The sequence below is a fragment of the Pleurodeles waltl genome, chromosome 2_1 (genome assembly GCF_031143425.1).
Source record: "Pleurodeles waltl isolate 20211129_DDA chromosome 2_1, aPleWal1.hap1.20221129, whole genome shotgun sequence".
In the NCBI taxonomy this organism is placed as follows: Eukaryota; Metazoa; Chordata; class Amphibia; order Caudata; family Salamandridae; genus Pleurodeles; species Pleurodeles waltl.
The window spans coordinates 540677622-540821800 of record NC_090438.1 but is presented as its reverse complement, the minus strand read 5'-3'; the positions used below and the strand labels follow the sequence as shown (position 1 = coordinate 540821800).

Sequence of the window (144179 nt, the reverse complement as noted above, 5' to 3'; positions counted from 1 at the left end):
GGCCAAAACACAGGGAAGAAAGGCCACTTGTAAAACAGACAAGGGCTCTAGTAAGTAAAGGGAGACTCAGAAGTCTTGGGTAGATGCAGACGATTCTGATGATGATGAGTTTCTAAATCAGTTGTTACATGATCGACCACCACCGTATGCTATAATGACAATAGACCGAGTACTAGTGCCGGTCCTGTAAGTTTGACACAGAATCAGGGGATCACGAATAGAGTACAGGCAAATAATGGTACCACATCAGCTCCGATACAGAAGGGTGCTAGAGTATCCACTGCACTCGAGACGCAGATACAGTTGCAGCCACCCCAGTTCAGAGGCTCTACCCTGATGTCCCAGTATTAGAGACAACTCCGAATTTGATGGTGCAGCCTGATCCAGTATACGCGAGATCAAAATTAGTGCAGCTTGAGCCAACTCCACATTTGCTGCCCCAGCCGCAGCAACAAGTGGTTCTGAATTATACTTCGGTCATAGGACCGCAGTCAGCAATGAATCAGGCTATGGGAGTCAATGCCCCACCGGGATTGGGAACTGGACAGACGCCAGCTGCTACATCTTTGCCAATTACTGTTGGCCCGCCGGTACCGCTGTATGCGCAGGCAAAGCCTAGTGTATGCGACCAAGGAGTAATGACTCAAGAGATGATAAGAGGAGGGTTCACAGGCAGTTCTCATGGGATGACACCGGGAGAACAGACAGCCGAAAGAGCTAGATCCTTGTTGGACTTCAATCCGATTGGGGTTCCGTTAGAAACCATGAGACAAGTGGGTTTGGGTCTACTGACCCTACAGATAATGAGTGCAAACACGTCACAAACTCCGATGGTACAAGCTGGAAATATCTTGTTGCATGGTTTGACAGCGCAACAATTGAATGAATGGTTAGACAAGATTAACACTCCACAGACTACTCCTGCGGCAGCAGAGCGATCAGAAAGAGAGGAATACCTGAATTTTGTGAAGTTGTGGGTGGACGCAGCTGAGCTAGTAGAAGGGAGTATGGGAGTGAACAGGTTAGAATCATACACTGAAGCAGAATTAAGATATCTGTGCGTGAAAATAACCAAAGAAGTGAGTAAGGTGCACCAGAGGTTAGCGAACTTGGCAGACAAATACGGCATAGACTTAGACAATACTAAGCATCTGAAGAGGAGTTATAGGTTAGACTTCGAACCTAAAGATTTTGATCACATGAGATCCACTGGGATGAAGGCACACCTTAAAGAGATACTACAGAGTGCTCAAGTTTGGGGAGCTTTAGAGAAGTGGGAAGGCAGATGGGCGAAGAAGAGAGATAAGAGGAAAAGTGACTGCCGGGAACAACAGCAGGCAAAAGCTGTGCCAGATACAGGAACAATAAAGATGTTACCGATGAGGGAAACATTTGGATGGGTTCTAGTTCATGTACCGTGGTCTAGAGGTGACATTTTGTCATTCACAAATGATTATCCCAGGTTGAGGGAAAAGCCGATTGAGTGGTATCAGCAAACGGATAGGTTTGTGAAGCTTGCAAAATGTATTTGGGAAGACTTGAATACATTGTTTGAGATTATAGTCCCAGCTGATTTGTGGCTTGAGTGCAAGAGGAGTGTGGATTGGCCGACAGCGGAACCGCCAAGAGACAGGGCTACAGGAGCACTGTCTCCTTAGGTGATGAAGCATTACTATAGGGTGATTGAGTTCTTGAAGCAGAAAGTGTCACCGAAAGTTACAGACTGGCAGAAAATTGATCGAATGGCGCAAGAAGGCAAAGAGTTGACACATGCTTACTATGAGAGGTTGTTAAAGGCGTTCAAACACTACAGTGGCACAGAGGTCATAGAGCCGAAGGACATGAATCACCTTGTGTTCAGGTTTGTTGAAGGATTAAGACCAGAGATTAGTCAGATGATTAAGAATCATTTGATCTGTTGGCAAGCAAAGCTGATTGATGAGGTGTTACAGTATGCAAAATACTGCAGTGATGAGATTGAGTTAAAGCAAAGAAAGTAGAAAGAGAAGGGGATGGTGATGCAAATTAAGGCAGCTCAAGCAGGGGTGCAGGGAAATGGAGTACAGAAGATGGTACAGCAACCACAAGGAAACAGAATGTTTCAGCCGCAAACGAGAGGCAGAGGTCAGGGAGGTTTTGTGAACCGTGGTCCAGATTTGAATACTGTTGTGGTTAAAAATGACGTGCAAGGGATGAAAAAGATGTCACCATGCCATGCGTGCGGGGACGTGGGACGCTGGAAGCGGGAATGTCCAATAATGGTGCAGGATGGTGTTGTTCAACAAAGCAATGGTCAGTGCATTTCAAAATGTGAGGGGTCCAAGAATGATTGGTCCAAATCCGAACTTCCAGAATCACATGGTTCAGATGCAGGGTCTCCAGCCTATGCAACAAATGCAAATTCCACGTGTTCAACCAGCGCAGGTGAAGCAAGTACAACAGCAGATTCCCATGGGACCTAGACAGCAAATGCAGTTGCCTTTAGCTCCGATGGGACAGCAACAGGTGATGCTTCCTCAACAAGTCACAGGTCAAACAATGAGTCAAAATAATGCAGTACAACAGTTCCCATTGCATGGTGAGAATGGAATAAACGATGAATGGTTGGATGAATGTTCGGATAGTGAGGAGTGCAGGCTTGCAGCGTCCCTAGAAGTAGATCAGAGAGGACCTTATATGCAGGGAAAGGTGATGGGTCACAAGGTTTTGTTCCTGGTTGACACAGGAGCTACACGCTCTACAGTCAGAAGTGCAGAGGTACTGGAGCTGACCCTTTCAGGACGTACAATAAAGGTAGTGGGAGTAGCAAATCAGCTCCTGACTAAGCCGATTACAGATCCAGTTCAGGTTGAGATTGGTACCTTTCAGGGATTGCACAGGTTTGTAGTCTGTGATTCAAGTCCTGTGTCCTTACTGGGAAGAGGCTTGCTGTGTAAGACGAGGTGTTCGATCACCTGTTCCAATGATGGAATTGAGGTGCAGACAAACAGTGATGATGAAGGGGACAATGGTCAGATTTCAGAACCAGAGACGTAGACCACAGATGAGGAGTACCCTTTGATGAGCTTTTTTCCGATGTTCACAGTGACCGATTTGCCAACCGAATTACAGGGAACAGTCACAGAGAAGGAGTGGGACTTGACAGGAAAGGAAGTAGGATTGATAAAAGGAGTAGAACCAGTCAAGGTAGATATGAAGCCAAATGCCATGCTCCCCAGGTACCACAGTACCACATGGCACAAGATGTCATTATACAGGTGACGCAGATAACTGCCGACTTTGTGAAGCAAGGGGTCCTAAAAGAAGTGATGAGCAGCCCATGTAATTTGCCAATAATTGGATTGAGAAAGCCTTGTGGGAAAATTCGAATTGTCCAAGACCTGTGGAAAATTAATGAGATAGCGGTAAAATGTTGCCCAATAGCCCCAAATCCAGCTGTGATCATGTTTCAGGTTCCATGTGATCCAGATTGGTTCACAGTCGTGGACCTGTCTCAAGCGTTCTTTTCTGTGCCTCTTCATGAGGATAGCCAATTTCTTTTCAGTTTCAAATTCTTGGACAAGGTTTACAGTTGGTGTCGGATTCCTCAAGGGTTTTCAGAATCGCCCTCCATCTTCAATCAGATATTGAAGAAGGATTTAGAGTCATTGGAATTGCCTTTTAATTTGACTCTAATGCAGTACATTGACGATTTGTTGATTGCGTCCAAAACAAAAGATGACTGCAGGTATGATACTATTGCCTTACTGAATCATTTGGGAAAGAATGGACATAAAGGTGGTCATTACAACGCTGGCGGACGGTGTTAAAGCGGCGGTAAGACCGCCAACAGGCCGGCGGTAAAAAAATTGGAATTATGACCGTGGCGTAAACCGCCAAAAAAGACAGCCACTTTAACACTCCGACCGCCACGGCGGTACAAACAAACAGCTTGGCGGTCACCGCCAACAGACAGGCGGAGGACAAAGTACCGCCCACAGTATCAACACTTACCAATCTGCCACCTTTTCTGGGGCGGATTCACCGTGGACAAAAAACACAGCGGAAACAGGACCTCGAAGGGAAAACGCTCACCTCTACACACCCCACCAGGAACCAGGACGCCATGGAACCAGAGCTGCAGGTCCTGCCAGCCCTTATCTTCTTGCTCCTCTACCAGGAGCACGAACGCCAGAGGCGAAGACCACAGTGAGTACTGCACCTACGACACAGGGGAGGGGGGAGGGGGAGGGAAAAAACAGGGACACACACACGCAACACGCAACACCCCCACCCTCACCCATGACAACACACACACTAATACATCATGATGCACTATAGTTACACCCCGCAACCTCCCCGGAAGAATGCGAAGACCAAAGAAAATGAGTGTAACCATTGTAATATATTAAAATGCAGTACGCAAAAATATACATATATACACTATAAACAAAATATACACCAAGAATAGTAGACCAGGTAGTGCTCCATTGAAGTCCGTGAGACACTGGGCCCACACGGTATGGGCGAGGCCCACACAAGATCCCCGACGATGACGGAGATAACACTGCAAGGGCATCAGATAGAAATAAAACAGGCACCTCAGGGGGAGGGAAAGGGGGGCACCTCAGCCGGTTGAGTGCACGATGCCAAATCCACGAGGGGGCCACATGCCCACTGTTCAATCCTGGGGAGTGCAAAGCCACTGTCTCTCAAGTCTCTACAGTGGGTGGTTTGCCCACTGTTCAATCCTGGGGAGTGCAAAGCCACAGTCTCACAAGTCTCTACTGTGGGTGGTTTGCCCACTGTTCAATCCTGAGGAGTGCAAAGCCACAGTCTCTCAAGTCTCTACAGTGGGTGGGTTGCCCACTGTTCATTCCGGGGAGTGCAAAGCCACAGTCTCTCAAGTCTCTACAGTGGGTGGGTTGCCCACTGTTCAATCCTGGGGAGTGCAAAGCCACAGTCTCTCAAGTGGATAACAGTGGGTGGGTTGCCCACTGTTCAATCCTGGGGAGTGCAAAGCCACAGTCTCTCAAGTGGATTACAGTCTCCACTGGTTCTGGAGGGGACTTGGTGCCCAGAGTGCTTCTTCCTGCCAAGGACTGAGGTAGTGGATGGATCTCTCCACTGGTTCTGGAAGGGGCTTGGGGCCCAGAGTGCTTCATCCTGCCAATGACTGAGGTAGTGGATGGATCTTTCCACTGGTTCTGGAGGGGGCTTGGTGCCCAGATTGCTTCATCCTTCCAAGGACTGAGGTAGTGGATGTATCTCTCCAGTGGTTCTGGAGGGGGCTTGGTGCCCAGAGTGCCTCATCTTGCTTGTGACGGACTCAGTAGCGTCAGTGCCCTTGGTGCTCATGGGCCAGCGGTGCATGTGGCGGCGGTGCCCTGTTCAGCGGTGCTTGAGGGCGGCAGTGCCTTATTCAGCGGTGCTTGTGGCGGCGGTGCTCTGTTCAGCAGTGCTTGTGGCGGCGGTGCCTTGTTCAGCGGTGCTTGTGGCGGCAGGGACCTTTGCAGTGACTCAGCTGCTGGCGGTCCTTCATGGCCCAGGGGGGCTGGAGCTAGCGGTCGTGTCTGGCCCAGAGGGGCTGGTGCTAGCAGTCGTGTCTGGCCCAGCGAGGCTGGTGCTGCGGTCCTGTCTGGTCCAGCGGGGCTGGTGCTGGCCGTCCTCTCTGCCCCAGCGGGGCTGGTGCTGGCGGTCGTGTCTGGCCCAGCGGGGCTGGTGCTGGCGGTCCTGTCTGGCCCAGCGGGGCTGGTGCTGGCGGTCCAGTCTGGCCCAGCAGGGCTGGTGCTGGCGGTCCTTCCTGGCCCAGCGGGGCTGGTGCTGGCAGTCGGGTGCTGGCGGTCCTCTCTGGCCCAGCGGGGCTGGTGCTGGCGGTCCTGTCTGGCCCAGCGGGTTGGTGCTGGCGGGCCTCTCTGGCCCAGCACAACAGGGGGGGGGACGACAGAAGAAAGACATGTTGAGTGCATGATGCATTACCGCTACCGTTGGTGGACACGACAGACACAGAAGCCCCTGCACTCCGCCACGCACTTGGCCTCCACTGTTCAATCCCTGGGACATGGCATACAAGGCTATGGATGACATCTGCACACATGGATGACACAGGGGCCTGACTAGGTGTACTTGGCACTGTACACAGGTTGGGTGGGGTGCCACAGGGTCTGCCAGAACAAGGGGACCTTGCCTCCTAAACTCGACCTGGCCTAGTGAAATCCACAGCCCACCTCCCCCACCCAGACACCTCCACTGCGCACAAAATCAGCAGAATGAGAGTGTACTCACCCCCTTGTGGCCGCTGTGATGCCCCCAAGCGCCCATCCAACTCCGGGTACGCCACCGCCAGGATCCTGAACATCAGGGGGGTCATGGTGTGAGGGGCACTCCTCCCACATTGGGAGGCCATTCCTCCACCGTCTTCTTGCTCCAGCGGCTAATGTCCTCCCATCTCTTATGACAGTGGGTGCTCCGTCTCTGGTAGATCCCCAGGGTCCAGACGTCTTTGCCGATGGCACGCCAAATATCTTTTTTCTGGTGGACGCTGACCTACATGAAATGTACAGGGGGAAGAGAAAAGTTATTACCAAATGCACCGTCACAGTCATTGGCCCCCATCCCTACCCTTGCCATGATGCACATGCACTCACCGTCGTTTCATGCACGCCTCAATCTCCCCCCCATCTTTCATCCACCCCACTCCACACAGGCATAGCCCATACAGCCTGCTCCCAATGTATTTACCTGTTTGTCTGGAGGACCGTAGAGTAGCGTGTACTGGGGGAGGACCCCATCCACTAGTTTCTCCAACTCCTCCGATGTGAAGGCAGGGACCCTTTCCCCAGTCGCACGAGCCATTGTCTCTTCCAGACCGAGGTCACAGCAGCACTTGCAGTGTAGGTCCTCTCCAGTCGAAGATCAGGTATTGAGTGATTGAACAGATAGAAAATGGCGGTCACGTCCGCAGCGGTGTGTACCGTCACTGCCGGCGTGCATCGTCATTGGCTCCTGGGACCCATAGGGTCCAATGTTAACCAATGCACCATTGCGCCGTGGTCTTCGACTGCCTAACGCGACGGTATACTACGCCAGCGCAGTTACCTCATATCCCATTGTCCCACTTTACAGGTCAGGCAGCCGCCATTTCAGGGACCCACATGGCTTAATTTTTAACTGCGTCACACATACCTAGGCCTAGCCTCAACACACATACAGGCCAATTTTCAGATTATGATTCGTGTTCTGTGTAAGCTGTGGGTACGTATCTCTGAGTTGTTTGACTCTGTGCCCGCTGTTGTCCTTCATAGGCACTGTCCGCTGGGACATGTGAGGAGATGGCGGCATCGTCCGGTGTACAGACCACTGGTGGACCTGTCGACAATGGAGGAAAGACATGTGATCATTACCTACAGGGTTGACCGTGCCACAATCCAGGAACTGTGTGCCCAGCTGGAGCCAGACCTGATGTCAGCTATCCGCCATTCCACAGGAATCCCCCCTCAAGTGCAGGTGCTGTCAGTACTCCATTTCCTTGCAAGTGGGTCATTTCAAACTACAGTGGCCATAGCATCAGGGATGTCCCAGCCTATGTTTTCCAACGTGTTGTCCAGAGTGTTGTCTGCCCTGCTGAAACACATGTGGAGCTACATTGTTTTCCCTCAGGTGGAGGATTTGCCTACAGTAAAAGGAGACATCCATGCCCTGGGACATATCCCCAACATCATAGGTGCCACTGATGGGACACATGTGGCTTTGGTATCCCCCCGCAGGAATGAACAGGTGTACAGAAACCAGAAGAGTTATCGTTCTATGAATGTGAGGATTGTGTGTTTGGCAGACCAGTACATCTCCCATGTTAATGCCAAGTTCCCTGGCTCAGTGCATGACGCCTACATCCTGTGGAATAGCAGCATCCCTTATGTGATGGGTCAACTCCAGAGGCATCGTGTGTGGCTAATAGGTGAGCACCTGAAAGCAAGTCAGTGGGAATGGTTGTCTGGGTCTGGGGATATCCCTACAGGTTAGTGTGTGTCTTACAGTTGTCCCTCGCCATTTGCAGGTGACTCTGGTTACCCCAACCTGTCATGGCTACTGACCCCAGTGAGGAATCCCAGGACCAGGGCAGAGGAATGGTACAATGAGGCACTTGGGCGAACTCGGTGGATAATAGAGCGGACCTCCGGCCTCCTGAAGGCCAGGTTCAGGTGCCTCCATATGACAGGTGGATCCCTATTCTACTCACCAAAGAAGGTGTGCCAGATCATCGTGGCCTGCTGTATGCTTCACAACTTAGTTTTGTGACGACAGGTGCCTTTTCTGCAGGAGGATAGTCCAGTGGTGTTGTTGCAGCTGTGGAGCCTGTGGACAGTGAAGACGAGGAAGCAGAATAAGAGGACATGGACAACAGGAACTCGGTGATCCTGCAATATTTCCAGTGAGACACAGGTAAGAATACAAACCTGCCTACTACATGTACTTTAACACTACTACCTCTCTACTCTCTGTCGTTTTCACCCAGTGAATGGTCACTGAGTTGTCACTTTCCCTTATGATTTCACAGATGTGTGTCCCACAGTGTGACATCTGCTTTGTTTCCTCATGGATTAGAGCTGTGTGACATAGGTATGTTGACATTACATTTGAAAGAGTATTTTGCAACTGTAATTGCTAATACACTATTTCGAAATCACAGACTGACTCCAGATTGTTTTATGCTTCAAGGGTTTTTAATTAAGTGCTCAAAATTAGAGGGGGTTGTAAAATGGTGAGGGGTGATGGTGGAGGAATGTCCATGGCAGAGTCCAGTCTATTAGTCTCACAGGTGCAATGCCCAAATGGGCATAGGAAGTGGAGCTGGGGCAGTTTGAGGATGGACAGGGTGACAAAGTGGGACAGAAGGATGACATTCAGGGTGGTCTCATTTTTTGGCGGGGGTCTTGGCATCGTTCTCTGTCTTTGTCCTGGATCTCTGGGACTGTTTGCGGGGTGGTTCTCCCTCTACAGGAGGCGGGGTGCTGGTGTGGTGGTCCTGTGGTGGTGCCTCCTGTCCACTAGCGCAGGCGGAGGTGGTGGGCAGTTCATCGTCCATGCTAATGTCAGGGGCCCCTTGTTGTGCCACAGTATCCCTCCTGGTGTTGAGTACTTCCTTCAGCACCCCTACGATGGTGCCCAGGGTGGAATTGATGGCGCTGAGTTCCTCCCTCAAGCCCAAATACAGTTCCTCCTGCAGGCGCTGGGTCTCCTGAAACTTGGCCAGTACCATTGCCATCGTCTCCTGGCACTGGTGGTAGGCTCCCATGATGGAGGAGAGGGCCTCGTGGAGAGTGGATTCCCTTGGCCTGTCCTCCCCCTGTCGCACAGAGGCCCTCCCAGTTCCCCTGTGTTCCTGGGCCTCCATCCCCTGAACCGTGTGCCCACTACCACTGCCCCCAGGTCCCTGTTGTTGTTGGGGTGGTGGGTTAGCCTGGGTTCCCTGTAGTGGTGGACACACTTCTGATTGACGTGTCCTGAGGACAGAGGTATGGGCCCGCTGGTTGGGTGCTGTGCTGGTGTTTCCACAGAGGGAAGCTCTGTAGTGGCCTGTGACTGTGTGAGGGGAGCCGACTGTCCTGTGGGCCTCTTCTGTTGGTGGTGTGGACATGGGTGGACCCTCCGGTCCGGTGACATTGGGTAGGGGTCCTGCAGGGGTATAAAAGGATGTTTATTACATCTGTGTGTGCCATGGTTTGCAATAGGTGGGTGTCCGTGTACCCCAGTGCTTGCATTCCTGTGTGGAACCTTGTGTGATGGTGGTTTAAGGGGGTGTATGGGTATGTGCAGTGGGCGTCCATGCTTTGTTGTTGCATGCAGGGCTTGGTGTTGGGATGGTTGGGTTGTGATAGTGGGACATTTATGAGGAGTAGGAATGATGGGGGTGAGGGTGAGGATGGGGGTATGTGATGGCATGCAGGTAGGGTTGGGGATGTAATAGTAAAGCTTTGACTTACCAGAGTCCATTCCTCCAGCTACTCCTGCGAGGCCCTCAGGATGCAAAATCACCAGGACCTGCTTCTCCCATGTTGTTAGTTGTGGGGGAGGAGGTGGGGGTCCGCCGCCAGTCCGCTGAACCGCAAGGTGGTGTCTTGAGACCACGGAACGCACCTTCCCCCGTAGGTCGTTCCACCTCTACCTCTTCCTGATGTCATCCCTATTTCTTCGGTGCTGTCCCACTGCATTCACCAGTTGAAATTGAGTTAAAGGGAAACCTGAGAAAAGAGACTGATAAATTACCGGATGTGACACTGTTAACCTGAATTGACTTTTTAAAAAATAGATTGTGACAAATTGCTAACTGGATTGACAAAAGACCCTGGGAGTGAATGAAAGAGCTGTAAATTATTGCTGAAGAAAGACTTTGCCTAAACTTTGCAGAAAAAGAAAGAAAAAAAAAGGGGAAAAGAGAGAAAGTTATTAACCATCCTCATATTAGTTGATTACATCTATAGTACTTTGCTTTCTGATTCTTTACAGATCATGTCTGGGTCAGGAGATGACGTTGAGGGGAATAAGCGCTGTAAATATTTGGGTATTGCTTTGGGTGTTATGTGTGTGATATTCATCATAGCCTTGTTTGTGGAAATGCGTTTAGTGGATGAGACTGAAGCTAACAATGCTACAGTTTCTGAGACTGCTACACTAACACTGTGGGATAAGTTTGAGCAAGATACAAAGTACTTGCATGACGAAACTAATACAAAAGGGGAGCTGTCTACTAATGTTTTCTATCGCTTGTTGAGTGAGTATGTTGACACTATGGATGCGAAGGCTTGTTATGTGTGTACACAAATTCCTCTTTCAGTCCAAGAGGGAGTTACATATCACAGATTGCCATTAACATACAGGATTAGTTGTAGTCTGCTACTAACGCGCTTTGATAATCAAGAGGAAGTGCAATATTTGTATTCAAATTACAATTTAGGGGGTCATTACAACATTGGCGGTAAAAGCCGCTGACCGCCGTGCAGAAGACCGCCAACACACCGCCGCGGCCACGGAAATCCACTATGGCCATTATGACCCAAAGCTCGGAATCCGACAAAATTGAGACACCCACACAAGTCCGCCACACCAAAGGTCAGTGATAAACTGGTGAAAACAAAACCTCCACCGTCACTCCAAAAGGAAAACGCACACACTATCACGACCCACGAATCCACACGGCGGTCTTTCAACCGGGGTATTCCATTGGCGTACACACCGCTGCTCTCAAAATACACACCCTCTTACAAAACACTACCACATTTGACAAATCGAAATACACACACCTGATACACATACACACACCACTCCCACACACCCAATACAATATAAAACACACACCCACATCACCCACAAACCCCTACGACCAAAATCCCAAAAGAAGGCCAGAGAGAGAGACTACAATCTACAAACAAGCATCCACAGGCACACAACACCATCACCCACATAACATCCATGCACCCCACACATCGCACCACTAAATATCAAACCACACATCACAACACACACCGCCCCACACATCACCCACACCACCCCATGGCACGGCAGAGACACCTCAGGTTCTCTGAGGAGGAGCTCAGGGTCATGGTGGAGGAAATCATCCGGGTAGAGCCACAGCTATTCGGATCACAGTTGCAGCACACCTCCATAGCTAGGAAGATGGAGCTATGGTGCAGAATAGTGGACAGGGTCAACGCAGTGGGACACCACCCAAGAAATAGGGATGACATCAGGAAGAGGTGGAACGACCTACGGGGGAAGGTGCATTCCGTGGTATCCAGACACCACCTTGCGGTACAGAGGACTGGCGGCGGACCCCCACCTCCTCCCCCACAACTAACAATATGGGAGGAGCAAGTCTTGGCGATTCTGCATCCTGAGGGCCTCGAAGGAGTAGCTGGAGGAATGGATTCTGGTAAGTCAAACCTTAACTACTATATCCCCCACCCTACCTGCATGCCATCACATACCCCCACCCTCGCCCTCACCCCCATCACTCCTACTCCTCACAAATGTCCCAATATCACAAACCACACATCCCAACACCAAGCCCTGCATGCAACACCAAAGCATTGACACCCATCACCAATGCATGGCCACTGCACATACCCATACACCCCCCTAAACCATCATCACACAAGGTCCCACAAAGGAATGCAAGCACTGGGGTACACGGTCACCCATCTATTGCACACCATGGCACATACAGATGCAATAATCATGCTTTTACACCCCTGCAGGATCCCTACCCAATGTCACCGCACAGGAGAGTCCACACCACCAACAGAAGAGTCCCACAGTGATGACAGCAGCTCTGTCCAACTGGATCTAGACGACCAGCCCGGCCCATCTGGGACCTTGGGACAGTCGGTTCCCCTCACACTGGCACAGGCCACCACAGAGCTTGACCCCTCTGGAAACACCAGCACAGCATCCAGCGGGCCCATACCTCTGTCCCCAGGACACGTCAATCAGCAGTGTGTCCACCACTTCAGGGAACCCAGGCTAACCCACCACCCCAACAACAACAGGGACCTGGGGGCAGTGGCAGTGGGCACACCGTTCAGGGGACAGAGGCCCAGAAAAGCAGGGGAACTGGGAGGGCTTCTGTGCGACAAGGGGAGGACAGGCCAAGGGAACCCACTCTCCACGAGGCCCTCTCCAACATCATGGGAGCCTACCATCATTTCCAGGAGACGATGGCAACAGTAATGGCAAAGTTTCAGGAGACCCAGAGGCTGCAGGAGGAACAGTATTTGGGCTTCAGGGAGGAACTCAGATCCATCAATTCCACCCTGGGCACCATCATAGGGGTGCTGAAGGAAGTCCTCAACACCAGGAGAGACACTGTGGCACAACAAGGGGACCCTGACACTAACCTGGAGGATGAACTGCCCACCACCTCCGCCGGCGCTAGTGGACAGTAGGCACCGCCACAGGACCACCACACCAGCACCCCACCCCCTGCAGATGGAGAACCACCCCAAAAACGGTCCTGAGATCCCGGACAAAGACAGAGAACGATGCCAAGAAATGAGACCACCCTGAATGTCATCCTTTTGTCCCACCTTGTCACCCTGTCCATCCTCAAACTGCCCCAGCTACACTTCCTATGACTCAGTGGGCAATCACCTGTGAGACTAATAGACTGGACTCTGCCATGGACATTCCTCCACCATCACCCCTCACCATGTTACAGCACCCTCCAATATCGGGCACTTAAATAAACACCCTTGAAGCACAAAACAATCTGGAGTCTCTCTGTGATTTCGAAATAGTATATTAGCAATTACAGTGACAAAATGCTCTTTCAAATGTAATGTCAACATACCTATGTCACACAGCTCTAGTCCATGAGGAATCAAAGCAGATGTCACACAGTGGGACCCACATCTGTAAAATCGTGAGGGACAGTGAAAACTCAGTGACCATACACTGGGTGAAAAGGACAGACAGTAGAGAGGTAGTAGTGTTAAAGTACATGTAGTAGGCAGGTTTGTCTTCTTACCTGTGTCTCACTGGAAATATTGCAGGATCACCGAGTTCCTGTTGTCCATGTCCTCTTATTCTGCTTCCTCGTCTTCACTGTCCACAGGCTCCACAGCTGCCACAACACCTCCATCTGGACCATCCTCCTGCAGAAAAGGCACCTGTCATCGCAAAGCTAAGTTGTGAAGCATACAGCAGGCCACAATGATCTGGCACACCTTCTTTGGTGAGTAGAATAGGGATCCACCTGTCATATGGAGGCACCTGAACCTGGCCTTCAGGAGGTCAAAGGGCCGCTCTATAATCCTCCTAGTTCGCCCATGTGCCTCATTGTAGCGTTCCTCTGCCCTTGTCCTGGGATTCCTCACTGGGGTCAGTAGCCATGACAGGTTGGGATAACCAGAGTCACCTGAAAATGGCGAGGGACAACTGTTAGACACACACTAACCTGTAGGGATATCCCCAGCCCCAGACAACTATTCCCACTGACTTGCTTCCAGGTGCTCACCTAATAGCCACACACGGTGCCTTTGGAGTTGACCCATCACATAAGGGATGCTGCTATTCGCCTGATGTAACCGTCATGCACTGAGTCAGTGAATTTGGCATTAACATGGGAGATGTACTGGTCGGCCAAACACACCAACTGCACATTCATCGAATGATAACTCTTCTGGTTTCTGTACACCTGTTCACTCCTGCGTGGGGGGACCAAGGCCACATGGGTCCCATCAATGGCACCTATGATGGTGGGGATATGTCCCAGGGCATAGAAGTCACCTTTCACTGTAGGCAAATCCTCCACCAGAGGGAAAACGATGTAGCCCTGCATGTGTGTCAGCAGGGCAGACAACACTCTGGACAACACGTTGGAAAACATAGGCTGTGACATCCCTGATGCTATGGCCACTGTAGTTTGAAATGACCCACTTGCAAGGAAATGGAGTACTGACAGCACCTGCACTTGAGGGGGATTCCTGTGGGATGGCGGATAGCTGACACCAGGTCTGGCTCCAACTGTGCACACAGTTCCAGGATTGTGGCACGGTCAAGCCTGTAGGTGATGATCACATGTCTTTCCTCCATTGTCGACAGGTCCACCAGTGGTTTGTACACCGGAGGATGCCGCCATCTCCTCACATGTCCCAGCGGACGGTCCCTATGAAGGACAACAGCAAACACAGAGTCAACCAACTCAGAGGTACGTAAACACAGCTTACTCAGAAAACCATTTATAATCTGAAAATTGCCTGTATGAGTGTTGAGGCAAGGCCTCAGTATCTGTGACGCAGTTAAAATAAAGCCATGTGGGCCCCTGAAATGGTGGCTGCCTGACCTGTAAAGTGGGACAATGGGATGTGAGGTAACTGCGCTGGTGTACACCTTCGCAGTAGGCGGTCAATGACCGCGGTGCAATTCTACTTCGGTTAACATTGGACCCTATGGGTCCCTGGAGCTAATGACAATGTATGCCGGGGTGACGGTACGCACCGCTGCGGACGTGACCGCCATTTTCTATCACTTCAATCTTTTGATACCTGATCTTCGACAGGAGAAGACCTACACTGCAAGTGCTGCTGTGACCTCAGTCTGGAAGAGGCAATGGCTCCTGCGTCTGGGGAAAGGGCCCCTGCCTTCAGCATGGAGGAGTTGGAGAAACTCGTGGATGGGGCCCTCCCCAGTACACGCTACTCTACGGTCTTCCAGACAAACAGGTAAGTACACTAGGAGCATGCTGTATGGGCAATGCCTGTGTGGAGTGGTGCGGATGAAAGATAGGGGAGGGGAGAATGATACGTGCATGAAACGATGGAGAGTGCATGTGCCACATGGCAAGGATAGGGATGCGGGCCAGTGACTGTGACAGTGCAGTTGGTAATAACTTCTCTTTTTCCACTGTACAATTCATGTAGGTCAGCCCCCACCAGAAAAAATATATTTGGCGTGCCATCGCCAAGGACGTCCGGACCCTGGGGGTGTATCACAGACGGAGCACCCACTGACGGAGGAGATGGAAGGACATTCGCCGCTGGAGCAGGAAGACGGCAGAGGCTCAGCTGGGGATGGCCTCCCAACGTGGGAGGGGTGCCCGTCGCACCATGACCCCCCTGATGTTCAGGATCCAGGCTGTGGCGTACCCGGAGTTGGACGGAGCACCCACTGACGGAGGAGATGGAAGGACATTCGCCGCTGGAGCAGGAAGACGGCAGAGGCCCAGCTGGGGATGGCCTCCCAACGTGGGAGGGGTGCCCGTCACACCATGACCCCCCTGATGTTCAGGATCCAGGCTGTGGCGTACCCGGAGTTGGATGGGTGCTTGAGGGCATCACAGCAGCAACAAGGAGGTGAGTACACACTCATTCTGCTGATTCAGCGTGCAGTGGACATTTCTGGGTGAGAGAGGTGGGCTGTGTGTTTCTCTAGGCCAGGGCGAGTGTGCTAGTTAAGTCCCCTTTTTCAGGCAGACCCTGTGGCACCCCACCCCACCTGGGTACAGTGCCAACTACATCTAGTCAGGCGCCTGTGACATCCATGTGTGCAGATATCGGCCATAGCCTCGTAGGCCATGTCCCAGGGATTGTATAGTGGACCCCAAGTGTGCCGCGTAGTGCAGGGGGCTTCTGTGTCTGTCGTATCCGCCAACGGTAATGCATGCACTGAACATTTCTTTCTTCTGTCTTCCCCCCTTTTTGTAGTCTTCATGTACATGTGTGCCTTAGCATCATCAGGCGGAGGAGCAGTGGCACTGGAGCAGGAGGGAGCTGCATCCCACATGGCCCTGGAGGGTGAGACAATGGAGTCTGAAGCCACCAGTGGGACGGAGGGCGAGGGGAGCTCCACGGCGGGGACAGGAGCTGACACCAGTGATACGGACTTGTCCTCTGATGGGAGCCCCCTTGTGGTGGTGGCCCCATCTGTCCCCCCCGCATCTACAGGTACAGCCACCACCTCCCCTCTAGCACCGCCCTCCCAGCAGCCTCTTAGCCTTTGCCCCGTGCCCGCTCACCCAGGAGGGTGGGCATCTCGTTCGCCCCAGGCACCTCAGCCCCTGCCCCAGTCACCCCTGCTGCCCTCAGTGAGGAGGCCAATGACCTCCTCAGGTCCCTCACTGTTGGGCAGGCTACCATTTTGAATGCCATCCAGGGTGTAGAGAGGCAGTTGCAACAAACCAATGCATTCCTGGAGGGCATTCATTCTGGTCAGGCAGCCCTTCAGCGAGCTTTTTAGACTCTGGCCTCAGCACTGATGGCAACAATTGTCCCTGTCTCTAACCTCCCCCTCCAACTTCCTCCACCCAGACCCAAACCCCTGTACCTCAGCCTACCCCAAGCACACCATCAGACCAGCATGCACACACCTCAACACACAAAGGAAGCTCAGGCAAACATAAGCACCACACATCCCACAGGCACTCATGCAAGCATCACACACATGCAGACATAGCAACATCCACTGCCTCCACTGTGTCCCCCTCCTCCTCGTCTCCCTCATCCCGCCCAGTCTCGTCTCCACTCAACCCTGCATGCACTACATCTACAGCCACTACTTCCATCACCAGCACACCCACCACCACACCCCGCTCACGTGCACTCACCAACCCCACTACCATTCACACATCCCCTGTGTCCTCTCCCAGTGTGTCTGTGATGCCACCTCCCAAGGTACACAAATGCAGCCACACACCCACCCAACAGCCATCCACCTCACGACAGCCTCCAGCGCATGCATTTTCACCCAAAGTCACCAAACGGACACCTCCTACAACCACAATCTCTTCCTCCACTCCCAAACCCCCTCCAGCTACCCGTCCCAGTGTTCCTAAGAAGCTTTTCCTGGCCACCCTTGACCTCTTTTCCTCACCTCCCCCACCCCGTCAGTCTCCTAGGGCCCAACTCGCCAGGTCCCAACCTAGCACCTTAGCCACAACAGCGGCGGGACCAGTGGTGCCAGTAGTCACCGGATTCTGGAGTGCACCAGGCAGCAGGGCAGCCAGTGTGGCAAGGAACCACAGCACTGACAGTCCCCCACCTGCCAAGCATCAAAAGATGGCCAGTGCCCGGCAGGAGAGGGGGAAGACACCAGCCACCAAAGCCGCTCCCAGGGGTACAGGTGGGAGTGTGGAGTCAGCTGCGACACCTTCCAAGTTGGGGAAGGGGCACAAGAAACCCGACACGTCTGGGAAGAGCAGCACGGCGGAGAAGACTGCCATCAGCCCCGCTGCCCAGGATCCGGCCAGCACTAGTGCCGCTGGTCCAGACAGGACCGCCAGCAGCAGCCCAGCAGGCCCAGACAGGACCGCCATCACCAGCTCCGCTGGCCCAGACAGGACCACCAGCACCAGCCCCACTGGCCCAGACAGGACCGCCAGCACCAGCCCCGCTGGCCCAGACAGGACCGCCAGCACCATCCCAGCAGGCCCAGACAGGACCGCCAGCACCAGCCCCGCTGGCCCAGACAGGACCGCCAGCAGCTGAGTCGCTGCCAAGGACACCGCCGCCACAAGCACCGCTGCCAAGGACACCACCGCAACAAGCACTGCTGAACAGGACACCGCCGCCACAAGCACCACTGTCAAGGACACCTGACGCCACCAGCACCGCTGAACAGGACACCGCCGCCACAAGCACCGCTGCCAAGGACACCTGCCACCACCAGCACCGCTGAACAGGACACCGCCGCCACCAGCACCGCTGAACAGGACACCGCCACCACAAGCACCACTGGCCCATGAGCGCCAAGAGCACTGTCACCACTGAGTCTGCCACAAGCAGGATGAAGCACTCTGGGCACCAAGCCCCCTCCAGAACCAGTGGAGATTTACATCCACTACCTCTGTCCTTGGCAGGATGAAGCACTCTGGGCACAAAGCCCCCTCCAGAACCAGTGGAGAAAGGCATCCACTACCTCTGTCCTTGGCAGGATGAAGCACTCTGGGCACCAAGCCCCCTCCAGAACCAGTGGAGACTGTTATCCACTTGAGAGACTGTGGCTTTGCACTCCCCAGGATTGTACAGTGGGCAAACCACCCACTGTAGAGACTTGTGAGACTGTGGCTTTGCACTCCCCAGGATTGTACAGTGGGCAAACCAACCACTGTAGAGACTTGTGAGACTGTGGCTTTGCACTACCCTGGATTGTACAGTGGGCAAACCAACCACTGTAGAGACTTGTGAGACTGTGGCTTTGCACTTCCCAGGATTGTACAGTGGGCAACCCACCCACTGTAGAGACTTGTGAGACTGTGGCTTTGCACTCCCCAGGATTGAACATTGGGCATGTAGCCCCCTCGTGGATTTGGCATTGTGCACTCAACCGGCTGAGGTGCCCCCCTTTCCCTTCCCCCTGAGGTGCCTGTTTTATTTCTATCTGATGCCCCTGCAGTGTTCACTCCGTCATGTTTGGGTATCTTGTGTGGGCCTCACCCATGCAGTGTGGGCCCAGTGTTCCACGGACTTAAATGGTGCAATTCCTGGACTTCTATTCTTGGTGTATATATTTGTTTATAGTGTAAAAATATTTTTGTGTACTCGATTTTAATAGATTACAATGGTTACACTCATTTTCTTTTGTCTTTGCATTCTTCCGAGGGGGTTGGGGATGTAACTGTAACCTATCATGCTGTATTAGTGTGTGTGTTGTCGTGGGTGAGGGTGGGGGTCAGGGTGTTGCGTGTTGCGTGTGTGTGTCCCTGTTTTTCCCTCCCCCTCCCCTGTGTCGTAGGTGCAGTACTCACCGTGGTCTTCGCCGCCGAGGTTCGTGCTCCTGGTAGAGGAGCAAGAAGATGAAGGCTGGAAAAATGTGAAGCTCTGGTTCCATGGCGTCCTGGTTCCTCGTGGGGTGTGTAGAGGTGACCGTTTTCCCTTCAAAGTCCAGTTTCCGCCGTGTTTTTGTTTGCGGTGAATCCCCACCGGAAAAGGTGGCAGATTGGTAGGTTGTGATGCTGTGGGCGGTACATTGTCCTCCGCCTATCTGTTGGCGGTGACCGCCAAGCTGTTTGTTTGTACCGCCATGGCGGTCGGAGTGTTAAAGTGGTTGTCTATGTTGGCGGTTTCCGCCACGGTCGTAATTCCATTTTTTTTACTGCCTGCCTGTTGCCGGTTTTACCGCTGCTTTAACACCGACCACCAGGGTTGTAATGACCACCTTAGTGTTCTCTTATGTGCCTATCATAGAAGATTTAAATAGTGTAGCTGAATAATATGCCATAAAGTTGATTAAGGGATTCTTTGAGCCTAGAATGACAATTAGTACATCATATGCGCACCGCAATAATTTGACATGCTTGCTTTCATCTATAGAAAAGAGCTTTCAAGATCACACTGAAGATAGAAGGAGGGTTTTAAGGGGGAAATTAGAAAAGGGCTGGCAGCAACGATAATTTCTTAGTAATAGCAATAATGGGGTTAGGGAACCTGGGAAGCTAGCTTTAGATGCGAAACATGTAGGTAGGCTTTGTATTACGCGACCAAAGTCATATTATGACAATGTGTTTGTGGGAATGAGTGAATGTAAGCATGTGTTTTTGTTTCAGAATAAATGGACTTTCATGCTTAATGGAATGGATCAAGCAATCCCAGAGGTCTATTATATTTGTGGACTTAGTGCTCATTATCGTCTTCCAAAGGGATGGTATGGGACATGTTATTTGGGAATAGTTTTTCCAAAGGTGTATCAACTAGATGATTTAAAGAAGTTTCCGAAAGTGACAGAATTACTTTGTGCTAGACAAAAGAGGGAAATTGCTGCTGGTGTAGTAGGAGACATATTTGGAGCAATAATTCCTTCAGTGGGAGCTGTCTTGAACTCCGTAAAGATTCGAAAGTTGTCTACTATTGTGGAGAACATGCTGACAAACTTCACAGGGGCTACACTCCTGGTGGATATCGAACTTGCTGCAGAGAGGGATTTGACTCTTCAAAATAGGCTTACTTTAGACATTCTTTTGGCAAAAAGTGGCAGAATCTGTAAGATGCTTAATGAGCGCCACTGTTGTGCCTACATATCGGATAATAGTAATGAGATTAGAAGTATGCTTACTAACCTAACAAGATACAGTGCAGATTTGAAGGAACTGAAAGAACCAGGAGTTTGGGAAAAGGTTGGAGAGGGATTTGCGCGTGTGGGAAGTTGGTTTAGTGGTCTTTGGTATGGGTTTTTGGGAAAATTAATACAGGGAATAGTAATTGTTTTGGCTTGTTTATTTAGACTATGGTTGTTGAGCAACATTTAAGAAAGAGTTAAGGTAAAATTGGCAAAAGATAAAGTGAGGAGGGAAGGGAGAAAATGTTCAGAGCAAGTTATGAAAAGGCGAAACAGAAAGAAGAAATCAAAATGAAGGAATTGAAAAGGTAAAGGATTGTTAATGAATGGAGTTGTGTAATGACAAGTGTCATCAGAGGAGGGATTGTTGGAGTGTAGTTATTATAATCAAAATTAATCTGAAATGTTTGCAAATTAATACCTAATGATGCCGCATAGAAAATGTATTGCTGTACTTTTCCTAAACGCATGTTTGAAATGTGCCCACGGGGAGTGGCCACCAATGTATACGATGATTAAATGAAATTGAATAATAATGAATTATTGATGTACTAATGTATGATTTTGTATTAGTGTTAAGAGTTATATGTTGAGAGGTTGCTAAAATTAATTACTAGGCCTTAGTTAGCATGAGTTGAGGCCTAGCTGCCGGTCTCATATTAAATTTGTTTCTCTAACGTGCAATGTGCTGACTTGCTGAAGGACATGTAGTTGTACTTTTCCAGAAGCCAGAAGATGTGTAAATTCTTTCTCATGAGACTCGACTTGCTCAAGGAGACATTCTTTCCGAATGCAACAGTGTAAACTTGCAACAGGTACAGGTTCGCCTGAACTGGTAAAGACAATGGAACTACTGACTGGGACTGCAGGAATAAAAGTTTGTACCTGACATTCTACCCGTTGGAGACGTCAATTACAGGAGCCAATAAACTATGTGAGAACTGTTCTAAAGTGACAATCTTAATGAGGTGACTACCTGATTATTGGTTGGAGATAATGATGCACCAAAGTTTGCCCAATTGGAAATTAGGAGACTGTACAACATAATTGATATAATCCCATGTCACAAAGAGAAAGCAGCCATTCCTAGCCACTTTTGCCCTTGCCATTACAAGCCATTCTTTGCTATTACCTAGCCACTTTGTCACTGTATTTTAAAGACTTGCTGTTTGATTCTTCAAACTGTCCTTACCCTTGCCACACCCGTTATATACTTTTCCTCCTTATGAGGGAAGTGTTCCGTATTGCCTGTCCTGCTGAACTTTGCTTCGCTTTCTGGCTGATGGCGAATCAACTGATGTCCTGAGGCCGAAGACTGACTCTGTATGCTGACCCATTATGGAGGGTAACTATATGATGATGAGATTGTAATTGTTTGTTTGCCTTTCCTTTCTAGGTACCAACTGCTTCCTTTTGATAGAGACCATCATTAGATGTTTTCTAAATTTGTGTTGCTAAATTGTTTTGCATGAAGCCCAACATGCCAATGCTAATTCGAGGTTAGTTAAGGGGTTCACTAAAACGAACGTAAATAGACAAACGACTGAATCTATGCTTTGTTGAATAATGCGCAAATGATACTCTGCTAAACTTAATCCATGTTGACGTCGTGTTTTGATCTAATATTTATGATCTTTGCCAGGATGAAATCTTATTCGAGTTGCCATATTGTTGATGTGTTTTCTGGTTTTGAGACTAATAAACTTGCTAGTAGAGTGTAACCAATAGGGAATAAATATCATAAATCTTACTAAATTTTGTGTGTTTATTCATGACTGAAAGGTCATGGGGTTTTTTGGGTTTCTTAATGTCATTAACTAATTTTATTGATTTGTTATTGTGAATATTGATGAGGTTATTGATCTATTGATTGACATGCTAATTAGTTATCTCGTCTTAAGGTGTCTCCAATCAGGGTCAAAAGATTCATTGGCCTAAAACGAGTCACAGATTAAGTAAATTACCTAAACAGGACGCGTTATCAGAGTCAGAGATTATGGAGCCTTTTGGTTCCTCATAGACTCTGTAGATTTGTGATGTAAGTGCTCAGGTGTGGTAAATGGTTTTTATGTTAGGAAGACTTTGTAGTTACATGCAGAGCAATAAAGACATGTAAAACCAAGTTCCATGTGTGGCAAAGCCATTTATAAGTACCCTGGCTAGACTGGCGACAAGATAGCGGATATGTAACCTGAAGATCAACAGTGCTCTCCCAGAAAGATTGCCATGGTCCAGCAAATCACACATGCCTCAATTGAAGTGCAGATAGACATTTGGCGCATGTGGAGTCAAAACACCACTCCAGCTAGTGTGAAGCTGTGAAAGAGAATGAAAGCTTCATTGAGAAGTTCATGCATTGTTGGTCAAAAACTTGCAAGTAAGGCCATGAAAGAGGTACTGCGGCTCGAGCTATAAATCATATAGTACGACAATGGTAAAGGCAGTGACAACCAGGTACAGAGAAAAGCTAAAGGCAGTAACAACCAGGTACGGAAAAGTCAATGAGCAGCAACAGCCAGATGAAAGAGAATGCTGGGAGTGGAAACAAATACAATGCAGAGAGACAAGAAGTGTGAAGAACCTGTACATGAATCAAACCTGCTACCCCTAAAGAAGAAGACAGTGCCTCACAGATAGAGGGTGAGCACAATGACCGAGGTGGAAGAACAAGGCTACTGCTTGACAAAGGTACCAGCACAAGTGGGCAGCTGGTGCTGCTTGGACAAGCTCCTCTCTCAACAGCAGAAGTTCTATAGGTTACGATGCTGCCACATTCTTGAAACCACAGCCTTCTTTTGATACCGCCATAAAGCATTATATATTGGTGACTAATGGACTGCCTGGATAGAAATGTTTGATAGTGTCATCAATGCACTGGAAGAAACAGACAACAAAATGATTGTCAAATACCTCAAAAATCTTGCTGATGAAGGAGTAAAAGAGGAAACTGCAGCAAACTGAAGAAGTCACATACTGTCAAATCAAGGAAGCCTTAAATCTCAACTTCAATCCAACAGCGATTGTCGACAACAAAAGAGATATTTTCAGCCAGGAATGACACAATGTTGGGGAAACAATCAACACATTTGTTGAAAGACTTGATGCACTTATCAAACATTGTAAATTCAATTAATTCAATGATGAGGGAGCCATAGGCCTCTGAATTATTAACGGATGTCTGTCAGATTCAGTCATACAACAAATACTGAGAGAAACCCTTAGTCTGGAGTGAGTTCTTATGGTTGTCAGAGCTGAGGAACGTGCTGATCGACCAGCTGCTGACATGGAGGCTAGAGGTACTTAGAATGAGTCAGTCATGAACATGAAAAGTAAGCAGAAACACAAAGCTGAAGGACACAGACACTAAAATGAGATTTCCAAAGAAAAAGAACCTGTGCTTTAGATGTGGATTTTCATTTCCACATAAAGCTAAATGTCCCACCATTGAACAAATATACAAAGGCTGTGGGACGGAGAAGCATATTGTAATGGTTTGCAAGGAGAAGGAAAAGAGCGTCACAAAGAGAAAACAAAATGAATGCCTGAACGTTCCAGAAGCAATGTTCTACCCACACCCACAAGGTCAAGTGGCAAAATCAACTGAGGCAAATCAACACTAAACGAAGTTGATCGTCATCTAAATCTTCTTTCAAAAACTCTTCAGTTTCATTGTCAAGTGACAGCAAGGAAGATGCACGTGCCATGTCGATGTTTACCTCAGAAAATCATGCCCATGTTGGACTGGCCAATAATATCACAAAAGTCAATCAAACATTGTCCAAAGATTACACTGAAAGTAAATGTTTGCTCCATACTTTTTATTATTGACAACGGTGTGTTGATAAACATTTTGCCTGAGGAGAAATACAATGAACTGTCTCCCTTGCCCCTCCTCACACCGTCAAAGACTATAGTGTATACCTGGGCTGCATCAGCGCCATTAAAGAGCCAATGTGCATTTGTAGCAACCCTGAGTCACAAATAGACAAAAGTACAAGAACCCATTCACATACTTCAGGGTACTGCATCAAGTGCCTATTTACTCAGTTTCAATACTGCTGCTGATATGGGACTGATATATGTGAGCTCAAATATGAATGCTCATCACAAAATAGTACGTGAGTTCCTGTCATTGTTTCATAGATTGGGAAAACTTAAGACCATGAAAGTGAAACTGCATGTCAATGAGGAATTCGTACTGTTACTCAAAAACATGTTACTCAAACACCAATTGCACTTCATCTACAAGAAGATGAAGAGAAAGAACTTGAAACATTACTAAAACATAAAATCATTGACATACCTAATGGTCCAACTCTGTGGGTTTTGCCTTTGGTAGTAGCGCCCAAAAAGGACTGTGAAGGAGCTGTAAGCATCTGTGTTGATATGCATCAACCTAACAAGGCAATTGAAAGAGAACAACATCCCAGTCCTCACATTGCCTAAATGATCACATAGCTAAATGGTGCCAAAGTGTTCTGCCGCTTTGATATGAGCAAAGAATATCATTATTTGGAACTCAAAGAAAGTTGCAGGTACATTACTACCTTTTCCACCCATATTGGTTTGTTCAGATATAAATGCTTACGTTTATGTATGTGGTCAGCTGCAGAACTTTTTCAAGACGTAATTTAATGTATTATGCAACCTGTCTTGAATGCCTTCAATTACAGTGATGACATATTGGCTTTCAGAGCTACCCAAAAGGAACATGATAAGGCTCTTACACAAGTGTGTTTGTTGAACCTGGTCCTTTTTGCAATGTTATCCCCAATCCTTTTTGCTTCTTCCTTGTATTTTCCCAACCTGTTTTTGTTAGCTTTAGGACTCTGGGCTCTTTATCACTGCTAACCAGTGTTAGAGTATATATGCTCCTTGTCTAAATTGTATTGGTGATTGGTTTATCCATGATTGGCATATTTGATTTAATAGTAAGTCCCTAGTACAGTGCCCCAGGTGTGCCTAGGGCCTGGAAACCAAATGCTACTTGTGGGCCTGCGGCACTGATTGTGCCACCCACGTGAGTAGACCTGCAAACATGTCTCAGACCTGCCACTGCAGTGCCTGTGTGTAGTTTTAAACTGCAATGTTGACCTTGCATGTGCACCCACTTCACAATAAAGCTAGTACACCAAGCAAGTGTACTAGTCCCAGAACACATTACTGCAACACCAGATGACTCACAATGTTTTTTTTTTTCCTGTTAATCAATGTTCATAATTCATCGTAAATTCCAACTCTTCTTTTTATTGTTGAGCAAGCAGATGCATTACTCCAAACAATGTCCAGTCCAAATGTTACTTCACACTTGAGCTTGTATAGAATTCTCACAAGATGACAGGCAGATGAGAAATAATTGCAAACTGAAACCCAATCCATTTCAGGGGTAAACCCTTTATCAGGGCAAGTCTAAAAAATCTCAAAGACGGAAGTCAGGTTCAGACCCAATCCATAATTGTGTCAAAACATATCATGACCACCAAGCTGCCCAAACAAACCATAACAGAGTGTTTCAAAACTTTGAGTATTTACCACTTAACATGCATAGGCTCTCAAGGTGATTATATTCCAGCAATCTCAAGGTGATTATATTCCAGCAATGCCCCAAAGCTGCATGACTTCACAATAATACTTAACCCTGTTGAGATTAATATGATGAGTGGTGCTGAGAAACTCTGGTAAAAAAACATGTAAAGCATGTCATGCACAAAAGTGAATGAGATGATAAGCTGTATCCAGGACAATGTGCTGATAAAAGGATAAAAAAAACAAAAAATGCTTCCTAAAACTATTCGACCCGTGGGAAAAAGTGCAAATGTCTGTAGTGCACTGTGCAACACAAGTCCTACCGGACCGCTGTAATCTCAGGCAATGACTCAAAGCCTTATCTTCATTCATAGACCAGTGAACAACTAACAGCAGGAGAAGAGCTCTGAAATGAGGAGTAGATAACATAGACATCACTCCGTGGATCAGGAACATGTCCACGATCCCTTGTGTCATGACCATGAAATAGAGTTGTCGTGAATTCCTAAAAACCACCACAGTTAAACACATAGGGGGTTATTCTAACTTTGGAGGAGGTGTTAATCCGTCCCAAAAGTGACGGAAAAGTGACGGATTTACCACCAGCCGTATTACGAGTCCATTATATCCTATGGAACTCGTAATACGGCTGGTGGTATATCCGTCACTTTACCGTCACTTTTGGGACGGACTAACACTCCTCCAAAGTTAGAATAACCCCCATAATGTTGCAAGTACCAGTGGTTCTATACCCACTGGCTCTAAATGAGTGTTCAACGAGTACAGATATAACAAAGGTGGCATTGTACCTTGGTGAAAATATTACAACGCTGTGACTTTGTGCGGAGATCTCCCCCATGTGTGCATGAGCGCGGGATAAACCCAGCTCTGAAATGCATTAAGGTGAAACCTGACACAACATGAATGTGACTAAAGAAAGACTACAAATCAACAAAGACAGACCATGTCTTCAGGCGTCCTGCGGGTGTGCATTAGTGCCAGACCGAAACCAAAAGCCCAAGAAGAAATTAAAAGTGATATGCAAGTGCTGGAATTTGTGAAAAATGCACATAACAGTTGTAAAGATATTAATTTGACTGAAATAACAACATTGATGTAAGCAGTAAAATCGCTTTACATGAAAAATCTTCAACAATCACTGATGTGACTAATCCATGAATACGTTCCGTCATGTGTTTAATATACAACATGAACGTTCCAAAAGAAAAAGACCTAAAAAAACAGAATGGAGGAGCGAGCGGGGGAAGCAAGATAATACTAGAAACATGATATAGAAAGTGACCCACAATGCAAACACAGATCAGAATATGTATGTTGTAATGCCCCAATTAGCCTGATGTGTCCTTCAAAATAGCTCATATTATGAGAGGTCTAACAAACATCCCATGTAATGATGTCATTGAACAAGAGTTTCTTGTATGTAAACATGGTGCCCACCAAAGCTAGAGTTACCTGTGTGTAAACATACTGCCAATCAACCCATACAAACATAACTTCAAAACAAACATCCCTATAACATAAATGCACTGCTGATGAATAAGTGTAGAATGTGACCTGTACATACAATAAATATTAAACACAACAACAATAAACAAAATAATATGATTGAGCATGGTGAGCCTTGTATGCATTGCTGTGCCACTGATTGGTAATATACCTGTGTGGAAAACCTTTAAAGAAAATCTCTATTTTGTCATTGAGCCCACTTGGTAGAAGAATGTCAAGATATTTAATATCAACTGTCTCCCTTTGGGATAATAGTCTATGATTATTGTTTTCTGGGTTCAATGCCACTATTTCCAGAATGGTAAACCTCAGTTAAGCAATGTTGTGATTGTGGTCAAGCTAATGGGTCACTAAACAAGAATTTATATTATTATTTCTGATCATACTTTTATGTTCTGGCAGGCGAATCTTGATTTTGAATTCTGTTTTGTATACATAAAGATGGCCACACTGGCATTTCATGGTGTAAACCACGTTCAAAATGTTGCAGTCAGATTTGTGGTGTAGTTGCACCTTACGACCATTCTTGGTTGGAGCTATTGTAGTGCCCCAATTACATTATTGTAGTAAATACAATTGTGAGATGTCTTCATGTCTTCATGTTAAAGGCAGACTTTAGTTAGGGAGAACATAAAAACTCTTTTAGATTCCTCGACCATTTGAAAGCAAAGATGGGTTTATTGGAAAAAAGACCCTTGAATCAGGCTTGGATTGAAGTATTTCCCAATGTTTGCAAATGATGTGTTTAATGGTATCATATTTGGTGGAAAACATGGAAATGAACACGTCTCTTGCTGATTGCTTGGTTGTTTTATACTATAACCATGTGAGACGATCCATAGTATGCACTGTTTCTCCTGGTTTCCCCACCACATGGGGATCAGGGAGGACCCGAAGACATCCACACCACCCTGGTCACCATTGCAGGGGTGCTGGCAGACATGGCCAACTCCATGAGGGAGGCAGTGGCACACCACCGGGCCCCTGACACTAGCCACACTGATGAACATCCCTCCACATCCGCTGCCACTAGTGGACACAAGGCCCACCACAGGAATAACAGGCCACCAGCACCCCTCCCCGTGCATAAGGAGAACCACCCCGCAAACAGTCGCTGCAATACAGGCAGAAGCTAGAGACTATTGCCAAGACCCCACCAGAAAATAAGACTCTCCTGATTGTCACCCTTGTGTCCCACTCTGTCAGCCTGTCCACCTTGAACTGCCATTGCTCCCCTTTCTATGCCCCCTTGGACAATGCACCTGTGATACAAATAGACTGGACTCTATCCTGGACTTTCCTGCACCAGCAACCCAGCCCATTCCACTACCCCCTCCACTGCTTAGCCCTTAAATAAACACTATTGAAAAAATACAATTATGGAGTCTGCAGATTATTTAATTATGTATTTGTTTAACAAGCTGTACACACTGCAATACAACTGCACAGTAATAAATAAATAGGAATGACCTGTAGTAGGCTGCAGACAACACACTAGGTGCCAGAGTGGGGCACAGATAGCAGCTGGTCAGTATTCCACATTTCCAAACACTACACTGCATTGCATGTTGTGACTGTAACAGTATTTTGTTGGAGAGGCCCAAATGGTGCCTATGTGTACTGTGACACAGTTAGGTACCATGGCCTGCCCCCCACCCTCCTGAAATGGTGTCCGCCTGTCCTGTGTGGATGGACATGTGGATAAGAGGTAATGCTGCTGAAGTTGTGTGCCGTTGTGGGAGGTGGTCGAGTACCCCCTTGCAACTCCTCATTGGTTGTCATTGGGCTCTATTGGTTACAGTGGCCAATGGTGATGTACGCCGGTGGTGACGGTACGCACCGCCGAGGACGTGACCACCACTCTCTGTCTGTTCACTCACTTGCTACCTGACCTTCAACAGGAGAGGACCTACACTGCAAGTGCTGCTATGACCTGTGTCTGGAACCGACCATGGCTCATGTCACTGGGGAAAGGACCCCTGCCTTCACCGCCATGGAGTTGGAGAGACTGGTGGATGGGGTCCTACCCCAGTACCGAATGCTGTATGGCCCTCCAGACTAACAGGTGAGTACACTGTGAGCACGATGCAAGGGGCATGAATGCATGGAGTGCTGTGTGTGAGGGCCTTGTGTGGGGGGGTTTGGTGGAAGGGTTCTGGGTAGCGTAATGCATGTATGGTGGCCAAGGTCTGTGCGTAAGTCGATGTGAGGGCTATGGTGGCCCATGAGTGTAACAGGCTGGACGGTCTGACTGATATGTTTTTCTATGTTTATTTTTCTGCAATTATGGATTGGTCTGTATCTGACTTCCGTGATTGATATTTTTCAGAGCTACCTCTGATGGAGGGTTTATACCTGAAATGCATTGGGTTTCAGCTTAAAATTATATCACATTTGAATGTCATCTTTGAGAATTCTATACAAGCTCAAGTGTGAAGCCACATTTGGAACAGAAGTAAGTGCGTTTTTCACATTGTGAGCCTTCGGGCATTACAGAAGTGTGTTCTGGGACTAATGCACCTACACAGTGTACAAGCTTTATTGTGAAATTGTAGATGGATACGGGCAATATTCGTTCCAGCACTGTACACTGAACAGTTTCAATTTGTTAAAGTTTTTTGCAAGGATCATTGTTTAAGTTTGAGTGCACAATACCATGTTACTTTTGAAGTGCACCCACTTGTCAGGCCCAAACTTTCCCTTTTATTACCTGTCTCCCATAAAATAGGCCCAAGGCAGCCCTATGGACAGAGACAGGGTGCAGTTTATTTAAAAGGTAGGAAATGTGCTGGTGAGGTTTGCTTGTCCTGATAGTGAAATACTGCTAATTTCGTTTTTCACTATTGAAAGACCTATATCACCCATAGGGTAACATGGGGATTACCTTGAAATATGATTTAAGAGTAATTTCCCGTTGGGAGCAGATTGAGATATGGAGCTTGGGGTCTCTGAACCTACAATTTAAAAACACATATTTTGGGGAAGTTGGCTTTTAAGTTGTGAGTTTGAAAATGCTACTTTAAGAAAGTGGGCATGTTCTTGCTTAGCCATTCTGTGCCTCTGCCTCCCTGCTGAAAACACTTCTGGGTCAGGATGACAGTTGGGCTGTTTGTGCATTCTCTCTAGATAGTCACACAAAGTGAGCTGAGGTGTGCCCTGCATATCTTGATGGGTCTTCCCGGATTAGGTCTGTGCCTGTCCTTACACAATGCAGTCTCCCACCCCCTCTAGTATATCTGGGGCCACGGCAGGGAAAGGCATCTCTTTGAAGTTAGCCTACTCCAAAGTCAGACTTGGATATAAGCACTGGACTTCTGACACCACAAGTTAGAATCCTTCTGGACTAAGGCAACTCTGCCAAGAAGAAGAGCTGGCTACTGAATGAGGGACTGCACCTCTGCCTGTTGCTTTGCTGTGTTGGCCTGCTGCTTGCTGCTTCTGTCTTGGGAGTGAAAGGAGTGAACTTGGCTTTCTAGATCCTGTTTCCAAAGGTTCTCCAAGGGCTTGAACTGAGCAACATGGGTGTTACCTTTGATAATAAATTAACCTTTGCATCTCACATTACCAAAACCTCTGTTATATGCTTCTACATCCTTCATTCACTATGAAACATTATTTCTTTGTTACCTATTTCTCCCTGTAAGACATTGGTACAGGCTCTAGTCTTCTCTCATCTTGGTTTCACCAACTCTCAGCATCTTCGCCTTCCTGATTACTCGGGCAAAAGATTGCTGTCCAAGAGTCCATAAAACTCCATCTGCAATCTCCTCACTGGCTCCCTATACAAAATGGTCGGTCCTCCGAGCTCTCCGCATCATTCCTAGTGCAGTTAACTTCAAAGAACTTTGCTACATGAGAAACGAATATTCTTGATATAGACCTTCTCGCTCCTTACATTAACTTCGACATATCTAGCTTCCATGCCTACAATCTGCCTAGACATACAAGGTAAATCAAGGAAACAGTGGTTCCTTCGGAGTAAGTGAAATCATTTTACTGAGTCTGGGATTGGGGCAAGAAGTAAACTCCACAATCAGAATGAATCAAGCAACAACTTCACATATACGCGCATGTTTAAAAAGGCAAAGTATAACAACCACAAAGCAATTTATTCCCAACAATGGGGACCCCAGTATGGGCACAGTTCAAGTGATAAGGCGATATAGCAAAAGGAGGGCACATATTGAAAATACAATGGTCACAAATATAATGTTATACCACCAGACATATACTGATGCACATGGATAATAAGCCCATGTTTTAAATGTGGCCAAGCATGAGAAACTGTTGAGGTTTCGCCCTTGGGACAATTTCTCGTGAGTTCTCATCAGGACAAGGAAACACGTCCTGCGAACGATATTCTCTCCCCTGCTTTTTATATTTACAAAATGAATGATTCAGTCGATACTGTCTGCCTAGATATCAGTGAAGTTTGAACTTGATTTTCGGAGGTGAGTAATTTCCCGGGAAGCATACGTAGGTAAATAACCTTTATTTACTACAGCCCTGTGTGTATGTTCTTTATTGTTGTTCTTATGGTTTGCTACCAGTGTTTCTTTGTCGTGATGCTTATTCTGAAAGGAGATGTCAAAGCACTTGTTCATGTAGTAAAGGGCATCCCTACTTTACAGGTGGAACCACCTAGTTTGGAAATACAGAAGGTATATAAGTTATACAAGAAAGTGATAATTAATTAGCCACAATTCTACAAATGGCTGTCATCAGACATCATAATGCTGAAGCCCAGGGGAAGCATCATAACATATGGATTTGATTTTGATTTTGATTTTAGTGAACAGTGGCAGTTGGGAAGATGATCAGCTTATACCAAACATTTAACATATTGTTCACCATGTTGAAAAACATGACTCAGTGCACTTGCTCAGTTGTCTGCCATCAAGTAAAGGTGTACGCTTACTCAAACTATTTTGACATCAGTTGTAATTCTACCTTGGACTATCGTTTTGCAAGAATACCACTTGGAATAGCCAATACATACAGTGCGTTAGAAAACCTGAGGGACTAATTATTTAAATGTATTCCAGGCATTGCATACTTCCAAGATGACTAATGTGCGTGCGCCCTAAGACGGACATACATTTTGTACGTGCTGAAAATATTTAAGGAAGGAAGTTTGGGTATCAAAGTGAAAAAGTGCTAAATAATGACCATTAGTGTCACATATTGTGGCACACCTTAACCAAATACGTCATTCACCTCAAAGCAGATTGATGACAGTCATATGAGAATAAGACTCACAGAAGTATAAAGACCAGCTAAGACGTTTTGTTTTTATACATTTTTTTAACCATTTCTTTAAATGTAAAAGTGGTTCCCTCGTAAGGTTATGGGCCAGTGGTGTAGAAAATGTTACACAGTACTTAAAACCCCGAGGGAGTCAATTGCTGAAGCCCTAAGTTAATTATGTTTTACATAAAGTACATTTGGTGGAGAAGTGTGGCTCAATGGTTAGAGGGCAGACCCTGATGTGGAAATCCAGCCGGGATCAGGGTTCAATTTCCACCTTGGCGGGTCTAGGGCTCAATTTCCTCAGACCTGGTTCAGACCTGGTAATTCTCGCATTGCTGCCTAAGGTGCCTACTCTAATTCATGGGTCCCACTCTGTAACTCTGGGCAATAGCTTGCTTAATCTCCACAACAGCCCCAACAGCGCTGGGATACCTGGCTTCACCTTGGATATTGTCCATGAGTGGGCACCTCACAGGGAAAAGCCAGGAGGGGTTCCACAGCAGTATGCATACAGCGCCTTGAGACCCTAACGGGTGAGTAGTGCGCTATATTAGTACGAAGTTTACATTTGTAATGTTTTATGTAAATAAAATGTTGGGGAGCAATAATAATACACATTCGGGACAAAGAAGACATCATGGCTTCACTAGTGCTACAAAACATTGTAACCTACCCTACAGTCCTTGACAGAGATACTATTGCCTACATAAAGGCATATGCAATTTCAGAATGTTTTGTGGGAGATGCCCTTTAGTTAGAGCTGATTGTGTGGCATCAGCTGAAACACCATTTGTCATTTGGGACAGCGAGTGTTATGACGTATGAAATAGTTTTACTGGCTGGTTGAGGTGTGAGGAGGAATGGCTGCCATGGTACAGAAAGGATCTTTGGGATGGAGCATAATTAAAAGTAACAGTAGCAGGAATAATTGGTGGCAAGGAATATATGTGATGGTGGGGGCTGTAGGGCAAAAAACTATGTGACAAATCGTAGCAACTTCTAAAGGCAGTAGTTAAGGTATGCAAATCTTAAGGCATATAACGTAAAAGGAAGGTCATGGTTAAAAAAAAAATATGTACAAATTTGGTCCTGTTGAGAGTTCGGATAATGTGTGACGGACCTTTTAAAAAATTGTTCTTTGCACACTGCACTTTGTTTTAAAAACGATCTTTGCACTTGTTTTTAAAAAAAATCCAATGTACTTGCATCACGGAATTTGCACACTTTCACGCATTGTGTTAGTAGGCGGCATAGTTGGGATACGATTGGTCAGTGAAGGGAACCAATCAGAGGCTATTACAGGGCTAGGCGTACGGAGAGTGTTAGGCTCCATGCCTACTTAATGCATGGCATGGCGTAGACGCGCTGGCAACTTCTGCTCAAGCGACATAACCTTTTTAAAAATTGTGTTTGCACTCTGCACTTTGTTTTAAAAATTATTGTTAGACCTGACAGCCTTAGGGTGGTCACCTCTAACTTTTTGCCTGCCTGCCTCCACTTTTTGGATACGGTTTTTGCTGGTTTCTAGACTCTGCGCACTTTACCACTGCTAACCAGTGCTAAAGTGCATATGCTCTCTCCCTTTAAACATGGTAACATTGGATCATACCCAATTGGACTATTTAATTTACTTACAAGTCTATAGTAGAAGGCACTGTCTGTGCCCAGGGCTTGTAGATTAAATGCTACTAGTGGGCCTGCAGCACTGATTGTGCCACCCACATAAGTAGCCCCTTAACCTTGTCTCAGGCCTGCCATTGTAATGCCTGTGTGTGCAGTTTCACTGCCAATTCGACTTGGCATTTAAAAGTACTTGCCAGGCCTAAAGCTCCCCTTTTTCTACATATAAGTCACCCCTAAGGGGTGCCCTAGGTAACCCCTAGGGCAGGGTGCTGTGTGGGTAAAAGTCAGGACATGTACCTGTGTAGTCTACATGTCCTGGAAGTGTAAAACTCCTAAATTCGTTTTTTACACTACTGTGAGGCCTGCTCCCTTCATAGGCTAACAATGGGGCTGCCCTCATACATTGTTGGAGTGGTAACTGCTGATCTGAAAGGAGTAGGAAGGTCATATTTAGTATGGCCAGAATGGTAATAGAAAATCCTGCTGACTGGTGAAGTTGGATTTAATATTACTATTTTAGAAATGCCACTTTTAGAAAGTGCCTTACAATCCACGTCTGGCTGGGTTTAGTTGACAGCTCCTTGCGCATTCACTCAGACACACCCCAAACACAGGATACTCAGCCTCACGTGCATGCATCTGCATTTTGAATGGGTCTTCCTTGGCTGGGAGGGTGGAGGGCCTGCTCTCACACAAAGGACTGCCACACCCCCTACTGGGACCCTGGCTGACAGGATTGAACTGAAAGGGGACCTGGTGCACTTCTAAGCCACTCTTTGAAGTTTCCCCCACTTCAAAGGCACATTTGGGTATAAAAACAGAGCCTCTGCCCTACCACCTCAGACACTTCCTGGAGAAGAAACTGTAACCAGAACCTGCATCCTGTCAAGAAGAACTGCCTGGCTGCCCAAAGGACTCACCTGACTGCTTTCTGTGAAGGCCTGATGCCTTGCTGTTGCCCTGCTGCCTTGCTGCTCCCTGGCTGTGGTGAAGAAATGCTCTCCAAGGGCTTGGATAGAGCTTGCCTCCTGTTCCCTGAAGTCTCAGGACCAAAAAGACTTCTCTCTTGCAACTGGACTCCTTATGTGGCGAAAATTAGATGCACAGCTTGATAAAAACGATGCACAGCCTGTCCCGTGGTGAAAAATGCACTGCACGCCTAACCGGGACGCAGCGGCTTGACTTCGGAAGGAAAAGATCAAAGCGGCACCTGCGGTGCGACCGAAACTTAGACGCATGGCCCACCAGATCGACGCACAACCGACCTGGGATGACGCTACCCGACTTCCAGAAGGAAAATTGACGCAGCGCCTGCCATGAGGGAGAAATTTCCCCGCACAGTCCACCGGAACGACGCAGAGCTGGTCACAAGCCCAGGATTCCACGCACAGACCCCGGAGTGTCTGAAAACCCCGCAAACCGAAGAGGATCCACGACCGAGTGCCAGAAATTGACTCCCAGCTGTCCCGGCATAGAAACTAAATGACGAATCGACCGTGTGCAGCCCGATAAATCGACGCACACCCCTTTGTTTCCACGCTTCTCCTCCTCTGCGGCCCTTTGCGGAGATTTCACACACGAACCAGGTACTTTGTGCTTGAAAGAGACACTTTATATCACTTTTCAGTGATATCTTTACATTTTCTTATTGCATCGTTTTGACCTGCAAATATCCAGATAAATAATATATATTTTTCTAAACACTGTGTGGTGTATTTTTGTGGTGCTATATTGTGTTATAGTATGATTATTTGCACAAATACTTTACACATTGCCTTCTAAGTTAAGCCTGACTGCTCAGTGCCAAGCTACCAGAGGGTGGGCACAGGATAATTTGGATTGTGTGTGACATACCCTAACTAGAGTGAGGGTCCTTGCTTGGACAGGGGGTAACCTGACTGCCAACCAAAGACCCCATTTCTAACAATGATCTTTGCACTTGTTTTTTTGAAAAACAGTGTACTTGCATTACTGAATTCTCAGGCTTTCACCACCTTCTGTTACTAGGTGGCATTGCTGGGTTATGATTGGTCAGTGGGGGGAACCACTGATGGGCTATTTCAGGGGTAGGCATATGAGTGTGTTAGTCTCCAAGCTACTTAATTAATGTGAAGTTCGGCACGGAGACGCTGGTAACATCTGCTCAAGCAGCCTCACCTTTTAAAAAAAGATCTTTGCATTGTGTTACTAGGCGGCATAGCTGGTATATGATTAGTCATTGGGGGAACCAATCAGATGATACTTCAGGGCTAGGCATACGGAGTGTGTTAGGTTCCATGCCTTCTTAAAAGGAAGTGCATATCTGTTGTAACTTACGGAATGGGAGTTTGGGCTTACAGAGATGTTGGGGCCATCCAGGTGGAAGAAAATAGATTCTGCTGACATCTGTTGGGGGTGCTCCCATCATCTCCCCATTATAGTTTACATATGGAATTGGGATTCTACTATGTCCTAGATCATATTAATGTTACTCCTTTAACTCTTTGGTGTTCACTAGGGAAGTCAAGTTTAACTGGGACGTCATTCATGACTGCTTGTCTTGTGACCAGGGGTTACAAATCCTGTGACTAAAGTATACTGGAGGTACCTCACTAGCAATAGGTTGCGGTCATATATTTGAAATCTCAGAGGCAATAACAAAAAAAAGATAAAGGCCCTCATTACAACCCTGGCGGTCGGTGTTAAAGTGGCGGTAATACGGCAAACAGTCCGGTGAAGAACAAAATGGGATTACGACCGTGGCGGAAACTGCCAACATAGACAGCCACTTTAACACTCCGACTGCCACGGCGGTACAAACAAACAGTGCGGCTGACACCGCCAACAGACAGGCGGAAGACAATGTACTGCCCACCGTATCACAACAGGCCTATCCGCCACCTTTTCCGGGGCGGAACCAACGCGAACAAAAACACGGCGGAAACAGTACACAGAAGGGGAAACACTCACCTTTCCACACCCCACGAGGAACCAGGACACCATGGAGCCCGAATTGCAGATACTGACGATGATGGTCTTCCTCCTCTATCAGGAGCTCCAACGACGGCAGCGATGACCACGGTGAGTACTGCACCTACAACACAGGGGAGGGGGCAGGGAAAAGAGAATGACACACACACGCAACACGCAATACGCAACACCCCCACCCACAACACCATACACACAAATACATGCTGCAACATTACATATACACCCCCCACCCCCTGGAAGAACGCAAGGACAAAAGGAATTGATTTGAGCAAATGTAACCATGTGTAATATAATTATCAAAATTCTAAATCCAGTATATACAATTATGTACACCAAATACACAAGTCCGGATAGTGCGCCAATCATTGTCCGTGGACCACTGGGCCCAAAATGCATAGGCGGGGCCCACACATAATACCTGACTCCAAACGGAGAGAACACTGGAGGGGCATCAGATAAAAAATATACAGGCACCTCGGGGGGGCACCTCAGCCTGATGAACACACGACGCCACTGCTCCATGAGGGGGCTCCATGCCCACAGTTTGGTCCTGGGTAGTGCAAAGCTACAGTCTCTCAAGTCTTTCCAGTAGGTGGTTTGCCCACTACTTTATCCTGGGGAGTGCAAAGCCACAGTCTCTCAAGTGGGTGGTTTGCTCCCTGCTGTATCCTGGGGAGTGCAAAGCCACAGTCTCTTAGGTCTTTCCAGTGGGTGATTTGCCCACTGCTTTATCCTGGGGAGTGCAAAGCCACAGTCTCTCAAGTCTTTCCAGTGGGTGGTTTGCCCACTGCTTTATCCTGGGTAGTGCAAAGCCACAGCCTCTCAAGTCTTTCCAGTGGGTGGTTTGCCCAATGCTTTATCCTGGGGAGTGGAAAGCCACAGTCTCTCAAGTGGATAACAGTCTCCACTGGTTCTGGAGGGGGCTTTGTGCCCAGAGTGCTTCATCCTTCCAAGGACTGAGGTGGTGGATGTCATTCTCCACTGGTTCTGGAGGGGGCTTTGTGCCCAGAGTGTTTCATCCTGCCAAGGACTGAGGTAGTGATTGTCATTCTCCACTGGTCCTGGAGGGGGCTTTGTGCCCAGAGTGCTTCATCCTGCCAAGGATTGAGGTAGTGGATGTATCTCTCCACTGGTTCTGGAGGGGGCATGGTGTGCTCCACGTGCAGTGTGGCCGGAACAATACACTCTCCTGGGTGTGTGTGCCACGAGATTGCCGAGGTACAGGTTGCATGATACGCCATGGAGGCAGAGACATACCCCGCACTGCTGCGGCTTCACCTTCCATATGCAGGTGACAATTGTGATGACAGTGATGCTTCATGGAAGCTGCCCAGGGTCCTTGAACTCACCACCAGCCTCGGACCACTGACCACTGGGGATGGTCGCCATGTCTGCGGTGGTGCCACTGTCTGAGAACGTCGCGGGCCGCTAGCAGTGATTGCGGCGGTGTCAGTCGTGGCGGTGCTTGCGGCAGTGTCAGTCGTATCAGTGCTTGCGGCGGGGTCTGTGGCGGCAGTTCTGGCTGCGGGGTCAGTGGCAGCAGTGCTGGCTGCGGGGTCTGTGGCAGCGGTGTTGGCGGCGGGGTCTGTGGCGGCGGTGCTGGCGGCAGGGTCTGTGGCAGCAGATCATGTGTCAGCACCAGCTGAGTGAGAGAGCAGGATGTCTTCTGCAACCTCAGATGGCTGCCCACCGTCAGAGGATGGGGACTGTCGGAGTGGGTGTAGACGTGCCGAAGGCGGTGCAGGTAGCGGTGCTGGTGGCGGTGCAGGACATGGTGCAGGTGGCGGTGTTCTCCGCCGTACAGGTTGGCGTGGACGTGGACAGAAGGTGTGACACTGGTCCCTCAGTCTGTGCCACCATGCCCTCTCCTGACCTGCCCTTCTGTTTTTGTCCCTTCCCCACCTTTGATGGTGGCGCAGTTGTCTTGCCACTATCCCCTTTAGTTTTCGCTGACCCCTTGGTGGCAGGTGTTTTCGGCTTCTCCCTCCGGGATGTGTGCAGCTTTTTAACCTCGGCAGGTGGCGGAATGTCCTTGCCCTCGCTCCGTGGCACACTGGCAGCCATGATGGTTGGTGCACTCCATGACCCTGCAGTTGCTGGCACCACTGTGCCTGGGGATGTGGTGGCTGAGGTGCTGGGCTGGGACCTGGAAAGCCTGGCCCTAGGGGAAGGACGGGGGGAGGTATAGGGAAGAGGTCAATATTAGCCAGGAAAGGTTTTATAGACACACTGGGATGGGTAGATGGAGAGGGTTTGGGAGTGTAGGAAGAGGTAGTGGTTGTAGGAGGTGTACATCTGCTGAATTTGGGTGAAGGTGCATGGGCTTGAATCTGTTGTGAGGTGGATGGCTGTTAGGTGGGTGTGTGCCTGCGTTTGTGTACTTTGGGAGGAGGGCTCACTGACACACTGGGAGAGGACACTGGGGATGTGTGAGTGGTAGTGGGGATGGTGAGTGCACGTGAGCATTGTGTGGTGATGGGCGTGCTGGTGATGGAGGTAGTGGCTGAGGATGTAGTGCATGCAAGTGTGAGTGGAGACGAGACTGGGAGGGAGGAGGGAGACGTGGAGGAGGGGGACACAGTGGGGGGAGTGGATGTTGGCATGTTTGCATGGATATGATGCTTGCATGAGGGCCTGTGGGATGTGTGGTGCTTATGTTTGCCTGAGCCACTCTTGTGTGTTGATGTGTGTGCATGCTGGTCTGATGGTGTGTTTGGGAAAAACTGAGGTACAGGGGATTGGGACTGGGTGGAGGAGGTTGGAGGGGGAGGCTGGGCACAGGGACAATGGCTGCCATGAGTGCTGAGGCCAGAGCCTGAAATGCTCTCTGTTAGGCTGCCTGGTCAGAATTAATGCTCTCCAGGTATGCATTTGTTTGTTGCAAATGCCTCTCAATACCCTGGATGGCATTCAGAATGGTAGACTGCCCAACAGTGAGGGATCTCAGGAGGTCAAAAGCCTCCTCACTGAGGGCAGCAGGGCTGACTGGGGCAGGGCCTGAGGTGCCTGGGGCGAAGGAGATCCCCACCCTCCTGGGTGAGCGGGGACGGGACACATGCTGAGGGGCTGCTGGGAGGGCGGTGCTGGTAAGGGGGGGGTGGCTGTACCTGTTGATGCGGTGGGCACAGAGGGGCCCGCCACCGCAAGGGAGCTCCCATCAGAGGAGGAGTCGCTGTCGCTGGTCTCTGCTCCTGTCACCTCCATGGAGCTCCCCTCGCCCTCCGTCCCACTGGTGGCATCAGACTCCATTGTTTCACCCCCCAAGGCCAAGTGGGATGCAGCTCCCTCCTGCTCCGGTGCCAATGCTCCTCCGCCTGATGATGCTATTGCACATAAGAACAGGGAGACCACAAAAAGGGGGGGAAGATAGGAGAAAGACATGTTCAGTGCATGCAACACCACTACTGTTGGCAGACACAACAGACACAGCAGCCCTCTGCACTACGCCATACACTTATAGTTCCTAGATTAATCACATGCCCATGGGGTACAAGGCCTAAGCCCAATTGCTGCACACCTGGAAGTCACAGAAGACTGACTAGGTATAGATGGCTCTTACCACTAGTGGGGTTGGAGTGCCATATAGCCTGCCTCACAAGGGACCTTGCCTACCAAGATTGCACTGGCCTAGGGTAACCCATTGCCCAGCTACCCCACCCAGACACCTCGTAATGTGCGCAGAGTCAGCTGAAAGAGAGTGTACTCACCCCCTTGTGGCTGCTGTGATGCCTTCAAGCGCCCATCCAACTCACGGGCACCCTTCCCACGTTGGGAGGCCATCCCCAGCTGGGCCTCCTCCGTCTTCTTGCTCCAGCGGCGCAGGTCCTACCATCTTTTACGGCAGTGGGTGTTCCGTCTGTGGTGGGCCCCCAGGGTCCGGACGTCCTTGGCGATGGCACGCCAAATAGCCTTCTTCTGGTGGGTCCTGACCTAGAGGAATGGTACAGGGGGAAAGGAAATTCTTTACCCGTCCGGACCATCATACTCATTGGCCCCCGTTCCCACCCTTGCCCTGACAAACATGCACTCACCGTCCGCACATGTAGGCCTCAGCCCCACCCCATGTATCTTCCATCCACACCACTCCAAACAGGCATTGCCCATGCAGCATGCTCACAGTGTACTCACCTGTTTGTCTGGAGGACCGTACAGTTGTGTGTACTGGGGGAGGACCCCATCCACTAATTTCTCCAACTCCTCTGAAGCGAAGGCAGGGGCCCTTTCCCCAGACACATGAGCCATCGTCGCTTCCAGACACAGGTCACAGCAGCACTTGCAGTGTAGGTCCTCTCCTGTTGAAGGTCAGGTATCAAGTGAGTGAACAGACAAAAAATGGCGGTCACGTCTGCGGGGGTACGTACCATCACCGCCAGCGTACATCGTCATTGGCTCCTCTGACCCATAGGGTCCAATGTTAACCAATGCAGAATTGCGCCATGGTCTTTGATCGCCCACCGCGATGGTGTACAACGCCAGCGCAGTCCTCATATCGCCTTGTCCCACCTTACAGGTCAGGCAGCCGCCATTTCAGGGGGCCACATGGCATTTATAATAACTGCGTCACACCAATGTAGGCCTTGAATACACACAGTTACAGTTATATTGCGGATTAATAAATGTGTGCAAATTACATTTTGTGATTTCTCAGTGTTGGCTGACTCTCTGCTCGCTGTTCTCCTCCATAGGACACGTCTGCTGGGGCAGGTGATGAGATGGTGGCATCCTCCGGTGTACAGACCGCTGGTGGACCTGTCGACAATGGAAGAGAGATACATCATAGTCACCTACAGACTTGATTGTGCAACAATCCAGGAACTGTGTGCCCAGTTGGAGCCAGACCTGATGTCAGCTATCCGCCATCCCACAGGAATACCCCCTCTAGTGCAGGTCCTGTCTCTACTCCATTTCCTGGCAAGTGGTTCCTTTCAAACAACAATGTCCATTGCATCAGAGATATCCCAGCCAATGTTCTCTAATGTGTTGTCCAGAGTGTTGTCTGCCCTGCTGAAACACATGCACAGCTACATAGTGTTCTCTCTGGTGGAGGATTTGCCCACAGTGAAAGGTGACTTCTATGCCCTGGGACATATCCCCAACATCATTGGTGCCATTCATGTGACACATGTGGCATTGATACCCCCACGCAGGAGTGAACAGGTGTACAGAAACCGGAAGAGCTACCATTCTATGAATGTGCAGATGGTGTGTTTGGCAGACCAGTACATCTCCCATGTGAATGCCAAGTTTCCTGGCTCAGTGCATGACGCTTACATTTTGAGAAATAGCAGCATCCCTTATGTGATGGGGCAACTCCAGAGGCATTGTGTGTGGCTTATAGGTGAGGACAAGGACCCTATACCGTGTGAATAGGTGTCTGGGTATGGGGTTGTCCCTAAGGGTTAGTGTGTGTCTAACAGTTGTCCCTCAATATTTGCAGGTGACTCTGGTTACCCCAACCTGTCATGGCTACTGACCCCAGTGATGAATCCCAGGACAAGGGCAGAGGAACGCTACAATGAGGCACATGGGCGAACTAGGAGGGTGATTGAACGAACATTCGGCCTCCTGAAGGCCAGATTCCAGTGCCTCCATATGACAAATGGCACTCTCTACTACTCGCCAAAGAAGGTGTGCCAGATCATTGTGGCTTGCTGTATGCTGCACAACCTGGCTTTGCGATGCCAGGTGTCTTTTCTGCAGGAGGATGGGCCAGATTGTGGTCTTGTGGCAGCTGTGGAGTCTGTGGACAGTGAAGAAGAGGAGGCAGAAGAAGAGGATATCAACAATTGAAACAATATAATCATGCAATACTTGCAGTGAGACACAGGTAAGAAGATGTCACTGCCTCCCATGTCTCATACTATTATTGGAGCTAATACAAGTCTGTCTTTTACACTCAGTCTATGGACCCTGACGTGTCACTTTGGCTTTCCATTTCACAGATGTGGGTCCCACTTTGTGCCCTCTGCTATATTTCTTTCAGGCCTACAGCTGTGTTACATTGGCATGTGCACAAGTAAATTGACATTGCTATGTTCCATGGTTATTGCAATTACACGTTTGTGAAAGCACAGACTGACTCCAGATTGTTTTGTGATTGAAGTATGTTTATTTCTGTGCACATAAGTGGAGGGGGTTGTAAAATGGGCTGGGGGAATGGTGGAGGAATGTCCATGGCAGAGTCCAGTCGATTTGTTTCACAAGTGCATTGTCCAAAGGGGCATAGGAAGTGGAGCAATGGCAGTTGAATGATGGACAGGGTGACAAAGTGGGACAGAAGGGTGACATTCAGGGGGGTCACATTTCCTGGTGGGAGTCTTGGCAATGTTCTCTGTCTTGTTCCTGGATCTCAGGTACAGTTTTCAGGGTGGTTCTCCATCTGCAGGGGGTGGGGTACTGGTGTTGTGTCCCCGTGGCAGTGCCTCCTGTCCACTAGTGCCGGCGGAGGTGGAGGGCTGTTCATTGTCCAGGCTAGTGTCAGGGGCCCCTTGTTGTGCCACAGTGTCCCTTCTGGTGTTGACAAGGTCTTGCAGCACCCCTGCAATGGTGACCAGGGTGTTGTTAATGGACTTCAGGTCCTCCCTGATCCCAAGGTAGTGTTCCTCCTGCAGCCGCTGGGTCTCCTGTAACTTGGCCAGTACTGTTGCCATCGTCTCCTGGGAATGATGGTAAGCTCCCATGATGTTGGAGATTGCCTCGTGGAGAGTGGGTTCCCTGAGCCTGTCCTCCCCCTGTCGCACAGCAGTCCTCCCAGCTTCCCTGTTATCCTGTGCCTCTGTCCCCGGAACCCTGTGCCCACTGCCCCCAGGTCCCTGATTTTCTTAGGTTGGTGGGTTTGCCTGGGTTCCCTGTAGTGGTGGACACACTCCTGATTGACGTGTCCTGGGGACAGAGGTATGGGCCCGCTGGGTGGGTGCTCTGGTGGTGTTTCCTGAAGGGGAGGCTCTGCGGTGGCGTGTGACTGTGTCAGGGGAACTGACTGTCCCGAGGTCCCTGATGGGCCAGGCTGGTCATCTTGATCCAGTTGTGCAGAGCTGCTGTCATCACTGTGGGTCTTTTCTGTGGGGGGACTGGATATGTCTGGTACCTCTTGTCCGGTGATGTTGGTTAGGGGTCCTGCAGGGCTGTAAAGGCATGATTATTGCATCTGTATGCGCCATTGTGTGCGATGGGTGAATGGCCCTGTACTCCAGCCCTTGCATTCTTGGCTTGGTCCTTGTGTGATATTTGGTTTGGGGTCTGTGTGGGTATCTGTAGTGGACATGCTTTGGTGATGGGTGTCCATGCTTTGGTGTTGCATGCAGGGCTTGGTACTGGGATGGGTGGGTTGTAATAGTGGGGCATATGTGAGGTGTTGGAGTGATTGGGGTGAGGGTGAGGGTGGGAGTATGTAGGGTGGGGGGATAAGGTAGTAAAGAGTTGACTTACCAGAGTCCAGTCCTCCTGCTACTCCTGCGAGTCCCTCAGGATGCAGTATTGCCAAGACCTGCTCCTCCCATGTTGTTAGTTGTGGGGGAGAAGGTGGGGGTCCACCGCCAGTCCTCTGTACAGCAATCTGGTGTCTTGCTACCACGGAACACACCTTCCCCCGTGGGTCGTTCTACCTCTTCCTGATGTCATCCCTAGTTCTTGGATGCTGCGTTGACCCTATCGACAATTCTTCGCCATAGCTCCATCTTCCTTGCAATGGAGGTGTGCTGCACCTGTGATCTGAATAGCTGTGGCTCTACCCGGCTGATTTCATCCACCATGACCCTGAGCTCCTCCTCAGAGAACCTGGGGTATCGTTGAGGTGCCATGAAGTGTTGTGGGTGATGTGTAAGGTGGTGTGTGTTGTGATGTGTGAGGGGATGTGTTGTTGTTTGTTGTTTGAGGTGCATGGATGTTGTGTATGTGATGGTGTTGTGTGTCTGTGGATGCTGGTGTTGTTTATGGTGGTGTCTCTCTCTGGGGTGGTTTTAGAATTCTGGTAGTAAGGGTTTGTGGGTGATGTGGGTGTGTGTTTTATGTTGGATTGGGTGTGTGGGTGTGGTGTGTGTATGTGTATCAGGTGTGTGTATTTCGATTTGTCCAATGTGGTTGTGTTTTGTAAATGTGTGTGTATTTTGAGCACAGCGGTGTGTACCGCCAATGGAATACTGCGGTTGAAAGACCGCCGTGTTGATTCGAGGGTCGTGATAGTGTGGGTGTATTCCTGTTGGAGGGACGGTGTCGATTTTTGTTATCGCCAGCTTATCACTGACCTTTGGTGTGGTGGACTTGTGTGGGTGTCTGTATTATGGCGGATTCCGAGCTGTGGGTCCTAATAGCTGTAGCGGAATTCCGCGTCCGCAGCATTATGTTGGCGGTCTTCTGCACGGCGGTAAGCGGGATTTAACGCCAGGGTTGTAATGAGGGCCAAAGTCTGGACTCGGAATTGCTTTCTAAGACAAAGACTGGCCTCAAGGGAGGTGGTGTTGCTGCACAAACTGACAGTGACAGATTATTGTATAATCCAGATGACCGATGGAACTGTTCCATACTTGTCCCTTGTACAGAATGTTTCTGAACGAACACTGTTAACTAGATTTAGTCTGGGTGCGATACATTGGTTACTTTGTTTTCCACTTGGGCAATATTCCTTTTCTGATATTTGTATTTCCCCATGCATCGAGAATTTGTTACAGACCTTATTGCACGTAGTCTTATTCTGTAGATTGTATTGCCCAGGTACAAAGGAATTTCTCCTGCCCTTACTGCGAACTGTTTTATCTTCAACAACTGAATGATCATGAGACATGTTTTGGGTTGGAATTTAAAATATATATATTATAGCACACAGGAAAAGAATGTTGTTTTGATGGGCTGTCGGTACAGTTCTGGGGTAAATAACGATCATTGCAATCACATGTATCCCACCTGCCCTCCCCCCGAATGTGTTCAGTTTTAGAGTGGTGGTAATTGTTATTTTCCAACTGCTGAAATGCTGCTATGATATATCCTTGCACTTGTCATAACTTCATTCTTCCTGGCCTGTTTAGATGCTGCTAGTTTTTCCTATTTGTATTGTCTGTAATCTGTTTTGCACATGTTTATGGTTTTAAATGTATGTACGTGTGTTTTTTCTCTTATCCATTTTTATTGAGATCAAATAAATACTTTGAAATTTGAAATGCGTATGTTTAATATGTCACTTGTCATTACATTTTGGCAGGTCAAAGCTGTCAAAATTTAATAGCAGAAAAGTGTACAGTATTTACCATATCCTGCAGATTATTGCTAAAGGAAGCACCAAACTCTGCATTTTGTACCCCAGAAACTCTGAATAGGTGCTGTTTATTATACCCAATAAATAACATACCTCAGGTATCGTTATTTATCAGGTGCAATAAAAAGCACCTGGTTTCCGCCAAACTCGGAATCAGGGCCTTCGGCTTCAATAGCTCATAATCAACTAATTATTGGCTTTTATATTATTCTCAATTTTGAGTCCTTTTAGGTCTTCGAATACTAATTACTGGTTCTTGCGGACCATCCAATATTCGGTTTTGAATGAAACTGTTGTTCACAAAACAGTACTTGCAATTCTTTTTTTTAAATGTCTTTAAAGGGTTTGTTCTTATTTCAGATGGATAGAGTTCCTGAGAAGGTGTGTTTTAGCGTACTTGCTTCTTTGGAGAGTGGGATTTCCAGACAGAGACAATCTGGGCTCTGAATCCTCTGGAGGGGTGAGTGACTTGATTCCTATTAGGAGTCAGAGCTGATAAAAAAGCTCTTTCGGTAAAGCATTAACGCTGAGTGTCATCAGCATAAAGATGAAAGGAGATTTTCGATTGTCTCAGAAGTGAACTGAAGAGTTCCATGTAAAGACTGAAGAGAGTTGGGGAGAGAATGGAACGTATATCTTTCACGATTTTAGCTGGTATAATGTCTGCAAAGTGTGAGGGAAGCTTATAGCAGAGATTAAAATTATAAGGTTTACCTGTGTAATCTCTTTGAAGGGAGTCCATTCCTCTGTGCATTTACAGGTAAGTGATTCTTGGGCAGAGCCAATTTTAGTGATGAACAGTGTCAGCTCGATTTTGTCTATTTAAAGCAATGAGATGATTCTCAAAATTCTCTTTAGGTTCTGCGATAGCTAGATTATCACATGTATTAGCATATCAATGTATAATTTATTTATATGCCTTAAAATCATTCGTAAAGGTGAAATATGTTGTAATATGCTTGCAATGTTGCGGGTGTTGATCTTTTATCTGAGACTTACACTCTGTGGTCCTTTGTAATATTGTGCTTGGCTATCTGGGATAGTGGCCTCAATAGGTTATTTTTTATCAAAGTACAGGTTGGATATGCAATAAATGCATATAATCCAGTATTAAAATATCGTGAAACTATTGGCTAACAACCTCAGAATATAATTTTGGGAAGGTTTTAATAAACTTTAATAAAATGTTATGGAAGCATGCGAAAAATCAAACTACAACACATTGCACTAGTTAAACTAGGAGAATAATGTGTAATTTAATGTAATTGCTTGCTTCAGCGCACAATGAAACACATGAAGAAAGTAAACAAATGCAATTCATGGTTCATGCAATCATGACAAAATGTTCCATGCTAACACCTTAACACCTTACAGCAAATACAGAAATAAGGTAAGTTGAATCAAAGTAACCTTTTATCTCTTGTCAAAAATCTAAAAAAAATCCATTGCATCAGGTGTTTTCTGAAACAGATACTATATATTTCCCAGGCCTCACTGCAAGAAGAAGTCACTTTGTTGGACTCTGACTATTGGGAAATAAATGCTGCCACACGCCGTCAAACAGAGAATAACTGTTGTTTTGCTAGAATATTTTTGAGCGTGGGTTTACAAATCTGTCTAAGGAAATTAGCAAACTATGAGCGTTTAATGTCAATCAGAGACCATTGATAAATGCACCTTGCTGGCTGCAGCTTCAAAAATGTTTTCTTCTGCAGATAAAAGTTTTTTTTTAAAGTAAAGCTTGTTTTTTTCAAACTCATTACAATTAACGTGTTATATATGCTTATGTTTCGATCTCGAGGTTCTAGTGACACTTACAAACCACTTGACATACCTCTTGTGGTTATGATGTCTCCAGAATCCATCGATTGCAATGCAGAATGATATTATACACTTCCCTGTCCTCCCTGTAGAAAACTCTAAAATTCACCGAAAAAAATCAAAGTAACATTACAGTTCTAATGCAGAACCACTTAATCACCCCAAATTGCCAAATAATAAGCAACACAAAGCACTACTTGCCACCACTAGGCACTGCTCATGACCTCACACATGACATCATTCTGTAAAAATTCTCTGAGGTCACACTCCTTCTCCTCTCTCACAAATGTCTACACGCAATAAATGTGTGCTTAGTACGTTACAGAAGTCAAAGGTTTTCCAAGTGCACACTAACATCTCAAAACCTTCCCCCACCAGCAATTATTGAGTCATTATTGAGAATTGAGTTACTTTTCTTTTCAGGACGTATACATTGAAGTCTTAAATTATTTTTTTACTGCGCACAAACTCTGCACAACACAGTGATTATACTGATAATAGTATTGGTAATGTACATAGACTCATCATTGATGTCACCAATGATATCATTTGGGATGTCATCACCAAGATCACGTGAACAGTGCATGGTGGGGCCCCGAGTTATGGTTTACATAGTGTATCACAACTGGTGAATTTGACACATTTTTAGGTTTTGCATTGGAACCATAACTTTAGTTCAACTGTGTTTTTCACTGATTTCTGAGATTTTACATACAAAAGTGAATAGGTAACGAGCTGCTTTAACCATACCTAATCTTTAACAAAGTTTGTCAATGAATTTGTGAGTTTCTGATGATTTACTGCACCCAAACTCCATATTTTTGCATACCAAAATGGCCACCACTGCATTCAGTAAACCCCTCGGCATGCACAGCCAGGGTTGACCACAAAACCATGCCTACAGCCAGTCACTATGTTCAATCCATCATTGGCCAATATGGGTGGGGTCTGCTGGGTATTCCATGTGGCGAGGCTTCACACCTAAACTCCCATGTAGCTAAGGCCCTCTATGCACAACCTTTGGATGTGCACACCAGTGTACAGAGCCTGGCATGCAGCCAAGCACTGCAGCCAACCCACCATGTCGTCAACTTCTGCTGCTTAGAGTCAAAGTCTCATGGCACTAACCCCTGGTTTGTACATCACAACCATCCATACAGTGAACCTCTGCTGCAGAATGCATTTATCTGTGCCGGCTGTTGACAGATCTACAAGAAAATTGACATATCAAGAATAAGTGATACAAGCTGTCTGCTAATCTTCACACTGATTCCTCAAACTGCATCAAATGTATAAATGCCTTTTCAATAGGAACTTCGAAATAACCACATCATTTGTAGATTCAAAATGGTGGGCTTATTTGAACTTGCAAATTCAGCATGACAGAAGATTTTCTTTTCTGAAAACAAAAGGCATTTTCCAAACATCTTAGGCTTTCCTTTCTCCTTCTGTACTCCAACAATGTTCATCATGGCTCTATATTCCACTATAATTTTGTCCAGCATTCAAATGTTCACGTTCAAAATGGCTAAACAAATACAGGCCTTTCAACCAGTCCCTACTGTAGGAAAGTCACTCTTTTTCGCACAGTTACCCCCACTTTTGCCTGTTTATCAGTGTGTTTATAATGTCTTCACTGGAATCCTGCTAACCAGGAGCCCAATTTGGTTGCTATGGTACCCTTTATTTCCCACACTTGGCATACTGGTGTACCCCTGTAAGTCCCTAGTATGTCGTACTTAGGTACCTAGGCTTTGGTACGCCAGGTGTTCCCCATGGGCTGCAGCATATATTATGCCACCCCTGGGAGCCCATGCGTACTGTGTCTGCAGGCCTGCCATTGCAGACTGCTTGAAACGGAGCATGCACACTTTCACTGCTGGTCACTGCAGCAGGTCACTGTAAGTCACCCCTATGGTAAGCCTTCCTAGCCCAGAGGGCATGGTGCAGGTCCCTGTTTGTGAGAAAATGCCTGCAGAGAGAGAGGTGTCACTATGAACCCCAGTTTCAATATAATGGACTTTGTAAGTGCGGGGAAGCCATTTTATCCATGTACTGGCCACAGGTTACCAACTGTGGCCCAGCTACATAATGGTAACTCAGAACGTTGTCTTCTTTGGTATCAAACATGTCAGAATCATACCCCCAATACTGATTCCAATGTTGGGGGCATGATTCCATGCACTCTGGTGGTTCCTTCGAAGAACCCCAGTATTGCTCCTACAAGTCTTTCAGGGGGTAAGGGCAGCCCACGCTGCTGCAGTCCCTCAGACAGGTTTCTGCCCTTCTGCAGGTTGGCCATCTCAGGCAGGGGAGGGCAGAACAGAGGATTTCCTGTGGGAGAGGTAGGCAACACCCTGTCCCTTGGAAATAGGTGGTCTCCCCAAGCCACTGGTTTTCTTTGAAGGGCACATTTGGTGCCCTCCTTGCATGAACCAGTTTGCACCAGTCCAGGGACCCGCTGCCCATGCTCTGGAGTGAAAGCACAAAAAGGAAAGGGGATTGACCACTCCCCTGTCCATCACCACCCCAGGGGTGGTGCCCAGAGCTCCTCCAGATGGCCACTTGATTCTGCCATCTTGAAACCAAAAATGGCAGAGGCCTTTGGGAGCATCCCAGTGACCAGGTCAGGCAGGTGATGTCAGTGACCCACTGTGATAGGTGGTCACCATGCAACGTGACCAAGCCCCCTGTTAGGGCTATTTAGTGACTCTCTTGCAGCTGGGTCCCCTGATTCGGCATGCAAGGCTCCACCAGGACTCCTCTACAATGACTTCTTCTGCTCCTGGCCACCAGAACCGCAACTGGACACTTCAGGAACTGACAAAACTGCAACTCCTGAGGTGACCTTGCCTTGCAACATTGCTTTTCCGGCTCGGTCCAGCAACTGCAACATTTCCATGGCTGTGCATCCTCTGGGGTTGGAAAGACTTCAGCTGCCCCAAAAAGCAAGAAGGAATCCCCCTGGAGTGCATAGCCACTCCCCTGTATCTGCAGGCACCTAAGACAACAACATCTGGCTGCGTAAATCTGCTCTCCTCTGAAACTGTGTGGATCCTGCAACACAGGTGGTCCAGAGAGGTCCTCTTGGTCCTTTCTGACCTCTGGAGATGACGAGCCCTTGCCTCTCCTTGCAGGACCGTACCCCTGTCCACCGCAACTCTTTCAGCAACCAAGGCTTGTTGGCTCCTGCTCCAAGGGATCTTCAAGCTCTGAGTAGTCTCAGCCCCCAGCACTTCATCCTTGGCAGTACACTGTCTCCGCTGCTGCTCCAGCGACGTGGGACTCCTCTCTAGTGTGCTGATTGGGCCTCACTGTGACTTACTGTGCCTGCTGCGAGTGGGTTGCCTGTGGGGGCTGCAACTGCTGGCTCTGCTGACTCCTGAGGGTCAGCCCGCACTCCCCTCCAAGGGTCAAGTCCCATGGACCTTGCTGGTCCTCTTCAGCCTTGAAATTCTTCTTTTTGCTTCTTCTTGCATTTGCCAAGGTTTGTTGGTGATCCTCCCCATCATTGACTGTTTGCGACCCGATAACCAATGCAAGGACCACCCTGCAGCTCCTGAGACCGTTTGCTGATCTTCATCTTTTCTTCATCCGCAGAAGGGTAGGTAGTGGCTCCTGCCCCACCTGGACACTCCTGAGTGGACTGGACTTTGTCCCCTTCTTTTTCAGGCCCTCGCTCCTGGAATCCATGGTTGGGTTCTACTGGGCTGGTCCTGGTCTTGAAATCTTCCTCTTTCTAAGTCCTATTGTTAGTCTTTGGGAAGACCATGTACTTACCTCTGCTCTCTTTGTTGCTGTGGGCCACCTAGGTACTCACCTCTTGGGGTTCCAAGTTACCCCAGCTCCCCCTAACTACTCCCTATCTTTGAGTGGGGGACTTCACTTTGCATTCTACTACTTTAGAATATGGTGTGGCTCCATGCAGGGTCCTAACTATTTTTCTGTAATTTTTGCCAGTTGTTGTTCTATGTGTTAATTTCTAATAATTACTGTATATATAGTGTGTACTTACCTCCAGTTGGGGGACTGCCTACAAGTAATCTAGTCCAGTGTTACTATGATAAAGTACCTTTATTTTTGCAACACTATGTGGTTCCTTTCAGGTGTGATAAGTTGCTGTGTGATTGCTGTGTTATTGCAAGTGTTTTACACTCCTCCTAGATAAGTCTTGGCTGCTCGTCCACAGCTACCTCTAGAGAGCCCTGACCTCATAGACACTGTCTTTATTCACTAATAGGGGTTGCTTGGACCTAGTATAAAGTGCCAACACAATAGGTGTCTACCACACACCAGTCCAGCTTCCTACATTGATGTTGGTGGTGGGATGAGGTACTTGCAATTGCCTTACCACTCTGTCACTAGTAGCTTTCCACTGGAAAGTCCACCACTAGTCTATAGGGTACATCACAATCAGTAAATAGGTACACTATACTTTAAGTTTAGATAAGTTGCGTGTACTCACACTACTCTAGGGAAATGTCTTTAGTGGAAGAAACAGCCCAGGCCTCAGTGTAGGAAAGTAGCCTCCATCAAGCTTGATTACCCCCACTTTTGGCATGTTTGTCAGTGTGTTTGACTGAGTCTACTGGGATTCTGCTAATAAGGACCGCAGTAGTTAAACTGTTGATGCATACTGTTAACCCAATAGTTCACCCACAATTGGCATACTGATGCCCCCTTATAGGTCTCTAGTATATGGTACTTAGGTACCCAGGGCATTGGGGTTTCAAGGGATCTCTATGGGCTGCAGCATATCTTTTGCCACCCATAGGGAGCCCATGCTAAGGCTTCTGCAGGACTGCCATTGCAGCCTGCATGAAAAGGTGCATGCACCCTTTCACTGCCATTCACACTGCACCAGGTCACGTATAAGTCACCCCCATAGCAGGGCCTCCAGCCCTGAGTGCAGGGTTCAGAGTACCTGTGTGAGAGGGCACCCCTGCACTAGCAGAGGTGCTCCACGACCTCTAGGATGATTGTCCCAGACTTCGTGAGTGCGGGGACGCCATTTTACGTGTGTACTGGACATAGGTCACTACCTATGTCCAGCTACATAATGGTAACTTCGAACATAGGCGTGTTTGGTATCAAACCTATAGGAATCATACCCCCATGCTTTTGCAAGCATCGGTTGTATGATTACATGCACTCTGGGGGCTCCTTAGAGGACACCCAGTACTGCCATTTCTGCCTTCTGGGGTTTTACAGGCAGCCCCAGCTGCTGCCACCTCTCAGACAAGTTTCTGCCCTCCTGTTGCTTGAAAAGCTTGAGCACAGGAAGGCAGAACAAAGGATTTCCTTTGAGAGAGGGGTGTTACATCCTCTCCCTTTGCAAATAGGTGTTACAGGCTTGGAAGGGGTAGCCTCCCCAAGCCACTGGGAATGCTTTGAAAGGCACATTTAGTGCCCTCCTTGCATAATCCAGTCTACACCGGTTCAGGGACCCCCAGTCCCTGCTCTGGTGCGAAACAAATTGGACAATGGAAAGGGGAGTAACCAATCCCCTGTCCATTACCACCCACCCCAGTGGTAGTGCCCAGAGCTCGTCCAGGTGGCCACTTGATTCTGCCATATTGAATCCAAGGTGGGCTGAGGCCTCTGGGAGCATCTGAGTGGCCATGTCAAGCAGGTGATGTCACAGCCCCCTCATGATAGGTGGTCACCTTGCTAGGTGACCAATCCCCCTTCCAGGGCTATTTAGAGTCTCCCTCTTAGGTGGATCCTCAGATTCAATGTGCAAGACTCCCGCAGGACTCCTCTGCAACATTTGCTTCGACTTCTGGCCACTGGAACCACAACTAGACTCCACAGGAACCTACAATTTACAGTTACAGCGACAACTCTGCTCTGCAACATTGTTTCCCTGGCTCCTTCCAGCAACTGCAACATTTCCTTGGCTGTGCATCCTCTGAGGGTGACAAGTCTTCAGTCTGCACCGAGAAGCAAGAAGCAAGAAGCAAGAAGGAATCTCCCTTGAAGTGAAGAAGTCACTCTCCTGCATCTGCAGACACCAACTGCAACGAAGACCCGCTGCACAGATCTCCTCTCTTCTTGATCTGCATGGATCCTGCATCACGGGTGGTAGTCAAGATTGGCCCTCTCTGCCAGCTGTTAAACTTTGGAGATGGTAAGTCCTTGCTTCTTCACACCGGATAGTACCCCCTTGCACTGCATCTCTTGCAGCTACAAGAGGCTTGTTGGCACCTCCTCCAACAGATCTTCAGGCTCCTTGTAGCCCCAGGCCCCAGCACTCTTCCCCGCAATCCACAGCCCTCCGTGTGCTTCTCCTACGACGTGGGACTCCTTTCTAGATGTGCTGATTGGGCTTCACCACAATTCCCGTGCTTGCTGCCTGTGGGTAATCTGTGGGGGCTGCCTCCTCTTCTTCTGACTGTCCTGGTTGCTGAGGGTCACCCGGGATTCTCTTCCATGGTTTGAGTACTCCTGGAACTTGCTTTTTTTTCATTCTTTACATTTGCCTTTGCCAAGGCTTGTTGGTGGGTTTTCCACACCACACACTGACTACAATTCTTCATCCAGCGTGGGACGTTGACTGCATCACTCAGGAACTCTTCAACTGCTTCAGGGCTGCATTTCTGACTGTCTTCGTCTCACTGTCGACCAGATCCTGCATTCACAGACGGGTGGGTAGTGGCTCCTGCCACAACCGGACACTCCAATGTGAACTGGACCTGGTCCCCTTCTTTTCCAGGTCTTCCTCTTCCAGGATTCACCTTTGGTTTCTTGCAGTCTTGCTGGGTCTTGCAATATCCTTCTCAGATGTCCTTTTTGTGGGTTTGGGGAAAACCAGTTACTTACCTCTTTTCTCCTGGTCGCTGGGGGGCACTCTGGTACTTATCTTGTGGTTTTCATAGTTCCTCCAGCTCCCCTCTACCGATTCCACTTCCTTGCTTGGGAGCCCGACGTTCGCATTCCACTGTCTTAGTATATGGTTTGCCCCCTCCCCACCCCGTCCTTCAGTTTTGTCTACTGCTTTCACTGTTTTCTATTGCATTCTATTCTAATTCCTGACTGCTACTGTACATATATTGCGTGTTTTACTTACCTCCAGTTGGGGTATTGCCTATATAGTATTTCAGTATTTGTGTCACTAAAATAATGTACCTTTTGTGGTTCTTTTGTGTGTGTAAATGCTGTGTGACTACAGTGGTATTGCATAAGCTTTGCATGTCTCCTAGATAAGTCTTGGCTGCTCATCCACAACTACCTCTAGAGAGCCTGGCTTCTTAGATACTGACTAGACCTCACTAATAGGGGATACGTGGACTTGGTAAAAGGTGATAATACCATAGGTACTCACCACACACCTGGCCAGCTTCCTACATACTTTTAAAAATAAATCATTTATTAAGTGTTATTCTTGGGTGCTTGTGAATGGTGACTACTAGCCCACACCACCTCCCTTGAGTAAGCTTTGGACTGCTCTGCAGTACTACCCTATGAGAGTCAAGCGCTACAATGGGGCATTTGATTCTCAGTAATGGTCAAGTGTGGACCCATTACCTATGCAGGCCACACAGTCAGGAAAGCTCTGTGATACAACTTGTACTTTTTTTGCACTGTATTTGCTACCAGGTTACAGCGAATGCGGTCACTCTACTGGCTAAGTTGGGAGGGAACATTTTCAAAAACCTGCCTGTTTCATCCTTAGATGACATTTGCCACAGAGGAAAATGTAAGCCTATCAAAGTAATTCTATTAAAATAATGAAGCTGATATTCATAATTTATGGCTGTCAGTGTTTCATTGTTGTAGACTCCTTCCAAATACCTTAAATTTTTGAACATCAGAAGTCTATGCTAAAAACGTAGTAAATTTAGGGGACCTGATGTGCAAAGTGACAAGTTGCAAATAGTGGCCTCAAGTTGCACACTATTTGCAATTCATTTCTATTTTTTTTATCTGACCTATGTTCTAATAGGCCATGTCACAAAATATCCAGTTGCAGGGAGTCACAGACCTACCCGTCTAAAAACAGAAGGTTGTCTTATTGCTACTTGTGGCCTGCTGTGATTGATCACAAATAGAGAGATGGTGGCTTGCAAGGAGCAGGAGACAATTATCCATGTGTTTCCATTCCCACAATATAAGCTTTTTTTAATTAAAAATGTGACCTATTTGGGGAATCATCAGGGAGAGCAGGCCCCCTGAGATTAGTGACATTATTTACAAAGGCAAAGGTGCCTGATGGGGGCACATTGGCCTTTGTGAATCACTTAAAACATCGACTCTGGGTTGGTAACTCATCAATGGTTTGTGACCACAATTGTGGTCACAAACCACTGAAAAAGTCCCTTTCTGAATCTGGAATCGGATGGTGACGCCAATTTTACACAATTTCCAACTTGCGATTCGAGAAAGATTTTAAGAGTCGGAAAAAATAATGTTGACACTTAAAAGGGCTGTAAAATCAGAAAACCTCTTTTATTATTTGAAAACTTAGCACAGCTTTGTACATCAGGCTTAAAGTGATTAATCATTAAACAAAGACTTGTCATCCAGTAACTTGCATAAACCATTCCACAAACACTATTTTGGTACATGTATGTCTGGTTTCCATCCATGAATTTGGGTTTTCTTCTGCCATATCCATGTTTAGTTGTGAAACTGTTTCATATTTTTACCAAATTACAAGTCGTGAGGGTGTGCAAATAATTTTCTTAAGTTTCAGATATATTTCTTTTAAATAACTGTGACAGGAGTTGTAGAGTACAAGGATGTTGTTCTTTCAGATGACAATGTGTCACGGGAAAAAACAGAGAAAGCAACACATTTCCTACAAATGCGCACATCGACCAAGTATTTGCGACCCATGTTGGTAAGATATTTCTTGAACTTTTCACCTATGAAAGCATAGATCACAGGGTTAAGGCAGCAGTGGATGAGTGATATGGCCACTGTTACCTGCAAGGCCTGGTCCAGCCCTTTCATTATGTTGCAGCTGTCTAAGACTTCTAAGTCTTGTAGGGTGAGTAAAAATATAACTACATTATACGGAGTCCAGAAGAGAAAAAACACAAGCACAACAAGGAGGATCAGCTTGCATGCTTTCACCTTTTGTTTGTTTTTACTGCCTTTGAGCTTTCTGAGTATGTGCGAGTTGCAGTAAATTAAAACAGTGAGAGGAATCAGCCACCCCAAAATGTTAATTTCAAAATGAATGGCGAGCTTCCATTCTTTTTCTGATTCCTCTGGATAAATAGTAGTACAGACCATAGAACCGTCCTCCCTCTCTACCTGGTAAAATGCAAGCACTGGCAGGGAAGCTGAGATGCTGCCTGCCCAGACAATGGCGCTTACGATAATGCCCCACGTAGCTGTTCTCACCCTCAGTGCAAACACTGCATGCACCACAGCCAAGTACCGGTCCAGACTGACCAGGGTCAGGAAGAAGATGCTGCTGAAGAAGCCAATGTAATAAACGCCAAAGACGAGCTTGCACATCACATTTGCAAATATCCACTGGTCTACAGCATAATAAGCGTGAAAGGGAAGAAAAATGACAAAGAGCAGGTCGGAGATGGCGAGGTTCAGGAGGCACACGTCTGCCATGCTTTTCGTCTTCTTGCAGCTGAGCAGGACCCAGACAACCACAGAGTTGCCTAACAGGCCAAAGACAAATATAAGGCTGTAGAGTGTAGGAAGGAACACTGCTCCGAATATCCTGACACTTTCTTTGTTGCATGCTGGTTCAAAAATGTAGGCGTAATCTGTTGAGGAATGGCACTCTGTTGGTTCGGCTGCATAATCGATCTCTGCGAGTATCTGTAGAAACACATGCGAATGTTCGTTTACTAAAATGTCCATATATGAAATAAAGAGCAGAAGAAATGTGTTTTAAACAGCTGATCTGTGAAAAATACTCACAGACTTCATGAAGAGGTTGAATAGCAATTCTTTTATGCCAAATACATAGTCATGAGGATGGTGTTGGAACAGTGCTTATGAAGAAACTTTTTTTTTTGTCCATCCCTCATTCATTCCTAATGTCAAATTTTCATACGTTCGTTCATGCTCTCAAATCTCTTCTTTGTACCCTTTCCTTGAATGTGCTCTTTGAAAAAACTTGTAATTATTTCTGTCAACGTCCTGCCTAGCCATTTTCTCAGTACCCGAATTCCACATTCCAGCAGTTCAGTCCCAATCATGTCAAGGATGTGCATGGATGGAGGTATGTTTGGACCCCATTGAGATTTGATTGCAGCAGATACAAGGTTAAGGGTGGACTTTTAGCACACCTTCCTGTTGCTTTTCAGACAAATGGACACTTAGGACATGAGATATAATAGTGGGAGTGCAGTGTTTAGTTACTGCAAGCAACTGCACCTCTTTCCTGTACTTTTCCTGTGATGCCAAGAAAGGTCTAGGCTAATATATGTATTTTAGTGTTTGATCTGGGACTAATACTTCTTATAGGTGAGATGCTTGGTAGGAAATCAATATGCTTAATTTTAGTTATGCGGACTTTGGTTAAAACAAAATGCGCTGCTGTATGAAGAAGCAGCTACAGTCGTGAAGAAGCGTCATGTCCAGCAGGATGCATTGGCTCATTTGCATGCACAGTTCACAATAGGAATGAAGAATATTTTACTTTGTTGAACTGTGTCTGTGGAATTGTGTGTTTATTTGAAAGGCAGCACTTGGACCTCAAAAGCATTTAGGTAGGGTTTGTTTTTTAAAGTAATGCAGGGATTGTGTCCCTACCAGGCATTTGTGACAGCTGCACAAGGCAGTTTACCGTTGTCTTCTGTGCAGTGTGCACTGTTACAGTGCAATTTCCAACTTTCGGGAAAGAACAAGCACAGCTCAATATGCTTCTGTTAAATACAGTACAATGTTTTGTGCAGATTAAAATGGCAAGTGCTGACACCATAAGTTCCAAACTTCATTTTGACATGGAGGCAATAGAACTGAAAGTTGAACTTGGTGATCCTGGGACTATATCTGCATCAGTGTGCAGGATCAGAACAGGTCCATGTATCTGTCTGTGAAGAAACTGCACTATCGGCAGCCACACTAGGAAACTGTTAGACACGTAAACCTGAGGGTGGTCTTTCCCAAACTTTTGCCTCACTCCTCCTGTTTTGCTGAATTAGTTTTTGTTGGTCTTAGGACTTTGTGCACATTACCATTGCTAACGAGTGCTGAAGTGCTTGTACTCGCTCTTTTAAACAGTAAACGTGGCCTACACCTAATTGTCACATTTAAATTACCCGTTAATCCCAAGTAAAGTAGTACTGCATGTACCCATGGCCTGTAAAATAAATGCTACTAGTGGGCCTGCAGCACTTAGTGCCTGATTTATACTTTTTAGCACCGCATTTGTGGCATTTTTTTATGCAAAAGCGGTGTAAAATTTCACAAAATGTAATTGAATTTTGTAACATAGCTCAGCTTTTGCATCAAATAATTACTCAAATGCAGCACAAAAAACCCATAAATCAGGCCCTTAGTGTGCTATTCACTTAAGTAGCCTTTTTAAACATGTTTCAGGCCTGTCATTGCAGCAAGTGTGTGAAGTTTTAAACTGCCATTTACACCCAGCAAAATAAACCTTTTGCCAGGTCCAAACCTTCCCTAAGCTGCTGGAGGCCCTGAACAGCCTATAGGCACAGTGCATTGTATTTAAAATGTTGCACAGGTACTTTCAGGTCTTACATGTCCTCATAGTGAAAAATTCTAAATTTGTTTTACACTACTCCAAGGCCTATCTCTCCCTTAGGATATCATTGGGTTACCTTACTACATTTAATGAGTGATAACCTTTGATTAACAGCAGGCAGGAAAGTCATTGTTTTGTGTCTGAGGAACTGTAATTTAAACCCCTCTTTAATCATAAAGTTGTTTTTTAAATCATAACTCTGAAAATGTAATATTTAGAATGTTTGCATTTTCTTGTCCAAGTCATTTGGTTCCTACAGCCTGTTCCACGGTCACATGACTAGTTGTAGTTGGCAATTGGCCATTGTGTGTTCCTCCTAGACAGTCACACAATGGAGAGTGTGTGTTTTGGCAGGATAGGCCATCTCTGACATGATGAGGTGGGCAGAGCTGTCACTTGTCACACTTGCAATTCATCGGGGCTTCTTCAGCACACGCACAAAGGGTGTCACACTAGCCTATTGTGCCCCCAAACAGACTGTGACCAGGACAGGGAGGCAGGAAATTCCAGACACCTTTGTAGGGGGAAACTCCAGAAACATCTCCAGCTTCAAAGTGGGCACCAAGAATAAATACCTGGAACCTCAGGCCCACTCTTCAGTACACTCCTTGACCTGTGAATACTACACATGAAGGACGCCCTGCTGCACTGCGGCTTGAGGCCTGCCCTGCTTGCTGAGTAGGGAGATGAGATCTCAACCTTTCATCCCAGTCCAAAAACAACCCAAAGGTCAGCTGACTGACCTCCTGTTTTAAATACTAATGGCATACCAAGCTCCAAAGGCCTTCCTGCATCTGCTCAGTTGACCTGCTGCTTGGAACTGCAACTGGAACTTTCACTGGAACTGCATGAGCCCTGCAGGCCTTTGCTGGATTAAGTTCCTGATCCTGAAGAGGTGCCCCTCAGGCACTGAACTTTAGTGTGGCATCAGCGGAGATCCTCCCTTAAGAAAGAAAGTAAACCTAAAGTTTTGGCTCTTCACAATCACGCACATGCCCATTCGTGTCAAGATCTTGCTATCCACACTGACTGCCAACGTGAAGCTCTGGTAAACCTGACTCTTAGTGCTATAGTGACTGTCAGCAATGACCGGCATTGTGAGATCTGCACTTCGCCTTACAGAATCACCAGTTGCGGTGACCTCCAATGTGAAGCTCTAGCATTAACCATCCATGACATCGAGAAGATTTTCCACACTAAAGTGATAACTGTCTGCAATGCCCTGCCTGCTCTTTGTGATACAGTGATAACCATCTGCAGCACTCTACCTGCTCCTCGCTCCTTCCTCCACAGCAAATGGAACTCTTTGTGCTAGACATTAGAAGGTAACTTTTTCAGAAGGGCTAACCTGATCCATGTATCAAGCCTGCACTCCACTGTGGCCTGTCTGAACTTGGGACTTTCACCCAGTCTTGCACAACCAGATAACCACTACTGACGCTTTGTGGTTTTAGGTGCCATGCTTACCTGAAATCTTTAAAATTGCACATCTCCTATTCTACTGATTGGATTTTTGTCATTTCGGTGTCAAATAATTTATTAAAAGGTAGTCTATTTTTCTAAATTGGTGTGGTATTTTTCTTGTGTTTTGTTTTCACTTTATTACTGTTTGTGTGCTGCATAAATACTTAACAAACTGCCTGTAAGTTAAGCCTTTGTTAGCTTTTGTGCCAAGCTAACAAAGAGCTAAGAACAGGTAATTTGGTGACTTTTGTGTTCAACTTGACAAGGATTGTGGCTATTGCAAGAGAAGGGCTCACCCCCCCCCCGCTCCCAACGAACACCCAATTTTTCACAGAGCAGTGGTTGCATTTTCATGTTTCTGAACTGTACTGTCTACAGCTTATACACTACACAAACTTTTAACATATGCACTAAAGCAGCACATTTTAACCAAAACAAGCTCATTGACCACTTTGCACGGTGCATGGGCTCTGAATGTGTTCATGATATGACTCCTGATCCTTCTGTATGAGTAGCAGCTTCTATTGGTATAATTTTAGACGATCACAAAGTAAATCCAAGAACAGGAGTGTTAGGTGCAGTGTTTTTTCAGGAGACATTGATCATGAGTCCATTGACATGCACAGTGATCTTTGTTGCCACAATCCTGACACCTGAGTTTTTCAGAGAGCAAGCCTTAGTCCCATTCTCAGGGATCTCCAGGCACACCATCGACTGGACTATGGCACTGCTCTCTACACAGGGATCACAGCTCACCTCCTCCCATGACTAGAGACCAAACAGTATGCTTCTGCCAGACTTGTCCTGCATCTTCCTAAATGAACCCAACTCACCCCCTAACTCAAGGAACTCTACTGGCTGCCTTTACAGAAAAGATGCCAGTTCAAGCTCCTGACACTTGCATACAAGGCCCTGCCCAACGGTTCACCCACCTACTTGAACCACCGCCTGGACTTCCATCAGCCCACAAGACAGTTTCACCAAGTGTCTCTTTCTCCAACCCTCAACCCCTGCATCTGATGTAGTAGATGCAGAGGTCGCTCCTTCTCCTACCTAGCAGTAAAGACATGGAACGATCTACCCATACCTCCCCATCTCTTCTAGAGTTCCGAAAGTCCCTGAAGACCTGGCTATTTGGCTAATCAACTGGACCCTGACAGCACCTGGATACCCTCATGGATGACATGTAGCACTGTACAAATCTATTGACTGAATCATAGAAATGCCACTTGCCTGGACTGAGACACTTGTCAGAGTTCAGCTGCAAACCAGCTGTCCACCACACAACAACATGCAGTTAACAGTGAGCTGGAACCATATGATGATAGCTATGCACTCAAACCAGGAGTAGTAGTAGTTCCTAGAGATCCAGGGACATGGTAGATAGCCACACGAGTAGATTAGGTGGCTTATCATGACACAAATGGGAGATAGCAGGAACATCCATCACATAAAAGTGCTTAGAGGTAGGGGCAGCATTTTTAATGTTTGATACCAGAGGGTGCCATTGTAGTAAAAATGCAGAAAAAGCTGGTGTTTTCTAGTTTCACTGAAACACAAATATTTTCTAAGGTGGTGTTTTATGAGTTAAAATTGGTCATAATGGAAATCCAGAAACTCTAATAACAATGCTGCACTAAATATTGCTGCATCAACTATCCCACAAGATGGAATTGTAAATGACGAAAGAAAATGTCTATTTTGTGGGGACGTCATTCTCAGTGATAGAGTAATGATGTCTCCCCTCACTCCTATGAGGCCGCTCTCAATGCAGCAGCCAGACTTCTCTTAGGATTATGACACTTTGATCACATTACTCCCACACTCACAATTCACAAGTGAATTCCAATGGTAGTGCAATATAGCCTCATGAACTGCTTGTATTACCCACAAAGTGCTTCACTTTGGGACTTCAAAATATCTGGCTAGAAATTGACCAGATTGGGAGGATAGCACTTCCTACACAGCACAGACTCACTACTACTGGAGTCACTCAGATTCAAGAAGGAAAGATCACACTCATTTACCAAAAATCCCCCAAGAACCTGGCACATTCAGAGCTGCACGAAAACCTTTTAGCAGCTGCCTTAAAGATAAACGTCAAGTCACTACTTCTTGAAAAACACTTATTGCTACAGTCATGTCCATGGCCATCTGGGAGATGAATCTGCAGTCCTGGCCTTTCCTACCTGAAGTATATATAATATACCAATCCAACTAAGAATACTATATAAAAGAGGCTTAATCATAACAGCAAATCAGGAAAAATAATCTGCTGGTTTACCTAAGGATCCTTCCCTTATCCTGAGCCCAGATAATCTGCAGGCCTAGCTAAGACATCATTTGTAAGGACTGACACAGTTGTACATTATGGAAATAGTATGCAACTCGATATGATCTGTGTAATCACCATTGCAAAGATGGTCTATCTATGTGCACTGTACAGCACACTGATACTCAAAGGTCATGTATGCACTTAAACTCTATCTCAAATAAAGAAATCAATAAATAGAATCAGTTTTCCTTTTTGCTCATTGGTTGCCTGATGGTGACTTCATACCTGGTTGGGGAAATGTGATCCCTCTACCAAACTGTCTGCTGCCTAAGAGTAACATTGCCTCTAGGATGCACTTTACAACTCAGTCTGCCCTCCGGTGGAACAGCAATAAATGACAAATTATTTCTTTGCTTTTCATTTAGGTAAGCTAAAAAGATGAGGAATCTTATGGGATAAAGTTGTGAGCCAGGCTACAGGGAACAATTGAACTAGCTTCTTTCAAAATAAATCTCAGAATGCATGCTTTTTGCGGCTATGTCACTCAAAGTGATTTTTAAATATGTAGGGCCACAAACCTCTATTCATAAGACGCAAGAGGACATATGTTGTTTTTCCACACCATTGTTCAGAAGGGCTAGGACTCCTGGGGGATAATTCCTCCTCATAAAAGAAGGGTATCTACCACCTTACTGGAGTGAGTTTGACTAAGCAGGCTGAACCTCAAGGACATCTAACAATGCTCATCCTGCTACCTCAGCAGCCTATCCTGTGTTCCATTGGGGTGAACAACAATGGCACTTTCAAGCCTTCATTTGACCTTTCAAGAGAGGTTGCTGTTTATTAATGCCTTGAAATGTCTTGCCGGTTTTATGCCATCAAGGACAAGGAAACAAGTCAGGGTGGGGTTTTATATCTCCCTCCGCATGGAAAATGACATTGCTGTCCTCCAGAGGTCTGTCTTTCAAGGTACTCATTATTATTGTGAGTAATCTTTGATGCTACTGTCTGGGCAGTCAATCTCTCTCCAAGCTGAACATATTACCAGTCTCAGAAATTGATTTGCCAATTGGTTATCTTGCTTTCTTTGAGATAGTAGTGATTGGATCCTGGACGGGAAAGATTAGTGTGACCGAACTATTAAGTGAGGAACTTTTGTCTTTGACCTGATGACCCTGCCGTAAAATTTCTTCATTTGGTGCCTTAGTCTGGAGGCTGGCACTCTAGATGACTCCCTACTATATGAACTTGTCCACCACCCCACATTACTCCCCTTTCACCATAAACCCTTTTGTCTTTGGGCAAGAATGCACCGTATCTACAAGATATGGCACATTCCTATGTTTTTCCCCTGTGCTGGTGATTAATGGGTTGCCAATACAGGCACCCTTATACCATGGTACAAAGATGTTTGCATTGCGGGGACGTTTTTGTGCAGGAGGTACACCTTCCTGCACAAAAACAATCACAAGAGGCATTTTCCTCTTTCTATGTGTGTTGCAGAATGTAGCACACATAGAAAAAGTAAATAACGGGGAGAAATAAATGTATTGCTTCATGTTGTGCCTCCCTTATGCTTACCCTGGGGAGGCGTAGACTTTTGACGCATTTCCGGATTTACAATTTCTTGTAAATCGGGGAATGCATCAAAATCCATAGGTGTTGCACAGGAACACAAGCTGCAACACCTATGGAACGTCTCTTTGACGCGGAGTCAGTCAACACAGCACTTGCGCTGCCTTGATACTCCATATCCACAAGGCCATGTAAAGCCATGCAAAGAGGCTTTGTGTGGCCTTGTAGATATGGGCCTGCAGCGTGTTCTATCAGTGCATCATAAAAAGTGAGGCACCGGAGGTGCAAGACGCTTGTGAACATGGCCCTGGGTTTTCTGATGCATGGCAAGGACTTTGGTGTTGGTGACCTATTGTTTGACCAGCCTCTGCTTTGAAATAAAGGCCTATCATCCTGACAACTTTTATGTGACAGACATCTCTATTTGTCAACTTTTTGACTGGTGGCACACCAGTTTGTAAGAGTAGACTTAACCTGCATCTTTTTCAAATTGACAAATTGCTCTTGAGGGTGTTATTTTCACTGTTATCTAGCTGGCCTACAAATGAGACTTAAAATCGCAAGAGAATGTGTTGGAAACTGATGTCTGTCATGACATCAGAACTATGATGTATGGAGGTCTAGACCAATCCTACCACCCTAAACCAAATGTGTACTTGTGTGGAACATCCCATCTGTGTCTGCAAGAGTAATTTTGCATTCTCCCTAATCCAGTTTTCTACCTCCTACATGTGCTCTGTCTCCATTGTGTTTTATGCCATAATTTATCAGTTGACCTGACAGTATCCCTCCTACCCCTAATGGATGGAAATTTCATATGAAATTCAGAGACCAATCATGAAGCATAAACAAGAGGCTGGTTTCCAAGAGTTATCAGAAGTTTCAAACACTTTCCAGCAGACAAAATACTGCAGCTGTACCCTATGTTTCTGGGAGTCCAAAAAGGACTCTACCTCATAATCTGGGCTTCTATCTACTAAGCAGCAGTGCCCCATCCATATGGTCTGGGGGCCACACTCCCAGCCTGATAGACACTCTTCTTGTTCAGGTCAGGGAGCTGAAATACGCCAGGTTGGGGATTTCACAGTCCTGTGTGTGTGACCTCCTCGCCCAGGCAAAAGTGTCTAGAGGCCCTCAACCTTGTGGCAAGGGAGAGCGTGTCAGATTGCCTTATAACTAAACACTTCAGATTTAAGCCCTGACGTACCCATGGCCATTTGTCGACAAGTGGCACTTCGTTACAGAGTAAGGTGGGGTCAGCAAGTCTCACTGACCCCATTTCAATCTGTGATGAGTGAGGGACTACTGCCTTACCTCATTTGCTAACTTAAGGCCTCCAAAAAAAGACCAATATGCATGTATGGGGTTCACATACATCATTAACTTGTGACACCATGAGCTTTTATGGTTGGTCCATATAGTCATTCAATGTTATGCCCCCTCCAAATAATACCTCTAATGTGCCAAGGCTTATTTCATGGTCAGAAACTCTCTGTTGTAGATGATCTAATGCACTTGTGCTGCAATTACAGTTCTTGAAAAGTAAGCAACCACACAGAGGTACTCTGTGTTGGGATCTTTCTGGGATAGCTTGGTCCAATTGTGAATGCAGAAGCGCCTGTTTCTCTTAGTAACTGATGTAAACAACCCTTATGTCTTAGAATAGGATCTGTGGTTAAATCATTTGTTAATTATTAGAAATTCATTTCTTTTTCCACATCCCAACAGAAGAGTGTGCCTTTTTGTGCCAGTTGAGAAATGAGATGCACATTTACACGAAAGGTTTTACATTAAATGTTTTTAGAAATTTGAGAATTTCAAGAATTCTTGAATCTTTTTCACTGTTCGGGGAGCATAGTATTCCTCAACTGCCTTCACATTCTCTGGATCCATTAATATTTCTTTATTTGAGACCTGAAAGCCAAAAAGACTTCTGAGACTTTAAAAATGCATTTTTCTGGCTTGTTGGAGAAGAAGTGTACTCACAACCTGCTTAAGACTTCTTTGATGTGGCGGCAATATTCTTCAAGGATCTTTGAAACTGCCAAAACGTTGTTGAGATAAATGATGATTCACGTATCCAATACATCTGTGAAAGCGTAATTTACAGAGCGCTAAAAAGGAGCTGGTACAACAGAATATTTAGTGTTCAAAGCAGTCTTCCACTCCTTGCCCTGCCAAATTCGAGCAAGAATATACGCTCCTCACAAGTTGAACTTTAAAAAGATCTTTGCTGATTTTATTTGGTCCAACAATACAAAGATTAACGGCAGTGGACACCTGTTCCTGATTGTAATGGCATGGCGGTCTCTGTAGTCTATGCAGGGCCTAAAAGCTCCTACTGGGTTTAGTGTTAAGAAAATAGGTACTCTTGCAGGGAAAGTGGAATGGCAGACAAAACCCTTCTGGAATGTCCCTGAAGTACTACATTTTCTTTATTTTACTATTAAGGTACACATGCTTCCATGTGGGATGTTTGCCTCAGGAACCAAGTCAATAGGACAGTTTTAGGTATGATGAGGTTGAAGCTGATTTGCTCCCTTTGTTTTTAAGCACATCTTGTAATTCATTATAGGCCTGCAGCAACTTTAAAGAATCCTCCTGATGAGTGCAGCTACAAATTAAATGAATAGTTCCATCCAACGCTTCACTAGGGATACATTTAACAGTGCACCTCTAAGTGGAAAACATGAAAATGTGCTTCTCCCAATTTATGCAAGGATTTTGATTTCTTAGACATGGGGTTCACAAGATGGCAGCAAAGGTGAGGCCTCAATAAGGTCAAATCTAATGGTTTCAAAAAGTGCATTGTTCAGTGACATGCCTATGAAAGGTGTCTCCCAACACACTTGACCAAATAACAGGCATTTCCCATCTTTTCCTATGATATCCTCAGGTGTATCCTAGAAGTGACTTGGAAGGTGGTACTCATGATGAAACTTTAGGGTCTATTTTGCAAAGCGAAGGTAAATTTATACATCCAACGCTTCCCTAGGGATACATTTTACAGTGCACCTCGAAGTGGAAAACATGAAAATTTGCTTATCCCAGTTTAAGAAAGGATTCTGTTTTCTTAGGCATGGGGTTTCCAAGATGACAGCAAAGGTGGGGCCTCAATAAGGTCAAATCTAGTGGTTTCAAATAGTGCATTGATCAGTGACATGCCTATGATAGGTGCCATCCAACACACTTGACCAAATAGCAGGTGTTTCCCATCTTTTCCTATGATATACTTAGGTGTCTCCTAGGAGTGACTTGGAAGGGGGTGTTCATGATGAAACTTTAGGGTATATTCACAAAGGTAAATTTATACATGGGTAGGTTTACTCTTACACTTTATAGTATTACTTACGGCTATTTACCATTTCTAGGTGTAAATTTACTACAGTGTGTAGACTTAATTTTCTATAGCCCCTGAAAAGGGGTGGAGACAAACTACGAGTGTAAATTTACTACTATTAACTTTTCACACACAGGTGGCAGTCTCCAACACTGTGGTGGAATTCTCCTTATAGTGAAGTATAGGGAAAATATAAAAAGTTTATTAATCTTTAAATAAATAGTGTAGTTATTTCCATGCTAAATAACAATGTAAAAAATAAATATGTAGAACAGTATTATATATTGTTTTAAAATGCAGAAGAAAATACAAATTCTACAGCACTTCTAGCTTAATTTTAAATTGAAAGTTTGCATAATTGGAATATATTAAAATAAATTAAAGTATCCCACCTAAATTATAGTGCTTATATGTATTTATTTTATACTACAAGTGAATACAAATCAGTATATAATTGTTTAAATTGTTTTATTTTTTTTAAATGTTAGATTTATTTCTAAATTAAAATATGTTACAACAAATTTTTTATTTTCTATTGAAATATACTTTTGTATAATCAAATTCAATTTATATATATTTTTAAAATGTCAAAAAAAAGAGTTTATTTTAACATTATATTCTGAGGGGGTTCTATTTTAAGACTTTGCCCTACTATTTTCTGTGAGAGAGTGTTGTAGTACCAGTTGCTGGTCATGTGTTGTGCTGGGCTTACTCCATAACTGAGTTTGAGTACATTTACAAATGTTTGGGACATTTGAGGCTGTAGTAGTGGTAAAAGTGCAGTTTGTGAATAGGAACGGGCTTCCTCCTTTGTGGTGGGCACTTGTTACTATGTAAACATCTCGTTCACCTCTTTACAGCCCTTTTTACTCCTCCCTAAAACCCACCTATGTATGTATAAATATTCCCCATTTTTGATTCACTTCCCCCTGTCCCTCCTACAAACAAATATAAGTGTGTGCAGAGATTTCTCCAATTGGGGTGGAAATCTCTGCACAGAAACAATAGGAGAGGTGGAGTCTGAGATTGCTGCATTTAGGTTTTTAAATTGCATTTTGTAGTATGTGCCCACTACTAAATTCAATCTAAAATGTAGCATGTGATCCGGCTCCTTGATATTCATAAAACATCCAGAACCGCCACTATCAATGACAGACAAGATTCTTAAGAAACTGTTACACATGACAGCCTTAGGGTGGTCACCCCTAACTTTTTGCCTGCCTCCCTCCACTTTATGGACACTTTTTGCTGGTTTTTAGACTCTGCACACTTTACCACTGCTAACCAGTGCTAAAGTGCATATGCTCTCTCCCCTTAAACATGGTAACATTGGATCATACCCAATTGGACTATTTAATTTACTCATAAGTCCCTAGTAGCGGGCACTATATGTGCCCAGGGCCTGTAGATTAAATGCTACGAGTGGGCCTGCAGCACTGATTGTGCCACCCACTTACTAGCCCCTTTACCTTGTCTCAGGCCTGCCATTGCAAGGCCTGGGTGTGCAATTCCACTGCCAATTCGACATGGCATTTAAAAGTACTTGCCAAGCCTAAAACTCTCCTTTCTCTACATATAAGGCACCCATAAGGTACGCCCAAGGTAACCCATAGGGCAGGGTGCTGTGTAGGCAAAAGACAGGACATGTACCTATTTAGTTTACATGTCCTGGTAGTGTAAAACTCCTAAATTCGTTTTACACTGCTGTGAGGCCTGCTCCCTTCACAGGGTAACAATGGGGCTACCCTCATGCATTGTTTAAGTGGTAGCTAATGATCTAAAAGGAGTAGAAAGGTCATCTTTAGTATGGCCAGAATGGTGATGTAAAATCCTTCTGACTGATGAAGTTGGATTTAATATTACTATTTTACAAATGCCACTTTTAGAAAGTGAGCATTTCTCTACACTTAAATCTTTCTGTGCCTTACAATCCACGTCTGGCTGGGTTTAGTTGACAGCTCCTTGTGCATTCACTCACACACACCCCAAACACAGGATACTCAGCCTCACTTGCATAAATCTGCATTTTGAATAGGTCTTCCTGGGCTGGGAGGGTGAAGGGCCTGTTCTCACACAAAGGACTGCCACACTCCCTACTGGGACTCTGGCAGACAGGATTGAACTGAAAGGAGACTTGGTGCACTTCTAAGCCACTCTTTGAAGTCTCCCCCACTTCAAAGGCACATTTGGGTATATAAACAGGGCCTCTGCCCCTTCCAACTCATACTCTTCCTGGAGAAGAAACTTGTAACCAGAACCTGCATCCTGCCAAGAAGAACTGCTTGGCTGGCTAAAGGACTCACCTGACTGCTCTCTGTGAATGACTGCTGCCTTGCTGTTGCCCTGCTGCCTTGCTGCTCTCTGGCTTGGTAAAGAAGTGCTGTCCAAGAGTTTGGATAGAGCTTGTCTCCTGTTCCCTGAAGTCTCAGGACCAAAAAGACTTCATCTCTTCAAGAAGGACTCCTTGTGTGGCGAAATCTGATGCCTGCCAGAAACAACGCAGAGCCTGCACCGCGGTGAAAATTTCACTGCACGCCATACCGGAATGACGCAGTCTGACTTCGCAGTGAGAAGATCAAAGTAGCACCAGCTTAGCAACTGGAAATTCGAATCACGGCCCACTGCAACAATGCAGTGCCTGCAGTGCGGTACAAAATTTGACACAATGCCTACTGGATCAACGCAGCTCCTGTGACTTTGTCCTGCCAGTGCAGGAAATCCACACACCGCGCCCAGGGCATCAGAAAACCCAGTACCCCGAAGAGGATTCCCAACCGAATGCCGGAAAACCACGCACAGTATGTGTCACTGGAAGTACTGTTGTATTATAGTTGTACTGTTGTCCACATCCTCTGTCTCCTCTTCGTCACTGTCCACAGGCTCCACCGCTGCCACACGACCATCTCCTGCCTCATCCTCCTGCAGAAAAGGCACCTGGTGTCTCAGGGCTAGGTTGTGCGACATGCAACATGCAACGATGATCTGGCAGACCTTCTTGGGTGAGCACCACCTGTCAGATGGAGGCTCCTGAACCTGGCCTCCAGGAGGCCAATGGTGCGCTCAATGATCCTCCTTGTTCACCCATGTGTCTCATTGTAACATTCCTTAGCCCTTGTCCCGGAATTCCTCACTGGGGTCAGTAGCCATGAGAGGTTGGGATAACCAGAGTCACCCAGCAAATATCAAGGGATACCTGTTAGCCAGCCACTCACCCTTATGGCCAACCCCACCATATATCAACATACACTGGGTGGGGACCGTGGGCTCACCTATTAGCCACACCCGGTGCCTCTGGAGTTGAGCCATCACATATGGGATGCTGCTATTCCTCAGGATATAGGCATCATGAACAGACCCAGGATACTTTGCATTCACATGGGAGATGCACTGGTCCGCCAGGCACACTATCTGCACATTCATAGAGTGAAAGGTCTTTCGATGTCTGTACACCTGTTCATTTCTCCTGGGGAGGCCAAAGGGAATATGTGTACCATCAATAGCACCAATGATGTTGGGGACATATCCCATTGCATAGAAGTCAGCCTTCACTGTGGTCAAGTCCTCCACCTAGGGGAAAACGGTGCAGCTGCACATGTGTTTCATCAGGGCAGACAACACTCTGGTCAGCGCGTAAGGAGCCACTTGACAAGAAATGGAGCACTGATAGGACTTGCACAAGAGGGGGGATCCAAGTGAGGTGACGGATAGCTGAGATCAGGTCCGGCTCCAATTGGTCACACAGCTCTTGGATTGTGGCCCTATCAAGTCTGAAGGTGAGGATAATGTGCATGTCCTCCATTGTTGCCAGGTCCACCAGGGGTCTGTACACGGGGTTATGTGTCCATCTCCTATTCATCTTCAGCGGTTGAACTCGAGGGTGAAATATGGTGAGTAGATGGTCATATTCAAACATATCCTCAAAGTAAAATGCCTTGGATGTTGTGACAGAAACAGTATGTTAACGTGCAGTCCCGTAAATGTGTCTATGTCTGCTGTGACGCAGTTAGGTGCCACGGCCTTTTCCCCCCTGAAATGGTGGCTCCCTGACCTGTGTGGAGGGACAAGTGGACATGAGGAAATTTTGCTGACATTGTGTGCCGTTGCGGGAGGCAGTCGAGGACCTCCGAGCAACACCTCATTGGTTATCGTTGGGCCCTATGGCTTCCAGTAGCCAATGGTGATGTACGGCGGCGGTGACGGTACACACCGCAGCGGACATGACCGCCATTTTACCTGTTCACTCACTTGCTACCTGACCTTCAACAGGAGAGGACCTACACTGCAAGTGCTGCTGTGACCTGTGTCTGGAAGCGACCATGGCTCGATTGTCTGGGGAAAGAGTCCCTGCCTTCACTTCGGAGGAGTTGGAGAGACTAGTGCATGGGTCCTACCCTAGTACTGTTTACTTTATGGCCCTCCACACCAACAGGTGAGTACACTGTGAGCACGATGCATGGGGCATGAATGCATGGAGTGCATTTTGTGTAAGCCTCGTGTAAGGGGGGTGGTTGAGGGGTCCTGGGCAGAGTGCTGCATGTATGGTGGTCAATGTCTGTGCATAAGGGGATGGGAGGGATATGGTGGGCCATGAGTGTAACAGGCCGGACGGTATGGCTGATCCCATTTCCTATGTATCATTGTCTGCAGGTCAGCGCCCATCAGAAAAAGGGTATTTGGTGTGCCATCGCCAAGGACGTGCAGACCCTGGGGGTGTTTGATAGGCGGAGCACCCACTGTCGCAAACGGTGGGAGGACCTGCGTCGCTGGGCAAGGAAGACGGTGGAGGCCCAGCCTGGGGATGACCTCCCAGCGAGGAAGGAGTGCCCGTCGAACCTTGACCCCCCTGATGTTCTGCATCCTGGCGGTGGCCTATCCGGAGTTGGATGGGCGCTTGAAGGCATCACAGCAGCCACAACGGAGTGAGTACAGTTTCAGGATCTGAAAATTGCGTGTGGTGAGGTGTTATCTGGGTGGGGGATGTGGGCCTGTGAGTTCCCCTAGCCCAGGACGAACATGGCAGGGTAGGTCCCATGTTGGGCAGACTCTGATGTACTCCAACCCCAAATAGGCTAGTGGGCATCTACTACTGGGCAGGGTCCTGTGGGTTTCAGGTGTGCTGCTATTGGCATTAGGCATTGCACTCCATGACCTGGTGACTAGAATTGTGCATGGCCTAGTGCATAGGGCTGTTCCCGTGTGTTGTGTATGCCAACGGTGGTGTTGTTGCTGGCATTGACCAAGTGTATCCTCTGTCTCTCCCCCCCTTTTTGTTTTGTCACCCTGTCCTTCTGTGCATTAGCATTATCTGGCGGAGGAGCAGAGGCACCGGCGACGGAGGGAGCTGCATCCCACATGGCCCATGAGGCCAAAACCACCGACGGTGAGGGCACCAGTGGGACGGAGGGCGAGGGGAGCACCACGGCGGATACTGGAGGGGACAGTTCGGACAGCAAAACCTCCTCCGATGGAAGCTCCCTGGTGGTGGCGGACACCTCTGTGGCCACCCCAACTACAGGTACAGCCGCCACCACCATACCAGCACCGCCCTTCCAGCAGCCCCTCAGCATGTTTCCCGTGCCTGCTCACCCAGGAGGGGGGGCATCTCCATCGCCACAGGCACCTCAGGCCCTGCCCCAGTCAGCCCTGCTGCACTCAGTGAGGAGTCTATTGACCTCCTGCGATCCATCTCTGTTGGGTAGTCAACCATAGTGAATGCCATCCAGGGTCTGGCAGGGCATCTGCAGCAAACAAGTGCATTCCTGGAGGGCATTCACTCTGGCGTGGCAGCCCAACAGAGATCATTCCAGGCTCTGGCTAACTCCCTGATAGGTGCCATTGTTCCTGTCTCTAGCCTCCCCCCTCGAACTACCTCTACCAAGTCCCATTCCCCTTAACCCCAGCCTATCCCAAGCATACCATCAGACCAGCATGCACCCAAATCAACACACAGAAGTGACTCAGGCAAACACAAGCACCACACTTCATCCCACATGCACTCACACAAGCACCATCCAGATGCAGACACACCAACATCCACTGCCTCCACTGTGTCCCCCTCCTCCTCATCGTCCACCTCCCTCCCAGTAGTGTCTCCACTCACACCTGCATGCACTATATCCTCATCCACTACTCCCATCACCATCATGCCTATCAGTACACGCTCCTCACTGGCACTCACCCCCCCTATATCCATGCACACATCACCTGTGCCCTCTCCCACTGTGTCTGTGCCCCCTCCTCCCAAACTACACAAACACAAGCACTCAGACACCCAACAGCCATCCACCTCACAACAGCATCCAAGCCATGCACCTGCACCCAAACACAACAGATACCTCCTACCACCACTCCCTCTTCCTCCACTCCCAACCCTTCACCCTCTTCCAGCCCCAGTGTCCCTAAAAAGCTTTTCCTCTCCACACTTGACCTAATCCCTGTCGCTCCCCCCGTCCTTCGCTTCGGGCCAGGGTGGTCAGGACCCAGGCTAGCAGCTCAGCCACCCAGTCCACGGCCACTGTAGTTTCTGTAGCCACTGCAGTTGTGAGAGGCTCCGAGAAGACACCCGTCCACACAGCCAGTGTGCCTGCACCAGCTGCCAAGAGCAAAAAGGGAGCACCAGCTGGCAAAGCCAAAAAGGGAGCACCAGCTGGCAAAGGCAAGGAGGCAGCACCAGCTGGCAAAGCACCACCAGCTGGCAAAGGCAAGGAGGCACCACCAGCTGGCAAAGGCAAGGAGGCACCACCAGCTGGCAAAGGCAAGAAGGGCCCACCAGCTGGCAAGGGCAGGAAGGGACCACCAGCTGCCAAGGTCAATGACAAAGGCACAGACCCCGCAGGCAGGATGGATATGGAGCCTGGTGCTGGAGCAGCATCTGAGCAAACAACACCAGCCATGGCACTTCAGCCGTCTGAGGCTGCAGAGGATGGGCTGGAGCCTCCCCCCACCACCGGCAGCACAGCCGGCAGAACCACTGCCAGCACCCCATCTGCACTACCACCAGCACCACTGCCAGCAGCCCCAGTGGGAAGCCGTCCGAGGCTGCAGGGGATGGGCTGGAGCCTCCCCCACCACAGGCAGCACCGCCGCCAGCACCACCACCTGCACCACCACCAGCACCACTGCCAGCAGCAGCAGCTCAAGTGGGCAGCTGTCTGAGGCTGCAGGGGAAGGGCTGGATCCTCCCCCTACTACAGGCAGCACCGCCGCCAGCACCGCCAGCAGCACCACTGCCAGCAGCAGCAGCTCAAGTGGGCAGCTGTCTGAAGCAGTAGGAGAAGGGCTGGAGCCTCCCCCCACCACTGGCAGCACCGCCGCCAGCCCTGCCATTGCCACCACTGAGCAGCCGTCAACACCGGCGGGCAGGGTATAGTCCTGCCTCCATGGGCTGTAGTGCGTCCTGGCCCCTGCAAAAACTGTAGGTGTGACACCCAGGTGAGAAACTGTGGCCTTGCACTCCCAAAGATCTGCATCACAGGGCACAAAGCCCCCTCCAGAATCAGTGAAAGAAGGCATCCACTCACCCCCTCCTAGCCAGGATGAAGCACACTGGGCACAAAGCCTCCTCCAGGACCAGTGGAAGAAGGCATTCACTCACCCCCTCCTTGCCAGGATGAAGCACACTGGGCACAAAGCCCCCTCCAGAACGAGTGGAGAAGCCATCCACTGTAGCCTTAAGTTCCCCAGGACCAGGCAATGGGCAGACCACCCACTAGAAAGACTGTGGCTTTGAACGCCCCAGGAGTAAGCAGTGCGCATACCAGCCACTAGAGAGACTATGGCTTTGCAGTCCCCAGGCCAGGCAGTGGGCAGACCACCCACTAGAGAGACCGTGGCTTTGCACTCCCCAGGACCAAGCAGTGGACTGACCACCCACTAGAGAGACTGTGGCTTTCCACTCCCGAGGACCAAACAGTGAGCAGACCACCCACTAGAGGGACTGTGGCTTTGCACTCCCCAGGACCAAGCAGTGAGCAGACCACCCACTAGAAAGACTGTGGCTTTGCACTCCCCAGGACAGAGTGATGGGCATGTAGCCCCCTCCAGGAGCAGTGGCGTTGTACCATCCTCCGGCTGAGGTGCCCCCCTCTTCCCCCTGAGGTGCCTGTGTATTTTCGACTTGATGCCCCAGCAGTGTTCTCTCCGTATTTAGGCAGGAGTCAAGTGGGGCCTTGCCCTATGTGATATGGCCCTGTGGCCAACAGACATTATGGACTGGGCAGTGTCCCTCCATTTGTATATATTGTAGATTCTGTTTTGTGCTGTGAGGACGTATTTCTAGAACTTTATATTATTACGCTGACTTTACTAACTTCCTTTTGTCCTTGCGTTATTCCTAAGGGGTACAGGGTGGATATGTAATGTTGTTGCATCTGTTTGTGTGTATCATGTTGGGGGTGAGGATGGGGGTGTTGCATGTGTGTGTCACTGTCTTTTTCCTCCCGCCCTTGTATGCTAAGTGCGGTACTCACTGTGGTAGTCTTCGCCGCCATTGGAATTCTGGCCTAGGAGGAGGTAACCCAGCATGGATAACACTTGTAGTTTGGGCTCCATGGCGACGTGGTTCTTCCTTGAGTGTCCAGAGGTGAGTCGTTTCCCTTCTGTGTACTGTTTCTGCCGTGCTTTTGATGGCATTGGGACTGCCCCGGAAAAGCTGGTGGATTGGCTTGTTGTAATAGGGTGGGCGGTACAGTGTCTTCCGCCTGGCTTTTGTTGCTACCGCCGTGGCAGTCGGTGTGTTAAAGTGGCTGTCTGTGTTGGCAGTTTCCGCCGTGGTCATAATTCCATTTGTTTTACAGCCGGCCTGTTGGCGGTATTACCGGTGGTTTATAACTGACCGCCAGTGTTGTAATGAGGGCCTTTATGTCACTTTTCAGTGATATCTCTACATTTACTTATTGCATCTTTGATCGTTTTGACCTGCATTTAACCAGATAAATATTGTATATTTTTCTAAACACTGTGTGGTGTATTTTTGAGGTGTTATATGGTGTTATTGTCTGATTTATTGCACAAATACTTTACTCATTGCCTTCTAAGTTAAGCCTGACTGCTCTGTGCCAAGCTACCAGAGGGTGGGCACAGGATAATTTGGATTGTGTGTGACTTACCCTTACTAGAGTGAGGGTCCTTGCTTGAACAAGGGGTAACCTGACTGCCAACCAGAGACCCCATTTCTAACAGAAGCAGTGAGTAACTAGAGCGGCAACTGAAAATGTTCATGTTAGGAGTGAATCTCAGGGTGAAGGGTGACTGAGAAGTCAAGCCTTGTAGCTTCCCAATAAACTGTGGTAATCTCTGAAAACAATTACAAGTCTTGCTGTAATACAGCACAACCCCTTCATTCTTCATTTAATTTTTTCTTCCAGGCTGAAGGTTCGATGGATGTTTCACAACTGCATTGATTTTTCTGAAAAGCCTTGCTTCTTTTTTGGATTATTATATGTGAGCAGCTGCTTCTCCTCCATTCTTGTCCTCAATGGGTTTGGTGGGCCTCTGTTTGTAAGGAAAGTTCAGTTATTGCTGTGGAGTGGGAGGCCAATTAATGGCCAAAGAAAGCACTTCATTCAAGTCTTCCCAAAGGCCTTGTTCAAATGCAGCTGACTTGTCCAGCTATAATATTTCTGAAGCAAATTGCTAAAACAACTGATGTACGAGACCTACTCCTCCTTTCATTATTGACGGTTAGGTATTGCATTATGGGCTTTGGATTGCGTCTGCTTCTCCCCAAAGACTGTTGTGTATCTTTGTACAAAGATCACATAATTAGAAATTCAAGGACTCTGATTTAACATTAAGGGAGTAGCCCAGGACGAGAGACCCTTGTTTAATACGATAACATAATGTGACCTTTGATTGGTCAGAAGCAAACTGTTGTGGCCTCTCCAGAAAATGTGGATTACACTGCTCTGTTAAGGCTTAAAAACTATGTGAATCGCTGGAAATCTTTTCCAGAGGAGTCAGAATCAGCATGGCTGAAAGTGACATGGGAGGAAGACCCAACATGGAATTATTTTCTCGAGCATCCAAGGACATAGTGGGTACTGTTTAGGAAATAGTAATAATAGTTCCTAACATCTGATAGATAATTAGGGGAATCATTCACCTCATGCAATCTTTCATACAGAAAGGAATGCCCTTGTTGAGTAGCGTCAAGGTCTTCCACAAACTTGGTTATAGCTTGTATCACTGCCTACCAGTGATTGGCCTCAGACTCCATTACTTTGGATTTAGCAATCTGGCATGACCTCAGAGGTCTAACGCAGAGGCATCAAGGGCAGTTTCTCCTTCTACACCTTAGGGCTCCACTTATCCTTCTGGTAGGGCAATAGATGTGCTTAAGGAGGAACCAGGCTTAGTGGAAAATGAGGATAGGAGAGAAAAGGAGAGACTGGCTCCTGCATGTTCGTTGTCAGAATATATGGGCTGCTGACACGACAAAAGGCCTTGGAGCACAAGTGAGAGAAGACAAGGTATCCACCTACAGTTGAGAAAACACACATCAGTGAATGGATCATGCCAAAGGGAAACAGATAACATACACTCAGAGTGTACACATGTGGAATTACCCGGTGCAAGCAAGAGATAAGCTAAAACTAGTCCCTGGCATACAAAGACTACTGCTCGGGTACCAAGCAAGGATAGAATGTCACAGCAGCACCTGGAATGAGGGAGCCGGGTAGAGGGAATTTAACTGATATCTAAAAGTCACAATGCCAAACACTAGTAAGTAACAAATCAGAGAAACACATAGGGACCAAGGAAATCAAACAGAGAGAAAACAATAGACTTGGGGAACGGAATAGCTGGGTACAAACAATAGCAATTGTCAAGAGATTAAAAACAACTGATGTTGACAGACAACTTGCCCATTTCTTGTAAGGGTCTACATGCTGTCTGCCAGTAGCAACTTGGAAGTGTGCCTGTGGGAAGCATCCCACCTCGGGGTGGGGATCTGTGAATGACTCAGGGAGGTGTAGTTCGGGTGATGTAATTCCCTACTATCCATTGTTGCATTTTCCACCTTCTCCATGTACCCTATCTTGTTGGCCTCTTATTCCCTAATCTTTCTCGTGACCTGGTAAATACCTTTCTTTTGTCTCGTCTCCTATTGCATGATTTTGGCTATACCCAATTTAGAGGCTATGGCTAGATCCTTTACTTCAGAAAGCATTTGTATTTTTTCTCACCAGGCATACTTAGGCTCTTTCATCTCTCATATTTCATTTAATACCCAAGCTTTTACGGATAACCCAACCATCTGTGCTGTCCAGTGCTTACAGGTGGTTACAGGTCGCAGACTATTAAAAACTCTCTTAATAGCCACTGTCCCTCCCTGTACTTCTTTGCAGCTGGTGCAATTTAACTTAGCCTGGGCAGAATCTGTTACTTGAACTTCTGTTTGTATATTATTTTGATTATATAAGATATTCATTATGTCACCTTTAAAATCTCTAATGAATTGCCTAGAATGTATTTCTGGCTGCTATGAGGAAGTTGCAGCTACTGATGATTTGAACAATTTATTTAATCATATTGATTAGAAGAATCACTCAGAGTAGCCCTTCTTTGCCTACAGGAAGGACAAAAGACTGCCAAATGGTTTTCACTTTGTAAAAAGATAACCACCCAATGGTCCCCATAAACTTCTATAAAAATTGTAAAGCAATGGTACACGCAAAATATGACAGTCAGGCCTCAGGGATGGGCTTCTCTCCATTACATCAGAAATCTTGTGAAATATTCAACGTTTGACGGCACAGAAACTCACAGCCATCGCTTCTCACCGGAACAGCCAATCATTTGCCACTGGTAAAGCTTGCAAATGGATGGAGTGTAAAACAAAAATGTCAAGGGCCAGATTTATTATAGTGTTGCGTAACACAAGGGAAACACAAAACCTAGGTCAGATTTATCAAGCAACTCAAGGCCACCTGTGGTGGCAATGCAGGACTTGGTGAATCTGTAGCTACTTCCGCTGTCTTGCGTTACTCTGCGCCATGGAGGCATTCCATGGGTGGAGCGTGGGTGTTTCCACGCATCCACCCCATATTTTGGTGCCCCTGGGAATGTGTCAAAATGCTAAGCCTTCCCAGGGGAGGCGTAATAAGGAAAAATATGTTTGTTTCTCCTTGTTTTTCTTCCTTCTAAAGAGGAAAAAGTATCAGAGGATCCATCCTATAAGGCAGGCTCCCTTGCACCACAGTGCCAGGGTGTCTGCATTGGTGCAAGGAGAGCGCAGAAATGTGTCATATAATGTTAAATATATGATGCATTCCTGCCCTCTCCCTTTCAAACCGTGCAGCAAGGTGTCTTGCTACGCTGTGTGGCGTGAACATTTAATAAATCATGGCCCAATTTTCCATTAGCAAGCGAGCACGAGTGTCCTGAGAATAATTTTTTTTTTAAAGTGGGGTAAAATGGTGCATTGGAACATAATTTGTTTAATCAAATGTCAAAAAACAGGAGAACTAATAGAAAACTCATAAAATATTTCAGAAAGTCCTTCATTTTCCAAGCAAGCATTACTTCCCCAGGTGTGAGGACACAAGACGAGAGGGCTTGGGGTGGGAAATTCGCTCCCTGGTGAAATGTCTATCTCACTGTTGCTGATTCTTTTTCTTCACTGCTTCCTCCCTCTTTCCATGTTTTCCTCTATTTCTTATTCCCTTTCTCCCTAAAGTGCCAATATACACCACTGGCCACCACCTGCACCAAGAATGAACGCATTTTTTCAAATTTCTTCATAATCTGAGCCTGGCAAAAAGTTATTGCACAAGCCAAACTTTTCCAATTAAAGTTTAGTAGCAGGCTAATAGCTCCTTAAATGCGGGCTTCTAAACCAAACACAGCGCTCTTTTCAGATAAAAATGTCAGCAGTGCCCAGGAAAGTAAGGACGTGTGTTAAAACAATATTATAGTGGGCAAAGCCTAAACAAGCATGTGCAGGCTGCTGCCTTTGTTATCAGAGATGCTAGGCCTAGTAGGAACAAATGTTATGACTGGATAGGACTGGTCGGGTAAAAGCGGAATAGTTTGACACGCTTTGATATAATAAACAGAGAGAGAAGACACAGGGGACTGTGTGCTTTTTGTGACATATTTCATTGGTCTGTCAACACATCCCTCTCGAAAGAAGAACAGGATAAAAACATGTATTGTAAGCAGCCTCCTTTTCAAAATCATACTAAAAGGGATTGTGAACTTATTGTGTTAAGTATTTTATCCTGTGCCTTAAATGCTCTAAACTTCAAAATAAAGGCTGACCACCGACTTGCATATTGCTCGTGGGCCAAGCACACATCCATATGGTCTGCTAGCTCACTTCTCTTGTAAAATAAATAACTGCACCTTTAATATTTTGTGTTCTGGGCTCTCGCTCGCTTAACTTCCATTGCAGTAACACAGGACAGAAAGCTTAGATGCCTTGCTGAGCTCTTTAGCATGCTCTTCCCTAAAGTGTTTGCCATGCTAGAGCAATTTAGTGCTTTCCATGCAATGCAGGAAGCTGAGCACAGGATGCTGCACAGAGTATTATCAGAACTGGTAACTGCACAGACTCAGGTCCTCATTATGACACTGGAGGTCTTTTCAGAAGACCGCTGTGGTGATGGCCGCCAACAGACTGCCGCGGAGGTGGCAATCCGTCCGCCAGATAATGACACACAAACACAAACCTGCCAGAAAGCATCCAAAACAGCAATTCCGCCAGACCAAACTACGGCGTAAAACAGTCAGCTCCACCACCCTCCATGCCATGCCTGAAACACACGCCTTCCAAATAATGAACCACAAATCACCACAGTGGTCACTCAACGGTGGTTACCCATTACCATTACTATCCCCCCACCACCAACACCTGCATACCATGTTACCCCGTCACCCTAACTCCCTACACCCCACTCCATCTCAGACACAGAACCACTCCCATAACCACCCTCAACTGTGTACCCCTGCATGCCTAACTCACTGCAAGCACACCCGTCCAAGCTCAGCATGCACATACATCAATAATGCAAGGGCAGCATGTAGTACTTCCAATCCCGCAATCCATTACAATAGACAAACCAAAGGTGGAAGAACAACACCCATCCCATAGGGAAAGCCAGAAAGGCTGAGTGTGTAACTGAATATGATTGTAATAAATCTCATATATGTCCACAGGTACCCCAGCCAAAGTCAGCGGCCATGCCAATCCAGTCCTCCACCAGAAGAAGGTTCAAGTGATGACAGCAACTCTGGATGTCTGGATCTGGATGATCTTCTTGGCCCATCTGGGACCACTGGTCAGTCGCACACCACAGCCAACACGAAGTCCACCAGAGGGCACCCCACATCAGACTCCAATGCCACAGCAGCCACCCAACGTCCCCAAACCTCTGTCCCTAGGACACGTCAATCAACAGCGTGCCCACTTGTACAGACACCCGAGTCAACACCACACAGGCAAGACGATGAAGGTCCTGGTGTCAGTGGGAGTGGGCACACAGTTCAGGGGACTAAGGCACAGGGGCTCAGGGCCACTGGAAGGACAGCTGTGCACCAAGGTGTGGCCCAACCCAGGGAACAGAATACCCAGGAGGCACTCACATATCCGGGGAGCATACCATAAATCCCAGGACAGGATGGGCCAGGTACTTACCATCTTGCAAGAGAACCAGAGGCTGTAAGGGGACACCACCAGGAGGTCATGCAGCAGTTGCAGGCCTTAAATTTCAACATGACCACCATTGCAGGGGTGCCGAATGACATGGCTACCATCATACGTGAGTACACAACACACCAGCAGGCACCTTCCACTAGCAGTGTACTGACCAGCCCTCCACATCTGCTGCAGCTGGTAGACTGGAGGACCTGCCACAGGACTCACAGGCCACCAGCACCCCTCCCCCTGCAGCAGAAGAACCATCCCGCAAACATTCCCTGCAACCCAGACAGACATCAGAGACTGTAGCCAAGACCAAAATCACTGCCAGGAACTGAGCCCCTCCTAAATGTCTCCCTCGTGTGCCCCTGCAACACCTTGTTTACTTTGGACTGCCATTGCTCCTTTCCCCATGGCCTCAGGAATACTGGACCTGTGCTACAAACCAACTGGGCCACTACACTGAAGATTCTGTCCACCATCACCCCACTATATCGCACTATCTCTTCCTTTTTGTCAATTCAATAAACACTCATTAACACAACTGAAGGTTTTGTGCTTTAATTACAACAATATGCAATGTCTTGACTTGTATCAGACACTGCATATGTAACATAAAGTGTGAATGGACAGTCAGGTTGGGGTACACATAACCAGTGTGAGAGGATACCACCAGTCACCATTCACCAAACTGTGTGAAAGCAGTCTGTAGGCATCACATGCGTTCATAGTAGTGACCGCACCAACATCTGCAAAAAGGGTAAACATTAGTGACAGTCAAATGAACAGTAAAGGATGTAGAGCAACATGAGCCGCTGAAACATAACAGCCTACATTCAGCTGGTCACTTCAACTTAGAAATTTGCACAGCATGTGACTCCAAACACCATAAGTGAGGAGAAACAATTCATCTCAGGCCCTCACACAAAAAAACACAGTATTAGCTATGCCATGTAGTCAGTATGCCAATCCCTGCTCTGGACCACCTGGGCCGCACTGTCAGGGTAAATGAAGTCACAGAGCAGTTGTGCAGGCACATTGTAACTCACATCACATTCCCAGCAACAAATTAATTCATACACAATGGGGTTGTGAATCCACCATTGGTAATGAAAGTTAATTTCAACATTTATTAATGCATTTGAAGAAAGGACGAAATGATGTTGATATCCAGGATGTGGATAATATATGTAAGTATGTTTTAGCTGTTTGTATTGAGGATACTTGTTTTTAATGATTTTTCATCCTTTCTTCAAATGCATTAATAAACCCCATTGTATATGAATCAATTTGGTAATTCTTTCCTACTAGTTGACCAAGTTCATATCTGCCGCTTTTCCGCTCCCCGGGTCTAGTAGGGTTAGATGGGTAGAATTCTCTTTAGTATTACACAGATGGAACAGTATCAGGTAAAAAAATGCACACATTTGGGCTTGGCACAACATAGCAGCCACACAGCACAATGTTGTAATGGAGGTATGAACAGATGAACAGTCTTACCTGAATGTCATTGGAAGTTCTGCTGTATCAGATGTGTCCTGTTGTCCCCATCCTCCTCCTAGCCATCCTCATCACTGTCTTCAGTGTCCTCTGCTGCCACAGGTGCTCTGTCTCCCCCCCTCCTCCTGCAGGAATGGCACATGGCGTCTGAGGGCCAAATTGTGCAGCATGCAGCAGGCCACCACTATCTGGCAGAGCTTCGCAGTGGCATAGAGTAAGGCCCATCAGAAATATGGAGGCACACAAACCTGGCTTTCAGAAGGCCAAAAGTCCTTTCAATTACTCTTCTGGTCCAACCATGTGCTTCAATGTAACGAAGCCAGGATAGGTTTGGGTAGCCGCTGTTGTTGTGGTGCTCTGATGTCCACTGCTTAGGTCATTTGACCTGGCAATTGCACATTGTCCAGTCACTTGGTCAGAATTGTGTAGCTGTAGGTTTGCAGATAGTAGTGTTTGAGTACATTTCAGTTGTTGTTCCCAGGTAATGGTTTGGTATTGTGGTTGTTACTATACAGTGTTAGTTCCAGTAAGTCATTGTGATGTGTATGCTCTATGTGCTATTATTGCTGTGGTTGACCCTGTGCTCCCCTACTTTCTCCCCCACCCTCTCTCCTTTTCTTCTCCTGTTCTTGTGTGCATTAGCATCATCTGGCGGAGGAGCAGGGGCACCAGTGAGTGGGGGAGCTGCAGACCACAGGTCCCAGGAGACAGTGTCAACTGATGCCGAGGGGACAAGGGGGTTGGAGGGCAAAGGGAGCACCATGGGGGAGACAGGAGCTACAACTACTGACTCTGATACCTACTCTGAAGGAAGCTCCCTGATAGTGGAGGACCCCTCTGGGACCACCCCAGCTACATCACCTTCTGCCATCCCTCGTACCAGCACTGCCCTCTCAGTAGCCCCCACCCAGTTGCCCGTGCCCGCTCACCCAGGAGGGTGGGCGTATCCTTTGCCACAGGCACCTCAGCTCCTGCCACAATCAACCCTGCTGCCCTCACTGAGGAGGCTATTGCCCTCCTGAGATCCATCTCTGTAGGGCAGTCAACCATAGTGAATGCCATCCAGGGGCTGGCATCCCAGATGCAGCAATACAATGCCTACCTGGAAGGCATTCACTGTGGCTTGGCTGCCCTACAGAGATCATTTGAAGCTCTGGCCTCTTCATTGTCCCTGGTTCTTCCATTCCCCCGCCAACTAACTGTTCCCAGTCCCAGAGCCCTCTCCCCCACCCATCCCAAGCACACATTCAGACCAGCATGCACTCAGGACAACAGACAGGACTAGCAGAGACAAGCACAAACACCGCAGATACACACGACCAACACACAGAAGCACACACAACAACAGCCACTGCCTAAACAGTCTCCCCCTAAACCTCCTCCTTCACAATCACATCAGCACTCATCCTGTCATCTGTACAGCCTTACCCACAGTAACCACAACAGCAGACACCCAGACTAGCACCCCATTCACCACATGCACAGTCACCACCACCATCATCACAACCACATGCAGCACACCCACCTCACTTTCAGAAACCACCACACATACATGCACACAACCTGTTTGTCCTCTCCCACCCAGTCTGCCCCCCTCCAAAGACTCATAGACGCTCCCACTCAGACACTCAACAGCCATCCATCTCACACATGCACACTGTACATGCACCTGACACCCAGTTCAGCACACCTACTCCTACTACAACTACTCCCTCTACTTCCACTTCCAAACCTCCTCCCACGCTCTGGCCCACTGTACCAAAGAAACTTTTCCTTGCCCGCCTTGTCTCTTCCGACCTCCTGACCCACCCTGTCTTGTCCGGAAAAGATCAGTCCCGCTCCCTCAGCCCTGTACCTCCAGCTCAGAATCCCCTCATGGCCCCCCTGGTGTAACTTATGTCCCTCCCCCAGCTAAGACACCTCCCACTATGGGTCACAGGACAGCTACTAGGAACCCCCGCTCCAAGCACACTCCTCCGGCCCCTAAACAGAGGAGAAAAGGGTCGCCCCCCAAACCCAAATCCAAGGACCCCTCTTCCAAGAAAAGCTCCCACCAACTGCCCCCACCCACCCCCTGCCCCCTGAGGTGCCTGCCTTCCATGTCAATGGCCTATGCAGTCACTTGGGCTGTCAGGAGTCAAGTTGAGCCTCTTGCATTGCCATGTGTAGTGGCATGGACAATTTTGGACTGGCCAATGGCCCTTTGTGTATATAGTTCGATTGAATTATTCTGGTCACTGTTCCCACCAAACTACAATGGTTGGACCAAAGGTATTTGTCCTGGCATCTTGTTTACTTCTGGCTTCTGTTGTTGTTCTTTTCAGCGTATTGTTCTCCGTGTGTGTGGTGTTGTTGTGCGTGTGGGTGTGTCACTCTCCCCTCCCTTCCTTGTGTGCTAGGCAGCTGTACTTACCATCATCGTCGGCGTTGCTACTCCTGTACTCCTATTGCGTGGTACAGCATCGGCAGGGCTTCCAGTTCGGGTACTCTGGTGGCCGCTGACTCCTCTGTGTCCCTGGAGGTGAGTGTCTCCTTTTATAGAGGTCATTTCCACCAGTCTTTTCATGGCGTTGGTCCTGCCCCGGAAATCCTGGCAGTCTGCTACAACCGCCGTGGTCGGTGGCCGGACCGCAATGGCGGTTGAGGCGGTGCATTGGCTGTATATGGGAGGGATCACAGCCATGGTCATTATGTGGCAGTCTTCACTGCCAGCCTGGCTGCGGTACTACCGCCATCACCGGCGTGGCAATCAGCTGACCGCCAATGTCATAATGAGGGCCTCTGTGCCCAGTCTGCCGCCTGCAGCTTCTAACACCACCCACACTACCCTTTCACAATTTGTCACAGGCTGAGGTGGGGTCAGAGAGGCTTGCTGACCCACCCTCACCCTGTGATGAGTTGTAAGAAGGTGAAGTGGCGTACCTCCAGTCCCAAGTAACCAGGGCTTAACTTGGCACCAACGCTACCAGGATGTGGCACATAAGCAGGGGGCAAAGACCTCCATGTCTCTGAACTCATCAGTTCAGCAAATGGTAGTTATTGCAAGTTTCACCGAAGTGTGACTCAGGGTGAGTACTTTGAAGTGCTGTCCTCAATGTATATTTTCTAAACAACTTAAAAAAAAAAAAAAACAATTACAAAGAAAAATAAGAACGTTTTTTAGGGGAAAGGACAAAGGCGGTGGATCCCCAGTTCCCATATGGGCAAACTGCCACTGCAGCCAATGATGATGTAAGGAAAACAAGCAACTCCGGTAGACAGTCGGTGTCCTTCTGCTGGAATCACAGCCAGAACCGAAGAGAAAAGAAACACCATAAATGCCATATAAATATCAGCGGGATCTTAACCAATATCTTTGACCTATGTTTCACATATGCATGGCACCCAAATAAAGTCTGTAGAAATAATTTCTAATGTCTCTGCACACAATTCCATCCCTCATTTTTATAGTTTCTACCTGCTTACAACCATAAATCGGAAATCATTGCGTCCATTTTTCAATAAATATATGTTGGTTCTTTCAACCAAATAATTATGCCACAAATGTATTTGAACTGAACCCTTTTTATTTATGAAGTTTGAAAAAGGCATGTAAATTATAGTTGCAAGCAAACTCCTTAATTAGACAAACATTTCAATCCATAGTTGCCTGTATTATTTTATCAAAATCTTGACTTGTTTCGGGACTGTAACATTCCTTGTTCAGGAGGAAAATAATATTCTACAACAAGATAGAATGGAATCTTAGAAGCTTTCATTGCAATCATTAAAGAACAAGTATTACACGTGACATAAGGAAACTCTTACATGTGAGAGGTCACATAGAATCGAACAATCGAACAGTTAAAGTGACTTTGCTGTAATCTCACCATTATTTAATATTTTTCCGGTTGTGGAAAATTCTGCATGACAGGGATGAAAAGTTTATATAAGATTAAATAGTAGTATTTCGACTCTGTTTATCATCTTTGTGTCATGCCTTTACAATTAATACTTCCTGCAATGTTAGTCATATTTAACGTACAGGCTATGTTACTACAAAATACCTGTACTTTTACAAAAGAATTTTAAAACGCATGGGAACATATTTTTTCATTTATTCCAAATGGTCACTCAATTTCGAGAGTGTCTATCCACCAGCAATCTTTGTATAAATAATTTGCAAATCAAGTTGCCTCCTTGTAGATCTGACCTCAACAGCTCTCATGCCTGGACACAGATTTATAATATTAAGATAAGCTTGAACTAACAGCCTTCATACACCAGATTTCTTTCCCAAGTTGAGTCCTTTATTTATTTATTTATTTATTTATTTATTTATATCATTTACAAAGCACAACTGCAACCAAACAGCTAGCCTGGTGCTGTAGCATTACTGGGTTGGGGCACTAAAATATCATATGGTTAGAGAGTGCAAACAGTGCTATTCAAAGCTTGGCAGATTTAGGAAAAAGCCATGTTTTAAGGCCTTACTGAAATATAGATAATTCGAAGATCTGAGAATGTCTGGGAGTTGATTCCAGAGTCGTGTTGCCTCCATCATGAACGCCCATACACCTTGTCTGTTTTTTTTCTGAGTTTAGCTACATAGGCAAGATTAGATGAGGAGGGGTAAAGGCTCCTACATGGGGAACACCTTGTTATCCTCTTTTGGAATGGAGCCGGGCCAAGACCATGAAGAGATATGTAAATAATAGAGAGAGATTTAAAATATATTCTTTGTCTTAATGGCAAGCGGTGCTAGTCCTTCAGTGCTAATGAGACAGGAGTCTTTCTAGGTCTATTCAGGATCAATTTAACAGCCACCACTTGGATCCTGCATAATCAATTAAGCAAGAATTCAGGAGCTCTGTGCAGAAGAGCATTGCAGTAATCCAACCTGCTTAAGAAAATACTATGAACTACCAATGCTTTGCGGGGGGGCAGTAGTGGAAAAATCTTCTGTAATGCTCTGATTAAGGAGAAGCAGGATCCCAAAATCTAATTGACATGACGTTCCAAACTCAGGCCCATATTTGTACTTTTTAACGCAAAACTGTGTTTACACAGTTTTGTGTTAAAAAGTATAGTGCCTTCTTGCGCCATTCCAGGATGCCTGCCGGTTGCCAACTTTATGGAATGGTGCAATCCGGCACAAAGGGTGGGCTAGCGTAAAAAACGATGACATTAGCTGTGTGGGTGTGGCGGTATGGGAGAAGTGGGTTTGCACCAAAAATATGACGTTAGGCTGGTTAGAAGCAAAAAAAAATGCCTAGCATAATTTTCTGATGCAAAACCATCTATACCACATGACTCCTGTCTTAGAAAAGCCCAGAATCATGCCCACCACCCCAACGGCCAGCACAGGGGACCAGTGTCCCCAGGGCATGGCCATTGCACCCTGTGCCATGCAGGGGGTCCCAAGTTGGGCCCCTGATGGCACTTCAATTTAAAAAATAAAATACTTATCTATACTTTCCCTACTCACTGGTGTTTCTCTGGTGTGGGTGGGGATGTTCCTGGGGCTTTGGGAGGGAACCTGTAGACCCACTCCAAGGTGTTCAACCATGGAAATGGGTCCACAGGTCCCCTAACACCTGGTCTGACCCAGGCGTTAAATAATTTTGCACCATTATTTAGCCCCTCCTCCCATCCGTGTGTCATTTTAGCATGGGGGGATAAATATGGGGCTATGGGGTTAGCACCATTTTTTAGATGGGAACGCCTACCTTGCATCTCATTGACACAAGGTAGGTTCACACATCTAAAAAATGGTGCAAACTCCAATATTTTGACGTTAGACGTGTCTAGCGTCAAAATATTAATATAGAGTGATTTTTGCACCAAATTTGCATAAAAACTGACGCAAATTCGATGCAAATGGAGTATAAATATGGCCCTCAGTTTCTTGTCAAAAGTAACCCCCACATTTGTGACAGCGTCTGATAGTATTCAATGATGACATTCCCCAATGAAATCACCATCAGGCCAAATTTCAATAAGACTCCTAAGATTTACTTGGAAATAAAAGTAAACAAGAAGTATAACATGAAGTCTATGATGTAAGCTATGGACCTACTCCAAAGGCATCTGGCACAGTTTTGAAAATTGGCATGTACTATGACTTTCAATAAGCCCCATTAATCATAAGTAAAAGTGAATGCAAATTTTTTTTGCGGCTTTTTGCTAAGATAGGAATTGAAGGACCATATTATATATGTAGAATATGATATCAGAAACGAGTTCAATATCGAAACCTTGTCATTGTGCTAGCGCATCAGAAATACCAATCAGAATTTCTTGAAGAAACTAGTCGAAGTTTGTCCCAGTGCAATAGCTAGAAGGGGAAAACGCAGATAAGGGAAAGTTGAAGTTTGGTTTACACAGTTATCTATTATAAATTGGGAAACAATTATTTTGAAAATTATTTAGGAACTATGAGCTTTTTGGTTGCTTAGCTGAAAGGAAACATACTTTCTGCTCTCCAATTTCAGGATATGAGACGACAGAGGAGCTTTTTAAGAAATTATTTTTAAAAAACTACCCTTTAATGTGATTGGAAAATGAGCAACATTTATTAGAAGCATTCAGAAACACAAATTGATGTCAATTATGAAACTTGGAAGAGAGTTAATAAATGCATTGTCAGTGTTCTTAGAGTTGCAAATTTCAGTAGAATGCAGCTTTACCTTCTTGGTCTCAGCCATCTTGCATACATTTAGTAATAATATACCTAACCGGTATCTAAGCAGTCAAAGAAAGAGTGTTTAAGATTCGATTCACATGATTTGAATAAGTCCCCAGCTTGAAGACTCCTGGTGCTTAATTTTTATGCATATAGCAAACTGTCCTTGCCCACAGATATTTTTCTGGAACCTCTGTTTGCACTATTAGGAAGTTTTAGAAATGTAGAAAATATTTCTATATTTGAACACAAGTACTGGTTCGTTTCGGTGGTCATTGCTAGATTTGTGATACCCGGTTTATAAAAATCTAGTTCGTTACAAGATGTTGACAAGTGGTTTATAAAAATAAAGACCTTTTATAGTGCGAAAAGTATATGTGATAAGAAATACAGCACAGCGAAAATTTGAGACAATTTGATTAATGAGGTATTTATTTTTGTATGATAACAATTATAAGTAAGAGATGTGTACATTTGCAATATTTTTGTAAGTATTCAACGAATAAAACAGAGCAGACCATATTCAAAGACTGCAAAAGGTTTGGCAGCATCCTGTAATTAATCCCATCAACACAGTATGAAGGCACTTTGACATCCAACTCCCTCCTGTGCAGTGTCTCAACTCAATGGCATATAGGCCCTCATTACAACATTGGCGGTAATAGCCGCTTACCGCCATCCGGAAGACCGCCAACACGCTGCTGCGGCCGCGGAAATCCGCCACAGCTATTATGACCCACAGCTCGGAATCCACCAAAATTCAGACACCCACACCAGTCCGCCACACCAAAGATCAGTGATAAACTGGCAAAAACAAAACCTCCACCGTCATGCCAACAGAAATATGCCTACACTATCACGACACACGAATCCACGCGGCAGTCTTTCAACTGCGGTATTCCATTGGCGGTACACACCTCCGCTCTCAAAATACACACACTTTTACAAAACACAGCCACAGTGGACAATTCGAAATACACACACCTGATACACATACACACACCACTCCCACACGCCCAATACAATATAAAACACACACCCACATCACCCACAAACCCCTAAGACCAGAATCACTGAGAGAAGGCCATAGAGAGACACCACAAACAACTACCAAGCATCCACAGGCACACAATACCATCACCCACAGAACTTCCACGCACCTCACACAACACACCACTAAATATCACCCCACTTATCACTACACACACCACCCCACACATCACCCACACCACCCCATGGCACGGCAAAGACACCCCAAGTTCTCTGAGGAGGAGCTCAGGGTCATGGTGGAGGAAATCGTCCGGGTAGAGCCACAGCTATTCGGAGCACAGGTGCAGCACACCTCCATAGCTAGGAAGATGGAGCTATGGCGAAGAATACTGGACAGGGTCAACGCAGTGGAACAGCACCCAAGAAATAGGGATGACATCAGGAAGAGGTGGAACGACCTACGGGGGAAGGTGTGTTCCGTGGTCTCAAGACCCCACCTTGAGGTTCAGCGGACTGGCAGCAGACCCCCACCTCCTCCCCCACAACTAAAAACATGGGAGGAGCAAGTCTTGGCGATTCTGCACCCTGAGGGCCTCGCAGGAGTAGATGGAGGAATGGACTCTGGTAAGTCAAATCTTAACTATTACATCCCCCACCCTACCTGCATGCTATCATATACCCCCACCCTCGCCCTCACACCCATCACTCCAACTCCTCACAAATGTCCCAATATCACAAACCACACATCCCAACACCAAGCCCTGCATGCAACAACAAAGCATGGACACCCATCACCAATGCATGGCCACTGCACATACCCATACACCCCCCTAAACCACCATCACACAAGGTCCCACACAGGAATGCAAGCACTGGGGTACCCGGTCACCCACCTATTGCACACCATAGCACACACAGATGTAATAAACATCCTTTTATACCCCTGCAGGACCCTTAACCAACGTCACCGGACAGGAGGGTCCACACATGTCCACAAAACCATCAGAAGAGGCCCACAGTGATGACAGCAGCTCTGTCCAACTGGATCTAGATTACCAGCCCGGCCCATCGGGGACCTCGGGACAGTCGGTTCCCCTCACACAGTCACAGGCCACTACAGAGCTTCTCCCCTCTGGAAACACCAGCACAGCACCCACCCAGAGGGTCCATACCTCTGTCCCCAGGACACGTCAATCAGCAGTGTGTCCACCACTACAGGGAACCCAGGCTAACCCACTACCCCAACAACAACAGGGACCTGGGGGCAAAGGTAGTGGGCACACCGTTCAGGGGACGGAGGCCCAGGGAAACAAGGGGAACTGGGAGGGCTGCTGTGTGACAGGGGGAGGACAGACCAAGGGAACCCACTCTCCACGAGGCCCACTCCAACATCATGGGAGCCTACCACCACTCCCAGGAGACGATGGCAACAGTACTGGCCAAGTTTCAGGAGACCCAGCACCTGCAGGAGGAACAGTATTCGGGCTTCAGGGAGGAACTCAGATCCATCAATTCCACCCTGGGCACCATCGTAGGGATGCTGAAGGAAGTACTCAACACCAGGAGGGACACTGTGGCACAACAAGGGGCCCCTGACACTAGCCTGGACGATGAACTAGTGGACAGGACGCTCCGCCACAGGACCACCACAACAGCACCCCACCCCCTGCAGAGGGAGAACCACCCCACAAACGGTCCCTGAGATCAAGGACAAAGACAGAGAACGATGCCAAGACACCCGCCAAGAAATGAGACCACCCTGATTGTCATCCTTTTGTCCCACCTTGTCACCCTGTCCATCCTCAAACTGCCCCAGCTCCACTTCCTATGCTCATTTGTGCAATGCACCTGTGAGACTAATAGACTGTACTCTGCCATAGAGATTCCTCCACCATCACCCCTCACCATTTTACAACCCCCTCCAATATTGAGCACTTAAATAAACACCCTTGAAGCACAACACAATCCGGAGTCAGTCTGTGATTTTGAAATAGTATATTAGCAATTACAGTGTCAAAATGCTCTTTCAAATGTAATGTCAACATACCTATGTCACGCAGCTCTAGTCCATGAGGAAACACAGCAGATGTCACACAATTGGACCCACATCTGTGAAATCGTAAGGGAAAGTGACAACTCAGTGACCATACACTGGGTGAAAACGACAGAGAGAGGTAGTAGTGTAAAAGTACATGTAGTAGGCAGGTTTGTATTCTTACCTGTGTCTCACTGGAAGTTTTGCAAGATCACAGAGGTCCTGTTGTCGATGTCCTCTTCTTCTGCTTCCTCGTCTTCACTGTCCACAGACTCCACAGCTGCAACAACACCGCCATCTGGACCATCCTCCTGCAGAAAAGGCACCTGTCGTCGCAAAGCTAAGTTGTGAAGCATATAGCAGGCCACGATGATCTGGCACACCTTCTTTGGTGAGTAGAATAGGGATCCACCTGTCATATGGAGGCACCTGAACCTGGCCTTCAGGAGGTCGAAGGTCCGCTCCATTATCCGCTGAGTTCGCCCATGGGCCTCATTGTAGCATTCCTCTGCCCTTGTCCTGGGATTCCTTACTGGGGTCAGTAGCCATGACAGGTTCGGGTAACCAGAGTCACCTGCAATTGGCGAGGGACAACTGTTAGACACACACTAACCTGTCGGGATTTCCCCAAACCCAGACAACCATTCCCACTGACTTGCTTCCAGGTGCTCACCTAATAGCCACACACGGTGCCTCTGGAGTTGACCCATCACATAAGGGATGCTGCTATTCCGCAGGATGGAAGCGTCATGCACTGAGCCAGGGAATTTGGCATTCACATGGGAGATATACTCGTCTGCCAAACACACCATCTGCACATTCATGGAATGATAACTCTTCTGGTTTCTGTACACCTGTTCACTCCTGCGGAGGGGTAACAAAGCCACATGTGTCCCATCAATGGCACCTATGATGTTGGGGATATGTCCCAGGGCATAGAAGTCACCTTTCACTGTAGGCAAATCCTCCACCTGAGGGAAAACGATGTAGCTCCGCATGTGTTTCAGCAGGGCAGACAACACTCTGGACAACACGTTGGAAAACATAGGCTGGGACATCCATGATGCTATGGCCACTGTTGTTTGAAATGACCCACTTGCAAGGAAATGGAGTACTGACAGCACCTGCACTTGAGGGGGGATTTCTGTGGGATGGTGGATAGCTGACATCAGGGCTGCCTCCAACTGGGCACACAGTTCCAGGATTGTGGCACGATCAAGCCAGTAGGTGATGATCACATGTCTTTCCTCCATTGCCGACAGGTCCACCAGCGGTCTGTACACCGGAGGATGCTGCCATCTCCTCACATGTCCCAGTGGACGGTGCCTATGAAGGACAACAGCGAGCACAGAGTCAACCAACTTAGAGGTACCTCCCCACAGCTTACACAGAACACAAATCATAATCCAAAATTTGGCCTGTATGAGTGTTGAGGCAAGGCCTAGGTATGTGTGACGCAGTTAAAAATTAAGCCATGTGGGCCCCTGAAATGGTGGCTGCCTGACCTGTAAAGTGGGACAATGGGATGTGATGTAACTGCGCTGGCGTTGTACACCGTCGCAGTAGGCGGTCGAAGACCGCGGCGCAATTCTGCATTGGTTAACATTGGACCCTATGGGTCCCAGGATCCAATGACGATGTACGCCGGCGGTGACGGTACGCACTGCCGCGGACGTGACCGCCATTTACTGTCTGATCAATCACTCGATACCTGATCTTCAACAGGAGAGGACCTACACTGCAAGTGCTGCTGTGACCTCGGTCTGGAAGAGACAATGGCTCGTGCGTCTGGGGAAAGGGCCCCTGCCTTCACATCGGAGGAGTTGGAGAAACTCGTGGATGGGGTCCTCCCCCAGTACACGCTACTCTACGGTCCTACAGACAAACAGGAAAGTACACTGGGAGCATGCTGTATGGGCTATGCCTGTGTGGAGTAGGATGGATGAAAGATGGGGGGGGGGGAGATTGAGGCGTGCATGAGACGATGGTGAGTGCATGTGCCACATGGCAAGGGTAGGGATGGGGGTCAATGACTGTGACGGTACAGTTGGTAATAACTTTTCTTTTCCCCATGTACAATTCATGTAGGTCAGCACCCACCAGAAAAAGGATATTTGGCGTGCCATCACCAAGGAAGTCCGGACCCTGGGGGTCCACCACAGACGGAGCACCCGCTGCCATAAGAGATGGGAGGACATTAGCCGCTGGAGCAAGAAGACGGCGGAGGCCCAGCTGGGGATGGCCTCCCAACGTGGGAGGGGTGCCCGTTGCACCATGACCCCTCTGATGTTCAGGATCCTGGCGGTGGTGTACCCGGAGTTGGATGGGCGCTTGAGGGCATCACAGCAGCCACAAGGGGGTGAGTACACTCTCATTCTGCTGATTTTGCGTGTAGTGGAGGTGTCTGGGTGGGGGAGGTGGGCTGTGAGTTTCCCTAGGCCAGGGCGAGTGTGCTAGTTAGGTCCCCTTGTTCTGGCAGACCCTGTGGCACCCCACCCCACCTGTGTACAATGCCAAGTTCACCTAGTCAGGCTCCTGTGTCATCCATGTGTGCAGATGTCGGCCCTAGCCTTGTAGGCCATGTCACCGGGATTGAACAGTGGAGCCCAAGTGCGCAGCATAGTGCAGGGGGCTTCTGTGTCTGTCGTGTCCGCCAATGGTAGTGGTAATCCATGCACTCAACATGCCTTTCTTCTGTCGTCCCGACCCTTTTTTTGGTCTCCCTGTTCTTGTGTGCATTAGCATCATCAGGCGGAGGAGCAGTGGCACCGGAGCAGGTGGGAGCTGCATCCCACATGGCCCTGGAGGGCGAGACTACGGACTCGGAGTTCACCAGTGGGATGGAGGGGGAGGGGAGCTCCACGGCGGGGACAGGAGCTGACACCAGTGACACAGACTCATCCTTTGATGTGAGCTCCCTTGTGGTGGCGGCAACATCTGTGCCCCCGCATCTACAGGTACAGCCACCACCCCCCCTACCAGCACCGCCCTCCCAGCAGCCCCTCAGCCTTTGTCCCATGCCTGCTCACCCAGGAGCGTGGGCATCACCTTCACCCCAGGCACCTCAGGCCCTACCCCAGTCACCCCTGCTGCCCTCAGTGAGGAGGCCATTGACCTCCTCAGGTCCCTCACAGTTGGGCAGTCTACCATTTTGAATGCCATCCAGGGTGTAGAAAGGCAGTTGCAACAAACAAATGTATTCCTGGAGGGCATTCATTCTGGTCAGGCGGCCCTCCAGCGAGCTTTTCAGACTCTGGCCTCAGCACTGATGGCAGCCATTGTCCCTGTGTCTAGCCTACCCCCTCCAAATTCCTCCACCCAGACCCAATCCCCTCTACCTCAGCCTATCCCAAGCACACCTTCAGACCAGCATGCACACACGTCAACACACAAGGGAAGCTCAGGCAAACATAAGCACCACACATCCCACAGGCACTCACGCAAGTATCACACACATGCAGACACACCAACATCCACTGCCTCCACTGTGTCCCCCTCCTCCTCGTCTCCCTCCTCCCTCCCAGTCTCGTCTCCACTCACACCTGCATGCACTACATCTACAGCCACTACTTCCATCACCAGCACACCCACCACCACACCCCGCTCATGTGCAGTCACCACCCCCACTACCATTCACATGTCCCCTGTGTCCTCTCCCAGTGTGTCTGTGACGCACCCTCCCAAGATAAACAAACGCAGGCACACAGTCACCCAACAGCCATCCACCTCACGACAGCCTCCAGCGCATGCACCTTCACCCAAAGTCACCAAACGAACACCTCCTACAACCACAACCTATTCCTCCACTCCCAAACCCCCTCCAGCTACCCGTCCCAGTGTTCCCAAGAAACTTTTCCTGTCCAACCTTGACCTCTTTCCCTCACCTCCCCCACCCCGTCCGTCTCCTAGGGCCCGACTCTCCAGGTCCCAACCTAGCACCTCAGCCACAACATCTCCGGGACCAGTGGTGCCTGTAATCACTGGAATCTGGAGTGCACCGGCCACCAGGGCAGCCAGTGTGGCACGGAGCCACAGCACGGACAGTCCCCCACCTGTCAAGCATCAAAACTTGGCCCGTGCCCGGCGGGAGAGGGGGAAGACTCCAGCCACCAAAGCCGCTCCCAGGGGTACAGGTGGGAGTGTGGAGTCAGCTGTTACACCTTCCATGGTGGGGAAAGCCCACAAGAAATTCAGCAAGTCTGGGAAGAGCAGCACGGCGGAGATTACCGCCATCATCCCCTCTGCCTAGGAAGCCAGCGCCAGCCCTGCTGCCCAGGAGGCCACTGCCAGCATCAGCCCTGCTGCCCAGGACAGGACCGCCAGCACCGGCCCTGCTGCCCAGGACAGGATCGCCAGCACCAGCCCTGCTGCCCAGGAGGCCACCGCCAGCACCAGCCCTGCTGCTCAGGAGGCCACCGCCAGCACCAGCCCTGCTGCCCAGGACAGGACCGCCAGCACCAGCCCTGCTGCCCAGGAGGCCACCGCCAGCACCAGCCCCGCTGGGCCATGAAGGACTGCCAGCACCAGCCCCGCTAGGCCATGAAGGACCGCCAGCACCAGCCCCGCTAGGCCATGAAGGAACGCCAGCACCAGCCCTGCTGGGCCATGAAGGACTGCCAGCACCAGCCCCGCTGGGCCAGACATGGCAGCCAGCAGCTGAGTCACTGCAAAGGACCCCTCCGCCACAAGCACCGCTGAACAGGGCACCGCCGCCACAAGCACCGCTGAACAGGGCACCGCCGCCACAAGCACCGCTGAACAGGGCACCGCCACCACAAGCACTGCTGCCAATGACACCGCTGCAACAAGCACCGCTGGCCCATGAGCGCCAAGGGCACTGACACTACTGAGTCCGTCACAAGCAGGATGAAGCACTCTGGGCACAATGCCCCCTCCAGAACCAGTGGAGACAAACATCCACTACCTCTGTCCTTGGCAGGATGAAGCACTGTGGGCACAAAGCCCCCTCCAGAACCAGTGGAGTAGCACATCCACTACCTCTGTCCTTGGCAGGATGAAGCACTCTGGGCACAATGCCCCCTCCAGAACCAGTGGAGTATCACATCCACTACCTCCGTCCTTGGCAGGATAAAGCACTCTGGGCACAAAGCCCCCTCCAGAACCAGTGGAGTATCACATCTACTACCTCTGTCCTTGGCAGGATGAAGCACTCTGGGCACAAAGCCCCCTCCAGAACCAGTGGAGGTAAACATCCACTACCTCTGTCCTTGACAGGATGAAGCACTCTGGGCACAATGTCCCCTCCAGAACCAGTGGAGTATCACATCCACTACCTCTGTCCTTGGCAGGATGAAGCACTCTGGGCACAATGCCCCCTCCAGAACCAGTGGAGACAAACATCCACTACCTCCGTCCTTGGCAGGATAAAGCACTCTGGGCACAAAGCCCCCTCCAGAACCAGTGGAGTATCACATCTACTAATTCTGTCCTTGGCAGGAAGAAGCACTCTGGGCACAAAGCCCCCTCCAGAACCAGTGGAGGCAAACATCCACTACCTCCGTCCTTGACAGGATGAAGCACTCTGGGCACAATGCCCCCTCCAGAACCAGTGGAGTATCACATCCACTACCTCTGTCCTTGGCAGGATGAAGCACTCTGGGCACAATGCCCCCTCCAGAACCAGTGGAGACAAACATCCACTACCTCTGTCCTTGGCAGGAAGAAGCACTCTGGGCACAAAGCCCCCTCCAGAACCAGTGGAGACTGTTATCCACTTGAGAGACTGTGGCTTTGCACTCCCCAGGATGAAACAGTGGGCAAACCACCCACTGTAGAGACTTGAGAGACTGTGGATTTGCACTCCCCAGGATTGAACAGTGGGAAAACCACCCACTGTAGAAACTTGAGAGACTGTGGCTTTGCACTCCCCAGGATTGCACAGTGGGCAAACCAACCACTGTAGAGACTTGAAAGACTGTGGCTTTGCACTCCCAGGATATAGCAGTGGGCAACCCACCCACTGTAGTGACTTGAGAGACTGTGGTTTTGCACTCCCCAGGATGGAACAGTGGACAACCCACCCACTGTAGAGACTTGAGAGACTGTGGCTTTGCACTCCCCAGGATGGAACAGTGGGCAACCCATCCACTGTAGAGACTTGAGAGACTGTGGCTTTGCACTCCCCAGGATGGAACAGTGGGCAACCCACCCACTGTGGAGACTTGAGAGACTGTGGCTTTGCACTCCCCAGGATGGAACAGTGGGCATGTGGCCCCCTTGTGGATTTGGCATTGTGCACTCAACCGGCTGAGGTGCCCCCCCTTTCCCTTCCCCCTGAGGTGCCTGTTTTATTGCTATCTGATGCCCCTGCAGTGTTCTCTCCGTCATGTTCGGGATTGAGTGTGGGCCTCGCCCATACCGTGTGACTTCAATGGAGCACTACCTGGACTACTATTCTTGGTGTATATTTTGTTTATAGTGTATATATATATATGTTTGCATACTGGATTTTAATATATTATAATGGTTACACTCATTTCCTTTTGTTCTTGCATTCTTTCTGGGGGTGTAACTGTTATGTATCATGCTGTATTAGTGTGTGCGTTGTCGTGGGCGATTGTGGGGGTGGGGGTGTTGCGTGTTGCATGTGTGTGTCCCTGTTTTTTCCCTCCCCCCTCCCTTGTGTCGTAGGTGCAGTACTCACCGTTGGCTTCGACGCCGGCGTTCGCGCTCCTAGTAGAGGAGCAAGAAGATAAGGGCTGGCAGGATGTGGAGTTCGGGTTCCATGGTGTCCGGATTCCTCGTGGGGTGTGTAGAGATGAGCGTTTTCCCTTCGAAGTCCTGTTTCCGGCGTGTTTTTGTTCACGGTGAATCCGCCCCGGAAAAGGTGGCGGATTGGTAGGTTATGATACTGTGGGCGGTACATTGTCTTCCACCTGTCTGTTGGCGGTGACCGCCAAGCTGTTTGTTTGTACCGCCGTGACGGTCGGAGTGTTAAAGTGGCTGTCTTTGTTGGCGGTTTCCGCCACGTTCGTGATTCAATTTTTTTTTCCACCGGCCTGTTGGCGGTCTTACCGTCGCTTTAACACCGATCGCCAGGGTTGTAATGACCACCATAATCTTCAAAAATATTACTGATATACTTGTAAAATAATATTCAAATATGTGTCCTGATCATTGGCTGTCCTCTACATGCCCATTCCCTCTCAGAAATTACACAGAGATCTGCTCAGGCACGGCTCCCCCGCTAGGGCAGATGAACATTGTCCCCCCTCCTCTGTCAGCAGATGCAAATCTTTTATTACAAAACAATAATAAACTATCTTTAATATCATTTTTTAGTGAAAGGGGTGGGGCCACGGTTCTATAACAGGGATGAAGGGGGAGTGCTCAGCACTCCCCCTCGGTGCACATGTATGTTTGGTGGGCTGTCTTGGGCCAGCCAAACACACATGCGCACTGGGCTCTCTCCAACCCGGCACTGTGTTGCTGGGCTGGAGAGAGTAGGCACAGGCTCCCAGTCTGTCTGTGTGCACCCTGGCTGGGCGCTCCGGCCAATTGGAACCCTGTTGTCAGGCTGCCAGCAGCATGAGACAGCATTCGGATTGGGCGCAGGGCAGGAGTCTGTGCCTGCAGCTGTAGCAGAGGAGCAGCGCGGTGGTGGCAGTGGTGGCAATAAAGGTATATATATATATATTTTTTTTATTAATCCCCCCCACCCACGCCATTCCGCCCCTACAAAGCGCAGCAAGCTGCTCCTGGATCTGCTACAACAGCACATGGTGATCCACACTTTGCAAGCTGCTACTAACTATCAACAATATCCTCTGCAAATGATGGGTGGCCTTCATGCGTAAAGAGCTTCCAAAACCATGACTTAAGAATATATTCTAGTGTTTTGATCCCTGTTAGTGAAATTCATCCTGTTTATAAGAATGAACTTTAGCAATTTCAGTGAATTATAGACTTATTGTGTCTGTTTTTGTCAATGGAAAGTTGTATGCTCAAATCGTATTGATTCTTTTAAATATTGAAGCAGAGGCGGGTAAGGTCCAACTTCCCAAGCAGGATTTAAATTGGACACTTCAACTATGCACAAATGTTTTTAATTTGCAGTATTGACCAGCCTTAATTTTTGTAGAGAAACGTTGTATTCATTCAAGGAGAATTCATGGTGGTTTATTCAAATTTATTGTTGCGCTGTCTACCGACATGTAGATCATGATTCCCTTTTCTGTAAAATATTAAGCTCTCCATGATCAATCAGACAGCAAATGTTATTTATTTTTTGAATGAGTTTAATTCTGATTCCCTTATTTCTCGAAAATATCCTTCAAACTTAGGTCAGGTACATGTGCCATTACAAAAGTAAGGGTCTGATTTATAAAGACATTTTGAGGTCGTAAAGCCTGTGATTCACACAATCACAGAGTTAGTTTGTTACTGCAAATTGTCTAATTTTTATATAGCAAATCAATTTTGTGAGTCGGTAACAGGTTATAGATTCACAAAATAGATTTAGAAACCCATAACAAACCGTTGTTTTGAAGTGGTGTGTTTCTAGCATCTCTTCGAAAGAGTAATTTGTTAAAGGATAATTCAATACTTTTTAACTGTAATTTGGTTGCAAAATATTGATAACTGACCGACTCCCATCTTGGGGTGGTAACTTTAATGAAGTAGTCTAAATCAGCACGCCAACGCAAATGTGTTCAAACGAACCGAATACCTTTGTCGTGAACCCCCCAAGCCAAGAGCAGGCTATTTCCCAAATCACACATAAAGCCAAAGATGGGCTTTCCTAACACCCAACATGATTTTAAATTGAAAAAGAAGTGTGGATTCTACACAGACAGGACAGGAAAGTGTCGATGAACGCAGGAGAGAGAGGGAGAGTTATCACAGCTCTCCCTCCTTAAATACATTAAAACAATGGAAATAAAGGAAACGACATATAACCTGAACAAACAGCACTTACAAACATTTTCTTTAGCACACGCCTGTGCTAACATTGTAGCACAGGTTACTTCACTCTCTAAAACCATAATAGATAATACACATGTAACTATCACATTATGTTACAGCCTCTATTGTTTGCTCGCATAGTCACTGAGATTATACAGACGTTTAAGTGTAGTGGAACGTCTTCTCCTATCAACACAATCTTGTTCAGTAGTGCCTAGGTAAGTGTTATGTCACATTTGTCCTCTTCACTTTTTTAAAGATTCAGGAATACTAGACTTTATGATTAATATCCAATTCTTGTTCCAAATTCTTCCATAATCGTTTTTATTGCATTTTTTAATAACTTGACAGACTTTCCAACACTGGTGAACTTCGACCATTCTGTACACCAAACTATTGCGCACACCCAACCGGTAGCTTGAGCTTAACAGTCTCCATACTGGACATTAATTTTTATTTTTCCCATTTTTCTCAAAATATTATTTTCTCTTCGTCTGAAGTGCTAGCTCTCTTCTCTGCATTCATCTCATTCTTGTTGCCAATGTCATAAAGGGGTCGCAATCAGCACACCAACGCAAATCTGTTCAAGCACAGTGGAGACCTTTTTGATGAACACCCCAGCCAAGTGCAGCTTATCCCCCTACTCACACTTGAAGTCAAAGATTAACATTCCAAATACCAAAGGAGAGACCATCTTGAAAAAGGAGTGAGGGTGCACAGAATTCTAGCCAGAAATGAGACTGGAGATGAACCCAGGATCTGAAAGAAACAGGGATCAAACTAATACATTCACAAAGAGCAATCCTCCGCTTTTGTGAATCACACAAAACATCTCTTTTTTGCATGCAAAAAGAACAGATACTTAACTGAATGCTGAACAAATCAAACATTCACCCACAGTCACAGATCTGGATTGAACCCATTGCTTTTTTTGCTCGCCATGCTATTCCAGTTTGGACCCAGCCATATGCAAATCTGTCTTGACTCTGCTCTCCGTGGGAATAGTCCAGCCCAAACTACCAAGCCAGGTCCTCCCTGGGCCAGAAACAAGCATCCTGGGACTGATTTCAGGGTATTGCCCCTTATCATCCATGCTAGCTTGAATCTGGTGACATATTGAGCATGGAACCCACCTCTGGGCATGCCCTTCCCACATAGGGTGACAAATGCAAAAAGAACAGATGATCGACAGAATGCTGAAAAGATCAAACATTCACCCCTAGTCACAGATCTGGGTTAAATCTATTGTTTTTTTTGCGCACCATGCCATTCCAGTTTGGACCCAGCCATATGCAAATCAGTCTTGATCCTGCCCCCCATGGAAACAGTCCACTCCAAATTGCCAGTCCTGGTGTTCCCTGGACTGGAAGCAAGCATCCTGGGACTGGTGTCAGGGTACCACCCCTTATTAACCGGGCAAGCTTGAATCTGGTGGCATTGCGAGGACGGGACCCACATCTGGGCATACCCTTCCCACTTTGGGCAACAAATGCAAAAAGAACAGATGATGGGCGGAATGCTGAACAAATCAAACATTCACCACCAGTCACAGATCTGTTTTAAATACATCATTTGTTTTGCTTAATTAACTATAGATGATTAATACCTTGTCACAGGCAGATGTAGACCACACTTGGGCCTGGCCCCTCTATTGCCCTGCTACCATCCAGGTACCACTCCCGGTGAGAGAGAAGTACCCCAGAACAGATTTTGGGTGACCACCCGGGGAGGATTTGCTAATTTCCCTGGCCACACCTCTAGAGTGGGCAAAGGAGCTCTGCATAGGGAAAGAACGTTTCTGCCATGCTGGTTTTAGGTAGAAAATGGCCCTGTAGGATAGTGTACAGTAAAACACACAGGGCGTGCTGCATAAGTGGGTATAGTTACCTATGAACATTTTTACCTCATTGATTAGAGAGTGGCAGGAGTTTCCCCTACCAACAGACTGGCACTGGGAATATGTGGCACCTTCAGTATCCTCCTCAAAACACTGCTGGACCTGTGGAAGTCAAATTTAAGGGCTACTCCTGCTGTTGTGGCCTCCAAGGAGAACAGTAAGGGCTTGACCTGCTCCCACTTGTACCCAGAACAACGGAGTTGACTCCAAAGGTCAGTTGGCTCACCTACTGTTAAACTAGAAGGACAGAAAAGTTGGAAGAAGCTCACTTTCTTGAAGATTTCAGCTGACCACTTCAAACTGTGCCTGCCCGGGACCCTGCTGGAGGTTTCAGTTGGAGTGAGGTTCTGGAACACTTGGCTGGTGTTAGAGTGTTCTCCTCCTGCCTAAACTTCAAAAGCTGAGAAAGAAACGTTTTTTTCCTCTGAAGACCTGATGGGAGAAGTGGATCGATATTGAGTCAAATCCATTGATGCCAAACTGTTGGTCAAATCCAATTTGTTTGTCTGCCCCGCTGAAGGAGATCTAACTTCCAGAAATGTTTTTAAGTTGGAACGTACAGGACTTCACAGAGAGCGCTGTTGAGCCAAAGGTGATCAATGTTGAGATATTCCTGGCCACAGTTGCCATTCTTCGCCTGCTCCGAGCTTTTCCACCTAGGGACTTCATCAATCCACTGTTGTCAAACTCTGACTCGTATCCAGCTTTTAGCATGCCCCACCACTAACACCTGTTCTCGAGAAAATGTTTTAAGTGAAAAGGTAACTTTTTGACCTGGACCGACCTACACCTCATGTTCAATCCACACTCCATCCTGGTCAGCTTCAAATTTTACCCTTTTCTGGGCCTTGTGTGACCAGTTGTCTAAGGTTGTCTCTTTGAGTCTTTTGGCACCATTTGTATTCCAAATTTTACAAATTCATATCTCCTGTTCCCCTTACTGGATTTATGTTGCTTTTGTGTAATTTTGTTAATTACATTATTCTTGGTATTTTTTATATATTGTGTTGTTGACTTTATAACTGTTTTTGTAATTATAAATGCTTTACACATTTCCTTAAGTCAAGCCTGTCTGCTCTGTCCCATAGCTATGAGAAGTTGAGCTCAGGTTTAAATTACTGAAACCTTTACTCTGTCTAACAAGAATACTGATGTTATTACTTATGATAGACAACTATCAACCCAACTAATAATCCACTTTCTATCATCAATGTAAAAAAAAGGTTTGCTGGAGATTAGGCTGTGACCCAGAGGGCTGCTACCGCCAACTCTCAAACAACCATTAAAAACCTCCAGGATGAACCTATTGCCCATGGTTGTCTTAGGATCCAGAGGCCCCACAATGTCAATACTAACCCTTTCAAAGGGGGTACTGACCACAGGAAAAGGTTAGAGGTGAGCCTTACTTTTCTCCCCACTCTTGACACTTGCATGACACGTTTGGCAAGACCTACAGTGTGCATCTGAATGCCTGCACATTTAGGGCCAGTAAAAGTGGGTGACAAGCCAGTCAAAGGTCTTGCCCTGCCCAAAATGTCCAGCTAACAGCACATCATGAGCCAGACCAGTAGGAAGGCTCTGAACCACTAGAGTCCCACCGGCACATGGGCTGACCCAGGCTCAGCAACCTTATGCTCACTATATAGGAGGTTGTCCTCCCAGTAGATTAAGTGTGTTCCAGACTCCTTGCCAGATGCCTGGTGTGCAGCATGCAGCTGCAATCCCTCCAGATTAGGGCATGTCTTCTGTACCTCACAGAATGCCTCCCTGGTTGTCCCCCTTCTTACAGCCACTGAGTCAGCTCAGGGACCTCCCCCAGTTCAGCCACTTGTTCCCCTGTAGGCTTCAGGGCATCCCCCTAAGGTTCAGCCTCCTCCTGGACCGTGGGAACGTCTGGAGCAGGTTTCCCACTTCCCATGCCCTTGCTCCTTCTGGCAGACACTCTTTTAGCCTCCATGGTCTCTTGATCACCCTGAAGGGGTACCACTGACCAGGTGGACACACACACCCACCCAGGCAGACCCAACATCTCTAAGTGAGACATGCATTCCACCTCCTTCCAAGTGGAATCCTCCAGGTCATTCCCAAGCAGACAATCTAAAGGCATGGTTGGACTCACAGCTACTCTCAAGGCACCTCAGCCCCCCCCCCATTTAAAGGGAACCTACGATACTCTGCACAGGTGCTTTGAGTTGTCTATTGCAACTGCTTGGAGAAGTACATGGGGATCTATCTGCTCTTCAAACAACAGGTGACTTCTCACAGTAGTCACACTGGCTCCTGTGTCTCTCAGAGTCTCCATCCTCTGTCCATTGATGGTCACCCATAGGCTGTACTTCTTAGTGTTCTCAGGCACAAGGGTCTCTGGACCATCTCACTGTCAGCTAGTGAGACAAGGATCATCTAAGCTGGCTCCCACCCCCCAGAACCTACTCCTCCCCAAGCGCTACACTGGCCAAACCCTGTGACTGAGCACCAGTGGGTGTGGGTGTCCACTTGGGGAATTTGGGGTCTCCCCTCACATGACCAACCTGGTCACATGCATACCATTTGTGGGAACCTCCCTCAGCAGGTTTCCCTTTGGAAAACCAAGGCATTTTTTCAACTGGGGGCTGGGAATCCTTACCTTGGGAACTAGGTTGCGGCCCTTTAGAGAACTCCCCCTGTTTACCCTTCTGCCCCCTTTCTTCTGAGAGGGATGCTGCCCACCCTTGGAGTGGTCTTCCCCATACCTCCTCTGGACCTTGGTGCTCTCCCAATGGTCCGCTTCCTGTGCAAGCTTCCTGGGGTCAGTGAGCTTGCTGTCAATCAGGTAATGGTGTAGCTCTGGAAAGCAAAGGCTGTACAAATGCTCCCAAGCAATCAAATTGTACAGCCCCTCTAAAGTTGTTACCTTACTGTCCTTCACCCAACCATCCAGTGACCTGCAAAAAGAGTCAACACATTCCAAACATTTTGGGATTCTGTCTTATTGATGGACCTAAACTTGTCATTGTACTGCACAGGGGTGAGACAATACCTTGTGAGTAGGGCGCCCTTCATGATAGAGTAAGTGAACCCCTGAGGATCCCCTAAGGATGTCAGAGTATCCCTCCCCTCTACCTCAAAGTTCATCCACAGACCCGCCACCCAATGTGCTTCAGGGACCATGTTCATGTGGAGATCAGACTCATACCCCTTAGACCACAAGTATAGGTCATCCTCCCTCTTATAATCCTTCACTAGGTCTTTGGTAATGTGCACCCTCCTCTCAGCCTGCACTGGGGTACTGTTGCCACAATTTGTACTAGACTGGTTCCTGTGAACCCACTCCTTTAAGCCGAGCTCATGAGCCAAGAGCATCTTTCCTTTTTCAATGCCCAGCATCCTCTCTTCCATCTTAAGCTTCTCTAATTCAATTAGGTGTGCCCTCTGTGCCTGTCTGTCCTGCAACTCTTCAGGAGTCAGAGCCTTGGATGACACACTGCTACTTGCCCTGGAGACCCTCTCCCGAGGCATAACAAGTACATCCACTACATAATTGTGAACACTCTGCACCTCCACATCCTCCTCCTCTGTGTGACCCCAGCCTCCTTGGCTGTCACCCAGGCCCTCAGTGCCTTTTTCAGCTCCTCCTTCCTGGTGGAACTCTTAATGGGGCAGGCAAGATCCTTACAGAACTGTTTCAGTTGAGCAACTGTGTAACTTTCTAGTTTCCCTAACTCAAAAACAGCTCCACCTGGTGCATCTCCAGATTGAGACATGATGGCAAGTCAAAAAGAGCAAAGTTGCAAGGCAGAAAAAAAGAGTTCCCAATGAGAAGTTCAAGAATAAACAAAACATCCCCAAAAATATGTTAGCTGGAAAAAGTCCAAAAAGAGAAAAACTAAAAACAAGTAGTATGTGGTCAATTAATGGTCTGCACTGAAAACAATGGTGTACACTTAATCACTGTATGTCAAGCACAAATACAAGTCCAATCCTCACCGCTGATCACCAATGTTAGAAATGGGGTCTCTGGTGGCAGTCAATTTGCACTCTGTCCATTAGTGACCCTCACTCTAGTCAGGGTAATGGAGAAACACACTTAGATTACACTTGCTTACCCTCTTGACAGCTTGGCACAAGCAGCCAGGCTTATCTCAGAAGCAATATGTAAAGTATTTGTACTGGCACACACAGTAATACGGTGAAAACACTACAAATTGGGCACCACGCCAGTTTAGAAAAATAGGTAATGTTTATCTAAATCAAATAAGACCAAAATAACAAACATCCAACATACACAAGTCAAAATATGAATTTTCATAAGAATGAGTCTTACTCTATAGAAAACAATGGAAATGTTGATTTTGCACAAAGTACCTGGTTTGCATCACAAATAAAGCTGCAGGGGCGAGCACGCATCGGAAAAGTCAGCAATGTGTTGATTTCTTATTCTCAAGTGAGGCTGTGCGTCGTTTTCTTCTCCGGTCAGGTCGGCGGTGTGTCAATTTCCAGATGGGGTATCTCAGATCCATGCAGACTCGGGATGACTTTGACGCTCAGGGACGATGCGTGAGAAATCCGGTCGCATGGTGTTAGAAAACTAGGCTGCATGGGGTTTGCATCATTATCAGCAGCTGCAAGCGGGTGTTGTGTCTTTTCTCCAGCCACGATGCGTCGATCTCCCAGCTGCAATACAGGGGGGAGCTTTGATTTCACCCGCGAAGCAGGGTGGCGCATCGTTTATCAGCCGTGTTGCAGTTGGTGCTTCACAAATGTTGCCGCATGGTGTTCTGTGCGTGGATTTCAGCTCTTGTTCTGCCAACTTCACCTTTCCAGGGCCCAGGAACTGGATAGAGTACCACTTGGCAAGACAGGAGTCTCTGCAGAGAATACAGGTACTGGCTGAGTAAGTCTTTGATGGCCCTGAGACTTCAAAACAGGAGGCAAGCTCAGTTCAAGCCCTGGGAGATTCTTTTTCAAGCAGGAATGCAAAACAAAGTCCAGTCCTTGTCCCCTTTTACAGGCAGAAGCAGCAACTGCAGGATAGCCAAACAAAGCACAGTCACAGGCAGGGGCAACATTTGTCCTCTGCTCTTCAGCTCTTCTCCTTGGCAGAGGGTTTTCTTGTTTCCAGAAGTGATCTAAAAGACTGGGGTTTTGGGTCCACTACTTATACCCCTTTCTGCCTTTGAAGTAGGCAACCTTCAAAGGAAAGTCTCTGTTGTTCACAAGATCCTGCCTTGCCCAGGCCGGGGTTGGAGACTGCATTGTGTGAGGGCAGGCACAGCCCATTCAGGTGTAAGTGACCACTCCTCCCTCCACTCCAGCTCAGATGGCTCATCATGATATGCAGCCTACACCCTGAGTGTGACTTCAGAGACACCAAACTCCCAATTTCTATCTGCCCTCAATGGGAATCTGTACTTTAAGAATGTTTAAAGTCAGCCCCATGCTAACCTATGAAAGAGATAGGCCTTGAATAGTGAAAATCAAATTAGGCAGTATTTCACTTTTAGGACATGTAAAATACATCAGTACATGTCCCACTTTTAACATACACTGCACCCTGCCCATGGAGCTACCTAGGGCCTACCGTTGGGGTGCCTTACATGTATAAAAAGGAAAGGTTTAGGTCTGGCAAGTGGGTACACTTGCCAGGTCGAATTGGCAGTTTAAAACTGCGCACACAGACATGGCAGTGGCAGGTCTGAGGCATGTCTACAGGGCTACTAATGTAGGTGGAACACCCAGTGCTGCAAGCCCACTAGTAGCATTTGATTTACATGTCCTGGGCACCTCAGGTGCACTTTACTGAGGATTAACTAGTAAGTCAAATATGCCAATCATGGAAAAGCCAATTAAACATACACTTTACACTTTACACTTTACACAGGAACACTTGCACTTTAGCACTGGTCAGCAGTGGTAAAGTGCCTAGATTACCAAAGACAGCCAAAATAGGGTCCAGCACACAGTCAAAACATGGGAAGCAGAGGCAAAAAAGACAGGGAAGACAACGTCAAGGATGTCAGGTCTAACAGAGTCTAAGTAACAAAACAAAATAAAATGATAGGCGGAGTGTTGAAACTTTTCACACTCCCCCAGTCACAGATCTGGGTTTAATCAATCATTATTTTGCTCGCCATTCCACCCCAGTTTTGACCCAGCCATATAGAAATCATTCTTCACCCGGCTCCCCATGGGAACAGTCCAGCCCGAACTGATAAGTAAGGTCATCCTTGGACTGGAAACCCGCATCCTGGGCCCAGTTTCAGGGTATCACCCCCTTCTCAGTCAGGCTAGCTTGAATCCAGTGGTGCAGTGAGCAAGGGACCCATGACTGGGTGTACCCTTGCCACTTACGCCGCACATAGTGACAAAACAAGATAAAATGATGGACAGAGTGTTGAAACTTTTCAAACACTCACTCCAGTCACTGATCTGGGTTTAATCCATTGTTATTTTGCTTGCCACACCATCCCAATTTGGACTCAGGCATATGCAAATCAGTCTTGGCTGATGAGCGGTGATTCTTCAAAACCAGTTCCAGGCTGCCTGTTTCTGGTCCGAGGAGGACCTGGCTTGGCAGTTCGGGCTGGACTGTTTCCATAGGGAGCAGGGTCAAGACTGATTTGGTTATGGCTGGTTCCAAACTGGGGTGACATGGTGAGCAAAAGAAAGATGGATTTAAGTCAGATCTGTGACTGGGAGTGAGTGTTTGAAAAGTAAGTTTCAGCACTTCCTAAATCATCCTTTTGTGTTGCTAAAGTCACCCTAGGTGTTCCAAGTATGCCCAGATGTGGGTTCCTTGCTCACTGTGCAACTGGATTCAAGCTAGCCTGGCTGATGAGGAGTGATACCCCGAAACCAATCCCCTGGATGCTTGTTTCCGGTCCAGTCTGGCAGTTCAGACTGAACTGTTCCCATATGAAGCAGGGTCAAACTGATTTGAATATGGCTGAGTCTAAACTGGGGTGGCATGGTGAGCAAAAGAAGGATGCATTTAACCCACATCTGTGACTGGGGGTGAGTGTTTGAAAAGTTTCAGCACCCTCTCCATCATCCGTTTGTATTGCTAAAGTCACCCCGAGTGGCCAGGATATGCCCAAACTTGGGTCTCTTGCTCACAGTGCCACTGGTTTCAAGCTATCCTGGATGATGATGGGTGATACCCTGACATCGGTCCTGTGATGCGTGTTTCTGATCCAGGGAGGACCTGGTCTGGCAGTTGGGGCTAGACTGTTCCCATAGGGAGTAGCGTCAAGACTGATTTTCATATGGCTGGCTCCAAACTGGGGGGGGTAGGGGTAGCAAAGGAATGATGATTTAACCCAGATCTGTGACTGGGTTGAGTGTTTGAAAAGTTTCAGCACTCTGTCCATCATCCTTTTGTGTTTAGGTTCTAAACCAGCAGTCTCTAAACTACATCCTGCTAAGAAGAACTGCCTGGCTGCTCAAAGGACTCACCTGTCTGCTTTCTACAAAGGACTGCTGCCTTGCTGTTGGCCTGCTGCCTTGCTGAACTCTTGTCTGGCTGTAAAGGTGCTCTCCAAGGGCTTGAATAGAGCTTGCCTCCTGTTCCCTGAAGTCTCAGGACCAAAAAGACTTCTCTTTTTCACTTGGACGCTTCATGCGCCTAAATTTTCGACGCACAGCTTGTTCTGCGGCAAGAAAAACACTGCACACAGACGCTGATCGACGCTACGCCTTCGGGACGCCCGGAACTTCAACGCACGGCCTCGCAAGGACAACGCTGCCCGACCTCCAGAGGAGAAATCGATGCAACACCTGCCGTGAGAGCGAAACTTCGATGCGCAGCCCCGCAGAATGACACGCAGCCAGAAAACAAGCAGGAGAATCCACGCACAGACCCGGGACATCTGGTAATCCCCGCGATCCACAGAAAGAGACTGTCCGCGTGCCAGAAAACGACGCACGACTTCCCCGCATGAAAAATAACGACGCAAGTCGTGTGTACTGGGAAGAAATCGATGCACACACCATTTTTCCACGTATCTCTTCTTCTGCGGCCCTCTGAGGAGATTTTCCACTCCAAACCAGGTACTTTGTGCTTGAAAGAGACTTTGTTTGCTTTTTAAAGACTTAAGACATTTTGGTGGTCATTCTGACCTCGGCGGTAAAAGGCGCCTACCGCCGGTCAGAAATCCTCCATAATCCCGCCGCGGTCGCGGAAACCCGCCACGGTCATTCTGACCCGCAGAAGGCAAACCTCCGAAAATCCGACCGCCACAACAGACCGCCAGACCAGCGGTCGGCGGAAAGGTGGAGGTGACCAAACCTCCACCGCCACGCCAACAGAAATACGCCCATGCCATTACGACCCACGAATCCACGCGGCGGTCATTCAAACGCGGTATTCCATTGGCGGGACACACCGGCGCGGTCAGAATACACACAAACGAACAAAACTCACCCACATTGGACGATTTGAATCCCACACACCTGATACACATACACACACCACTCCCACACACACAATACAATATAAAACACCCACCCACATCACCCACAAACCCCTACGCTTAAAAATTCGTAAAGAAGACAAGAGCGAGACACCAGCATCCAAAACATAACAGCCACAGCCACTCAACACCATCACCCACACACTATCCACACACAAAACAACACACACCACCACACTCAACTCACTTAAATACACATACTCCACCCCACACATCATACACACCACCCCATGGCACCCCAAAGACAACCCCGCTTCACAGACGAAGAACTCAGGGTCATGGTGGAGGAAATCGTTCGGGTAGAGCCCCAGCTGTTCGGCACACAGATACAATACACCAGCATTGCCCGGAGGACGGAGCTATGGCAGAGGATTGTCGACAGGGTGAACGCAGTGGGACAGCACCCCAGAAATCGGGAAGACATCAGGAAGCGATGGAACGACCTACGGGGGAAGGTGCGTTCCATGGTATCCAGGCACAACATCGCCGTGCAGAAGACTGGCGGAGGACCCCCACCTCAACCCCCACAATTCACATCATGGGAGGAGGAAGTCTTGAACATCCTGCATCCTGACGGCCTCGCAGGAGTCGGCGGAGGAATGGATACTGGTAAGTTGAAGCTTCAATACTGCTTCCCCCCCCACCTGCATGCCAAATCAGACCCCAACCCTCACCCCCATCCTCGAACCCCACCCTCACCCCCACCCCCATCCTCACCCCCACCCTCACCCCCACCACCATCCTCACCCCCACCACCATCCTCACCCCCACCCCCAGCACACCTATTCCCCGCCAATGTCTCACCATCACAACCCACACATCCCAAAACCTAGGCCTGCATGCGTCCACTAAGCATGGACACCCATCACCAAAGCATGCCCAATGCATATACACATCCCCCCCACAAGCCACCCTCACCAAAGCCCCCACACACGAATGCCAGCACTTGGGGACACGAGAACCCACAGATACACCCATATGCCACACATTGAAACTATAACCATACCTCTATACCCCTGCAGGACCCGACCGTCAACACACCGCGGCGGAGGGGCCAGAATTATCCACACCCCCCACCCAAGAGGCCGTCAGCGATGACAGCAGCTCTGTCGATCTGGACACCGATGACCAGCCCGGACCATCGGGGACCTCTAGACAGTCGGTTCCCCTCACACAGGCACAGGCCACTATAGACCCTAACCCCTCTGGGAACACCAGCACAGCTCCCACCCAGCGGGCCCATGCCTCTGTCTCCAGGGCGCGTCAATCTGCGGTGTGTCTACCACTACAGGGCACCCAGGATAACCCACCACCCCAACAACAACAGGGACCTGGGGGCAGTGGTAGTGGGCACACCGGCCAGGGGGCAGAGGCCCAGGGAAACAGGGCAACTCGGCGGGCAGCTGTGCGACAGGGGGGGGAGGAGAGGCCCAGGGAACCCACTCTCCACGAGGTCCTCACCACCATCATGGGAGCATACAACCGCTCCCAGGAGACGATGGCGACGGTACTGGCCCGGTTCCAGGAGATCCAGGTGCTGCAGGAGGAACACTATCGGGGGTACAGGGAGGACATCAGAGCCATCAACACCACCCTGGTTACCATGGTAGGGCTGCTGCAGGACCTCGTAAACAGCAGGGCGGACACTGAACAACACCCAAGGGCCCCTGCCACTAGCCTGGACCAAGAACAGCCATCCACCTCCGCCGGCGCTAGTGGACAGGAGGCCCCCGCACAGCAGCAGCCCACCAGACCCCCACCTCCTGCAGGAGAAGAACCACCCCGCAAGAGGGCCCTGAGATCTCGCAAGAAGACAGAGTAGGATGTCAAGACCCCCGCCAGCAAAGGATACCACCTGATGTCATCCCACTGTCCCACATTGTCACCCTGTCCATCCTTGAACTGCCCATGCTCCATCTCTCCACAGGCCTCTGGACAATGCACCTGTGTGACTGTTACTCTGGACTCTGCCATGGACATTCCTTCACCATAGCCCCCACCCACTTGAAACCACCCATCCCATTTTGAGCACTTCAATAAACACCTATTTTGCACAAAAATATCAGGAGTCTGGCTGTGATTTCAATAGATTGTAATTGACATGACAGTGCAAATATGTCCTTGTACATGGTGAAGTCAACAAACAGCTGCCACAAAGCTGTAGTCCATGGGGAAACGAAGCACAGGACTCGTAGTGGGGACCCCAGATCTGAAATAGGGAGGGAAAAGCCAAAACTCAGTCATCATACACTGGGGCAAATAGACAGGCAGCAGAGATGCTGCAGAGTAGTTAACATTTACTAAATTATCTTTGAAATGTTACCTGTGTCCTATTGGAAGTACTGTTCAATGATTCTGTCCCTGTTGTCTGTTTCAGCCCCGTCGTCTTCCTCCTCGTCACTCTCCTCAGGTTCCACCGCTGCCACAACACCACCGTCTCGACCATCCTCCTGCAGGAAAGGCACCTGGCGGCGCAAAGCCAGGTTGTGAAGCATGCAGCAGGCCACGATGATGTGACACACCTTCTTAGGTGAGTACATTGGGGATCCACCGGTCATATGCATGCACCTAAACCTGGCATTTAGGAGGCCAAAGGTGCGTTCGATCACCCTCCTAGTACGCCCATGGGCCTCATTGTACCGTTCCTCTGCCCTGGTCCGGGGATTCCTTACTGGGGTCAGTAGCCACGACAGGTTGGGGTACCCAGAGTCCCCCACTAGCCATACACGGTGTCTCTGTAGCTGTTCCATCACGTAAGGGATGCTGCTATTCCTGAGGATGTAGGCGTCATGCACTGACCCTGGGAATTTGGCATTTACATGCGAGATGTACTGGTCAGCCAAACACACCACCTGGATGTTCATTGAATGGTAACTTTTTCTGTTCCTGTACACCTGCTCCCTGTCTCTTGGGGGAACCAAAGCCACATGGGTCCCATCAATGGCACCAATTACGTTGGGAATATGTCCAAGGGCGTAGAAATCACCCTTCACTGTAGCCAATTCGCCCACCTCAGGGAAAATGATGTAGTTCCTCACGGATTTCATCAGGGCAGACAACACTCTGGATAACACCTTCGAAAACATGGGCTGAGACATCCCGGAAGCAATTCCCACGGTTGTCTGAAATGACCCACTTGCCAAGAAATGTAGTACTGACATGACCTGCACCAGAGGGGGAATCCCTGTGGGTTGGCGGATGGGGGACATCAGGTCGGGCTCCAGCTGGGCACACAGTTCATGGATAGTGGCACGGTTAAGACGGTAGGTCAGGATAATGTGGCGTTCTTCCATTGTCGACAGGTCCACCAGCGGTCGGTACACGGGAGGATTCATCCGTCTCCTCGCCCAACCCAGCGGACGGTGCCTAGGAAGGACAACATGGAGCACACAGTCAGGCAACCCACAGGTACGTACTCACAGCTAGCACAGTATACGATTCTCTATGCAGTGAATGGCGTGTCTGAGTGGCTATGCAAGGCCTAGGCCTGTGTGACGCAGTTGAAATTGAGCCATGTGGGCCCTGGAAATGGCGGCTGCCTGACCTGTGAAGTGTGACAATGGGATGTGAGGTCAATGCGCTGGCGTGGCACACCGCGGCGGGCGGCGGGCGAAGACCGCGGCGCGAAGCCGCATTGGTTAACATTGAAGCCTATGGGTTTCAGGAGCCAATGGCGAAGGGCGCCGGCGGTGGCGGGACGCACCGCCGCGGTACGCACCGCCGCGGACGTGACCGCCATTTTCTATCTACTTATCCACTTGCGACTTGAACTTTCACAGGAGAGGACCTATACTGCAAGTGTTGCTGTGACCTCGGTCTGGAAGGGACAATGGCTGCTGCGACTGGGGAAAGGGCCCCTGCCTTCACTGGAGAGGAGTTGGAGAAACTTGTGGATGGGGTCCTCCCCCAGTATGCGCTACTCTACGGTCCTCCAGACCAACAAGTGAGTTTAATTCAATATGGATTTGGGGCCACTGGCTGGCTTGGGGGCCTGGCGGGGATGGGGGGCATGTTGGGGCTGGCGGGGGGCATGGCGGGGGGCCTGGCGGGGGGCATGTTGGGCATGGCGGGGAGCATGGCGGGGATGGGGGGCATGTTGGGCATGGCGGGGGGCATGGCGGGGGGCCTGGCGGGGATGGGGGGCATGTTGGGCCTGGCGGGGGGCCTGGCGGGGATGGGGGGCATGTTGGGCCTGGCGGGGGGCCTGGCGGGGATGGGGGGCATGTTGGGCATGGCGGGGGGCCTGGCGGGGATGGGGGGCATGTTGGGCATGGCGGGGGGCATGGCGGGGGGCATGGCGGGGGGCCTGGCGGGGATGGGGGGCATGTTGGGCATGGCGGGGGGCCTGACGGGGGGCCTGGCGGGGATGGGGGGCGTTGGGCCACTGGAAAGGAAAATGCTGAGTAACTTGAACGTGGTATTTCTCCCTCCCTGTACGTGTCACATAGGTCCGCGCCCATGAGAAGATCGGGATTTGGCGTGCCATCGCCAAGGAAGTCCGGGCCTTGGGGGTCCACCATCGACGGGGCACCCACTGCCGCAAGAGGTGGGAGGACATCCGCCGCGGGACCAAGAAGACCGCAGAGTCTCTGCTGGGGATGGCCTCCCAACGTAGGCGGGGTGCCTGCCGTCAACTGAGCCCCCTGATGTTCCGGATCCTGGCGGTGGCCTACCCTGATTTGGATGGGCGCGTGAGGGCAGCACAGCAGACACAAGGGGGTGAGTACAAGCATTATCTACTCTGTTGTCGCGCAGTGGAGGTGTCTGGGTGGGGGAGGAGGGCTGGGGGTCCCCCTAGGCCAGGGTGATATCTGTAGGCTGGGCACCCCCGTAAGCCCCTGTGTCCCCAGCCACCACCCTCAGTAGTTTGTCAGTACAGCCATCCCTGGGCCGTGTCATCCATGGGTGCAGTTGTCAACTCTAGGCGTGTAGGGCATGTTCCACGGAATGCGTAGCGTACCCCAAGTGCGCAACTTAGTGCAGGGGGCATCTGTGTCTGTCATGTCCGCTAACTGTACCGGAGATCCATGTACTCAATATCCCTTTATTTCTCTCTCCCCCCCCCTTTTTGTTTGTCTTTCTGTGCTTGTGTGCATCAGCATCATCAGGCGGAGGAGAAGTGGCATCGGGGCAGGAGGGAGCTGCATCTCACATGGCCCAGGAGGGCCATGCCACAGAGTCAGACTGGACCAGTGAGACGGAGGGCGAGGGGAGCTCCACGACGGGGACGACTGGAGCCTGCAGCGACACGGACACGTCCTCGGAAGGGGGCTCCCTTGCGGGGGTGGCACCATCCGTGCCCCCCGCCATTACAGGTACAGCCGCCACCCAGCGCACCATCTCCGCCCTCCCAGCAGCCCCTCCGCGTTCGCCCCGTGCCCGCTCTGCCAGGAAGCCGGGCATCTCCTTCGCCCCAGGCACCTCAGGCCCTGCCCCTGTTACCCCCGCTGCCCTCAGTGAGGAGGTCATTGACCTCCTCCGAACGCTCATTGTTGGGCAGACTACCCTTTTGAATGCCATCCAGGGGGTGGAGAGAGAGGTTCATCGCAGCAATGCGTACCTGGAGGGCATTCATTCGGGTCAGGCTGCCCATCAGCGATCGTTCCAGGCTCTGGCCTCAGCACTGACGGCAGCCATTGTCCCTGTCTCCTGCCTGCCTCTACTAACTCCCTCCTCCCAGTCTCCTGTTCCTCTGCCTGTCCCACCCACACCATCAGACCAGCCTGCACACACCTCAACACCCAAGAGAAGCTCATCCAAACATAAGCACCACAGATCACGCAGACATTCACACACGCAACATTCCGATGCAGACATGCCAACAGTCACTACCACCTCTGTGACCCCCACCTCCTCGTCTCCCTCCTCCCTCCCTGTGACGTCTACACTCACACCTCCATTCACCTCACCATCAGCTAGTGTTTCCATCACCAGCACACCCTCCACTCCAGTCCGCACACGTGCAGTCACCACCCCCACTGCCATTTACACGTCCCCTGTGTCCTCTCCCACTGTGTCTGTCACCCCCTCTTCCACACCACACAAACGCAGCCACCCACCCACCCAACAGCCATCCACCTCACGACAGCCTATCCCTCCTGCACCTGCACCCAAAGACAGCAAACGTGACTCACCTACAACCACATCCTCTCCCTCCACTCCCATTCCCACTGTACCTACCACTCTCCATTGTCCCAAGAAGCTCTTCCTCGCCACTACTAACTTCTTTCCTGACCCTGAGCCCCCCCCTCCTTCTCGTCGGGGTAAGAAGAGCACCTCAGCCACCACCAGCCCTGCAGCCCCCTTGACAAGGGTGCAGGGGTATTGGAGCCCGCCAGCCCGCATGTCTGGATCTTCGCCCAGCAGCAAGGGGACAGCCAGCCCACCCCCTGGGAAGAGGAGCAGAAGGCGGAAGGGGCGCCGCAGGAGCCCGCCTTCTACATCCCCCCCGGACACCACCCAGAGACAGTCACCAGCCACAGCTCCAAAGGGAGGAAAGGGCCACAGGCCGACGACTAAGGAGGGCAAGGGCAGCAAGTTGGAGAGGTCAGGCAGCAGGCCTGCTGCCCAGGAGGAGCCCACAACCCCCATAGCCGCTGCCCCGGGAGGAACCGGCACAGCTGCCCCGGGAGAGCCCACCAGCCCCATAGCCGCTGCCCAGGGAGGACCCAGCCCAGCTGGCCAGGAGGGCCCCACCACCCACAGCCCAGGTGGGCAGTGAAGGAGCACCATCCCCGCTGCCCAGGAGGGCACCACCAGGCATTTAGCAGTTGGCCATAGACCGTCCGCCATCTCAAGAACCGCTGAACTGGGCCCTCAAGGCAAGAACCGCTGAACTGGGCCCTTCAAGGCAAGAACCGCTGAACTGGGCCCCGCCGTCTCAAGAACCGCTGAACTGGGCCCTTCAAGGCAAGAACCGCTGAACTGGGCCCTTCAAGGCAAGAACCGCTGAACTGGGCCCCGCCGTCTCAAGAACCGCTGAACTGGGCCCTTCAAGGCAAGAACCGCTGAACTGGGCCCTTCAAGGCAAGAACCGCTGAACTGGGCCCCGCCGTCTCAAGAACCGCTGAACTGGGCCCCGCCGTCTCAAGAACCGCTGAACTGGGCCCCGCCGTCTCAAGAACCGCTGAACTGGGCCCCGCCGTCTCAAGAACCGCTGAACTGGGCCCTTCAAGGCAAGAACCGCTGAACTGGGCCCCGCCGTCTCAAGAACCGCTGAACTGGGCCCCGCCGTCTCAAGAACCGCTGAACTGGGCCCCGCCGTCTCAAGAACCGCTGAACTGGGCCCCGCCGTCTCAAGAACCGCTGAACTGGGCCCCGCCGTCTCAAGAACCGCTGAACTGGGCCCCGCCGTCTCAAGAACCGCTGAACTGGGCCCCGCCGTCTCAAGAACCGCTGAACTGGGCCCTTCAAGGCAAGAACCGCTGAACTGGGCCCCGCCGTCTCAAGAACCACTGAACTGGGCCCCGCCGTCTCAAGAACCGCTGAACTGGGCCCTTCAGGGCAAGAACCGCTGGCCCTTTGGCAGACGTGGCAGGGCAGGATCTATCTCGGGCAGGGCTGCAGGATGTCCTCTGGCCAACTTGCCTCCTCCAGTGGCAGTGGGGTCTGTTATGGACTGTATGGACTGTGGCTTTGCTCTCCCCAGGATGGCCCAGTGGGCAGGCCACCCACTGTATGGACTGTTTGGACTGTGGCTTTGCTCTCCCCAGGATGGCCCAGTGGGCAGGCCACCCACTGTATGGACTGTATGGACTGTGGCTTTGCTCTCCCCAGGATGGCCCAGTGGGCAGGCCACCCACTGTATGGACTGTTTGGACTGTGGCTTTGCTCTCCCCAGGATGGCCCAGTGGGCAGGCCACCCACTGTATGGACTGTATGGACTGTGGCTTTGCTCTCCCCAGGATGGCCCAGTGGGCAGGCCACCCACTGTATGGACTGTATGGACTGTGGCTTTGCTCTCCCCAGGATGGGCCAGTGGGCAGGCCACCCACTGTATGGACTGTATGGACTGTGGCTTTGCTCTCCCCAGGATGGCCCAGTGGTCATGGAGTCCCCTCGTGGATCTGGCGTAGTGTACTCAAGTGGCTGAGGTGCCCCCCCTTCCCTTCCCCCTGAGGTGCCTGTCCTATTTTCTTTCTGATGCCCCTGCAGTGTTCTCTCCGTGGAGTTCTTGTCGTGGGACTGGGCCTTGCCCCTTTGCACAGGACCCCTGTGATCCACGGACAGTGGTTGGACTACATTTAGTAGCTGTATATATTTTGTACATAGTTTATTTATTTATTGGGATTAATGGCGTACATATTTCAATATATCTGCCCGTTTATGATCTCTTCTTTTGGTCTTTGCATTATTTCGGAGGGGGGTGGTTTGTGGGTTGTGACAGTGATCTGTGGGAATGCATTGATGTGTGTGTTGTAGTGGGTGTGGGTGGGTGGGTGTGTGCCGGTAATCTTTTCCCTCCCCTGTGTCGTAGGTGCAGTACTCACCGATGTCTTCCGCGCCGCCGGGTGTGCTCCTGGTATATGAGGAGGAATAGGAGTGCGGGGATGACCTGTAACTCTGGCTCCATACTGCCGGAATCTCGCGTGGAGTGCGTAGAGGTGAGCGTTTTCCCGTTCGTAGTCTGTTTCCGCCGTGTTCTTATCGGCGGTGCTCCCGCCCCGGAAAAGGTGGCAGATTGGTGGGTCGTAATAGGGTGGGCGGTACTTTGTCTGCCGCCGGGCTGTTGGCGGGAACCGCCGCGCTGTTTGTTTGTACCGCTGTGGCGGTCGGAGTGTTAAGTTGGCGGGCTGTGTTGGCGGTTCCCGCCAGGGTCAGAATTGCATATTTTAGACCGCCGGCCTGTTGGCGGCTTGGCCGCCGCTTTATCACCGACCGCCAGGGTCAGAATGAGGGCCTTTATATCACTTTTCAGTGATATCTCTACAAATTCACATTGCAACTTTATTCGTTTTGACCTACAATTATAATATTATATATTTTTCTAAACACTGTGTGGTGTATTTTTGTGGTGCTATATGGTGGTTGTATGATTTACACATTGCCTTCTAAGTTAAGCCTGACTGCTCGTGCCAAGCTACCAGAGGGTGGGCACAGGCTAATTTTGGATTGTGTGTGACTTACCCTGACTAGAGTGAGGGTTCTTGCTTGGACAGAGGGTAACCTGACTGCCAACCAAAACCCCCATTTCTAACATTGGTGATCAGCGGTGAGGATGGGACTTGTATTTGTGCAGTGACATACAGTAGCTAAGTATTTCACTACCTACCCACAGTTGAAGGTCAACTTGATTTTTATCTCTTTTTGCAAATTCTTTTTTTTCCTGACAATTTTCAAAAACTAAATCCTCACTCAACATGTCTCTGACTGGGTCTCAAATAGGAGACTTTGACCTAGTCCTGTTGGATACATATACGGTCAAACAGCTAAGAGGGTTCTGCAGGGCAATGAGGGTACCCCCCCACGGGCCTCCAAAAAAGAGAACATTCAAGTGGCACTGAGGGCCTGGGCAGAAGCCCATTTAGAAGAGGATGATGAGGAAGAGGAGCCAGAAAATGGCCCCTCAGAGGATCTGTTGCTATCTGTGTATGATGTTACCACTGCAATTGTGCCCCCTTCCAGACCAGGGAGCAGTGTCTCTGTGCAAAGCCTGACCGCAGAGGAAAGGAGAGAGGAAAGGGAGTTCCAATTGCAAATGGCAAAACTGAAAATTGAGGCTCAACAGGAGGAAAGAAGGGCAGAGAGAGAAGCCAAGCAAGCTGAGGCTGAAAGAGCAGCCAAACAGAAACAAGCTGAAGCTGAAAGGGCAGCCAAACAGGTGGAAGCTGAAAAAGCTTTGGCTGAAAAGAAACTATTGTTGGCTCATGAACTGAGTCTCAAGGAGCTGGAGATCAAGGCGAGACAGTCTGAATCCAGCAATAATGGTGGCAGCATACAGACAGGACCTGCTGGAGAGAAGAAGGTTCATATACCCAAAAATGTGGTGCCCAGTTTTGTGGTGGGAGATGACATAGATAAATGGTTAGCTGCTTATGAAGTTGCACTAAGGGCTCATGAGGTTCCTGAAGGGCAATGGGGGGTAGCTATGTGGGGTTATGTGCCGCCATTGGGGAAGGACACACTTCTCACATTGGATCAACCTGATCAAAACACATACCCACTTCAGAAAGCCACTTTACTTGCCAAGTTTGGGCTGACCCCTGAGGGATACCGTCAGAGGTTCATGGACAGCACCAAACAAACCACACAAACATGGGTGGATTTCTTTGACTTTTCCAGTAAGGCACTGAATGGATGGGTGTGGGGCAACAAAGTAGATAATTATAAAGGGCTATATGACTTGATTCTGAGAGAGCATATACTCAATGTTACCTATACAGAGTTGTGCCAGCACTTGGTAGATAGTAAGCTGACTGATCACAGGAAGCTTGCTGAGGAGGCGGACCTCTGGGTTAGCAACAGAGTGTCCAAAAAGGTACCTGGGGGGGACACCCACAAAGGTGGTCAGGGTTCCCAACAGAAGAAAGAGGTGGGAGATAAACTTACAGATAAGGAACTCTCAAAAGGCCCCAAAAGAATTCCCAGGGAAGGGGTGGCAACCATTCCTTTTCCAGATTTGGGAAAAAGCTAGGGACATATGATAGGTCAGGGAAATCAAACCCCAAATGCATGGAGTGTTAACAGTATGGTCACTATAAAGGTGACCCCCAGTGCTCCAAGAGGGCACCATCCACTCCCGGACAGACACCTGGGTTGACTAGTGTAGCGCTTGGTGGGGAGATGGTCCCAGATAGCTTTTGGGAGTAGGTAGAGATTTCCCTAGTGCCCCTGGGAGAAAGAGAAATGGTGCCCAAAGCCCACATGCCCTGAAATACTTCCAAGTACAGGCAGTGGGTCACCATTAATGGGCAGAAGGTGGAGGCTCTGCGTGACACAGGAGCCAGTATGACTACTATCCAGAGTCAGCTGGTATCAACAGAGCAGATAGTACCTAATACATTCCACAGGTCATAGTCGCTGACAATCGTGAGAGTCACCTACCGGTGGGGGGGTCTCTGGTACTCTGAAAGTAGCTGTGAGTCCTGCCATGCCTGTAGATTGTCTGTTAGGCAATGATCTTGAGCATACTGCTTGGAAAGAAGTAGAGCTCAGATCTCACCTGGAGATGTTAGGGTTACCTGAGTGGGTCTGCATGACCACACGGTCCATGGCTCCCCGGGAAGGGAGTCAAGTGCGTCTGGAGCCTGGAAAGATGGCCCAGACAGCTGCCAGAAAGGAGGGCAAGGGGCTCGGGAAACCCGCCTCCAATGTTCCCACGGTGGTAGACGAGGCCCCTGAGGAGGAGGAGGCCCCTGAGCCAACCGGGGAGGACATAGCTGCCCTGGGTAACCTACCTGAACTTGCTGGTTGGCAAGTAGAAGGGGGGTCAACCAGGGAAGCATTATGCAAGGCGCAGAAAGAATGCCCCACCCTTGAGGGTCTGAGGAAGCAGGCCACAGACCATGCAGCAGGTGCCACCTCTGGTGTGTACCACATTTACTGGGAGAATGATCTCCTTTACAGTGAGCGTAGGATTCCAGGTCCTGGGGCACACCGTGTGCTGGTGGTCCCCCAGTGTTACCGGAAATTTCTACTAGGCCTGGCTCACGACATTCCCCTGGCAAGACACCTGGGCCAAGACAAGACCTTTAACAGGCTTGACACCCACTTTCATTGGCCCAGAATGAGGAAAGCCTCAGATAACTTCTGCAGAGCTTGCCCCACCTGCCAGGCTAGTGGGAAGGCAGGGAAACGACTTAAAGCTCCCCTACTCCCACTCCCAGTCGTTGGCACCCTCTTTGAAAGGGTGGGCATCGACATTGTTGGTCCCTTGGACCCCAAAACTGCCTTGGGCAACAGGTTTATCCTGGTTTTGGTGGACCATGCCACCCGCTATCCAGAGGCAATCCCTCTGAGAACAGTGACTGCAAAGGTGGTGACCAGAGCCCTGTTGGGAATATTTACCCGTGTGGGATTCCCTAAGGAGGTCGTGTCTGACAGGGGCACAAACTTCATGTCTGCATACATGAAGGCCCTGTGGGATGAGTGTGGGGTGACCTACTGGTTTACCAGCCCTTATCATTCTCAAACCAATGGGCTTGTTGAGAGATTCAACCAGACCCTGAAAGGCATGATTGGTGGCCTGACTGAGGCCATGAGGCGTAAGTGGGAAGTCCTCTTACCCTGCCTGCTGTTTGCTTAAAGAGAGGTGCCCCAGAAAGAGGTGGGGTTCAGCCCCTTTGAGCTTCTCCATGGCACCCTGTCAGGGGACCCCTAAGCATTGTTAAGGAGGGCTGGGAGAAAGCTCCCCAGGCCCCTCCCCAGGATGTGGTCAGCTACATGCTGGTCCTCTGCAAACAAACCCAACGCTTCTGGAAGCAGGCCCAGAGTAACCTCGAGGCCAGTCAAGAGGTGATGAAGGAGTGGTATGACCAGAAGGCCACTCTAGTTGAGTTCTCACCTGGAGACAAAGTTTGGGTGATGGAGCCAGTAGAGCCCAGGGCTCTCCAGGACTGCTGGGCTGGCCCCTTTGAGATCAAGGAGCATAAAGGGGAGGCCACTTACCTAGTGGACCTCAAGACCCCTAGGCACCCCCTAAGGGTCCTCCATCACAACCGGCTCAAACCTCACTTTGAGAGGTCTGAGGTCAGTATGCTCCTGGTCACAGATGAGGGCATGGAAGAGGAGAGTGAACCTCTCCCCGACCTCCTCGCTGTCAAAGAAGGGGATGGGTCAGTAGGTGGTGTCATTCCCTCTGACGCCCTGACTCCAACCCAGAGAGGGGACTGCTATGAGCTGTTAGAGCAGTTTTTCCCCCTGTTCTCCCTTACTCCTGGACTAACCCACCTCGTGTGCATGACATTGACACAGGTGACAGTTCCCCTGTAAAGAACACAATTTACAGGTTGTCAGATAAGGTGAAGGCCAGCATCAATGAGGAGGTCTCCAAGATGTTGACTTTGGGGGTTATTGAGAAATCCAGTGGTCCCTGGGCCAGCCCTGCGGTATTGGTTCCCAAGGCTACTGCCCCAGGTGCGAAGCCAGAACTCCGGTTCTGTGTGGACTACCGGGGTCTCAATTCAGTCACCCGGACTGATGCTCACCCCATCCCCCGAGCTGATGATCTCATTGCAGGCTAGGTGCTGCCAAGTTCCTGAGTACGTTTGATCTTACTTCCGGGTACTGGCAGATTGGCCTGACTGAGGGGGCTAAGGAAAGATCTGCTTTTTCCACCCCTGATGGCCATTACCAATTCAAGGTGATGCCATTTGGACTGTAAAATGCCCGCTACCTTCCAACGGTTGGTTAACGGGGTCCTAGCTGGTAAAGATGCCTTCTGTGCAGCTTACCTGGACGACATAGCTGTCTACAGTTCCAGTTGGGAGGAACACCTGCTCCACCTCAAGGAGGTGCTTCAGGCTCTGAAACCTTGCAGGCCTGACTATCAAGGCTAGTAAGTGCCAGATTGGGCAGGGTTCCGTGGTGTACTTGGGACACCTAGTAGGTGGTGGCAGGGTGCAGCCTCTCCAGGCCAAGATTGAAACTATCAAGGCCTGGCAACCACCTAGAACACAGACTGAGGTGAGAGCCTTTTTAGGCCTCACTGGATACTACCGCAGGTTCGACAAGGGCTATGGTACCATTGTGTCCCCCTTGACAGAACTCACTTCCAAGAAACAACCTAGGTTGGTGAATTGGACAGAGGCCTGTCAGAAAGCCTTTCATTCTCTGAAGGAAGCCATGTGCACGGCCCCCGTGCTCAAGGCCCCTGACTACTCCCAGGAATTTATTGTGCAGACAGATGCTTCAGAGCATGGCATAGGGGCTGTTCTAGCACAGCTGAATGAGGAGGGCTCAGACCAACCAGTAGTCTTTATTAGCAGAAGACTATTACCACAGGAACAAAGGTGGAGTGCTATTGAGAGAGAAGCATTTGCTGTGGTCTGGGCACTGAAGAAGCTAAGACCCTACCTGTTTGGGACTCACTTCCGGGTTCGGACAGACCACAGGCCCCTCAGATGGCTCATGCAGATGAGGGGTGAGAATCCAAAACTCTTGAGATGGTCCATTTCCCTACAGGGGATGGACTTTACAGTGGAGCATCGCCCAGGGGTTGAAAAACACCAATGCTGATGGTCTCTCCAGATACTTCCGCCTTAGCGATGAGAGCTCCCAGGAGGTCGGGTAGCTCTCCCCACTTTCAGCTGGGGGGGACACATGTTAGACCTGACATGCCTTAGGGTGGTCACCCCTAACTTTTTGCCTGCCTCCCTCCACTTTTTGGACCCTGTTTTGCTGGCTTTTAGACTCTGCACACTTTACCAGTGCTAAAGTGTGTTAGAAATGGGGTCTTTGGTTGACAGTCAGGTTACCCCCTGTTCAAGCAAGGACCCTCACTCTAGTCAGGGAAAAAGAGAATCACCCTCAGCTAACCCCTGCTTACCCCCTTGGTAGCTTGGCAGAACAGCAGGCTTAACTTCAGAGCGCTAGGTGTAAAGTACTTCTACCAACACACACAGTAACTTAATGAAAACACTACAAAATGACACAACACTGGTTTAGATAAATAGGAAATATTGATCTAAACAAAACAAGACCAAAACGACAAAAATCCGACATACACAAGTCAAGTTATGATTTTTTAGAGATTAAACTAAAAAATAGCGCTTATAAACAAAAATGTTTCGATAAGCTGTTAACACGGCATCGTGACGGAGTCGTTCCCAACAAGCCGACACCAGCGGCGCCGGACACGGAGTCGTGTAGACCCCCAAGTACAGTACCTTTGGTGAAGAGTGAAAACAAGCCGATGCGCGAAGTCGGGGATCGCGGCGTCTGTGCAAAACGTTGAATCTGCACACTTCGAGCGGCGTCGGTCACGACGTGGTGCGGTGACTTCCAAGGAGTCACGGACTTCAGCGGGGCTGCTGCGGCGTCGGGCCTGCAAAGAGCGTAGCGATCCAGCGAAGGTCTCGGCGTCGGGTGCAGGCGGCATTATCGGATTCAGCAGCGGCATCGGTCCAGAGTCGTCCGAAGTCGATTTCCTTGAATTTCCACCAGCTTTCCTTTCAAGGGATGAGGGACTGGATAGGCACCACTTGTCAGAGCAGGAGTCTCTCCAGAGACTCCAGGTGCTGGCAGAGAGAAGTCTTTGCTGTCCCTGAGACTTCAAACAACAGGAGGCAAGCTCTAACTCAAGCCCTTAGAGATTTCTTCACAAGATGGAAGGCACACAAAGTCCAGTCTTTGCCCTCTTACTCTGGCAATAGCAGCACTGCAGGAAAGCTCCACAAAGCACAGTCACAGGCAGGGCAGCACTTCTTCCTCAGCTATCAGCTCTTCTCCAGGCAGAGGTTCCTCTTGGTTCCAGAAGTGTTTCTAAAGTATGTAGATTTGGGTGCCCTTCTTATACCCATTTTAGTCTTTGAAGTCACCTTTCTTCAAAGGGGACTCACACCTACTTGTGAAATCCTGCCTTGCCCAGGCAAGGCTTCAGACACACACCAGGGGGTTGGAGCCGGCATTGTCAGAGGCAGGCACAGTCCTTTCAGATGAGAGTGACCACTCGACCCCTCCCTCCTAGCAGAGATCGCTAATCAGGAAATGCAGGTTACACCCCAGCTCCCTTTGTGTCACTGTCTGGTGTGAGGTGAAAAACAACCCAACTGTCAAACTGACCCAGACAGGGAACACGGCAGAGTCACAGAATGGTTTAAGCAAGAAAATGCTCACTTTCTAAAAGTGGCATTTTCAAACGCACAATCTCAAAATCAACTTTACTAAAAGATGTATTTTTAAATTGTGAGTTCAGGGACCCCAAACTCCACATGTCCATCTACTCTCTAAGGGAATCTACACTTTAATCATATTTAAAGGTAGCCCCCATGTTATCCTATGAGAGAGACAGGCCTTGCAACAGTGAAAAACGAAGTTGGCAGTATTTCACTGTCAGGACATATAAACCACATTACTATGGGGGTCATTCTGACCCCGGCGGTCTCAGACCGCCGGGGCCAGGGTCGGCGGGAGCACCGCCGACAGACCGGCGGTGCCCCGCAGGGCATTCTGACCGCGGCGCTTTGGCCGCGGTCAGTGCAGGAAAACCGGCGGTCTCCCGCCGGTTTTCCGCTGCCCGTCAGAATCCTCCAAGGCGGCGCAGCATGCTGCGCCGCCTTGGGGATTCTGACACCCCCTACCGCCATCCTGTTCCTGGCGGTTCGCCCGCCAGGAACAGGATGGCGGTAGGGGGTGTCGCGGGGCCCCTGGGGGCCCCTGCAGTGCCCATGCCAATGGCATGGGCACTGCAGGGGCCCCCGTAAGAGGGCCCCGCTTGTATTTCACTGTCTGCAAAGCAGACAGTGAAATACGCGACGGGTGCAGTAGCACCCGTCGCACCTTCCCACTCCGCCGGCTCGATTACGAGCCGGCTTCATGGTGGGAAGGTCGTTTTCCCCTGGGCTGGCGGGCGGCCTTTTGAAGGCCGCCCGCCAGCCCAGGGGAAAACTCAAAATACCCGCCGTGGTCTTCCGACCGCGGTACGGTATTTTGGCGGCTCCCGCCGGGCGCGCAGTGACCGCGCCCGGCGGGAGTCAGAATGACCCCCTATATGTCCTACCTTATCCATACACTGCACCCTGCCCTTGGGGCTACCTAGGGCCTGCCTTAGGGGTGCCTTACATGTAAGAAAAGGGAAGGTTTAGGCCTGGCAAGTGGGTAAACTTGCCAAGTCGAATTTACAGTGTAAAAATGCACACACAGACACTGCAGCGGCAGGTCTGAGACATGATTACAGGGTTACTTGTGTGGGTGGCACAAACAGTGCTGCAGGCCCACTAGTAACATTTGATTTACAAGTCCTGGCACCTCTAGTGCACCTTACTAGGGACTTACTAGTAAATCAAATATGCCAATCATGGATAAACCAATCAACATTACAATTTACACAGAGAACATATGCACTTTATCACTGGTTAGCAGTGGTAAAGTGCTCAGAGCTAAAAAACCAACAGCAACAGGTCAGACAAAATAGGAGGCAGGAGGCAAAAAGATTGGGGATGACCCTGCATAAGCAAAAAAGTCCAACAAAGTGCATATGCTCTATCCATTTTTAAACATGGTAACTTTGGATCATACCTGATTGGACTATTTCATTTACTTATAAGTCCCTAGTAATGTGCACTATATGTGCCTATGGCCTGTAGATTAAATGCTACTAGTGGGCCTGCAGCACTGGTTGTGCCACCCACTTAAGTACCCCCCTTAACCTTGTCTCAGGCTTGCCATTGCAAGGCCTGTGTGTGCAGTTTCACTGCCACTTCGACTTGGCATTTAAAAGTACTTGCCAAGCCTAGAACTCCCCTTTTTCTACATGTAAGTCACCCCTAATGAGTGCTCTAGGTAACCCCTAGAGCAGGGTGCTGTGTAGATAAAAGGCAGGCCATGTACCTGTGTAGTTATATGTCCTGGTAGTGTAAAACGCCTAAATTCGTTTTTACACTACTTTGAGGCCTGCTCCCTTCATAGGCTAACATTGGGGCTGCCCTCATACATTGTTGAAGTGGCAGCTGCTGATCTGAAAGGAGCAGGAAGGTCATATTTAATATGGCCAGAATGGTAATACAAAATCCTGCTGACTGGTGAAGTCGGATTTAATATTACTATTCTAGAAATGCCACTTTTAGAAAGTGAGCATTTCTTTGCACTTAAATCTTTCTGTGCCTTACAATCCACGCCTGGCTGGGCTTGGTTGACAGCTCCTTGTGTATTCCCTCAGACACACCCCAAACACAGGGTACTCAGCCTCACTTGCATACATATGCATTTTGAATGGGTTTTCCTGGGCTGGGAGGGCGGAGGGCCTGCTCTCACACAAAGGACTGCCACACCCCCTACTGGGACCCTGGCAGACAGGATTGAACTGAAAGGGGACCTGGTGCACTTCTTAGCCATTCTTTGAAGTCTCCCCCACTTCAAAGGCACGTTTGGGTATAAAACAGGGCTTCTGCCCTACCTCTTCAGACACTTGCTGGAGAAGAAACCTGAACCAGAAACTGCATCCTGCCAACAAGAACTGCCTGGCTGCTCAAAGGACTCACCTGTCTGCTTTCTACAAAGGACTGCTGCCTTGCTGTTGGCCTGATGCCTTGCTGAACTCTTGTCTGGCTGTAAAAGTGCTCTCCAAGGGCTTGGATAGAGCTTGCCTCCTGCTCGCTGAAGTCTCAGGACCAAAAAGACTTCTCTTTTTCACTTGGACGCTTCGTGCGCTGAAACTTTCGACGCACAGCTTGTTCCGCGGCAAGAAAAACGCCGCACACCGATGCTGATCGACGCGACGCCTTCGCGACGCCCGGAACTTCGACGCACGGCCTCGCAAGGACAACGCCACCCGACCTCCAGAGGAGAAATCAACGCAACGCCTGCTGTGAGAGCGAAACTTCGGCACGAAGCCCCGCAGAACGACACGCAGCCGGAAAACAAGCAGGAGAATCCACGCACAGACCCGGGACATCTGGTAATCCCCGCGATCCACAGAAAGAGACTGTCCGCGCGCCGGAAAAAGAGGCACGACTTCCCCGCGTGAAAAATAACAACGCAAGTCAGTGTGTGCTGGGGAGAAATCAACGCACACACCATTTTTCCACGTATCTTTTCTTCTGCAGCCCTCTGAGGAGATCTTCCACTCCAAACCAGGTACTTTATGCTTGAAAGATACTTTGTTTGCTTTTTAAAGACTTAAGACACTTTGGTGGTCATTCTGACCCTGGCGGTCTTTGACCGCCAGGGCGGAGGACCGCGGGAGCACCGCCGACAGGCCGGCGGTGCTCCAATGGGGATTCCGACCGCGGCGGTAAAGCCGCGGTCGGACCGGCACCACTGGCGGGGTCCCGCCAGTGTACCGCGGCCCCATTGAATCCTCCGCGGCGGCGCAGCTTGCTGCACCGCCGCGGGGATTCCGACCCCCCCTACCGCCATCCAGATCCCGGCGGTCGGACCGCCGAGATCCGGATGGCGGTAGGGGGGGTCGCGGGGCCCCTGGGGGCCCCTGCAGTGCCCATGCCACTGGCATGGGCATTGCAGGGGCCCCCGTAAGAGGGCCCCTACATGTATTTCACTGTCTGCTGCGCAGACAGTGAAATACGCGACGGGTGCAACTGCACCCGTCGCACAGCTTCCACTCCGCCGGCTCGATTCCGAGCCGGCTTCCTCGTGGAAGCCTCTTTCCCGCTGGGCTGGCTGGCGGTCTGAAGGCGACCGCCCGCCAGCCCAGCGGGAAAGTCAGAATTACCGCCGCGGTCTTTCGACCGCGGAACGGTAACCTGACGGCGGGACTTTGGCGGGCGGCCTCCGCCGCCCGCCAAGGTCAGAATGAGGGCCTTTATATCACTTTTCAGTGATATCTTTACAAATTCACATTGCAAATTTATTCGTTTTGACCTACAATTATCCTGATAAATATTATATATTATTCTAAACACTGTGTGGTGTATTTTTGTGGTGCTATATGGTGGTATTGTACGATTTATTGCACAAATACTTTACACATTGCCTTCTAAGTTAAGCCTGACTGCTCGTGCCAAGCTACCAGAGGGTGGGCACAGGCTAATTTTGGATTGTGTGTGACTTACCCTGACTAGAGTGAGGGTTCTTGCTTGGACAGAGGGTAACTTGACTGCCAACCAAAAACCCAATTCTAACAGCCACCCAATGCAAAATCACTAGCAGTGATTACCTTAGTGCCTCAGACAAGGTTGCCAGCAGTAATGTAAAATTGCTTTGTCGATTTGGGATACCTCTGCATGGGTAATATATAACAGCCATTGTTGTAACTGCTGTGGGACGAAGCTAAAATCATCAATAATAACTCTCCCTATTGCCTCATGATTAAAATCTCAAATAACAGCTTTAAGTATAGTTTACAAAGTAAACCATTTTTTTTCAAACATCTGCTTATGAGTTATGAAAATACACACATTTTTATCTTGAATACACATTTTAAAAATGTTGTATGCTCATTTTAATTCAACCAAGCCCAGGTGCCTCAGTTAGTAGGCTGGGCTGCATACAGGAGAACTACTTACAGGCAGGTGGAGCTCTACCAGGAGCTCGCGAGCTACTCATTAGAGAAGCCTGGTCTAAACTCACTCCCATATCCGAGACCTATTCATTGATGCTACAGTATATCTAGGAAGTATATCAACTACGTATCATCAGCTGCTTAGTGCAATGCCAAAAGATGTTATTATGAAAATCTTAAAGAGATGAGTCTAGGACAGATGCTTTTGCCAGTAGTCGAATAATTTAGAATTCGGAAATCAGCTACACACAGTTGCCTGCACTTTCCCAGGAACTATTACATTTGTAACTGAAATCGATACAACCTTGCTCCAGTTGCACCTAGCAGCCATACTCTAGCATGCATTCCACCATATTCTTCTCTACAACAAAAGACAAAACAGTCATATAATTCAACACCTGTCTACTAGAGGGACATTATAGCACTACTCATAACCAAGTAAATCTCACAAACTTGCCACGACACATATGCACTTGAATCACTTCAAGACTGGGAAATAGTTTATTAGTATAATTTACATGCCAGAGAATCATATCAAATGTCTTTCATTTCAAATTCTGATTTCTATCTAATAATAATACTACACTCCATAGTTCCAGTTACACTTATAACTAGTGTAAGTGTTGGTGCATCTGACCTTAATAAGTAAACTTACAAGGGGACGCGAATAGGCTGATGAACCTTTTGACTGCACTTAAGATGTTCCCACCAAATATCCAGCATGCGCACATCTTTAATCAATAACAATCATTAACATTAGTAATCAATAGGAGTCAGTAGTTGTCATACACCATGACCTCAATCATGAACAACCACTCCTTGATGTAAAAGTTGGAATATTTATTTCCCTCTATTAACAATGCTAATGTCACATAAGATAATGTTTCAATCAAATGATAAACATACAGAAACAACACTGCTTTCCAAAGCGATAAAAGAAACACAATCTAATCAAAGCTTGAGCTACTACACACTCTAAACTTACAGTGCAAAGTAACAACAAGAACAACTGTGCAAACAATATTACATATATTTAGATTCGGCAAAGAAAAGACATCAAATGTTACTCCATGTAGTGATTTTGATTAGTGAGGATCCTAGTTAACACCAAATTAGAATTAGCATGTCGGGGTTTCATGCAAAACAATTTAGTCAACACAAATTTAGAAAAACATCTAGCTATGGCTCTATCAAAATAGAGCGGTTGGTACATAGAAAGAAAATCAAATAGACATAGCAAACAATATAATTGTCAAAAAAACTATCCTCAGTTTGGATCAGCAATCTGTGACAGTCTTCATCTTCAAGACATCAGTCTGGTCAGCAACGCATCAGGATTCAGCATCAAAGTTCAGAAAAGGCAAAGTCTCTAAGCAATTCGAAAGAATAGAACTAAACTCTCAAGAAGAATGAGAGAATGGCGCATCTCCTCATGGTGCAGTCCGTCTGAGTTAGATTTCCTAAAGTCCACATTGGTCAAGGGATTGCATATTCACACTTTGTGCAATAAAACTGAAACTTCAAATCTACATTTTCTACTAGCACATGGTTCACATGTCGATGATTGGCTCCTTCCATACTGTTCTCATCATCCGGTTCCTCAAGTGACAATATTGTTGCAGCTTATACTCCAGTCAGTGTCCCTATTGCATTCTTGTGGTAAAGTCAGTATCACACGCATTACGTTTACAATGTTACATTCTTCTAGTAAGAAGTTCTCCTGAGAAAGACTTTTAGCTACGAGGACGTTAGATCAGCACAGTAGAAAAATCACAATTTAATTCCCTAAGCAGACATTTTATTAAATGCCTAAGAAATACAGTTTGACATGATTCCGTGCAACTAAGCCAAGACCTCCGCTAAGTTAAGGCCTACGATTAATAAAGCTAATACATAATGCATAACCCTTAATATTATGTATTAATACAGTAATCAAACAAAAGATCATCATTTCATATTAATAAGCTATTAACAAGTACAATTTGTGAATATTGGAGGCCACTCATGTGGTCACACTCCCAAATGCGTGCATTATTTTTCCCTAGATTAATAAATTTTCTACACAAATTCATTACTCTAAATACACAAATATTTATTAATAATTTTATTAGAACATCTGCGCTAGCATAAGTCAGAGAGTCAAGTTAGCTGGCAAAGTGCTATCAACTCCATACCACTATCCTACACCTCTCTAACATGTATCTTATAACCACTCTGATAAAATCACCTTTGATACTTAGGAGCAACTAACTATTTTTAAGTTGAGGCAAACAATGTGTACAGTCTTTCTACAGTCACTCAGTGGAGGGAGCCAAGGAGTAAAGTGGACTGACCCATTGCTCTATGCCGTCTGACGCTGTGGATGCAAGCAAAATGTGAATGACAAACAGACCAATAAATAAAGTCTTCTTATCAAAACATCCTCTACGTTTGTATATTTAGTATTTAAAAAAATACAATAGCCTGTCTCAAAGTCCAGATCTAAAGCTGAAATGTTCTTTGGCATACTTGTCCATACATTTAACACACTTGAAGATATTGACCTTACTCATTTTACTTCTATGTCACATACCTAAATCACTTGTAAACTAAACATTCAGCAACTCCCTAGTAGGGAGATTTATAGATTTTGGGGGGCCTTGGTCAAACGTATTTCCGGATCCCCTGTTTTCAAGAGCTTTGAATTTATAATCCAATTTCAGTTGTTTCATGCCCTCTTTAGCCTGGTCACTGACACTGCACAGGCAGACTTGTCCAAATTGTAAATGTGTTAACATCAAATATTCAGTGATAGTTATGTGTATTTTCAATATTGTAGCACAGCAGCAGCTCACTAATCGCAAATAACTTCTGTCACACCCTCCCCTTTCTTCTAATTGCGGGACTGCTTTGATTTAAAGAAAGCTTTTTAAGGATGTTGCATGCAACATAAACACAACATTTGTCTGCAAAATGTCCGTAACAGGCTCTCACACATAACCCAAATCGCAAATAAATGAAAGGAAAAGACTAAAACAATCTGTTTAAGAATTATTTAAGTTTACCAGGGTAAGACTCTCTGCAGAAGAGATGCTGGCTCTTTCAGTGGGCCTCCTAAAAGGCTGAGCTCACTTTGCCCATGCTTTAAGACGTCTCTGTTCTCTAGTAACCATACAGAACCAAACAATATACAAACATGAGGGACGAAATTCGACGAAACATACCAAATAGCCTACAATTTAAGAGAGCATTAAGTTGAAAATACTGCCAATATAAAAACATAAAAAAGACGTGTGCACTCTTGAAACCAAGAGTAGTGAAATTAACAAGAAAAGATGTACAGTTTTGGAGAGAAAAAAAGGGGGAGGCAGGACGAAGCTAAGCGAGTCGTCCAACCCCTAATGACAATTGTTTATTACTAGCTGCGGATTGCTAAGCATGGCTTCGTACAAAGGAAATGCACAGATGTTAGCAGGTGTACGGTCAAAACATGCATTTGGTCCTGCATCAAATACCTGTGATCTTAAAACTCAATCTAATCAATAGGGTATAAGGTTTGTGATATAACTTGAGCAATCATTTTTTTCCGTCCTGCAAGCGTCGATGAAACAACACTGGTTGAAAGCAAGCATTATGCTATTTGAGCTACCTTTCCTTGGGCACAGTTTATTTAAAGGTTTAAGGCGGGTTAAAGGCATGGACGTCATTTACGGGTCGCCAGGGGTCGCAGCTGCGACGCCCAGCTTGCCCCTTGCGATCCAAGGCACTGCCTTTGCGACCCCTGGCCTCAGAGATGCCAAAGTCAGTGCAGGGAACACTGGGGTATCTCGTCCTTATGGACGTTGCTTGAGCCTCCACTTCCATGTTTAAAATCTGTTTTTAATTACACTAATAGTGAATATTGTATTATGCACTATCATTGTAATGAAAAATGGAGTAGTTAGTTGGAACTTGACCCTTCTTGGTAGCTGAGGTAAGTAACAAATAACATTTTAAATGTATGTTGTGTGCATGCTCGCAGGTGAGAGTGTACTTCTGTAAAAGGAGGTGTGTGTATGAATCAATGTGTGTTTGTGTAAGCATGTGTGTGTGACTGAAAGTAAAGATGAAATGCCGCGTGACGTTGCTTCCGCTACCCCCAGAATGTTGGTGACTTGACGTCCATGGGTAAAGGCATATGCAAATAAAGTGAGTTTTTCTGACACCCACGCAAGCCTACAGGCTGATTGTGCCTCCATGATGTGGTGCGCCACCGGTAATCTTCAAACCTTCATTATCTGATTGACAAGCAGAAGATGTGAGTATGCCAACGTTTTTTAATTCCATTTCTAACTGCAAACATTCAGATGTCACATGCCACAAATAAGCAGAGCACTGACAAAGCCAAGAGATTTGACTTTAATGTGCCAACGCATGTAAACACGGGCATTCACTATTAACATGTGTTGCAAGCATACATGCTGTTTTTTAAAGCAATCGCTTTTAATTTTCCAATACTGGAATAAAAGTAGCAAAAATGCTTTCTGAATAGCATGCATAAAAGAACAAAGAACTGAGTATGACAAACTGTGTGACTGAGGGTGCCTTTTAGAGTGAAATGGTCGCTCGTGCATTTAAAGAAAGCAGTTCCTGGAAGGCTGAGGGATTCACGAAATAGCTAACAGAATAAGGCGAAAGAGTGTTACTTTTCTGGGTGCAGCTAAACACACAGTGTACATTTTAAAGAATCGCTACAAGACATGAAGATACAGATGCCACAAGCCCCATATAAATATAACTGGCACTGTTCTGAAGAAACACATTTTCATTAAAAAAAAATTAGCAGCCGTCTCTGAAAAATGTAGCAAATATTTTCGACACATACTTACATGTTTCAAACTTGAAGAAACATCTGACTCAACTGTGCTTTCTTCTGTGTGCATTTTCTTCCCACAGAGAATGACTTGGATTGAAATATACTGAGGCCCTTCAAGCTCCTTTGCCACATTGCTTCAGACTTGAGGATGTACAAAAATAAAGGTGTGAAAATATAGGTGGGGCTTCGCTCCCTAGTATAAAAAAAAACATGCGGTTGTGCCACAACCGTGAAAGCAACACAGAATGCTTTGTTAGAGGTTGGCTTCCAGCCAAGCTTTAAAACAATGGGACATATTATAGCCTTAGAAGCCGCCATAGCGGGCTCTACCGGCTATTAAAGGGCCGCTCCCGCGTTAAAGGCCCGAGCCGAAGGCGAGGGCCTTTTAACAAGGGAGAGGGCCTTTAATAGCCGGTAGAGCACACAATGGCGGGTTCTATGGCTATTAGAACATTCTGCCATTAGAGGGCAGAATGTTCTCCTAAATAAAACAAAGGCTTCACGGAACCGGAGGGGATTAAAATTGGAAGATTGGAATGTTGGCGCTGCGGGTTTTTACCGGTCAGTAAAAGCCCGGAGCACTCCATTGTTTTCAATGGAGCTGCCAACGTTCCAATGTTCTAATTAAGTATAGTGATGCTGCACTAAGTGCAGAGCCACTTTCCTAGCACCCCTCAGTGCCCCCCTTCCCCCACCATCTGTGCACCACATCTAAGATACGGCGCAACATCTCACAGGGTAGTGGGTAATAGCGTCATTTTTACTGGTGCTATTGCTGTCCTCTGCAGGAGTAGCGCCAAAATCTTGGGGCTACTCCTGCAGAGTACATAAGGGTCCATTATGAATAATGGAAGCCCCCTTTTAACGCCTGCTCCGAGCAGGTGTTAAAAGTGCCATAAAAAATGATGTAAGGAAATGTGTTAGATTTCCTTGTGCCATTCTTTCACCCCCCCCCCCATAACCTGGGACTGCCCCCCTTGCATACATTATGCTTGGTACAGGCATTATGTAGCGCAAAGGGTTACAAAGTAGCCCATGCATGCATTGCGCCACTTTGTAAATATGGTGTGAGGATTTTGGCCTTGTTGGGCTACATTAGCATCAAAATAAATGATTCCAATGTGGCGCAAGGTGGTGGTGCTAGGGGCTTATAAATATGTCCCAATGTTCATGGGATGAATATAGCACAAAAACCCACAAACATCCAAGTGGCGGAGACAGGTGAGAAGGTGAATATAGACATTATGGGCCAGATTTACAAGGCCCTAACGCCTTCTTGTGCCACACTAGCGTCCTTTCTTTTTTACGCTAATGTGGCTCAAGGAGGCATTTTCCGCCACACCATATTTATAAAGTAGCGCAATGCATGCATTGAGCCACTTTGCGACCCCTTGTGTCACATTATGCCTGCATCAGGCATAATGTATGCAAGGGGTGTGTTCTGGCAGTATGAGTCCTGTGAAAATGGAGCACTGAAATCTACAAGATTTCACTGCACCATTTGTGTTGTCATTTTTAACACCTGCTCAAAGCAGACGTTAAAGTGGCACACTCATTCTAATCAATGGGCCTCCTTGCACTTTGCTGTACTAGCATCAACATTTTTGATGCTAGTGCAGCAAAGCGCCACAATAGCGTCAATTAGCTGACACTAATGGCCCAAAGTACCCCATGGTGCATATTGTAAATACATCGCGCCCATGGTGTCATTAAGAGGGGCAGGGGTTAGCAAGAAAACTGGCGCATCAGCACTGATGCACCAGTTGCTTGTACAATGCCCCTGTGTTTGTTAATGCACATAACAGCACACACATATGTTAAATTGTAATCTTAAACAGGTTATCTTGATAGCGATGAAAACGGAACAAGTTATCCTCTTCACATCCTAGGCTGATATATTGTGCTTTTCTTTTCTAGGTATTTATGGGATTTTAGCTTTGAATTGCATTGATGCTTGAAATCCATTCCAGGTTAAACAATTAATTCAGCATTAATGTAATTAAGCACTACAAGTACAGCAAAGCATTCAGGTAACTGCCCCTCCACTTCGCTGACTAATCCAGGGAGACACCACCCGTGAATGAGTCTATCCTGGCACAGTCATCACTGACCCACGCAGGCACAGATTTAGTGACAAATGTTTAGCAAAGGATGATTGTGGAGCAGTAGTCAAGTGTCTACAACACCAAACTTTAAAAGTCTGGAAAATCGCAAGTTAAGGTAATGACGACCCCTCATCCGCCATGAAGAGTGAAGGATTAGGTGCATAAGTGAACAACAGTCAGAGAATATGTGGTTAAATTTGAGAGTTTGAATGACTACGTTCATGGAACAAGAGAATAGTTGCCAAATCTTTTGCTGTCAGTGCATTTTAAATTATTTATTTACAGGTGATGTGCAGTGCTCCTGTACCATTGTATTAGGGCACTTTACATCCAACTCTGTTTACCTTCCATTAGAATACCTGAATTAGTAAAGTACAAGAGAAATAAAAGAGATGCACCGAGGTCTCAAAACAGGTCAGTGAACAAAGTCCAGTGAAACAAAACACTGTATAGTTGGAGTAAGGTGAAAGTGATTACATTATTCAAAATAAAGATGGGTGAGTGGTATTTTTGTAAAAGAGAGGGGAGTCGTTTGCTTCAAATATCGACAGGCAAAGGATCCCAGGCATTAGTGACAGTGCTTGTGAAAAGCTTTTGGGCCAAAGAGGTTTTGAATCTGAAAGGAGTTGGAACTCCTTTAGGCATTGTTAGTTACTAAGGGAATGATTTAAGAGACCCTAGGCCCACCTTAATGCCGCCATAGCATCATTTTTGTACGCTAAGGTGGTGCTAGAGTGGCTTTTTACACACACCATATTTATAAAATGTGGCAATGCATGCATTGCGCCACTTTGTAAACCCTTGTGCCACATTATGCCTGCATTAGACATAATGGCCCTCATTCCGCCGCCCGCCAAAGTCCCGCCGTCAGGTTACCGTTCCGCGGTCGAAAGACCGCGGCGGTAATTCTGACTTTCCCGCTGGGCTGGCGGGCGGTCGCCTTCAGACCGCCAGCCAGCCCAGCGGGAAAGAGGCTTCCACGATGAAGCCGGCTCGGAATCGAGCCGGCGGAGTGGAAGCTGTGCGACGGGTGCAGTTGCACCCGTCGCGTATTTCACTGCCTGCGCAGCAGACAGTGAAATACATGTAGGGGCCCTCTTACTGGGGCCCCTGCAATGCCCATGCCAGTGGCATGGGCACTGCAGGGGCCCCCAGGGGCCCCGCGACCCCCCCTACCGCCATCCGGATCTCGGCGGTCCGACCGCCGGGATCTGGATGGCGGTAGGGGGGGTCGGAATCCCCGCGGCGGTGCAGCAAGCTGCGCCGCCGCGGAGGATTCAATGGGGCGGCGGTACACTGGCGGGACCCCGCCAGTGGTGCCAGTCCGACCGCGGCTTTACCGCCGCGGTCGGAATCCCCATTGGAGCACCGCCGGCCTGTCGGCGGTGCTCCCGCGGTCCTCCGCCCTGGCGGTCAAAGACCGCCAGGGTCAGAATGACCACCAATGTATGCAAGGGAGTCATTCCCCTGGCAGGCGTTAAAAGGGGGCATGCCACTGAATACAATGGGCCCCTATGTACTCTGCGGGAGTAGTGCCAAAATTCTGACACAACTCCTGCAGAGCACATCAATAGTGTCAAAAATGTTGACACTATTGCCCCCTACCCTGCGCCATTGTGCACCGTAACTTAGATATGGTGCACAAATGGTGGTGGTAGGGGGGAGCTAAGGGGCACAAGGAAAGTGGCATACACTGGGTGCAGCGTCACTTTCCTTAAATCAGGCCCTGAATGTCTATAATACTGAGGCAATGAACAGTATATTTGTTAACATGCTGATCACGTGCCTTCCTACAACATTAAATGGTCCAGAGCTGAGCCTTTATGTTTTAAATTCGGTATTGTATGGTACTCCACTTGTTTCAACTGTGATTCTTTCCATTTGACTACATGAGTGGCAATATTGTTGTTGTAAGTTGATACACTATGGAGCTAATTTAAGAGCCCCTACCGCCTCTTTGCACCAGGCACAATGTTGGTATAATGTATGCAAAGGGGGTGTCCCCCTGTTAGGAGGACTGTGAAAATGGTGCAAAGAGATCTAAGAGATTTCTTTGCGTAATTGTGTTCAGTACTTTTAATGCCTGCTCAGAGCAAGCGTTAAAAGGAGGCACACCATTGTTTTCAATGGGCCTCAATGGGCTTTGCAGGATTAGTGTCAACATTTTTTATGCTAGTGCTGCAAAGCTCTCAACTAGTGTCAAAAATGTTGATGCTAGTTTCCCCAACTGCTGCCACAGTGCACCGCATCTTAGATACAGCGCACAGATGGTGGCATTAGGGGGGGTGCTAAGGGTCGCAAGGAGTGTGGTGTACACTGGGCGGAACGCCACTTCCTTAAATCAGGCCCTATGTGTGAAGACACCTCTGAAGGTATAAACAGAACATTGTGGAGGTGGGAATTAATGTTAAACCAGTGCTTTGATGAAGTTTTCAAATCTTTCAGGTCTTATGTCATGGACAACAACCTCCCATTTAGAGCTAGGCAATAATGGGGATATTCTGTCTAGCCTACTTCTTCGTTGTCACAATAGGATCTGGACAGTTGTCCATATTACATATCTAGAAATGTTTCCAGAGTGTATTTCAACTGTTATTACATAAAGTAGGACATAAGAAAATCAAAGCAATTAGTATGATCAACAATTGTTTGTTCAAGCATTTATTTTCAACAAATTCTGGTCAATAAGGCTATCAGCACTTTACCAGGATCCTGAGGGTCATATAATAGACTTGTATGAAATACCAAAATGTGACATGATGGGTAAACCATAAAGTATCTAATGAACTTGAGAGTAACTTATACACAGCAGTGACAAAGAGAAAACATGAATGCATTGTATCAAAAATATAACTCACAAGAGACCAAAAAGTGTATAAGTAACAAGTAGGAATAGATAGGAAATAGTCCAAGTAATTAGAAAATGTGGCCTGTGTGTGGCGAATCAGCTTTAAGAAAACCGTGAATTGTGGTCAGTGTCAACTCGATGTATCACCAATGGCGACGTCTGATTTTTTATTCTAAAGTTGCTTGTATTCTTGCTGATGTGAATCTTGATTTTGGGGGCTGGTCTTGCCCTCATATCCTTTGGTGCACAGGTATTTTAGCATGTAAATAGTTTGCAGTTCCACATGCCGCATAATCTTTGGATTTAAGCACATAATTTCAAATTTATCAGTAAACCTTATGGCTGCA

At 48.2% G+C, this 144179-nt stretch overlaps 1 protein-coding gene across 2 annotated transcripts; it reads right to left on the bottom strand.

The window, feature by feature from the left end:
• Positions 1–56960: 56960 nt before the first annotated feature.
• LOC138258977 (C-C chemokine receptor type 8-like) lies at positions 56961–138963 on the bottom strand. Of its 2 annotated transcripts, none has more exons than XM_069206341.1 (2): positions 138893–138963; positions 56961–58276 (listed from the first exon to the last, which is right to left on the bottom strand). In XM_069206341.1, the coding sequence occupies exons 1-2, from the start codon at positions 138944–138946 to the stop codon at positions 57194–57196; spliced, it is 1137 nt and encodes a 378-aa protein (XP_069062442.1). In that variant the 5' UTR covers positions 138947–138963; the 3' UTR covers positions 56961–57193. The 2 variants fall into 2 exon arrangements, 1 of the variants encoding a protein (XP_069062442.1); XR_011198617.1 differs by lacking the exon at positions 138893–138963 and adding an exon at positions 104481–104560 and having other exon boundaries at positions 58204–58276.
• Between the last annotated feature and the right edge of the window lie 5216 nt (positions 138964–144179).

What these genes read in the sequence shown, in the direction of transcription:
- LOC138258977 (XM_069206341.1), bottom strand. Translation starts at nt 138,946, where the DNA reads ATGCACACAGAAGAAAGCACAGTTGAGTCAGATGTTTCTTCAAGTTTG. An exon ending in TTTCTTCAAGTTTGAAACAT is followed by an intron (nt 58,277 to 138,892) that starts GTAAGTATGTGT and finishes GTGTTTCTACAG; the next exon opens with ATACTCGCAGAGATCGATTA.